This window comes from Heterodontus francisci, chromosome 14, assembly GCF_036365525.1.
Source record: "Heterodontus francisci isolate sHetFra1 chromosome 14, sHetFra1.hap1, whole genome shotgun sequence".
Lineage (NCBI taxonomy): Eukaryota > Metazoa > Chordata > Chondrichthyes > Heterodontiformes > Heterodontidae > Heterodontus > Heterodontus francisci.
This window is the reverse complement of record NC_090384.1, coordinates 13547448-13691626: the sequence shown is the minus strand read 5'-3', so window position 1 is coordinate 13691626 and position 144179 is coordinate 13547448. Positions and strand designations below refer to the sequence as shown.

Genomic DNA, 144179 nt, shown 5'->3' with positions numbered 1-144179 from the left:
TGCAGGGTGAGACCCCTGAATATCCCCAAGCTCCTCCCTTTAAGAATGCAGGGTGAGACCCCTGAATATCCCCCATCCTTCCTCGCTTTAAGAATGCAGAGTGAGACCCCTGAATATCCCCCCTCCCTCCTCCCTTTAAGAATGCAGAGAGAGACCCCTGAATACCCCCTCCCTCCTCGCTTTAAGAATGCAGAGTGAGACCCCTGATATATCCCCCATCCCTCCTCCCTTTAACAGTGCAGAGTGAGACCCCTGAATATCCCCCTCCCTCCTCGCTTTAAGAATGCAGAGTGAGACCACTGAATATCCCCCTCCCTCCTCCCTTTAAGAAGGCAGATTGAAACCCCTGAATATCCCCCTCCCTCCTCGCATTTAAAATGCAGGGTGAGACCCCTGAATATTCCCACTCCCTCCTCCCTTTAATAATGTAGAGTGAGACCCCTGAATATCCCCCTCCCTCCTCCCTTTAAAAATGCAGAGTGAGACCCCTGAATATCCCCCTCCCTCCTCCCTTTAAGAAGGCAGAGTGAAACCCCTGAATATGCCCCTCCCTCCTCGCATTTAAAATGCAGGGTGAGACCCCTGAATATTCCCACTCCCTCCTCCCTTTAAGAATGCAGGGTGAGACCCCTGAATATCCCCCATCCTTCCTCGCTTTAAGAATGCATAGTGAGACCCCTGAATATCGCCCTCTCTCTTCGCTTTTAAAATGCAGGGTGAGACTCCTGAATATTCCCCCTCCGTCCTCCCTTTAAGAATGCAGGGTGAGACCCCTGAATATCCCCCATCCTTCCTCGCTTTAAGAATGCAGAGTGAGACCCCTGAATATCTCCCCTCCCTCCTCCCTTTAAGAATGCAGAGTGAGACCCCTGAATATTCCCACTCTCTCCTCGCATTAAGAATGCAGAGTGAGACCCCTGAAATATCCCCCTTCCTCCTCCCTTTAAGAAAGCAGAGTGAGACCCCTGAATATCCCCCAGCTCCTCCCTTTAAGAATCCAGAGTAAGACCCCTGAATGTCCCCCAGCTCCTCCCTTTCAGAATGCAGAGTAAGACCCCTGAATGTCCCGCAGCTCCTCCCTTTCAGAATGCAGAGTGAGACCCCTGAATATTCCCCTCCCTCCTCGCTTTAGGAATGCAGAGTGAGACCCCTGAATCTCCCCCAGCTCCTCCCTTTAAGAATGCAGAGTGATAACCCTGAATATACCCCTCCCTCCCCGCTTTCAGAATGCAGAGTGAGACCCCTGAATCTCCCCCAGCTCCTCCCTTTAAGAATGCAGAGTGAGACCCCTTAATATACCCCTCCCTCCCCGCTTTAAGAATGCAGAGTGAGACCCCTGAATGTCCCCCTCCAACCTCCCTTTAAGAATGCAGAGTGAGACCCCTGAATATTCCTCTCCCTCCTCGCTTTAAGTATGTAGAGTGAGACCCCTGAATATCCCCCAGCTCCTCCCTTTAAGAATGCAGAGGGAGACACCTGAAATATCCCCCTCCCTCCTCCCTTTAAAAATGCAGGGTGATACCCCTGAATATCCCCCTCCCTCCTCCCTTTAAGAGTGCAGAGTGAGACCCCTGAATATTCCCCTCCCTCCTCGCTTTAAGTATGTACAGTGAGACCCCAGAATATCCACCAGCACCTCCCTTTAAGAATGCAGAGTGAGAACCCTGAATATCCCCCTCCCTCCTCCCTTTAAGAATGCAGAGTGAGACCCCTGAATATCCCCCAGCTCCTCCCTTTAACAGTGCAGAGTGAGACCCCTGAATATCGCCCTCCCTCCTCCCTTTATGATTGCAGAGTGAGACACCTGAATATCCCCCTCCCTCCTCCCTTTAAGAATGCAGAGTGAGACCCCTGAATATCCCCCAGCTCCTCCCTTTATGAATGCAGAGTGAGATCACTGAATATCCCCCTCCCTCCTCCCTTTATGAATGCAGAGTGAGACCCCTGAATATCCCCCTCCCTCCTCCCTTTATGAATGCAGAGTGAGACCACTGAATATCCCCCAGCTCCTCCCTTTATGAATGCAGAGTGAGATCACTGAATATCCCCCTCCCTCCTCCCTTTATGAATGCAGAGTGAGACCCCTGAATATCCCCCTCCCTCCTCCCTTTATGAATGCAGAGTGAGACCCCTGATTATCCCCCTCCACCTCCCTTGAAGAATGCAGAGTGAGACACCTGAATATCCCCCTCCCTCCTCGCTTTATGAATGCAGAGTGAGACCCCTGAATATCCCCCAGCTCCTCACTTTATGAATGCAGAGTGAGACCCCTGAATATCCCCCAGCTCCTCCCTTTATGAATGCAGAGTGAGACCCCTGAATATCCCGCTCCCTCCTCCCTTTAAGAATGCAGAGTGAGACCCCTGAATATTCGCCTCCCTCCTCCCTTTAAGAATGCAGAGTGAGACCCCTGAATATTCCCCTCCCTCCTCGCGTTAAGCATGTAGAGTGAGCCCCCTGAATATCCCCCAGCTCCTCCTTTTAAGAATGAGAGTGAGACCCCTGAATATCCCCCTCCCTCCTCCCTTTATGAATGCAGAGTGAGACCCCTGAATATCCCCCTCCCTCCACCCTTTATGAATGCAGAGTGAGACCCCTGAATAACGACCTCCCTCCTCCCTTTAACAATGCAGAGTGAGACCCCTGAATATCCCCCTGCCTCCTCCCTTCAACAATGCAGAGTGAGACCCCTGTATATCCCCCTGCCTCCTCCCTTTAACAATGCAGAGTGAGACCCCTGAATATCCCCCTCCCTCCTCTATTCCAGAATGCAGAGTGAGACAACCTGAATATCCCCCTCCCTCCTCCCTTTAACAATGCAGAGTGAGACCCCTGAATATCCCCCTCCTCCCTTCGAGAATGCAGAGTTAGACCCCTGAATATCCCCCTCTATCCTCCCTTTAATAATGCAGAGTGAGACCCCTGAATATCCCCCTCCCTCCTCCCTTTAAGAATGCAGAGTGAGACCCCTGAATATCCCCAGCTCCTCCCTTTATGAATGCAGAGTGAGACCCCTGAATATCCCCCTCCCTCCTCCCTTTAAAAATGCAGGGTGAGACCCCTGGATATCCCCAAGCTCCTCCCTTTAAGAATGCAGGGTGAGACCCCTGAATATCCCCCTCCCTCCTCCCTTTAAGAATGCAGAGTGAGACCCCTGAATATCCCCCTCCCTCATCCCTTTAAGATTGCAGTGTGAGACACCTGAATATCCCCCTCCCTCCTCCCTTTAAGAATGCAGAGTGAGACCCCTGAATATCCCCCTCCCTCCTCCCTTTAAAAATGCAGAGTGAGACCCCTGAATATCCCCCTCCCTCCTCCCTTTAAAAATGCAGAGTGAGACCCCTGAATATCCCCCTCCCTCCTCCCTTTAAGAATGCAGAGTGAGACCCCTGAATATCCCGCTCCCTCCTCCCTTTAAGAATGCAGGGTGAGACCCCTGAATATCCGCCTCCCTCCTCCCTTTAAGAATGCAGGGTGAGACCCCTGAATATCCCCCTCCCTCCTCCCTTTAAGAATGCAGAGTGAGACCCCTGAATATCCCCCGTCCCTCCTCCCTTTAAGAATGCAGAGTGAGACCCCTCAAATATCCCCCATCCCTCCTCGCTTTTAAAATGCAGGGTGAGATCCCTCAAATATCCCCCTCCCTCCGCCCTTTAAGAATGCAGGGTGAGACCCCTGAATATCCCCCTCCCTCCTCCCTTTAAGAATGCAGAGTGAGACCCCTGAATATCCCCCTCCCTCCTCCCTTTAAGAATGCAGGGTGAGACCCCTGAATATCCCCCTCCCTCCTCCCTTTAAGAATGCAGGGTGAGACCCCTGAATATCCCCCTCCCTCCTCGCTTTAAGAGTGCAGAGTGAGACCCCTGAATATCCCCCTCCCTCCTCCCTTTCAGAATGCAGAGTGAGACACCTCAAAAATCCCCCATCCCTCCTCGCTTTTAAAATGCAGGGTGAGACCCCTGAATATTCCCCCTCCCTCCTCCCTTTAAGAATGCAGAGTGAGAGCCCTGAATATCCCCCCTCCCTCCTCCCTTTAAGAATGCAGAGTGAGACACCTCAAATAGCCCCCTCCCTCCTCCCTTTAAGAATGCAGAGTGAGAGCCCTGAATATTCCCCCTCCCTCCTCCCTTTAAGAATGCAGAGTGAGAGCCCTGAATATCCCCCCTCCTTCCTCCCTTTAACAATGCAGAGTGAGACCCCTGAATATCCCCCTCCCTCCTCTATTCCTGAATGCAGAGTGAGACCCCTGAATATCCCCCTGCCTCCTCCCTTCAACAATGCAGAGTGAGACCCCTGAATATCCCCCTCCCTCCTCTATTCCAGAATGCAGAGTGAGACCCCTGAATATCCCCCTCCCTCCTCCCTTTAACAATGCAGAGTGAGACCCCTGAATATCCCCCTCCCTCCTCTATTCCAGAATGCAGAGTGAGACCCCTGAATATCCCCCTCTATCCTCCCTTTAATAATGCAGAGTGAGACCACTGAATATCCCCCTCCCTCCTCCCTTTAAAAATGCAGAGTGAGACACCTGAATATCCCCCTCCGTCCTCCCTTTAAGAATGCAGAGTGAGATCCCTGAATATCCCCCCCCCCTCCTCCCTTTAAGAATGCAGAGTGAGACCCCTTAATATTCCCCTCCCTCCTCGCTTTAAGAATGCAGAGTGAGACCCCTGAATCTCCCCCAGCTCCTCCCTTGATGAATGCAGAGTGAGACCCCTGAATATCCCCCTCCCTCCTCCCTTTAAAAATGCAGGGTGAGACCCCTGAATATCCCCCTCCCTCCTCCCTTTAAGAATGCAGAGTGAGACCCCTGAATATCCCCCCCCCCCCCCTCCTCCCTTTAAGAATGCAGAGTGGGATCCCTGAATCTCCCCCAGCTCCTCCCTTTAAGAATGCAGAGTGAGACCCCTGAATATTCCGCTCCCTCCTTGCTTTAAGAATGCAGAGTGAGACCCCTGAATATCCCCCTCCCTCCTCCCTTTAAAAATGCAGGGTGAGATCCCTGAATATCCCCAAGCTCCTCCCTTTAAGAATGCAGAGTGAGACCCCTGAATCTCCCCCAGCTCCTCCCTTTAAGAATGCAGAGTTAGACCCCTGAATATCCCCCTCCCTCCTCGCTTTAAAAATGCAGGGTGAGACCCCTGAATATCCCCCTCCCTCCTCCCTTTAAGAATGCAGAGTGAGACCCCTGAATATCCCACTCCCTCCTCGCTTTAAAAATGCAGGGTGAGACCCCTGAATATCCCCCTCCCTCCTCGCTTTAAGAATGCAGAGTGAGACCCCTGATATATCCCCCATCCCTCCTCGCATTAAGAATGCAGAGTGAGACCCCTGAATATCCCCCTCCCTCCTCCCTTTAATAATGTAGAGTGAGAAGCCTGAATATCCCCCTCCCTCCTCCCTTTAAGAATGCAGAGTGAGACCCCTGAATATCCCCCAGCTCCTCCCTTTAAGAATGCAGAGTGAGACACCTGAATATCCCCCTCCCTCCTCCCTTTCAGAATGTAGAGTGAGACCGCTGAATATCCCCCTCCCTCCTCCCTTTAAGAATGCAGAGTGAGACACCTGAATATCCCCCTCCCTCCTCCCTTTCAGAATGTAGAGTGAGACCGCTGAATATCCCCCTCCCTCCTCCCTTTAGGAATGCAGAGTGAGACCCCTGAATCTCCCCCAGCTCCTCCCTTTCAGAATGCAGAGTGAGACCCCTGAATATTCCCCTCCCTCCTCGCTTTAAGAATGCAGAGTGAGACCCCTGAATATCCCCCATCCCTCCTCGCATAAAGAATACAGATTGAGACCCCTGAATATCCCCCTCCCTCTCCCCTTTAAGAATGCAGAGTGAGACCCCTGAATATCCCCCTCCCTCCTCCCTTTAACAATGCAGAGTGAGACCCCTGAATATCCCCCTCCCTCTCCCCTTTAAGAATGCAGAGTGAGACCCCTGAAGATCCCCCTCCCTCCTCCCTTCAAGAATGCAGAGTGAGACCCCTGAAAATCCCCCTGCCTCCACCCTTTAACAATGCAGAGTGAGACCCCTGAAGATCCCCCTCCCTCCTCCCTTCAAGAATGCAGAGTGAGACCCCTGAATATCCCCCTCCCTCCTCCCTTCCAGAATGCAGAGTGAGACCCCTGAATATCCCCCCCCTCCTCCCTTTAAGAATGCTGAGTGAGACCCCTGAATATCCCCCCCTCCTCCCTTTAAGAATGCAGAGTGAGACCCCTGAATATCCCCCAGCTCCTCCCTTTATGAATGCAGAGTGAGACCCCTGAATATCCCCCTCCCTCCTCCCTTTAATAATGCAGAGTGAGACCCCTGAATATCCCCCTCCCTCCTCCCTTTAAGAATGCAGAGTGAGACCCCTGAATATCCCCCCCCCCTCCTCCCTTTAAGAATGCAGAGTGAGACCCCTGAATATCCCCCAGCTCCTCCCTTTATGAATGCAGAGTGAGACCCCTGAAGATGCACCTCCCTCCTCCCTTTAAGAATGTAGAGTGAGACCCCTGAATATCCCCCAACTCCTCCCTTTATGAATGAAGAGTGGGACCCCTGAATATCCCACTCCCTCCTCCCTTTAATAATGCAGAGTGAGACCCCTGATTATCACCCTCCCTCCTCCCTTTAAGAATGTAGAGTGGGACCCCTGAATATCCACCTCCCTCCTCCCTTTAAGAATGCAGAGTGAGACGCCTGAATATCCCCCTCCCTCCTCCCTTTAATAATGCAGAGTGAGACTCCTGAATATCCACCTCCCACCTCCCTTTGAGAATGCAGAGTGAGACCCCTGAATATCCCCCCCTCCTCCCTTTAAGAATGCAGAGTGAGACCCCTGAATATCCCCCAGCTCCTCCCTTTATGAATGCAGAGTGAGACCCCTGAATATCCCCCTCCCTCCTCCCTTTAAGAATGCAGAGTGAGACCCCTGAATATCCCCCTCCCTCCTCGCTTTAAGAATGCAGAGTGAGACTCCTGAATATCCCCCTCCCTCCTCCCTTCAAAAATGCAGTGAGACCCCTGAATATCCCCCTCCCTCCTCGCTTTATGAATGCAGAGTGAGACACCTGAATATCCCCCTCCCTCCTCCCTTTAAGAATGCAGAGTGAGACCCCTGAATATCCCCCTCCCTCCTCGCTTTAAGAATGCAGAGTGAGACTCCTGAATATCCCCCTCCCTCCTCCCTTCAAAAATGCAGTGAGACCCCTGAATATCCCCCTCCCTCCTCCCTTTAAGAATGCAGAGTTTGACCCCTGAATATCCTCCCTACCTCCTCCCTTTAAGAATGCAGAGTGAGACCCCTGAATATCCCCCTCCCTCCTCCCTTTAAGAATGCAGAGTGAGACCCCTGAATATCCCCCTCCCTCCTCCCTTTAAGAATGCAGAGTGAGACCCCTGAATATCCCCCTCCCTCCTCCCTTTAAGAATGTAGAGTGAGACCCCTGAATATCCACCTCCCTCCTCCCTTTAAGAATGTAGAGTAAAACCTCTGAATATCCCCCTCCCTCCGCCCTTTAAGAATGCAGGGTGAGACCCCTGAATATCCCCCTCCCTCCTCGCTTTAAGAATGCAGAGTGAGACCCCTGAATATCCCCCTCCCTCCTCCCTTTAAGAATGCAGGGTGAGACCCCTGAATATCCCCCTCCCTCCTCCCTTTAAGAATGCAGGGTGAGACCCCTGAATATCCCCCTCCCTCCTCGCTTTAAGAATGCAGAGTGAGACCCTGAATATCCCCCTCCCTCCTCCCTTTCAGAATGCAGAGTGAGACACCTCAAAAATCCCCCATCCCTCCTCGCTTTTAAAATGCAGGGTGAGACCCCTGAATATTCCCCCTCCCTCCTCCCTTTAAGAATGCAGAGTGAGAGCCCTGAATATCCCCCCTCCCTCCTCCCTTTAAGAATGCAGAGTGAGACACCTCAAATATCCCCCTCCCTCCTCCCTTTAAGAATGCAGAGTGAGAGCCCTGAATATTCCCCCTCCCTCCTCCCTTTAAGAATGCAGAGTGAGAGCCCTGAATATCCCCCCTCCTTCCTCCCTTTAACAATGCAGAGTGAGACCCCTGAATATCCCCCTCCCTCCTCTATTCCTGAATGCAGAGTGAGACCCCTGAATATCCCCCTGCCTCCTCCCTTCAACAATGCAGAGTGAGACCCCTGAATATCCCCCTCCCTCCTCTATTCCAGAATGCAGAGTGAGACCCCTGAATATCCCCCTCCCTCCTCCCTTTAACAATGCAGAGTGAGACCCCTGAATATCCCCCTCCCTCCTCTATTCCAGAATGCAGAGTGAGACCCCTGAATATCCCCCTCTATCCTCCCTTTAATAATGCAGAGTGAGACCACTGAATATCCCCCTCCCTCCTCCCTTTAAAAATGCAGAGTGAGACACCTGAATATCCCCCTCCGTCCTCCCTTTAAGAATGCAGAGTGAGATCCCTGAATATCCCCAAGCTCCTCCCTTTAAAAATGCAGAGTGAGACCCCTTAATATTCCCCTCCCTCCTCGCTTTAAGAATGCAGAGTGAGACCCCTGAATCTCCCCCAGCTCCTCCCTTGATGAATGCAGAGTGAGACCCCTGAATATCCCCCTCCCTCCTCCCTTTAAAAATGCAGGGTGAGACCCCTGAATATCCCCCTCCCTCCTCCCTTTAAGAATGCAGAGTGGGATCCCTGAATCTCCCCCAGCTCCTCCCTTTAAGAATGCAGAGTGAGACCCCTGAATATTCCGCTCCCTCCTTGCTTTAAGAATGCAGAGTGAGACCCCTGAATATCCCCCTCCCTCCTCCCTTTAAAAATGCAGGGTGAGATCCCTGAATATCCCCAAGCTCCTCCCTTTAAGAATGCAGAGTGAGACCCCTGAATCTCCCCCAGCTCCTCCCTTTAAGAATGCAGAGTTAGACCCCTGAATATCCCCCTCCCTCCTCGCTTTAAGAATGCAGAGTGAGACCCCTGAATATCCCCCTCCCTCCTCGCTTTAAAAATGCAGGGTGAGACCCCTGAATATCCCCCTCCCTCCTCGCTTTAAGAATGCAGAGTGAGACCCCTGATATATCCCCCATCCCTCCTCGCATTAAGAATGCAGAGTGAGACCCCTGAATATCCCCCTCCCTCCTCCCTTTAATAATGCAGAGTGAGACCCCTGAATATCCCCCTCCCTCCTCGCTTTAAAAATGCAGGGTGAGACCCCTGAATATCCCCCTCCCTCCTCGCTTTAAGAATGCAGAGTGAGACCCCTGATATATCCCCCATCCCTCCTCGCATTAAGAATGCAGAGTGAGACCCCTGAATATCCCCCTCCCTCCTCCCTTTAATAATGTAGAGTGAGACGCCTGAATATCCCCCTCCCTCCTCCCTTTAAGAATGCAGAGTGAGACCCCTGAATATCCCCCAGCTCCTCCCTTTAAGAATGTAGAGTGGGACCCCTGAATATCCACCTCCCTCCTCCCTTTAAGAATGCAGAGTGAGACCCCTGAATATCCCCCTCCCTCCTCTCTTTAATAATGCAGAGTGAGACTCCTGAATATCCACCTCCCACCTCCCTTTGAGAATGCAGAGTGAGACCCCTGAATATCCCCCCCTCCTCCCTTTAAGAATGCAGAGTGAGACCCCTGAATATCCCCCAGCTCCTCCCTTTATGAATGCAGAGTGAGACCCCTGAATATCCCCCTCTCTCCTCCCTTTAAGAATGCAGAGTGAGACCCCTGAATATCCCCCTCCCTCCTCGCTTTAAGAATGCAGAGTGAGACTCCTGAATATCCCCCTCCCTCCTCCCTTCAAAAATGCAGTGAGACCCCTGAATATCCCCCTCCCTCCTCGCTTTATGAATGCAGAGTGAGACCCCTGAATATCCCCCTCCCTCCTCCCTTTAAGAATGCAGAGTGAGACCCCTGAATATCCCCCTCCCTCCTCGCTTTAAGAATGCAGAGTGAGAATCCTGAATATCCCCCTCCCTCCTCCCTTCAAAAATGCAGTGAGACCCCTGAATATCCCCCTCCCTCCTCCCTTTAAGAATGCAGAGTTTGACCCCTGAATATCCTCCCTACCTCCTCCCTTTAAGAATGCAGAGTGAGACCCCTGAATATCCCCCTCCCTCCTCCCTTTAAGAATGCAGAGTGAGACCCCTGAATATCCCCCTCCCTCCTCCCTTTAAGAATGCAGAGTGAGACCCCTGAATATCCCCCTCCCTCCTCCCTTTAAGAATGTAGAGTGAGACCCCTGAATATCCACCTCCCTCCTCCCTTTAAGAATGTAGAGTGAAACCTCTGAATATCCTCCTCCCTCCTCCCTTTAAGAATGTAGAGTGAGACCCCTGAATGTTCCCCTCCCTCCTCCCTTTAATGATGCAGAGTGAGACCCCTGAATATCCCCCTCCCTCCTCCCTTTAAGAATGCAGAGTTTGACCCCTGAATATCCTCCCTACCTCCTCCCTTTAAGAATGCAGAGTTTGACCCCTGAATATCCTCCCTACCTCCTCCCTTTAAGAATGCAGAGTGAGACCCCTGAATATCCCCCTCCCTCCTCCCTTTAAGAATGCAGAGTGAGACCCCTGAATATCCCCCTCCCTCCTCCCTTTAAGAATGCAGAGTGAGACCCCTGAATATCCCCCTCCCTCCTCCCTTTAAGAATGCAGAGTGAGACCCCTGAATATCCCCCTCCCTCCTCCCTTTAAGAATGCAGAGTGAGATCCCTGAATATCCCCCTCCCTCCTCCCTTTAAAAATGCAGAGTGAGACCCCTGAATATCCCCCTCCCTCCTCCCTTTAAGAATGCAGAGTTTGACCCCTGAATATCCTCCCTACCTCCTCCCTTTAAGAATGCAGAGTGAGACCCCTGAATATCCCCCTCCCTCCTCCCTTTAAGAATGCAGAGTGAGACCCCTGAATATCCCCCTCACTCCTCCCTTTAAGAATGCAGAGTGAGACCCCTGAATATCCTCCTCCCTCCTCGCTTTATGAATGCAGAGTGAGACCCCTGAATATCCCCCTCCCTCCTCCCTTTAAGAATGTAGAGTGAGACCCCTGAATATCCTCCCTACCTCCTCCCTTTAAGAATGCAGAGTTTGACCCCTGAATATCCTCCTACCTCCTCCCTTTAAGAATGCAGAGTGAGAACCCTGAATATCCCCCTCCCTCCTCCCTTTAATAATGCAGAGTGAGACCCCTGATTATCCCCCTCCCTCCTCCCTTTAATAATGCAGAGTGAGACCCCTGAATATTCCCCTCCCTCCTCCCTTTAATAATGCAGAGTGAAACCCCTGAATATCCCCCTCCCTCCTCGCTTTATGAATGCAGAGTGAGACCCCTGAATATCCCCCTCCCTCCTCCTTTTAAGAATGTAGAGTGAGACCCCTGAATATCCCCCTCCCTCCTCGCTTTATGAATGCAGAGTGAGACCCCTGAATATCCCCCTCCCTCCTCCCTTTAAGAATGCAGAGATTGACCCCTGAATATCCTCCCTACCTCCTCCCTCTAAGAATGCAGAGTGAGACCCCTGAATATCCTCCCTACCTCCTCCCTTTAAGAATGCAGAGTGAGACCCCTGAATATCCTCCCTACCTCCTCCCTTTAAGAATGCAGAGTGAGACCCCTGAATATCCCCCTCCCTCCTCCCTTTAAGAATGCAGAGTGAGACCCCTGAATATCCCCCTCCCTCCTCCCTTTAAGAATGCAGAGTGAGACCCCTGAATATCCCCCCTCCCTCCTCCCTTTAAGAATGCAGAGTGATTCCCCTGAATATCCTCCCTCCCTCCTCCCTTTAAGAATGCAGAGTGAGACCCCTGAATATCCCCCCTTCCAACTCCCTTTAAGAATGCAGATAGAGACCCCTGAATATCCCCTCCCTCCTCCCTTTAAGAATGCAGAGTGAGACCCCTGAATATCCCCCTTCCTCCTCCCTTTAAGAATGCAGAAAGAGACCCCTGAATATCCCCCTCCCTCCTCGCTTTAAGAATGCAGAGTGAGACCCCTGAAAATCCCCCTCCCTCCTCCCTTTAAGAATGCTGAGTGAGACCCCTTGAATATCCCCCTTCCTACTCCCTTTAAGAATGCAGAGTGAGACCCCTGAATATCCCCCCTTCCTCCTCCCTTTAAGAATGCAGATTGAGACCCCTGAATATCTCCCCTTCCTCCTCCCTTTAAGAATGCAGAGTGAGACCCCTGAATATCCCCCCTTCCTCCTCCCTTTAAGAATGCAGAGTGAGACCCCTGAATATCCCCCTCCCTCCTCCCTTTAAGAATGCTGAGTGAGACCCCTTGAATATCCCCCTTCCTCCTCCCTTTAAGAATGCAGAGTGAGACCCCTGAATATCCCCCCTTCCTCCTCCCTTTAAGAATGCAGAGTGAGACCCCTGAATATCCCCCTCCCTCCTCCCTTTAAGAATGCTGAGTGAGACCCCTTGAATATCCCCCTTCCTCCTCCCTTTAAGAATGTAGAGTGGGACCCCTGAATATCCCACTCCCTCCTCCCTTTCATAATGCAGAGTGAGAACCCTGAATATTCCCCTCCCTCCTCGCTTTACGTATGCCGAGTGAGACCCCTGAATATCCCCCCTTCCTCCTCCCTTTATGAATGCTGAGTGAGACCCCTGAATATCCCCCTCCCTCCTCCCTTTAATAATGCAGAGTGGGACCCCTGAATATCCCCCTCCCTCCTCCCTTTAATAATGCAGAGTGGGACCCCTGAATATCCCCCTCCCTCCTCCCTTTAATAATGCAGAGTGGGACCCCTGAATATCCACCTCCCTCCTTCCTTTAAGAATGCAGAGTGAGTCCCCTGAATATCCACCTCCCTCCTCCCTTTAAGAATGTAGAGTGGGACCCCTGAATATCCCCCATCCCTCCTCCCTTTAAGAATGCAGAGTTTGACCCCTGAATATCCACCTCCCTCCTCCCTTTAAGAATGCAGAGTGAGACCCCTGAATATCCCCCTCCCTCCTCCCTTTACGAATGCAAAGTGAGACCCCTGAATATCCCCCTCCCTCCTCCCTTTAAGAATGCAAAGTGAGACCCCTGAATATCCCCCTCCCTCCTCCCTTTAAGAATGCAGATTGAGACCCCTGAATATCCCCCCTTCCTCCTCCCTTTAAGAATGCAGAGTGAGACCCCTGAATATCCTCCCTCCCTCCTCCCTTTAAGAATGCAGAGTGAGACCCCTGAATATCCCCCCTTCCTCCTCCCTTTAAGAATGCAGAGTGAGACCCCTGAATATCCTCCCTCCCTCCTCCCTTTAAGAATGCAGAGTGAGACCCCTGAATATACCCACTTCCTCCTCCCTTTAAGAATGCAGAGAGAGACCCCTGAATATCCCCTCCCTCCTCCCTTTAAGAATGCAGAGTGAGACCCCTGAATATCCCCCTTCCTCCTCCCTTTAAGAATGCAGAATGAGACCCCTGAATATCCCCTCCCACCTCCCTTTAAGAATGCAGAGTGAGACCCCTGAATATCCCCCTTCCTCCTCCCTTTAAGAATGCAGAGAGAGACCCCTGAATATCCCCCTCCCTCCTCCCTTTAAGAATGCAGAATGAGACCCCTGAATATCCCCTCCCTCCTCCCTTTAAGAATGCAGAGAGAGACCCATGAATATCCCCCTCCCTCCTCCCTTTAAGAATGCAGAATGAGACCCCTGAATATCCCCCTTCCTCCTCCCTTTAAGAATGCAGAGTGAGACCCCTGAATGTCCCCCTCCCTCCTTGCTTTAAGAATGCAAAGTGAGACCCCTGAATATCCCCTCCCTCCTCCCTTTAAGAATGCAGAGTGAGACCCCTGAATATCCCCTCCCTCCTCCCTTTAAGAATGCAGAGTTTGACCCCTGAATATCCCCCTCCCTCCTCCCTTTAAGAATGCAGAGTGAGACCCCTGAATATCCCCCTTCCTCCTCCCTTTAAGAATGCAGAGTGAGACCCCTGAATATCCTCCCTACCTCCTCCCTTTAAGAATGCAGAGTTTGACCCCTGAATATCCCCCTCCCTCCTCCCTTTTAGAATGCAGAGAGAGACCCCTGAATATCCCCCTCCCTCCTCCCTTTAAAAATGCAGGGTGAGACCCCTGAATATCCCCCTCCCTCCTCCCTTTAAGAATGCAGAGTGAAACCCCTGAATATCCCCCTCCCTCCTCGCTTTATGAATGCAGAGTGAGACCCCTGAATATCCCCCTCCCTCCGCCTTTTAAGAATGTAGAGTGAGACCCCTGAATATCCCCCTCCCTCCTCCCTTTAATAATGCAGAGTGAGACCCCTGAATATCCCCCTCCCTCCTCCTTTTAAGAATGTAGAGTGAGACCCCTGAATATCCCCCTCCCTCCTCCCTTTAATAATGCAGAGTGAGACCCCTGAATATCCCCCTCCCTCCTCCTTTTAAGAATGTAGAGTGAGACCCCTGAATATCCCCCTCCCTCCTCGCTTTTAAGAATGCAGAGTGAGACCCCTGAATATCCCCCTCCCTCCTCGCTTTATGAATGCAGAGTGAGACCCCTGAATATCCTCCCTACCTCCTCCCTTTAAGAATGCAGAGTGAGAACCCTGAATATCCCCCTCCCTCCTCCTTTTAAGAATGCAGAGTGAGACCCCTGAATATCCCCCTCCCTCCTCCCTTTAATAATGCAGAGTGAGACCCCTGAATATCCCCCCTCCCTCCTCCCTTTAAGAATGCAGAGTGAGAACCCTGAATATCCCCCTCCCTCCTCCCTTTAAGAATGCAGAGTGAGACCCCTGAATATCCCCCTCCCTCCTCCCTTTAATAATGCAGAGTGAGACCCCTGAATATCCCCCCTCCCTCCTCCCTTTAAGAATGCAGAGTGAGACCCCTGAATATCCTCCCTCCCTCCTCCCTTTAAGAATGCAGAGTGAGACCCCTGAATATCCCCCCTTCCACCTCCCTTTAAGAATGCAGATAGAGACCCCTGAATATCCCCTCCCTCCTCCCTTTAAGAATGCAGAGTGAGACCCCTGAATATCCCCCTTCCTCCTCCCTTTAAGAATGCAGCAAGAGACCCCTGAAAATCCCCCTCCCTCCTCCCTTTAAGAATGCTGAGTGAGACCCCTTGAATATCCCCCTTCCTCCTCCCTTTAAGAATGCAGAGTGAGACCCCTGAATATCCCCCCTTCCTCCTCCCTTTAAGAATGCAGATTGAGACCCCTGAATATCCCCCCTTCCTCCTCCCTTTAAGAATGCAGAGTGAGACCCCTGAATATCCCCCCTTCCTCCTCCCTTTAAGAATGCAGAGTGAGACCCCTGAATATCCCCCTCCCTCCTCCCTTTAAGAATGCTGAGTGAGACCCCTTGAATATCCCCCTTCCTCCTCCCTTTAAGAATGCAGAGTGAGACCCCTGAATATCCCCCTCCCTCCTCCCTTTAAGAATGTAGAGTGGGACCCCTGAATATCCCACTCCCTCCTCCCTTTCAGAATGCAGATTGAGACCTCTGAATATCCCCCTCCCTCCTCGCTTTAAGAATGCAGAGTGAGACCACTGAATATCCCCCAGCTCCTCCCTTTATGAATGCTGAGTGAGACCCCTGAATATCCCACTCCCTCCTCCCTTTATGAATGCTGAGTGAGACCCCTGAATATCCCCCTCCCTCCTCCCTTTAATAATGCAGAGTGGGACCCCTGAATATCCCCCCTTCCTCCTCCCTTTAAGAATGCAGAGTGAGAACCCTGAATATCCACCTCCCTCCTCCCTTTAAGAATGCAGAGTGAGACCTCTGAATATCCCCCTCCCTCCTCCCTTTAATAATGCAGAGTGGGACCCCTGAATATCCCCCCTTCCTCCTCCCTTTAAGAATGCAGAGTGAGACCCCTGAATATCCTCCCTCCCTCCTCCCTTTAAGAATGCAGAGTGAGACCCCTGAATATCCCCCCTTCCTCCTCCCTTTAAGAATGCAGAGAGAGACCCCTGAATATCCCCTCCCTCCTCCCTTTAAGAATGCAGAGTGAGACCCCTGAATATCCCCCTTCCTCCTCCCTTTAAGAATGCAGAATGAGACCCCTGAATATCCCCCTCCCTCCTCGCTTTAAGAATGCAGAGTGAGACCCCTGAATATCCCCCTCCCTCCTCCCTTTAAGAATGCAGAGTGAGACCCCTTGAATATCCCCCTTCCTCCTCCCTTTAAGAATGCAGAGTGAGACCCCTGAATATCCCCCCTTCCTCCTCCCTTTAAGAATGCAGAGTGAGACCCCTGAATTTCCCCCTCCCTCCTCCCTTTAAGAATGCAGAGTGAGACCTCTGAATATCCCCCTCCCCCCTCCCTTTAAGAATGCAGAGTGAGACCCCTGAATATCCCCCTCCCTCCTCCCTTTCAGAATGCAGATTGAGACCTCTGAATATCCCCCTCCCTCCTCGCTTTAAGAATGCAGAGTGAGACCACTGAATATCCCCCTTCCTCCTCCCTTTAAGAATGCAGAGTGAGACCTCTGAATATCCCCCTCCCTCCTCGCTTTAAGAATGCAGAGTGAGACCACTGAATATCCCCCTTCCTCCTCCCTTTAAGATTGCAGAGTGAGACCCCTGAATATCCCCCTCCCTCCTCCCTTTAGGAATGCAGAGTGAGACCCCTGAATATCCCCCCTTCCTCCTCCCTTTAAGAATGCAGAGTGAGACCCCTGAATATCCCCCCTTCCTCCTCCCTTTAAGAATGCAGAGTGAGACCCCTGAATATCCCCCTCCCTCCTCGCTTTAAGAATGCAGAGTGAGACTCCTTAAAATGAAACTTACTTTGTGTCGTGACAGCTTCTGCCTCTGATGACCCACTGGCTTTTCTTTTTGTGAACAGGTTGACATGTGACGGCCACCCGTTCAAAGTAAAAACCAAATGTGTCGATGGAGGGGCGGTGGGCTGCACAATCTGCAGAGGTCGGTACCGTTTAACATATTCTAATTGGTCTTCTGCCAGCGTCCGGCGAGAGGCTGCACCGAGGTCCCCCCGCTGCTGGTAATTTGCAGTGGGCCCTTCCTGACATCACGGTTCGAGGCAAGCCTCTCCTCTCAGAGTCTTTCCGGTCGCCGTGTCGTGACCTGCACGTCGAGGTGCTGGTAAAATTTAGCCCTGAAGGTGTAAGAAAGCTCACGTTCCAGTGTCTGCTCAGATGGAGGATCCACAAATGCAGGAGTGGTTAAAGCAGCTGGTCACATGATTAACCTGCTGGCCCAGGTTTTCTTTGAACAGTTTGAAGACAGACTGCAGATTGCACCTGAACCTGGAACAAGAGAGCTTCTCTCCTGGCTGGCTCTCTCTCGCTTTCTCATAAACCTCCGGACCCACTGAAGTCGCTGAAACCTCAAGAGCCAAAAGGCTCCTCCATCGAAACAAGTTAAAGCGTGCACTGGGCCCCAACAAATGGCAAGACTTACCGGAAACCAAAGACTCCACAGCGAACTCAAAGGACTGTAAATAACTACCAGACATTGCCTCAAACTTTTCCCCTTTCTACTTTTTCTGTCTCTATCAGCGTGTGTTTATCACATATGCATGCTCGTGTGGTCGCATCATGCAGAGTCATCGAGTCATACAGAGATACAGCACTGAAACAGGCCCTTCGGCCCACCGAGTCTGTGCCGGCCAACAACCACCCATTTATACTAATCCTACATTAATCCCATATTCCCTACCATTCTCCTACCACCTACCTACCCTGGGGTCAATTTACAACAGCCAATTTACCTGTCAACGTACTTGTCGTCATTAATCAAATTAGAGTTTAAGATTAATACACTTCCACCTTTCTTGTTTATATCTAAGAAAACCTGTCTGATTGATTTCTTTGTCTTGCAATTGGAAAGCTGTGAACAAGGATTCACTGAGTGGGAGCTAAAAACATGGTGTTTTTAAAATTAAACCCTGTTACCGTTAAACCAGGCAAAGGTGGAGAGGGAACCCCTAGAGCTCTGTATCACTTAGTGGTAACAGGTACCGTTCTGTATCGGGATTAACACAGAGACCAGACAACGAGCAGGTCAGTACTTAGTTATACACCATGGGGGAGTGTGCAGATGACATTCTCATCACCCAAGGAATGAATGAAAAGCAAGCTACTTATGTTGAAGTTCTAAAAGCTTTAGAAGAGTATTTAAATATCAGAAAAATTTTTATTGCTGAATGGGCAAAGTTTACTGAGCACACCCAGAGAAAAGGGAAATGCATTGAATCATTTATTAGTGATCTATGCAAGATCGCTGGAGAGGGGGAAGGGGAGCAGCCCCAAGTCGTGGTCCACATAGGCACCAACGACATAGGTAGGAAGAGAGATGGGGATTTAAGACAGAAATTCAGGGAGCTAGGGTGGAAGCTTAGAGCGAGAACAAACAGAGTTGTTATCTCTGGGTTGTTGCCCGTGCCACGTGATAGCGAAGCGAGGAATAGGGAGAGAGAGGAGTTGAACACGTGGCTGCAGGGATGGTGCAGGAGGGAGGGTTTTGGTTTCCTGGATAATTGGGGCTCTTTCTGGGGTAGGTGGGACCTCTACAAACAGGATGGTCTTCACCTGAACCAGAGGGGTACCAATATCCTGGGGGGGAGATTTGCTAGTGCTCTTCGGGGGGGGGGGGTTTAAACTAATTCAGCAGGGGAATGGGAACCTAAATTGTAGTGCCAGTGTACAGGATGTTGAGAGTAGTGAGGTCAGGGATAAGGTTACAAGGACGCAAGAGGGCACTGGCAAGCAAGAACCTGGTTTAAAGTGTGTCTACTTCAACGCCAGGAGCATCCGGAATAAGGTGGGTGAGCTTGCAGCATGGGTTGGTACCTGGGATCTCGATGTAGTGGCCATTTCGGAGACATGAGTAGAGCAGGGGCAGGAATGGATGTTGCAGGTTCCGGGATTTAGATGTTTCAGTAAGAACAGAGAAGATGGTAAAAGAGGGGGGGGTGTGGCATTGTTAATCAAGGAGAGTATTACAGCGACAGAAAGGACGTTTGAGGACTCGTCTACTGAGGTAGTATGGGCCGAGGTTAGAAACAGGAGAAGTGAGGTTACCCTGTTGGGAGTCTTTTATAGACCTCCGAATAGTTCCAGAGATGTAGAGGAAAGGATAGCGAAGATGATTCTCGACAGGGGCGAGAGTAACAGGGTAGTTGTTATGGGGGACTTTAACTTTCCAAATATTGACTGGAAATACTATAGTTCGAGTACTTTAGATGGGTCAGTTTTTGTCCAGTGTGTGCAGGAGGGTTTTCTGACACAGTATGTAGACAGGCCAACCAGGGGCGATGCCACATTGGATTTGGTACTGGGTAATGAACCCGGCCAGGTGTTAGATTTAGATGTAGGTGAGCACTTTGGTGATAGTGATCACAATTCGGTTAGGTTTACCTTAGCGATGGGCAGGGACAGGTATATACCGCAGGGCAAGAATTATAGCTGGGGGAAAGGAAATTATGATGCGATTAGGCAAGATTTAGGATGCGTAGGATGGGGAAGGAAACTGCAGGGGATGGGAACAATCGAAATGTGGAGCTTATTCAAGGAGCAGCTACTGCGTGTCCTTGATAAGTATGTACCTGTCAGGCAGGGAGGAAGTTGTCGAGCGAGGGAGCCGTGGTTTACTAAAGAAGTTGAAGCGCTTGTCAAGAGGAAGATGGCGGCTTATGTTAGGATGAGACGTGAAGGCTCAGTTAGGGCGCTTGAGAGTTACAAGCTAGCCAGGAAGGATCTAAAGGGAGAGCTAAGAAGAGCAAGGAGAGGACACGAGAAGTCATTGGCGGATAGGATCAGGGAAAACCCTAAGGCTTTCTATAGGTATATCAGGAATAAAAGAATGACTAGAGTTAGATTAGGGCCAATCAAGGATAGTAGTGGGAAGTTGTGTGTGGAATCAGAGGAGATAGGGGAAGCGTTAAATGAATATTTTGCGTCAGTATTTACAGTAGAGAAAGAAAATGTTGTCGAGGAGAATACTGAGATTCAGGCTACTAGGCTAGATGGGATTGAGGTTCACAAGGAGGAGGTGTTAGCAGTTTTGGAAAGTGTGAAAATAGATAAGTCCCCTGGGCCAGATGGGATTTATCCTAGGATTCTCTGGGAGGCTAGGGAGGAGATTGCAGAGCCTTTGTCCTTGATCTTTATGTCGTCATTGTCGACAGGAATAGTGCCGGAAGACTGGAGGATAGCAAATGTTATCCCCTTGTTCAAGAAGGGGAGTAGAGACAGCCCTGGTAATTATAGACCTGTGAGCCTTACTTCGGTTGTGGGTAAAATGTTGGAAAAGGTTATAAGAGACAGGATTTATAATCATCTTGAAAAGAATAAGTTCATTAGCGATAGTCAGCACAGTTTTGTGAAGGGTAGGTCGTGCCTCACAAACCTTATTGAGTTTTTCGAGAAGGTGACCAAACAGGTGGATGAGGGTAAAGCAGTGGATGTGGTGTATATGGATTTCAGTAAGGCGTTTGATAAGGTTCCCCACGGTAGGCTATTGCAGAAAATACGGAAGTATGGGGTTGAAGGTGATTTAGAGCTTTGGATCAGAAATTGGCTAGCTGAAAGAAGACAGAGGGTGGTGGTTGATGGCAAATGTTCATCCTGGAGTTTAGTTACTAGTGGTGTACCGCAAGGATCTGTTTTGGGGCCACTGCTGTTTGTCATTTTTATAAATGACCTGGAAGAGTGTGTAGAAGGGTGGGTTAGTAAATTTGCGGATGACACTAAGGTCGGTGGAGTTGTGGATAGTGCCGAAGGATGTTGTAGGGTACAGAGGGACATAGATAGGCTGCAGAGCTGGGCTGAGAGATGGCAAATGGAGTTTAATGCGGAAAAGTGTGAGGTGATTCACTTTGGAAGGAGTAACAGGAATGCAGAGTCCTGGGCTAATGGGAAGATTCTTGGTAGTGTAGATGAACAGAGAGATCTTGGTGTCCAGGTACATAAATCCCTGAAGGTTGCTACCCAGGTTAATAGGGCTGTTAAGAAGGCATATGGTGTGTTAGCTTTTATTAGTGGGGGGATCGAGTTTCGGAGCCACGAGGTCATGCTGCAGCTGTACAAAACTCTGGTGAGACCGCACCTGGAGTATTGCGTGCAGTTCTGGTCACCGCATTATAGGAAGGATGTGGAAGCTTTGGAAAGGGTGCAGAGGAGATTTACTAGGATGTTGCCTGGTATGGAGGGAAGGTCTTACGAGGAAAGGCTGAGGGACTTGAGGTTGTTTTCGTTGGAGAGAGGGAGGAGGAGAGGTGACTTAATAGAGACATATAAGATAATCAGAGGGTTAGATAGGGTGGATAGTGAGAGTCTTTTTCCTCGGATGGTGATGGCAAACACGAGGGGACATAGCTTTAAGTTGAGGGGTGAAAGATATAGGACAGATGTCAGAGGTAGTTTCTTTACTCAGAGAGTAGTAGGGGCATGGAACGCCCTGCCTGCAACAGTAGTAGACTCACCAACTTTAAGGGCATTTAAGTGGTCATTGGATAGACATATGGATGAAAATGGAATAGTGTAGGTCAGATGGTTTCACAGGTCGGCGCAACATCGAGGGCCGAAGGGCCTGTACTGCGCTGTAATGTTCTAATTCTAATTCTAATTCTATTGTGAGTATGGAAGCTTGTGTGAGGAATTGATTTGAGATAGAATCATAGCTGTGGTTATAGACAATGTGCTGTCAGATCAACTACAGTCGAGGGAAGACTTAAGTTTACAAAAAGCCGTTCAATTGAGCAGACAGGCGAAGGATAGAAAATTCAACTGACCTGTAGTTCAAGGGGACAGTGTGAGTTCGATCTCGAAGGCATCAGACTCAGTGGAGTTTGTGAAAAAAAATGAACGGAATGACGCCAAAAAGCCCAAAAGGCGGAGAGGCGGCAGCACTGAATTGTAGTAGGTGTGGCCGAGAGAGGCACCGGCAGGAAAATTGTCCACTCAGGGAGCAGAAAGTTCCCTATGTTAAAAAAAGGGACATTTCCAGTCGATGTGTCGAGGCAAGAAGGAGAAACTACAGATCAGCAAAGGGACAAATCATTTAAATAAGAGAATAAATGAGGTACAAGATGAGCAAACAATTGAAACTCCTTTCTTAGCAGAAATACAAGGAGCAAATGAAAATTGCTGGACAGCCGATATGGTAGGAGAAAATAAAACTAGCTTTAAATTAGACATGGGAGCAGCGGTCTCTGTTCTATCAAATAGGAACCGTGGTTAAAGAAGGGAAACTTTAGAACAACAAAACAAGAAGCTATATGGGCCTAGAGACAGAGTGCTGAAAGTTATAGGGGAAATGAGAATGACTTTAAGATACAAAAATAAAGAGATTCCTGAAACGCTGTGTATTAATAAGAATGAGAGTATTCATTACTCAGCAGGAAGATTTGCATTGACCTACAACTGTTATTTAGGGTAGAAGAAATTAAGGGACAAGAGAAGCAGCCAAGAAATTTTAGGGCTGAATTCTCAAAGCTATTTAGAGGATTGTGAAGACTGAAGACAGAGGGCTATGTTGCGGCCGTCAACTATGGCGGCAGCTGTAAAAGATGGTGGCCCGCGCGCGCGGCTTTCACTCCACGGAGCCGCCGCAGTCTTATACGTGGAGGCTCATTAACATGGCTGGGGTGAACCACCCCTCCGATGACTTGGAGAGGGCATGCAAGACGTCCCTGGCAACAGCGTCCAGCAAACTGTGCAAGCTCCGACGCCATTTTTAAAGGGCTGAGAGTCCTTATTGACAGTTTAAATTATTAAAGAGACAGTGCATGTGAACTGATTAAAAATAATTGCAGAAATATTCCCAGATCCTCTCCCACCCCGCTCCCCATTACATGTCATTCCTGCCCTTTCCCCCCTTCGAAATACTTACCTTGAATATAAGACCTTCCCCCCCCGCCAACTAAATTCAGAACCTTTTACCTTTACCCCTTCCCATCACCCGCTAGACCAATCAAGTAAGTTTGACCCCGCTCCCCCAGCCTCCCCCGCACTGATAAACTTACCTCCTCCTGCTTCCCATAGGTGTTGTGACTCGTTTCCCCGACGGGGATCAAGGAAGAAGATCGCGACGGCACATCAGGAGGTGACGGGAACTTCATTAATGCAAGTAAGCTGATTATTTTACATATTTAAATTGAGGTCCTGTCGCTGAGCTGCGGGGGGTGGGGGGGGGTGGTGAGTGGGTGGGGGCGGCGAGTGATGGTGGTGGGGCACCACGAGGCCTCACTGCCGCCGGCAAGATTGGGACGGGCCCTGCCAGCATCGAGATCTGTGGCGGGCCAATCTTCATGCCCCCCCCCCCCCGCCCCCACGGATCCCGACGTCGAGGCTCATATAAAATTAGCCCAGAATATCACATAAGTCTGAGAAAAGCGGTAGACCCTGTGGCCTGAATTTCATTCGGGTGCCATGCTCCGCGGCAGCGCCCTTTGAACTTGGCACGGGCTCACATTCAGCTGCCGCCGCAGAGCCCCCATGATATTACATACGGGGGCTCATTAGCATCACTGCGCTGAGCCGCTCTCCCTATATTACGTGGGGAGAGGTGGGACATTCGGTGCAGTGAGAGAGTTTTTGATAGCTGTGCAGCAGGTACTTGGGCCTTATTTAAAATACCCCAGTACCTGCTTCCTGACAGCTGTCAAAGAAATACTTACCTGACTGCTGAAGAGTGGGGCTGCTGTCAATCTGGCAGCAAAGCAGGAAGTGCTGGAGAAATCCAGCAAGTCGGGCAGCATCTGTGGAGAGAGAAGCAGAGTTAACTTGTCCAAGTTCACAGACCTGAAAGTTAATTCTGCTTCTCTCTCCACAGATGCTGCCTGACCTGTTGAGTGACCCCAGCACTTTCTGCTTTTCTGTCACATACTTACCCTGCTGTGTCCCAGTGTCCTGTGAAGTTGTGATCCTCTTCTCCCACTCAAGTGTAACATTCCTTCTTGTAGGTATGCTGCACCTGGGTGAATATTCTCAATTTTGCACATTCCAGAACATGAGAATTAAATATACCATAAAAGGCAAATCATCTTCTTCTTCTTTGGCCTCCTTATCTCAAGAGACAATGGATATGCGCCTGGAGGTGGTCAGTGGTGTGTGGAGCAGCGCCTGGAGTGGCTATAAAGGCCAATTCTAGAGTGATTAGATTAGAGATACAGCACTGAAACAGGCCCTTCGGCCCACCGAGTCTGTGCCGAACATCAACCACCCATTTATACTAATCCTACACTAATCCCATATTCCTACCAAACATCCCCACCTGTCCCTATATTTCCCTACCACCTACCTATACTAGTGACAATTTATAATGGCCAATTTACCTATCAACCTGCAAGTCTTTTGGCTTGTGGGAGGAAACCGGAGCACCCGGAGAAAACCCACGCAGACACAGGGAGAACTTGCAAACTCCACACAGGCAGTACCCGGAATCGAACCCGGGTCACTGGAGCTGTGAGGCTGCGGTGCTAACCACTGCTCTTCCACAGGTGACAGGCTCTTCCACAGGTGCTGCAGAAAAATTTGTTTGTCGGGGCTGTTACACAGTTGGCTCTGCCCTTGCACTTTTGTCTTTTTTCCTGCCAACTGCTAAGTCTCTTCGACTCGCCACACTTTAGCCCCGTCTTTATGGCTGCCCGCCAGTTCTGGCGATCGCTGGCAACTGAGTCTCACGACTTGTGATCAATGTCACAGGACTTCATGTCGCGTTTGCAGACGTCTTTAAAGCGGAGACATGGACGGCCGGTGGGTCTGATACCAGTGGCGAGCTCGCTGTACAATGTGTCTTTGGGGATCCTGCCATCTTCCATGCTGCTCACATGGCCAAGCCATCTCAAGAGCCGCTGACTCAGTAGTGTGTATAAGCTGGGGATGTTGGCCGCCTCGAGGACTTCTGTGTTGGAGATATAGTCCTGCCACCCGATGCCAAGTATTCTCCGGAGGCAGCGAAGATGGAATGAATTGAGACGTCGCTCTTGGCTGACATACGTTGTCCAGGCCTCGCTGCCTTAGACCAAGGTACTGAGGACACAGGCTTGATACACTCGGACTTTTGTGTTCCGTGTCAGTGCGCCATTTTCCCACACTCTCTTGGCCAGTCTGGACATAGCAGTGGAAGCCTTTCCCATGCGCTTGTTGATTTCTGCATCTAGAGACAGGTTACTGGTGATAGTTGAGCCTAGGTAGGTGAGCTCTTGAACCACTTCCAGAGCGTGGTCGCCAATATTGATGGATGGAGCATTTCTGACGTCCTGCCCCATGATGTTTGTTTTCTTGAGGCTGATGGTTAGGCCAAATTCATTGCAGGCAGCCGCAAACCTGTCGATGAGACTCCGCAGGCACTCTTCAGTGTGAGATGTTAAAGCAGCATCGTCAGCAAAGAGGAGTTCTCTGATGAGGACTTTCCGTACTTTGGACTTCGCTCTTAGACGGGCAAGGTTGAACAACCTGCCCCCTGATCTTGTGTGGAGGAAAATTCCTTCTTCAGAAGACTTGAACGCATGTGAAAGCAGCAGGGAGAAGAAAATCCCAAAACGTGTGGGTGCGAGAACACAGCCCTGTTTCACGCCACTCAGGATAAGAAAGGGGTCTGATGAGGTGCCGCCATGTTGAATTGTGCCTTTCATATTGTCATGGAATGAGGTGATGATACTTAGTAGCTTTGGTGGGCATCCAATCTTTTCTAGTAGTCTGAAGAGACCATGTCTGCTGACGAGGTCAAAGGCTTTGGTGAGATCAATGAAAGCAATGTAGAGGGGCATCTGTTGTTCGCGGCATTTCTCCTGTATCTGACGAAGGGAGAACAGCATGTCAACGGTCGATCTCTCTGCACGAAAGCCACACTGTGCCTCAGGGTAGACGCGCTCGGCCAACTTCTGGAGCCTGTTCAGAGCGACTCGAGCAAAGACTTTCCCCACTATGCTGAGCAGGGAGATTCCACGGTAGTTGTTGCAGTCACCGCGGTCACCTTTGTTTTTATAGAGGGTGATGATATTGGCATCGCGCAAAAAGGCAAATAGACAACAGAAATAAAACCATAATTGAAGAATAATTACCTACAATGAGCATCTAATCATCTGACTGTGAAAAGCCGCAGACTAATATGCATTTGGAATCTGTATTCATTTCTCTGTTATGTGAAAATACATGTAACTGTAATTAAACCATCTTTGTTCAAAAACAGAAAAATATGTTCATATTTTAGCTGCATTGCCAACTAGAAATATTACACCAATGAATATGATCAGCTGTTGCAGAAGCAACGTGTTCATGAACATGCTTCGATGTGTAAAAGATGAAAAATTATGACAACAGCACAGATTTTCTCACTAGTCCTGCATTGGTTTACAAACATGTGCAAGATAAACCTTGCAGCCAGTAGTTAGAGCTGTTACATGGTGGAGTTACCTTTGCATTTAAATGACCACACCAAAAGCCGAGGATGGCAGAGGGGTGCTCCAGGGTGGCCCCACAGTTCAACGATGTCTCCCTACTCACTCTCCTCCAGGCTGTCCGGGGCAAGGTGGGAGGTCCTTTTCACCAGCGATGGCAAGAAGAGGCCCTCCCGTCTGGCTAGAGATGACAGAGGAGGTGAGTGGCTGTGGGACCATCCACCATCAAAGGGTCCAGTGCTGGAAGGGGATGAACGAACACTCCTCCAGCCAGCCGGGACCCTCGAGCCCTCGTGTGCACAGGGTATGAGCATCAAAGTCATCCACAACCAAAGGGCAATCAGATCAGCAGCCTTCCTTCAGTCACTCTGCTAGTGCAGAGGTTGCACTAAGAAGGGGCACAGGCAAGCGTTAACAGGGAACACACTGACACACATGGGAATGCACGGGTGTCACAGCAATGTAAATACATCTTTCACCAAATGTTCCTCACCAAAATGTGTGTCCTTTTCTCTGTGTGAATGATGTGTGCCAGCGTGTAGTGCCAATGTCACATCCCTTTGCACCATTGGCCCGTCAGGAGAGCCAACATATGCAATAACATCATTGCCATGCCACCATTACTCATAAGCATCTCCACGGATGCAGTGACATGGAAATTGGTTCAGTCAGTTGCTGTCTTTAATGGTTTACACAGGATGCTGCAGATATGGACTGGTGCACAGCAGGTGAGCGAGGGTGATGTGTGGCTTGCAGATGGAGTAGACAGCCTTTGTCTGATAAGCCACTTCCATACACCACTGCGTCACTGCTAGCCCTGTGTGCAGAGCCTAGGTGCCATCTGCCCTCCCAGGCACCTTTCATGTTGTAGGTCCTCATCGTCCTCACCGTGCGAGGAGGAATCCTGTTGACGTCTCTCCTCATCATGCCAGGCCTGGCCCCTGTTGGGTGCGTAGTTGTGCAGAGCAGCAAAGACAGGAGCTGGCCTTTTCAGCCCGTAGTACAGGGCATCACCCTATCCATACAGGCATTGGAGGCGTTCTTTCAGCATGCTGATCTCCTGCTCAATGGTGGCTCATGTAGCTCAGTGGCTGGCGTTGTATCTCTGCTCTGTAGCAGTGGTGGAGTCTCTCACTGGTGTCAAGAGCCATGTCTGCAAGGGATAGCCCTTATCTCCAAGAAGCCACCCCTCCATCTGAGCCAGTTCAGTGAACAGCAGTGGCAGCTGGGACTGGCACAGGATCCAGGTGTCATGGCAGTTGCTTGAGAATCGGTCACACATTTGCATGAAGTATCTCCGGAGATCACATACCAGCTTCATCTAGATTGAGAGAGCTCCTTTAATGGTGATGTCTGCAGGCGGTAGCCTGGCGGGAGGCCTGATGGCCACATGAGTGCAGTCTGTGAACATTACAACCTATCATTCCCTGGCAATGGCACCAAAACCAATGGCCCTCTGGGCCTGGCTGTGAGACTCTGTCCTGAAGTGAACATACTCACTGGCCTTCCGGTGCAGGGCATTGGTGACCTCCCTGATGCAGCGGTGCACAGCTGACTGTGTGACCACACAAAGGTCACTGGTGGGCCCCTGCAAACCTGCAGAGGTGTCAGGCTTGAGAACCGCTGCCACTATGAGGACTAAAGGCATGGGATGTCCACCGAAGCCCATGCGCTGCAGGTCATCTTTGAGCAGGGCACAGAGATGTGTCACTGCTCTCTCTATGTGCGCAATCTCCTCTGACACTGGTGCTCTGACATCCGATGGAATGCCATGTGAGGCCTGTAGTTGCACGGCGACTGTAATGGCGAGCTCCCCTTGGGGGCTGCTGCTCACGACTGGGTGCCTCTACGTGGATCGTACCTGCCTGTTGGTATTGCCTCTGGAATCTCGAAAGAGTTTGGAAGATTATGGCTCGTGCCTCCGCAATTTCCATCTTTACTTCCCTAAGTATCCTTGGATGCATCTCATTTGGTCCTGGTGACGTATCAAATTTAATTACAACCAGCCTTTCTAATACCTCCTCTTTATCCATTTTTAGCCCATCCAGTATCTCACCTGCCTCCTCTTTCACTACGACTTGGCAGTATATTTTTCCTTGGTGAAGACAGATGCAAAGTACTCATTTAACACCTCAGCCATGCCCTCTGTCTCCATGCATAATCCCCTATTATGTCCCTCATCGACCCTACTCTTCCTTTTCCCACCCTTTTACTATTTATATGCCCATAGAAGACTTTTGGATTCCCATTTATCTTAGCTGCCAGCCTCTTCTCATAATCTCTCTTTGCTTCCCTTATTTCTTTTATCACTTTCCCTCTGAACCTTCTTTATTCAGCCAGCTTCTGAATTGTATTATCTACCTGACATCTGTCATATGCATGTTTTTTCTGCTTCATCTTTCTCTCTAACTCTTTCATCACCCAAGGAGTTCTGGATTTGTTTGCCCTACCTTTCCCCCTCGTGGGAATGTAACTTGACTGTCACTGAACCATCTCCTCTTTAAAGGCAGCCCATTTTTGTTACAGTTTAGTATGCCAATCTTTGTTTCCAATTTACCTGGGCCCGATCCCGTTGAAACTGGCCCTCCCCCAATTAATTATTTTTACCTTGGATTGCTCCTTGTCCTTTTCCATAGCTAAACTAAACCTCATGACACTATGATCACTGTCCCCAGATGTTCCCCTGCTGACATGTGATCCACTTGACTCACCTCATTCCTCACAACCAGATCCAGCAATGTCTCCTTCCTCATTGGACTGGAAATATACTGATGGAGAAAATTCTCCTGAACACACTCTCTGCCCTTTACTATCCCAGTCTATATTAGGGTAATTACAGTGCCCCATTAAAACAACTCCATAGTTTTTGCACCTCTCTGTAATTTCCTTGCAAACTTGTTCCTCTATATCTTTCCCACTAGTTGTACCTCTATTGTTTCTTAGCTCGAACCAAATAGATTCTGTCCTTGATCCCACTCGGGCATCCATTCTATCCAGCACTGTACTGTTCTCCTTCACCAATACTGCCACCACCACCCCCAGCCTCTGCTTTCTTTCCTTCCCTATCTTTCCTGAACACCTTGGCTGGGAATTAATAAGTCTTGTGACATTCCCAACTGCGGGCCCAGAAGTTAGCTTAACTTCTGCTTCTGCCATGTATTCCATGTGATTCTGTATTTAAATAAATGGTGCGGCAACAGACACGGGAGACGTGGGATCATGCTGTGAGGAAGGCCTTTCATTGGTGAAAGCTGCCGTCGCTGGGCCAAGCACCATGAGTGTGATGGCTATAAAACATTCTGTGTTTCAAGCCTCAAGGATCAGAGGGCTTCATGTTCTGTTAGCATCTTCAGAGGTACGAAAATTAAATATTTACTTATTTGTAACTGCTTTTTGCTCCCTTATTTTTTAAAACCTACCACCAACTCCCAATTATTTTTTCACTGCAGCAAAAGCAAAAAAAGGTCAGTGAGTAGATGTGTCCCACCCTATGGTTCAGTGATGCCTCCCTGCTAACCCTAACCCTCCAGGTCCTCTTCCCTGTAGATGGACTCTGAAGACTCTCCTGCCTGACCAAGGTGGCCTGGTTGGAGGCAGCGGAGTAGGTCTCGAACCGTGGGGTGATGTGCGGAATCTGGGTTCAGTGTTGGAAACATATCAATGATTTGCTCAGATCGATGAGGATAAGTGGTTTTGGTTAAGCTGTTCCTTTGTTTTTCTTCCTGACTCCATGTCTTTAAGACAGAGGGTGGACAAGGCATGCAGTGGAATGTGTTAGCAGCCTTGGTGCCATTCAGTAAATGATTGCGTACAATGATTATGATCAGCATTGTTGATATACTTGAATGTGTCGTGCAAAAGCCACTTTGGAATGAGTGATGTCATAGAGAGATACAGCACTGAAACAGGCCCACTGAGTCTGTGCCGACCAACAACCACCCATTTATACTAATCCTACATTAATCCCATATTCCTACCACATCCCCACCTGTCCCTACCACCTACCTACACTAGGGGCAATTTACAATGGCCAATTTACCTATCAACCTGCAAGTCTTTGGCTGTGGGAGGAAACCAGAGCACCCGGCAGAAACCCACATGATCACAGGGAGAACTTGCAAACTCCACACAGGCAGTACCCAGAATTGAACCCACAGCGCTGGAGCTGTGAGGCTGCGGTGCTAACCACTGCACCACTGTGCTGCCCTTTTTTTTGATTTTTGTGCTCAAGTCCTGGAGTGTGACTTGATCCCAGAACTTTGAGCCTCAGAGGCATCAGTGCTACCAACTGAGCCACAGCTGGCAGTTTAACGTCAATGCATGTATGCAATGGCTGTGCTGCATCTTTTGGCATGTCATTAAATCTACACTGTCACCTGCAGGATTTCTTTTTATGATTCTTTCATGGGATGTGGGCGTCGCTGGGAAGGCCAGCCTTTATTTCCTATCCCTAATTGCCCTTGACAACTGAGTGGCTTGCTAGGCCATTTCAGAGTGCAGTTAAGAGTCAACCACATTGCTATGGGCCTGGAGTCATGTGTAGGCCAGACCAGGTAAGATTTCCTTCCCTAAAGGACATTACTGAACCAGATGAGTTTTTACAACAATCGTTGATAGTAATGGAGCCATGAAGCTGAGCCTAATTAATTGAATTTATTAATTAATTGAATTTGAATTCCACCAGCTGCCATGGTGGGATTTGAACCCATGTCCCCAGGGTATTAACCTGGGCCTCTAGATTAGTAGTTCAGTGACATTATCACTGTTGCACCGTCTCCAGTGGATAAACGCACCCACAACCAGCGCGAGCAGGCTAAGACAGGTGGAAGTGTCCCAGACATCAGGGAACTGACACCGGCTGAGGAGGATGTGTCAGAAATAGTGAGAGAGGAGGGAGGCAGGGCAATTGCAGATGGCGAGGCAGGATTCTCAATGTGTAAGGATGAAGTCTCAGCTTCAGTCTTGCAGCCTTATGTGCAAGCCAAAGGAAAGTGTGTGTACTCATGTTCAGCTGATACTTCATGTCTGTGCCTCCACTGCAGGTGCCGAACTTCAGTGTCTGACCACCGGGGGCCCAAGACTCCTCCTCTGGGAGGAAGATGAAGCCAATGCCCCAGAGGGTGCACCATCACCTGCCTCTTATTCTACCTCCACCAGTACACATACATCATATGGTCCGCAGGGGTGGGGGGTTTAAAGTTAGAATCTGGGTCACAAAGTGGTGTGCATGACACAGACATGTCCCAGCAGCTGAGGGATCATGTGCCAGCTGGGTCCCCTGACAATTGGAGGACTGCTGGGGACCAGGCCCCTGCTCAGCCCCATGCTCATGATGATCCTCCGTTTGTTGCTACGAGAAAGCTGTTGGAACCATGTGGAAAATATGTTGGAGATGCCTGAGGTCGTGCGTGGCTTTGCGCTTGCCATGGAGAAGTCCATGCAAGCCATTTCCCAGGCATATGAGCGTATGACTTCCTCAGTCGAGAGTTTGGCAAGCTCCATGGCGAGTCTGGTTGAGCACTCGAGCCATATGTGATCTGACCTGCATTCCATCACTGTTGTCATGGGCTCCATGCAGCAGAGTCTAAATGTGAGGGGACGAGGAACCTGGACCTCCCTCCATGCGCTCCTTCCCCTAAGGGAAACAGGCAGGTGCCATCGTGCACACAGATGCAGGAGGAGCGCGTGCCAGCTGCCCCGGGGCCTTCTTCTCAGGACGCCCCCAGGGGAAGCGACGTCTCGTCCTCTCCCCCTGACATTGACCCCCCCTTACCTCCAGCAGGCGAGCCCACGGGAGATACCCACACACCATTGCTGCAGAGCCCCAGTAGGATGGAGCCATCAAGCCCCTGTTCCTCCAGAGGAACCGCCACAGTCATCCACAGCAAAAAGGCAGCGCACCAAGTAGACTGTCTCCACCTCAGCTGTGAATGTCGGGGTAGCACCTAGACATAGTGGGAGAAAACAGAAAAAGAAACAGGTTTGAGCACGAAGATGTCATGGGCGATGTGCATTTGCTCATTTTTCAATACATATTTGTTTACATTAATATTTGATGCACTCTTATAAATCATCTGCTTGGTTTCAGATGAAAAGGAAAATGGTTATTGGAGGCCAATGGCAGGAATGCATTGATGCTTGCAAAGCATTTTAAAAAGTGCCCAGTTTCCATTTATCGGGCTGAATTTTAGGAGTGTGGATCACCTGCTGCTGAGCAGCCGAGATATTTAGCGCAGTGGCTCATTAGCATCATGGTGATGCCCACCCCCCATCCCCTCACCAAATTACGAGGCGGGGAGGCGGGACATCCGGCGCCATGATGGTCGTTGGCTCAGCTGGGTAGCAGGTACTGGGGCCCTATTTAAATCCCCCAGCACCTACTTCCTGACAGCTGCCAAATAAATACTTACTCACTATTGAAGAGTGGGGATGCTGTCAATCTGGCAGCAAAACTCAGCAGGTCAGGCAACATCTGTGGACAGAGAAGCAGAGTTAACTCTCAGCTCTGTGAGCTGCTGAGTTTCTCCAGCACTTTCTGCTTTGCTGCTATATACTCACTCTGTGTGTCCCAGTGTCCAGTACAGTTGAGATCCACTTCTTCAACTCAAGTGTAACATTCCTTCTTGTAGTTGTGCTGCACCTGGGTGAATAATCTTAATTTTCCGCATACCAGAACGTGAGGTTGAATTGTATCATTGAGAGAGAGAAGTTATACAGCACAGAAACAGGCCCTTTGGCCCATCGTGTCTGCACCAGCCATCAAGTCTATCTATTCTTATTTTCCAGCACTTGGCCTGTAGCCTTGTATGCTATGGTATTTCAAGTGCTCATCTAAATACTTCTTAAATGTTGTGAGGGTTCCTGCCTCTACCACCTCTTCAGGCAGTGTGTTCCAGATTCCAACCACCCTCTGGGTGAAAAAAGGTTTTCCTCAAATCCCCTCTGAACCTCCTGTCCCTTACCTTAAATCTATGCCCCCTGGTTATTGACATATCCATTAAGGGAAAAAGTTTCTCCCTAGCTAACCTATCTTTGCCCCTCATAATTTTGTACACCTCAGTCAGGTCCCTCCTCAGCCTTCTCTGCTCTAAGGAAAACAACCCCAGCCTTTTCAGTCTCTCTTCATAGCTGAAATGCTCCAGCCCAGGCGACATCCTGGTGAATCTCCTCTGCACCCTCTCCAGTGCAATCACATCCTTCCTATAGTGTGGTGACCAGAACTGCACACAGTACTCCAGCTGTGGCCTAACCAGCATTTTGTACAACTGCATCATAACCTCCCTGCACTTATATTCTATGCCTCAGCTAATAAAGGCAAGTATCCCACATGCCTTCCTAACCACCTTATCTACCTGTGCTGCTGCCTTCAGTGATCTATGGACAAGTACACAAAGGTCCCTCTGACCCTTTGTACTTCCTAGGGTCCTACCATCCATTGTTTATTTATTTACAATGGCCAATTTACCTGTCAACCTGCAAGTCTTTGGTGGTGGGAGGAAACCAGAGCACCCGGCAACAACCCACGTGGTCACAGGGAGAACTTGCAAACTCCACACAGGCAGTACCCAGAATTGAACCCGGGTCCCTGGAGCTGTGAGGCTGCGGTGCTAACCACTGCACCACTGTGCCATCCTGTGGTGTCTGGGACATTGTTTGGCAGGTATGATTCCATGAGTATGATTAGGTCAGACTGTTGCTTGACTAATCTGTGGGACAGCTCTCCCAACTTTGGCACAAGCCCCAGATGTTAGTAAGGTGGGTTTTGCAGGGTCGACAGGGCTGGGTTTATTGTTGTCGTTTCCGGTGCCTAGGTCAATGCCAGGTGGTCCGTCCAGTTTCATTCCTCCAGTCAGGCTGCTAGCGCAGAGTAGCAGCATGAAGGAGAACCCGCAAGTGTTTCCAAAAACCACCGTGACATGAATGGTTCTGCATGGGTGACACAACACTGTAAAAAGTTTAATCTCTCAATCTTGTATGTGTTGTTTTTACTGTGTGAATGAAGTGTGCCAGCATGTACTGATCCTGTCTCCTCCCATTACATCATTGGCCTTTCAGAACTGCCAATGTATGGAATAACATCATTGCCATGCCAGTATCAGTCATATGCAGTCCACAGATGCAGTAACATGAACAATAGCTCAGTCTGCTGCTGCCAATCATGGAGGACGCAAAGATGTTTCAGATGTGGACTGCTGCATAACAGGTGAACGAGGGTGCTGTGTGGCTTGCAGAGCCCATGGTGGTTCCTATGGCGTGGAGAACCTTTGATCAATAAGGCGTTGCCGTGCATCTCTTGCTCTCTGCTCTTCCTGCATGCAGTACCTGGGTGATCTCTGTCCTCCCATGTGCCTTTCCTGTTGTAGGTCCTCAGCATCCTCATCATCTGAGGAGGAGTCCTGCTCACGTTTTGCCTCATCCTGCAAGGCTTCCTCCCTGTTGAGTGCGTAGTTGTGCAGAGCACAACAAACAACAACGACACGAGCTACCCTTTCCAATTCGTACTGCAGGGCACCACCCCATCTACCCAGGCAGTGGAAGCGCATTTTCAGCATGCCAATCGCCTGCTCAATGGTAGCTTTTGTAGCTCCCTGATTGGTGTTGTGTCTCTCCTCTGCAGCAGTGCTGGGGTGTCTCACTGGTGTCAGGCGCCATGCCTGCAAGGGGTACCCCTTGCCTCCAAGAAGCCACCCCTCCAACTGAGCCAGTTCATTGAACAGCAAGGGCAGCTGGGACTGGCACAGGATGAAGACCTCATGGCAGCTGCCTGGAGAGTGGGCACAGATTTGCATAAAGCAGTTACGGTGATCACATACTAGCCACGCATTGATTGAGTGGAATCCCTTATGGTTTACTTATGCAGCTGGTCACCCTGCAGGAGCCTTGATGGCCACATGGGTGCAGGCTATGACTCCTTGCACCTGTGGGAGTCCTGCGATGGAGCCAAAACCGATGGCCCTGTGGGCCTGGCTTTCAGGGTCTGTTGTGAAGCAGATATAGTCACCGGCCCTCAGGTACAGGGCAACAGTGACCTCCCTGATGCAGCAGTGCACTGCTGACTGTGTGGCCCTACAAAGGTCTCTGGTGGGCCCCTGAAATCATGCTGAGGCGTAAAGGTTTAGAGCCGCTGTCACTTTGAGGGCCACAGGGATAGAATGTCCCCATGGGCTGCAGGTCATCCTTCAGCAGGGCACAGAAATGTGTCACCGCCTCTCTCGACATCCGCAGTCCCCTCTGACACTGGTGCTCCGACATCTGCAGTTATGTCATGTGGGACCTGTAGATGTGCAGCGTTCTGTAGTGGTGAGCTCTCCTTGGGGGCCTGTGCGTGGGCTGCGCCTGCCTGATAGTTTTGCCTGCAGCGCATATGGATCTTCACAAGAAGCAGATCAAATAATATCCGATCCCCATCTCCAAGTTACAACTAAACTCGGTTCCTTCACTTCTTCATAGTTCCTAACAGGGCGGGTATTGATGTTGACTGGTACATCAGGTGCTTTCATGCATTAACTTTGTGGTGTGGCATGGCATTGCCCATCTTAGCTCCCACTAAGAGTGGCACAGCATGACCACATTCAGATTGTAACAGCTGCATCAATTGGCCCACCAGCCAGATAACCTTTACACGCCTAGCGTCACTGACACCCTCCCCACACACAGGGTGACTGGAGTGCCCATTTCTCCTTCACTACACACAGGCAAACAATGGCACAGCGCGGCCACTGTTTACAGAGGGAGGGTACACAGTACCTCCCATCAAGTATCAGACTTACCTGCACTGTGAGCAAGTACTCCTACTTCTAATCACCCATTGGCTTCTGTCATTCGTGAACGGGAGGGCACGTGACAGCCGCCCGTTCAGTGAAAAATGCGGAAGTGTGGAGTGACAGGTGGCAAGATGCATAACAGGCAAGGTAAGTAGCGCTTTACAGATGGTAACTGGTGTGACACCGCCAAGTGACATGGGGGCCGCACCGAGGTCCCGCCACCACCAGTAAAATGGGGCGGGGCCTTTCCAGCATCGGGGAGAGTGGCGGGCCACTTCCAGAAGTATTTTCCGGGCCACACCCGCTATGACCCCCAATGTCGGGGGTCAATAAAATTCAGCCCATCATTTTGATTTGAGACTTCAGTCTTCAATGACGGCTGATTGTCGTTTGCATATTTTTCAATATTTTTCAGCCAGAGGACGCCTGCCAAAGTCATCTCAGACCATGATCAGCAGTCTGCCTCCAGCCCAGCTAATAGTGCAGGGGTCACACCTTGTAGAAGCATTCACAACATAGAAATAAAACCACCTAGACACACTTGGAGGTTCACATCTGTCATTTAATGGTTCAGCCATAAACATTCATTGTATGAAAGTGATTATTCCATTATGCATTAATTGTGAGCTGTTGATTTCATCCTTCCCCCTCAGTGGAATGCTGTAAGCATATATGATCTCCCATGGGCACTAGCATGTGATTCATTTGGGCGCAAATCAGGGAACACAAATAGAAAGGAGGCGACAGACAGCATGCACTAGGTGAGTCTTTATTGGAGTCTCTGTGAGTGGACATCAGGGTGGCTGGAAGTGGGTGATTATGAGACTGTCTCCTGCCTCCTTGACCCCTCGCTCAATCTGCCTGACCTCCAGTGCAAAGACCTCACCATCCAGTGCCGCTTGCTCCCTTCCCTCCTCCATGTCCTCCTCATCAGTGCAGGAGGGACACTCAGGCATCTCATCATCATGTAAGGCCTCCTCCCTGTGCAGTGCTAGATTGTGCAGAGCACAGCAGACCACCAGGATATGTGAGACCCTCGCTGGGACATACTGCAGGGGACCACCGGATCGATCCAGGCAGCGGAATCTCATCTTCAGCAGCCCAATGGTCTGTTCGATGGTCGTTCTGGTGAAGCCGTGCCAGGTATTGTACCTCTCCTCTGCTGCGGTGCGCAGGCAGCTGACTCCATTGCCGGGAAGAACAGCGTACCCCCTCCACGTGATTGGTGGGCAGCCCACCCCAACTATTTAAATGAGCTGCCACACTTAAAATCGCAGAGGCTATGCTACATGAGGCGGCGGGCACATAAAATGCAGCCCTAAACTTCTGGTTCCCCCATAAAAATTATATTACCTGAAAATCTGTCTGATTGAAAAAGAGATGGAAGTCTCTGAAATGTCTATAAATCCTTGTGGAACAGATTGTGACGTGGCAGTGGGTTTACTGTAGGACCGTTAAGTAATAGCAGTGACTGTCCTCGAAGGTTTCTCTCTCTTGCCCTTCTCTAATTTGAATCATGTGAATCCCCAGATGTTGAAACTCATAGAGAATAGTTAGAATGAGTAGAGGGTTCTCCTGTTATTGTCACTAGTTCTTATTCAAACCAAAACTGTGCATTTGCTTTCAGTTCCAGTGTGTGGGATTGGGTGATGTGTGGTTGTTGGGCGACTTCACCAGCACAGATCACAGCAGCAGGAATTAGTTTCTTTTAAGGGCAAAGACCCTCTCCCACCTCATTGACTTCTTCCACCCCTTCAGTCAGCATGGTGGATGGGTCTGTAATAACGTAAAGTGTGTAATAAAATGCAAGTGTAACAACAAGAGGATGTCATCAATAAGACAATACTAGGTGAACTGTAATAACAAGAGGAACACAATAACAGGAGGGATGCAACAATGGGAGGAGTCTAGGAACAGGAGAACTGTAATAACAAGAAGATGGGAACAAGAGGCATAAGATATTTCACTGACAGAAATGCCACAGGAGCTCACTAATAAGATTAGAAAAGCAGGAAAAGATGTCATACAAACAGATTCCGCATGAATGGAAGGATGTGCAAATGTCGCAAAGCAGAGGTGATTAGAATTGGAGGTGTGTAAGAGTTGGGGGGAATTCAATAAGAGTAAAGCCTGTGATAAAAGGTTGGTCATATTAACAAAAGGAGGGTACTGACAGGATTGCAATAAAACCATTTCAATAACAGGAAAAATGAACAGGAGGTTTGTTGCAGACAGGCTGATTTAAGGCAGACTAAATGAATACGGTGATTCTAGCTAGAGGACAGTACTTACAAGAGGATTGCACTAATCTGATGATTGCAATAATCAGAAGATAGTCAAAGCATGATTGTAAAAACAGGAGTACATTAATAACAGGAGAAAATTGTAATAAGGGTGAAGTTTTATATACTCTCAAAACCTGTTGAATCTAACAAAACGTGGTAATAATAGCAGGTTTGTGGTACTGGGGGGGGGGGAGTGCTAAAATGGAAAGCTTTTAATTAGAGAATCGTTTCAATACACGGAGGAGCTGTACAGTGAAAGGTTTGCAATAACTGAAAGTATACAATAACAGGAGGAGAGTGTGAAACTATCTGTAATAACAAGAGTGTAATAACAGGAAGAGAGGGTGAAACTGCAATAAAAGGAGTGTAAAAACAGGAATACTGCGTGAAATGTTGTCTAATAACAGGAGCAGAGGATGATACTGTAACAGCAGGAAGTTTGTTATAATCAGTTGATGGGAATTTGTACGATAAAAATACAATATTTGTGAAACAGTGGCTAATAACAATTGTAAGATGGCATTAATTGATGGAGTGTACGAATGAGAGCCATGCAATAACAGGGTACTTTCAACAATAACAAGTTTGGCATAACACAAGTCTAATATTTGTTGCCTAATAACTGGACAATTATAACAGGGAGATATGAAAGCAGAAATTGTGGAATAATGAGAGGACTGTAATCAAAGAATAATTATAGGAGTAAAGTGACAGAAGGTTTGTAATAACAAGTGGAATATAACAACTAGAGCTTGTAATAACAGGAAGTGTTTCATTAAAAGTTTGTCATCACATACTGTCATGCAGGCCTCCACCTGCCAAGAATGAGACACATTAGTTTTGCCACATGAACATTAGTTTTTTTAAACTGTTACTGGAGTAAAGAAAGAACATTTTCTTAAAAAAAAACAGACCCTAGACAGGAAAGACATTTTTGCATAGTAACTGACATGCTCAAATTTAATCCACAATGGACTTTTGATTACCAGATGTTGAAGGTGGAGAGGCTAGCATTCCAGGGTAACTGCTAAGATAACCAAATACACAAACGGATGTGGTCAGATCAGTTTAGTCACATGACTAACTGACTGTTGGAGTTTTTTTAATTTGAACTTGCCACAGAGAATTTGAACTCAGAAAGCTCTTTGTTCCTGGACTGAGAACATCTCTCTCCTGTCCGCTCCCATCTCTTTCTCACGGAACTAAAGACCCATTAAAGACACATGAACCCCAAGAGAGAAAAGTCACCTACAGTAAACAAGGTTTAAGAAGAATACTGGGCCCCAATGAAAAGCAAGACTACCTACAAAAGGACTACATGAGCTCGAAGCAAGTAACAAGAACCTCTTCTGATATTGCCTCAAACTTCTCTATTTTATCTTTTCTTCAGCTCTTTTCTGTCTCTATTTGCATGTGTGTATCACGTATGCATGCTAGCATGGGGCACAGCGTGTATCTGTAGGCGTTAACTGAATCAGAGTTTAAGTTTAAGTTTTAATAAATTTCACTTTTCTTTAAACCTAAGAAGGCCTGTTTGTGCTCATTTCTTTGCCTTATAATTGGAAAGTGGTGAACAAGGATTCAACAAGGAGAAGTTCAAAACATGGCATGTTTAAAAATTAAACCCTGTTACATTAAGACCAGGTGAAGGCTAAAAGGGACCCTAAGGCACCTTTCTTACCTGGTCGTAATAGAAATTTGAGTGCTGGCGTCCAGAATTTTACCCAAATGAGAGAAATTGGAAGTGGGAAGCCAAATTATTCCCAATCAAAAAAGAGCAAGATTAATACATGTTTTCTTGTGGTTGTGTGTGATTGAATACTAACATGTCTGCAACTGAAGCGAGTAGCTCTCCAAGCCAGGGTGAAGTAAATTGGGATTAGTTAAAAGCACTGTCTATGGAGGAGTTGAGAAAAATGGCTGGGCAGTGTGGGATCACTGTATGTGGCAAGGCTAGGAAGTCTGACCTCTTAAGGCTAATGGCCACCATTTATCCCTTGAATCTGAAGTAGTAGAAGCAGTGTTACAAGTAGACCCAGACAGGGTATTGTTAGCAAAGATACAATTGGAACAGAGGAAACTTGAATTAGAGGAAAAAGAGAGAGACAGGCAGGGGAGAGAGAAATAGAGAGCCTTCCAAAACAAACATGAAGAGAATGAAAGGCAGGAGAGAGAGAAAGAGAAAGAATATTCCAGAAAGAATGCGAAGACAGAAAGTTGAAGTGGCTTGAGTTAACTAGGGGGGTGACAGAATAACCCTAGTGAAAACATGGCCAATATGGAGGAGCATAATTCAAGGCTGGGTACAAAATTGCTAAAACTCACTCAATTAATTCCATTCAATGAGGAAGATGTGGAAGTATCTTTTGTGTCTTTTGAGAAATTGGCAAGGCAGCTAAAATGGACAACTGAGATCTGGTCTCTCTTAATACAAAGCAAGCTAACTGGAAAAGCTCATGAGGTTTATTCCTTGTTGCCAGATGAGAGTTCATCAAATTATGAACTGACCCAAAATGTTATCCTCTGGGCATATGAATTAGTACCTGAAGCCTATCGCCAAAAGCTTAGAACCCTCAAAAAGCAAACTAGTCAAACTTATCTGGAGTTTGAAAGAAGTAAGCATCTGGTGTTTGACCAGTGTCTGAGGACTCTTAAAATACAGCTCAGCGATGGACTCTCAGAGAAGTAATTCTGTTAGAAGAATTTAAACACTCTCTCCCACTCTCAATAAAGACCCATGTAGAGGAGCAGTGGGTCCAGAGAGCCCGGCCAGCGGCCATTCTGGCCAATGAGTTTGCTTTAATTTATATGTAGGTTTCCCAAGGGAGAACCTTTCTTTATCACCCCCACAAATCCAAAAAGGACAAAAGGGGGGAAGGTGATCTCTGCCCAGGCAGTCCTGGGAGAGAAAGGAAAGCAGGAAACACAGGGGGCCCTCCTCCAACCAAAACGGAAGGTGCTGTGAGCAAGAGTGGGATGCGGAAGCTTGTGTGCTTCCATTGTAATAAGGCAGGGCATTTAAAAACTGACTGTTGGAAACTAAAGGGGAAAGCGGTAGGGTTGATCAGGGCACACCCACTCGGTGACGACACAGACCTGATGCAAAGCACAGCAGGACAAGCTGTGGCTTTAATTGCAGTAAGATTGCAATCCAGGAAGCTTACTATGGCCAGTGCAGCTAAAGTGAATAGGATTCCTGAAGGCTATCAGGGTTTGGTGTTTGAAGGGAAAGTAACCCCATACCCCTCAAGTGGGGCAAGCAAGTCCATAGTGATTCTCAGGGATACAGGGGCCACTGGATCCCTCTTACTGGGAAAAGGCCTGACCTTTCCCCCAGCGGGCAATGAACACCAGAATGGCTGTGAATGGTATTGGAGGGCAGTGTATGCCTGTACCTGTACACCGGGGTGCACCTGGAGTGCGACCTAGTTTCGGAACCGGTGACTGTAGGGATTGTCCCTAGTTTGCCGGTGGACTGGGTTGGCCTGCTCCTCGGTAATGATCTGGCGGGGGTGAAGGTGGTAGCCCCCCCAGTAGTGAAAGAAAGACCGCAGGAGGTCAGAGAGACAGGGCTGTGGCAGGAGACGGTCTCCTGCAGTTTCCCTGAATATGTAGTGGATCGGGCCATGATCAAACCAGCTCCCCCAGTGGAGACTGCATTGACACTGCAGGCAGATGACCATGAGGTCTGACCATCTGAGACATTCTTTGAAAAGTTAGGCGACCCAGGGAATGAATTAAATGGATTTTCCCTAGCTGAGGCTCAGTGAGCCGACCCAGTATTGTAAGAGTTAGCACAGGCTGCCCAGTCTGAAATTGAAGCAGAGGGAGTCCCTGATTGCTACTATTTAAAGAATGAGGTACTGATGAGGAAATGGAGTTCTCCTCGCAGACCTGAGGGTCAGGAGTGGACAGCTGTTCAGTTAGTGGTGCCGCAGAGGTACTGGGGAGAAATATTAAGAAGGGCCCACAAGAGTACAGTGACTGTACATGCCAGTACATTAAAGACCATAGCCTGCATAAGACAGCAGTTTGACTGGTCAAAACTCCACGAAGATGTGATGGAGTTGCCACATGTGCCAGGTTGAGAAGAAACCCCAACCTACAGTGAAACCTGCACCCCGCCGATGTTAGGAGGACCCTCCAGCAGAGGGCTGGTGAACTATAAGGGACCCCCGCCAATAAAAAAAGGGAACAGGCAGGCACACGACTGGCAAAAGTTTGGAAAGAGAAGGGGAAAAAGTGACCAAGAGGGCAAATTAAAGGAAGTCCTGGAGGAATCCCGGATGAAAACCCTTACTGTCCAGTCAGCCAACCCCGTAAAATGTGAAAGGTCACATCCTCCTATGTAAATGCAAACTCTAGAAGCACCCCACCAGAGGTGCTAACAACTTTTACAGGAACCTGCAGAGAAAATAGAGACCTCTAAGGGGCACAGAAACCGTGAGGGTGATGCCTCGCCTTGGCAAAGTGCCACAGGAGAGTGCAGTCAAGTCTGCACAAATACCTGCTGGTAGGAGTGTCCCAGAGAACAAAGGGAGATTAACAAAGAATCCTCACCCCCACAGTCAGAGGAAAAGGGAACCACCCATCCCTTGAATTCAAAAGTCTTTGCATGACTCAGAGAATTCAGGATAGACCTACTGACTACTAACTCTCCTGAAAAAGAAAACATTATCTCAACAGGAACAAAGCCCTCGATAGTCATGGCAATGGGCAAACTGAAGAAAAGCTTTCCCAAAGAACCACATGACTACTGGGGTGCCAAAAAAGGGGAAATTAAAGCTGCACTGGCACCCAGAAAAGACAATTCTAATCAGCTTTAAGATTGATGAATGAATGGAAATGAATGAGAGAAATGCATGGTTTTTCTTTCTGTATCTTATATTTCTCTCAAACCATATAATGAAATGGGCCATTTTTTTTCAAATCGCATTTCATTCCCCTGGGTGTGGAGGTATCATGCAGGCCTCCAACTGCCTAGAATGAGACACATTACTTTCACCACATGAACATTAGTTTTTTTTAAACTGTTATTGGAGTAAAGAAAGAAATTGTTCTTAAGAAAAACCACCAGACCCTTGACTGGAAAGACATTTTTGCATAATAACAGACAGTACTTGGAAAGGACAAAGGGGCCACTCCATGCTCAAATTTAATCCACAATGGACTTTTGATTACCAGACGTTGAAGGTGGAGAGGCTGGCATTCTAAGTTAACTGCTAAGATGGCCGAATACACAAACAGACGTCGTCAGACCAGTTTAGTCACATGACTTTGCTCCTGGACTGAGAACATCTCTCTCCTGTCTGCTCCCATCTCTTTCTCATAGAACAGAAGACCCATTGAAGTCACATGAACCCCAAGAGAGAAAAGACTCCGACAGTGAACAAGGTTTAAGAAGAATGCTAGGCCCCAACGAAAAGCAAGACTACCTACAAAAGGACAACAGTGAGCTCGAAGCACAGTAACAAGAAACTCTTCTGATATTGCCCCAAACCACTCTACTTTATTTTTTCTTCTGCTCTTTTCTGTCTTTATTTGCATGTGTGTATTACCTATGCATGCTAGTGTGGGGTGCAGCGTGTATCCATAGGCGTAAACCGAATTAGAGTTTATGTTTCAATAAATTTCACTTTTCCTCTTTAAACCTAAGGAAGCCTGTTTGTCCTCATTTCTTTGCCTTATAATTGGAAAGCAGTGAACAAGGATTCACCAAGGAGGAGCTCAAAACACAGTGTGTTAAAAAATTAAACACTGTTACAATAAGACCAGGTGAAGGCTAAAAAGGACCTGTAGACATCTTTCTCACCTGGACGTATCAATACGTGTAATAATAGCAAAGTATTAATTGAAGTATAATTGAATTTTATAGTATCCATTGTTAACCATTCGGGGTTTTCATCCAGGATTCTTTCCGGACTTCCTTTAAATTGTCTTCTTCGTCAGGCCACGTGCCTGCCTGTCCCCTTTTGTTCTCGGCGGGGGACCCTTACAGTTCACCAGCCCTCTGCTGGAAGTTCCTCCTAACACTGGTACAGGACTTAGGGGTGCAGATTTCCCTGTCTCCGGCCACCGCCCTGTCTCTCTAATCACCTGTGGTCTTTCTTTCACTACTGGGGGAGGCTACCACCTTCACCCCCACCAGATCATTACCTAGGAGCAGGCTGACCCAGTCCACAGGCAAACAAGGGACAATTCCTACAGTCACCGGTCCCGAAACTACGTTGCACTCCAGGTCCACCCAGTGTACAGGTACAGGCATACACATCCCTCCAATACCATTCACCACCATTTTGGTGTTCATTGCACTCTCTGGGGGAAAGGTCAGGCCTTTTCCCAGTAAGAGGGATCTAGTGGCCCCTGTGTCCCTGAGAATTACTATGGGCTTGCTTGCCCCACTCGAGCAATATGGGGTTACTTTCCCTTCAAATACAAAACCCTGATAGCCTTTAGGAATCCTATTAACTTTAGCTGCACTGGCCGTAGTAAGCTTCCTAGGTTGCACTCTTGCTGCAGTTAAAGCCACAGCTTGTTCTGTGTTTTCCATCAGGCCCTTGTCTCCACTGAGCAGTTGTGATCAATCCTACCACTTTTCCTTTTAGTTTCCAGAAGTCAGTTTTTAAATGCCCTGCCTTATTACAATGGAAGCAGACAGGTCTCTGGGTCTCACTCTTGCTCACAGCACCTTCCTTCTTGGCTGGAGGAGGGCCTCCTGTGTCTCCTGCTTTCCTTTCTCTTCCAGGACCGCCTGGGCGGAGATCACCTTCCTACCCTTTGTCCTTTTTGGATTTGTGGGGATGATGAGGACAGGTTCTCCCCGGGAAACCGACTAATAAATTAAAGCAAACTCATTGGCCAGAATGGCCGCTTGCCGGGCTTCCTGAACCCGCTGCTCCTCCACGTGGGTTTTTATTGAGAGTGGGAGAGAGTTTAAATTCCTCTAACAGGATTACTTCTCTGAGAGTCTCATAGCTGAGCTACAGTTTAAAGCCCTCAGCCACTGGTCAAAAGCCAGCTGCTTATTTCTTTCAAACTCCAGATAAGTTTGATTAGCTTGCTTTTTGAGGGCTCTAAACTTTTGGCGATAGGCTTCGGGTACAAATTCATATGCCCCGCGGATAGCATTTTGGGTCAGTTCATAATTTGATGAACTCACATCTGGCAACAAGGAATAAACCTCATGGGCTTTCCAATTAGCTTGCTTTGCAATAAGAGAGACCAGGTTTCAGCTGGCCGTTTTAGTTGCCTTGCCAGATTCTCAAAGGGCACGAAAAATGCTTCCACATCTTCCTCATTGAATTTTGGAATTAATTGAGTTTCAGAAATCTTATACCCAGCCCTGAATTATGCTCCTCCATATTGGCCATGCTTTCACTAGGGTTACTCTGTCACCCCCTAGCTAACTCAAGCTGCTTCAGCTCTCTCTCTTTGGATTCTTTCCAGAATCTTCTTTCTCTGTCTCCTGCCTTTCATTCTCTTCACGTTCCTTTGGAAGGCTTTCTCTTTCTCCCTCCCCTGCCTCTCTCTTTCTTTCTCCGTCTCTTCTAATTCAAGTTTCCTTTGTTTCAATTGTATCTTTGCTAGCAGTACCCTGTCTGGGTCTACATCTAACACTGCCTCTGCTTCTTCAGATTCAAGGGAAAAATGGTTGGCCACCAGCCTTAGGAGTTTAGACTTCCTATCCTTGCCATGTACAGTGATCCCACACTGCTCAGCCATTTTCCTCAACTCCACCATAGTCAGTGCTTTTAACTTATTCCAAGTTACTTCACCCTGGCTTGGGGAGCTACTAGCTTCAGTTGCAAACATGTTAGTATTCAAGCACACACAACCACAAGAAAACTTGTATTAATCTTGCTCTTTTTTGATTGGGAATAATTTGGCTTCCCACTTCCAATTTTACTCGTTTGTCTGTGGGTAAAATTCTGGATCTTAGCACCCAAATTTCAATTACGACTAGGTAAGAAATGTGTCTAGGTGTCTTTTGCTGTCTTTACATGGTCTTATTGTAACAGGATTTTATTTTTAAACAAACTGTGTTTTGAGCTCCCCCACTTTTTGTGAATCCTTGTTCACAGCTTTCCAATTATAAGGCAAAGAAACCAACACACCAGGTTTTCTCAGGGTTAAAGGAGAAAAGTGAAGTTTATTAAAACTTAAACTTAAACTCTAATATGGTTCATGCCTACGGATATACGACGTGCCCATGCTAGCATGCAGATGTGATATACAGATAGGGACAGAAAAGAGAAGAGGAAAATATGGTAGAGAGGGGTTTGAGGCAATATCAGAAGAGTTTCTTGTTTACTGAGCTTCGAGCTCACTTGATTGTAGGTAGTCTTGCTGTTCGTCAGGACCCAGTGTTCTTCTTAAACTTTGTTCACGTAGGAGAATTTTCTCTCTTTGAGGTTCACGTGTTTTCACAAGATTCAGTTCCGTGGGAAAGAGATGGAGACAGGCAGGACTGGAGAGGTTCTGCTTCAGTTCCAGGAGCACATGGCTTTCTGAGTTCAAAATCCTCTGTTGGAAGTTCAAATTCAAAACTTCCAACAGTCAGTCAGTCATGTGACCAAAACTAGTCTGACTACTTCTTCTGTGTATTGGGGAAGCAAAGACTGGGTCCCCATTTTCCAACACTGTCGGTTACTATTCAAATGTCTTTCCAGTTGGGTGCTTGCAATTTTAAGTTTTAATGTTCATGTGACAAAATCATGTGTGCCTCAGTCTTGGCAGGTGAGGGGGGTGGGGGGGCGGGTGGATTTGCTTGACACCATAAAAATGTATTAGGTGGAGAATGCTAACAGGGGTACATTAACAGAAGGATTTTAATATCTGGATTGTGCTTTCACAAGGTTCCTGGTTCAAGCCCCACTCCAAGTCTAGAGCAAAATAAATCAAGGCTGACACTCCAGTGCAGTATTGAGGGAGTGCTGCACTGTCAGAGGTGCCCTCTTTCAGAAGAGACATTAAACCGAGGCCCCATCTGCCTGCTCGGGTGGATGTAAAAGATCCCATGGCATTTGTTACGACCAGGTGAGAAAGTGGTCTAGGGTTCCCTTTCAGCCTTCACCTGGTCTTACTGTAACAGGGTTTAATTTTAAACACACCATTTTCCAGTTATAAGGCAAAGAAACCAGCACAAACAGGTTTTCTTAGGTTTAAAGAGGAAAAGTTGAAATTTATTAAACTTAAACTCTAATTCAGTTGATGCCGACGGATATACGACACGCCCACGCTAGCATGCATATGCGATGCACCCATGCAAATAGAGACAGAAAAGAGCAGAAGAAAAATAAAGTGGAAAAGTTTGAGGCAATATCTGAAGGGATTTTATCACGGTTCTTTGAGCTCACTGCAGTGTCTTTGATTGTAGGTAGATCTGGCTTTTCATTGGGGTTCAGTATTCTTCTTAAACCTTGTTCGCTGTCGGAGATTTTTCTCTCTTGGGGTTCATGTGCCTTCAGTGGATTCAAAGGCTTGTGAGAAAGAGATGGGAGCAGACAGGAGCGATCTTCTCAGTTCACGAGCAATCAAACTTTCTGAGTTCAAACTGTTCGTACAATTCAGAAAAAAACAGGTTGCCAAGTAGGTTAATCATGTGACTAACTGGTCTGACCATGTCTTGGATTGTATCACCTTAACAGTCTCTGGAATGCTCCTCTTACACACAATACCTGGTGATCAATGTCCATTGTAGGTTGAATGCGTCAGGGAATGGTCCTTTGTCCTTCCAATCACCGTCTGTTAATATGCAAATGTCTTTTCCAGCCACGGCTGATCTGTTTAACAAGTCCTTTCTTCACTCCAGTAACAGTTTAAAATCAATGTTCATGACAAAATTAATGTGCCTCATTCTTGGCAGGTGGGGGCTGAGCATGACAGCATTATTTCGAATAAGAACAGGAGAGTTATTCCCAGTGCCCTGGTCAATATTTATCCTTCCAGCAACATGATCTGGTCATTGTCACATTGCTGTTTGTGGGATCTTGCTGTGTGCATACTGGGTGCCATGTTTTCTGCATTACAACAGTGAATACACTTCAAAAGTACTTCATTGGTTGTAAAGCGCTTTGAGACGTCTCCCCGGTGGACATGAAATGCGCTATATAAATGCAAGTCTTCCTTTTTTGCTTCTTTTCAGAGATGTTTAGTAAGAGAAGAATGTAAGAATAAGCTGCTTGCAATGAAAGGAAGTGTATAAAACTAGAGAGTGAAATGGGAAGTAACATGAGGTTTATAATAATATTTTGTAGAAATGGAGGTTCAGAATCACTGGAAGATTGTAATAACAGGAGTACATTAACAACTGGAACTTATTAACAGAAGGAAAGGTTAAAAGGGATGCTTTTCATAACAGAGTTCTGTTGTAGGTGCCACATTTCGGATGAGGCACGGAACCCAGGCCCCGTCTACCCTCTCAGCTGGGTGTAAACAATCCTATGGCACTCTTAGAAGAAGAGCAGGGGAGTTCTCCCCAATGTCTTGACCAATATTTATCCCTCAACTAACATCAATAAAAAAAACAACCTTATCGTGTTGCTGATGGGATCTTGCTGTGCATAAATTCCTACAAGCCATCAAAAACTGCACTTTAAAAAGTGGCTGTTGAGTGCTATGATGCATCCTAAGGTTATCAAAGGTGCTATAAAAAATTTTTTTTTCCTTTCTTTCAGTTTGGTACTAGCAACCCAACTGGGGTAAGGTTGAGAAAGTGGTTAAAAAGACATATGGGATCGTGGGTATTATAAATAGAGGCACAGAGTACAAAAGCAAGGATGTTATAATGAACCTTTATTTTTTAAAAAACTGGTTTGGCCTCAACCAGAGTATTGTGTCTAATTCTGCTTTGGGAAGGATGTGGAGGCATTAGAGAGAGTGCAGAAAAGGTTCACGAGAATGGTTCCAGGGATGAGGAACTTCAGTTACGTGGATAGATTGGAGAAGCTGGAGTTGTTTTCCTTGCAGAGGAGAAGGTTGAGAGGAGAATTTATGGAAGTGTTCAAAATCATGAGGGATGTGGGCAGAATAGATAGGGAAAAACTGCTCCATTTGTGGAAGGATCCAGAACTAGAGGACACCGATTTAAGGTGATTGGCAAAAGAATCACTGGGGACATGAGGAAAATCTTTTTTTACACGGTGAGCGGTTCGGATCTGGAATGCACTGCCTGAGAGTGTGGTGGAGGCAGATTCAATCGTGGATTTCAGAAGAGAATTGGATAATTATGTGAAGAGAAAGAAATTGCAGGGTTGCGGGGTAAGGGCAGTGGAGTGGGACTAGGTGGGTTATTCTTGCAGAGAGCTGGCACGGACTCGAGGGGCCGAATGGCCTCCTTGCGTCACCATTCTATAATTCTGGGATAGCTTTATTCTCCTATCCTTTCTCTGGCACTCTGGCGCCCCCTTTGTTAGGCAATGGGAGAACAGGTGGCCATGGGTCATTTCTGAAAGCAATTCTCCCTTGATGTGGGGTAAAGTCCCTAGAACTATCATCCATGAAGGGACACTCTGGACTTTCATCATCCGCCCAAAAGGACTCCTTTCTCTCCTGCTGCTGGCCCAGGGGAAAGACCAGGGGAAGTTTATCTGTGCTGCCAACCTTGTTGAGAGGTGTTGGTGAGGAGGACCCTGAACCATGCTCCCCCCAAGCCCAGGCCAGTCTTTCTCATCCCTGACCAGCTTACCTGGAGCAGCTCCTTGCGCAGAGCTCCCTCTCCACTAAGCTTAGGCGCTAAGGGCTGCTTCTGTCTGAGCATTAGATGAGTAGTAGTGTTGTGGAGTACACTCAGAGGTGGAGTCTGATGACAGAAGCCATGACCATGAGGTTCCTGTTTCTCCGGGGACTGCTAACCAGCACTTTAAGGCTGGCCAAGTGACAGGCGCGCCCAGAAGTTTGCAAAGCAAAGCTAACTCCTCCGGACAGGAGATCCCTCAGCCAAGTCTCCAGTGGGAAAGCAAGTGGAGAAGGTGTGGGCCCACTCCCTGCTGCTGGACAAGCTTTGGGGCAATCGAGTATGTCTCTGTCTGTCTGAAGTACGAACCGCTTTCTCGCCAGAGGAATTTCTCCCCTTCTCCAGTCCGCCACCGTTATGGAGGGTTATCTCATTGCTCCTGTAAGTAGAGCCTGTCTTTCATTGGCTACCACCTGTGATTCTCTCGGGATATGTTGAGCTGGTCACCGGTTGCTGGTTGTGAGTGTGTCTCTTTGAATTGCAGTACCCTGAGGATATTGTCACTTACGATGGTGATGTGTGCAGGCAGCCCCATGAGTATTACACCTACCTGAGCAGCGATGGAGAGAGCTATGGCGGTGAGTTATATTTCAACTCCTCTGGGTATCTCCTGTCTGGCGACAGCGCCTGTAGATATCCCGGGGCAGGGTTGGCTCTTTCACTCAGTGTGGGGCCACAGGACAAGCCGCTTTAGGACATCGGAGAGATTCCTAGGTATTGACATTAGCTTCTGATTCGATCGTTTTCCAAATTGGACCTTTGGTTATTCCCTAGTCTTGGTGTGATTCCCGAATAGTGCTCCTCGCCAGGGCTCAGGTTCCCTGTTTAGTGATTCACAGAGCAAAGTGCGAGTTATCGCAAAGTAAAAGGAAGCGGTTTGAGGTTTGACCAGACAGAGCATCTTCTAAAGCATGACCACCGTGTAGAGTAAGACCACCACACAGGGCAGGACCAACATACACAAAGGAATACTTTCATTCATGTTCAGAACGAAAAAGGAGCCGACCCACACGTCTGCTATGCACTAAAACATGTCGCCTTCTAGTTACTAATAATTATCCAAGAGCAAACTACTGCAGATGCTGGAAATCTGAAATAAAAACAGAAAGTGCTGGAAATACTCAGCAGGTCTGGCAGCTTCTGTGGCGAGAGAAACAAAGTTAACGTTTCAGGTCAGTGACCCTTCATCAGAACTAATAATTATCCTTTGGCACATAGTTACATAATGGACACTACATGGATTGCCAATCATATTGCTTTATCCACTCCAACAGGCAGTGAAAACTACACTGGCAGAGCATTACAGGCTGAAATTGCCAGTGCAATTTATTTACACACAAGATAATTACATGGAAGCAGACAAAGCAGCAAACTGGCAGTACAATGCTTGACTCGTACCAGCTCTGAAACATACTGCCTGAAAAAATGGTGGAAGTAACTTTCAAAAGGGAATTGGCTAAATACCTGAAAGTGAAACATTTGCAAAGCAATGGGGAAAGAGCAGAGGAGTGGGACTGATTGAATAGTTCTTTCAGAGAGCTGGTCAGGCAGAATGGGCTGATCTGTGCTCTATCGTTCTATAATTTATATAAACTGCTCCAAAAACAAAAGTCGAGACTTGAATTTTTGCAAATTCATTCACATCAATGTTGTGGAGCAAATACTTTGCACTTCTGTATCACCTCACACAACAGGGCACTTGTTAATTCAGAATTAGATTCTTGTTAGATTCCTGTCTGAAGCCCCGGCAGGAACATTTAAAGATCAAAAAGGCCCTTCTGAATAGTCAGGCGTTCAGGATATTAATCACTTCCACCTCTCAGGCAGATATGGGGTCAGCAACAGCTTTGTGGTTGTCCAGAGTTTTGTTTCCTTTTGACATCTGCTGGTAAATTTTGCAAGTCAGAGCTGGTGGTGAGAAATGCAAGTATGCAGCCTGCAACTGTCCAAGATGTGCGAGCAGCAGGCACGGTATCGTATGGTCGGCTGGATGGGGCAATTTAGGTTTTGATCTCCAGAGGAAAAAAAAAATCATCTTACTATCTGACAGGAGTCTGAGAATTCAAGTCCTCTCAAAAATATCCCATTGAATCAAGGATACAAACTTAATCTGAACTGAGATCTCATCTACTCTCGTAGGTGGATAGAAAGTGCCACTGCACCATTGAATGCAGAGCAGGGGTGCTCACGCAGTATTACAGGGAATATTTATCCCTCGACCAAATAAACCACTGAAAACAGATTATCAGGGCGTAATAACATTGCTGTTGCTGGGCTCTTGCTGTGCATACATTGGTTGATGTGTTTTTTAAAATTCTTTCGTGGATTGTGGGCATCGCTGGCTGGGCCAGCATTTGTTTCACATCCCTAATTGTCCTTGAGAAGGTGGTGGTGAGCTACCTTCTTGAACCACTGCAGTCCATGTGAGGTAGGTACACCCACAGTGCTGTTAGGAAGGGAGTTCCAGGATTTTGACCCAGCGACAGTGAAGGAACGGCGATATTGTTCCAAGTCAGGATGGTGTGTGACTTGGAGGGGAACTTGCAGGTGGTGATGTTCCCATGTATTTGCTGCCCTTGTCCTTCTAGTTGGTAGAGGTCGCGGGTTTGGAAGGTGCTGTCTGAGCAGCCTTGGTGCGTTACTGCAGTACATCTTGTCGATGGTACACACTGCTGCCACTGTGCGTCGGTGGTGGAGGGAGTGAATGTTTGTGGATGGGGTGCCAATCAAGTGGGCTGCTTTGTCCTGGATGGTGTCGAGCTTCTTGAGTGTTGTTGGAGCTGCACCCTTCCAGGCAAGTGGAGAGTATTCCATCACATTCCTGACTTCAATCAATTACTTCAAAAGGAAATAGACTTGCAGATCTATGGGGTTCGAGCAGGGGAGTGGGACTGACTGAATAGTTCTTGTGGAGAGCTGGCATGGACTTGATGGGACGAATGACCTCCTTCTGTGTCTCAAATGTCTCAAATGACTCAATGACTCTATGAGCTGGATTTTAAGAGCCCGGCACAGCTCAAGAAATGGCAGTGACATGCCTTAGAACTGCTGCAATCTCCCGTGTGGTGGCTCATTTAAATCACCGGGGCGGGACCACCCCCCCCCCCCCCCCAATCACGTGGGGAGGGGGCAGGCAGTCCTTCCCCAGCAATGGTGTCAGCTGCCTGTGCGTAGGTGTTGTCACCATTTTTAAAGGTCAGCCAGCCCTCCCAGCAAATTTAACTTGTGAAAGCTACACCCCCCCCAAAATTTATCAAATAAAATTCTAACGCCCCTTTCCCACCCCCCAATAGCAATTTCATTGACTATTTGGCCTCCCCCTCCCAAAAAAAAATGTAGCTTTTAAATCTGACCTCCCTCCAACCCCAAAACTGCGCAAAGTTTAAAATTCACCCCTTCCCACCATCTCTTAAACTCATCACGTTTATGTGTCCCTCCACCCCCCCCCCCCCCCACTCCCCCCACACTGGAAATATTAACTCCTCCTCCCTTCCCACCAGGAGGCTTTCACGCTGGCTTTCCCCAGATGGGGAGAGTAAGTGCATTTAAATTTATTCATATCATTGATTTAAATATTGAAATTGAGGTCCCGTTGCCCAGCGGCGGTGGGACGTGGGAGTGGGGGGCTGACACAGAGCCTCGCTGCCGCCGGAGGATCTGGCTAGGCTCTCCCTCTGCTGGAACGATCATCCAGCCTCTCGGCCACTACCATGGAGCCTGACGTCGTGGGCTTGGTAAAATCCAGCCCTAGGGCTCTATGACTTCTGCCTTGTAGATGTTGGACAAGCTTTGGGGTGTCAGGAGATGAGTTACTCATTGCAGAATTCTCAGCCTCTGAGCTGCTCTTGTAGCCATAGTATCTACATAGCTGGTCCAGTTCAGTTTCTGGTCAATGATAACCCCCAGGATGTTGATAGTGGGGGATTCAGTGATGGTAATGCCATTGAATGTCAAGGGGAGATGGTTAGAATCTCTCTTGTTGAAGATGGTCATTGCCTGGCACTTGTGTGGCGTGAATGTAACTTGCCACTTATCAGCCCAAGACTGGATGTTGTTCAGGTCTTGCATATGGGAATGAACTGCCTCAGTATCTGAGGAGTTGCGAATAGTGCTGAACACTGTAATCATCAGCGAACATCCCCACTCCCGACCTTATGATGGAGGGAAGATCATTGATGAATCAGCTGAAGATGGTCGGGTTGAAAAATGGTTGGGATGAGTTTCCTGTAGTGATGTCCTAGGACTGGGATGATTGGCCTCCAACAACCACAACCATTTTCTTTTCTACTAGGAATGACTCCAACCAGTGGAATGTTTTCCCCCTGATTCCCATTGACTCCAGTTTTTCTCGGGCTCCTTGATGCAATACTTGGTCAAATGTTGCCTTGATGTCAAGGGCAGTCACTCCCACCTCTGGAGTTCAGTTCTTTTGTCCATGTTTGAACCAAGGCTGTAATGAGGTCAGGAGCTGGGTGGCCCTGGCGGAACCCAATCTGAGCATTGGTGAGCAAATTATTGCCGAGTAAGTGTCGTTTGATGTCACTGTTGATGACTCCCACCATCACTTTGCTGATGGTCAAGATTAGACTGATGGGGCTGTCATTGTCCGGATTGGATTTGTCCTGCCTTTTGTGTACAGGACATACCTGGGCAATTTCTCACATTGCTGGGTGGATGCCAGTGTTGTTGCTGTACTGGAGCAGCTTGGCTAGGGGCGCAGCAAGTTCTGGAGCACAGGTCTTCAGTACTATTGCCGGATGTTGTCAGGGCCCATAGCTTTTGCAGTATCCAGTGCCTTCAGTCATTTCTTGATATCACGCGGAGTGAATCGAATTGGCTGAAGATTGGCATCTGTGATGCTGGGGACTTCAGGAGGAGGCTGAGATGGATCATCAACTCGGCACTTCTGGTTGAAGATGGATGTAAATGCTTCAGCCTTATCATTCGCACTGATGTGCTGGGCTCACCCATCATTGAGGATGGGGATATTTGTGGAGCCTCCTCCTCCTGTTAGTTGTTTAATTGTCCACCACCTTTCACAACATGATGTGGCAGGACTGCAGAACTTAAATTTGAACCATTGGTTGTGAGATCACTTAGCTCTGTCTATCACATGCTGCTTCTGCTGTTTAGCATGCAAGTAGTCCTGTGTTATAGCTTCACCAGGTTGGCACCTCATTTTTAGGTATACCTGGTGCTGCTCCTGGCATGCCCTCCTGCACTCCTCATTGAACCAGGGTTGATCCCCTGGCTTAATGGTAATGGTAGAGTGGGGGATATGCCGGGCCATGAGATTACAGATTGTGGTTGAATACAATTCTGCTGCTGCTAATGGCCCACAGCGCCTCATGGATGCCCAGTTTTGAGCTGCTAGATCTGTTCTGAAACTATCCCATTTAGCACAGTGGTAGCGCCACACAACACGATGGAGGGTATCCTCAATGTGAAGACAGGACTTGGTCTCCACAAGGACTATGGTGGTTGTAATGAGAAGCTTTTTGTGTTGTTTGATGCAACATAAATGAGATGCTTGGAGTCCAGGTTGTTGAAGACCCCAAACATGTTTATTAACAGCTATCAAGTATATATAGTGCAGAGCTAACTTACAGGACTTGCCTCTAGGTGTTACAGTCGCAAAGTGACTCTGGCTCCGAGTCACATGACTGTATCCTGGTAATCAGTTGATTAGCATATTAAAATTTTAAAGGTACATTACTCTTAAAGGCAATCACACAACATCCCCCTTCTTTCCAAAGATAAGTCTTGTATGCTCAAAGCAAAAACCTATAAAATTAGATAACATCAAAATTATTTACACAGGTATAGAGATTATGAACTTTACACATACAGAACCTTAATAGTTCAGATATTGTTTCGGTGGTTTGACAACTCTTCCAGATTTGGTTAGGGAATAACCTTCTGAGGATGTCATCCTTGGCTGTTTTGGGTTTGCAGGAATGTTGTCAATGTGTTGACTGTTGTCCTGCTGAACTGTCACACCCCCACCGTCGGGGCATGCTCCCTCGAGTCCACCATGAGCAATTGGAGTATTGCACACCACTCTCAGTTGGCTTTGGTAGACATTTCTGCAAGCAATGATGTTTTCATTGTGGGGTGTATGACCCTGACCTTTTGTCCTACGTGTAGGTGAGATAGTTCTGCCCCTACGTGTTGGTCATGTTCATTCTCCCCTGTTTTTCGAGCTGTGTCTCCTGCATCTCGGAGAATTTGGACAGATGTTGGCTTGGCCAGAGTCATTCGCACTTGTCTGCCAAACATGTTCTCTGCTGGTGACGGTAAGCCGATATCCATAGATGTAGCTCTGAGGTGGAGCACGGCAACACGAAGATCTTTTTCACTATCCTACACTTTAGAGTAAGTGCTTTGACCGCATGGACCATTCACTCGGCAAGACCATTAGATCTTGGGTAATGTGGTGAGGACGTCACATGATTTACGTCCCATTTGGCGCACATATCGCTGAAAGGTTTGTCCGTATACTGTGGCCCATTGTCAGAAATGATTTCTTCAGGTGCATTGAATAGACTGAATATGGCACTCAACATATCTGCGACGACTGTGCTTGAAGTGTCTTTTACCCATCTGACAATTGGAAATTTGGAGAAATAGTCAGTGACTATTAGTTCATTAACGGAAAACAGGTCTGTGGTGATTTTGGACCAAGGGACTGACAGAATCTCGTGAGGGTGTAGAGGTTCTTTGTGTTGTTGTGCCTGGTGGCCCTGGAATTCCTCGCACATCCTCACTAACCTTTTGATGTCACTGTTGATCCTTGGTCAACAAACAGTGCCAGTCGTCTTGTTCGCTCTATGCCCATATGGCCTCGGCGAAGTTGACAAGATGTCCTCTCGAGAGCTTTGGGCACAATCACGTGTTTACCTTGAAGGTGATGCCTCTCGAGATACCGAGTTCATCTCTGTAAGGGCTCTGACAATATTCCGGCAATAGTACTGAAGACCTGTGCTCCAGAATTTGCCGTGCCCCAAGCCAAGCTGTTCCAGTACAACTGGAACTGGGCAGCACAGTGGCGCAGTGGTTAGCACCGCAGCCTCACAGCTCCAGGGACCCGGGTTCAATTCTGGGTACTGCCCGGGCGGAGTTTGCAAGTTCTCCCTGTGACTGTGTGGGTTTTCGCCGGGTGCTCCGGTTTCCTCCCACATCCAAAGACTTGCAGGTGATAGGTAAATTGGCCGTTGTAAATTGCCCCTAGTGTAGGGAGGTGATAGGGAATATGGAATTACTGTAGGGTTATTATAAATGGGTGGTTGTTGGTCGGCACAGACTCGGTGGGCCGAAGGGCCTGTTTCAGTGCTATATCTCTAAATAACTGCAACACTGGCATCTACCCAGCAATGTGGAAAATTGCCCAGGTATGTCTTGTACACAAAAAGCAGGACAAATCCAGCCAATTACCGCCCCATCAGTCTACTCTCAATTATGAGTAAAGTGATGGAAGGTGTGTCGGCAGTGCTATTAAGTGGCACTTGCTTAGCAATAACCTGCTCAGTGACACTCAGTTTGGGTTCCGCCAGGGCCACTCAGCTCCTGACCTCATTACAGCCTTGGTTCAAATATGGACAAAAGAGCTGAACTCAAGAGGTGAGGTGAGACTGACTGCCCTTGACATCAAGGCACCATTTGACCGAGTATGGCATCAAGGAGCCCGAGCAAAACTAGAGTCAATGGGAATCGTGGAAAACTCTCCACTGGTTCGAGTCATAACCGAGCACAAAGGAAGATGTTTGTGGTTGTTGGAGATCAATCATCTGAGCTCCAGGACATCATTGCAGGAGTTCCTCAGGGTAGTGTCCTAGGCCCAACCATCTTCAGCTGTTTCATCAATTATCATCCTTCAATCATAAGGTCAGAAGTGGGGATGTTCGCTGATGATTGCACAATGTTCAGCACCTTTCGTGACTCCTCAGATACTGTAGCAGTCGGTGTAGAAATGCAGCAATACTTGGACAATATCCAGGCTTGGGCTGATAAGTGCCAAGTAACATTCATGCCACACAAGTGCCAGGCAATGACCATCTCCAACAAGAGAGAATCTAACCATCTCCTCTTGACATTCAATGGCATTACAATCGCTGAATCCCCCACTGTCAACATCCTAGGGGTTACCATTGACCAGAAACTGAACTGGAGTAGCCATATAAATACCGTGGCTACAAGAGCAGGTCAGAGGCTCGGAGTCCTGTGGCAAATAACTCACCTCCTGACTCCCCAAAGCCTGTCCACCATCTACAAGGCACAAGTCAGGAGTGTGATGGAATACTCTCCACTTGCCTGGATGGGTGCAGCTCCAACAACACTCAAGAAGCTCAACACCATCCAGGACAAAGCAGCCCACTTGATTGGCACCTCATTCACAAATATTCACTCCCTCCACCACTGATGCACAGTGGCAGCAGTGTGTACCATCTACAAGATGCACTGCAGCAACGCTCCAAGGCTCCTTAGACAGCACCTTCCAAACCCGCGACCTCTACCAACTAGAAGGACAAGGGCAGCAAATGTATGGGAACACCACCACCTGCAATTTTCCCTCCAAGTCACACACCATCCTGACCTGGAACTAAATCGCCGTTCCTTCGCTGTCGCTGGGTCAAAATCCCAGAACTCCCTTCCTAACAGCACTGTGGGTGTACCTACCTCACATGGACTGCAGCAGTTCAAGAAGGCAGCTCACCACCACCTTCTCAAGGGCAATTAGGGATGGGCAATAAATGCTGGATTGGCCAGCGGCACCCACATCCCATGAATGAATAAAAAAAAGAAGCATCTGCAAGTTTCTGGCACCTCTTTTACCATATCAGGCCAGCCTTCCATGATGACTCTCCACAGTGCCTTCAGTTGTGGGTCATTGGCTGTTTCTGATTGTAGTTGGTCACATTTGTGACCTAAATGCAATAAATCAATTTTGAGCACATCGTCCACCTCGATGTCCATTCTGTCTACTTGTAGATCCAGTGGAACTTCTTCATTCTTGTTCAGATTTGGCAATCTGCTCAGCATATCCGAGGTGACCATTTTGGTACCTGTTTTGTAGCAGACGGCAAAGTCTTACCTCTGTACTTTCACTAAGAGTCGCTGTAGTCGAGGTGGTGCTCTTGTCAATGGTTTGCGCCAGATCATCGCCAGTGGTTTGTGGTCAGTTTCCACTGTGAACTGCTCATCAAACAGGTAGGTGTGGAACAAAACAAAAAGTGCTAGAAATACTCAGCAGGTCAGGCAGCATCTGTGGAGAGAGAAACAGAGTTAACATTTCAGGTCAGTGACCTTTCATCAGAACTGGCAAAGGTTAGGAAAGAATTAGGCTTTAAGCAAGTGAAGGGGAGAAGATGGGGGGGGGGGGGCAAGAACAAAGGGGAAAGTGTTTGATAGGGCAGCGGGTGATTAAATAACAAAGCTGTGCTGGGATAAAGGCAAAGCGTGTGTTAATGTTTGTGGTGAAAGACAAAGCATTAGTTCAGAGCGAGTGTTAATAGCAGAATAATGAGCAGCCCTGTCTACATGAAAAACAGGCACATGGTAGGTGTGAAACCTTGTGATCCCAAACAGCAGCGCAAGAGTTTCACACTCTATGTTTGAGTAATTGGATTGTGCTGAGGATAAACATTTGGATCCAAATGCAATTGGTTTGCCATCCTGTAGGATGCACGCTCCTAGCCCTTTCTGTGAGGCATCGGCTTCCAGGATTGTCTTCTTCCTTGGGTCATAGTACTGCAGGGTACAGGTTTCTGCTGACAATGCTTGTTTGAGAGACTCAAACATATGCTGATGGTCCTCCTGCCATACAAATAGTATGGCTTTTTAAAGAGCTCTCTCAATGATTAATCTTTGTCAGAAAAATTTGGAATGTACGGTGCCAAAAAGTTTAAAAATCCAAGACATCTTTGGAGGTTTTCCTTGTCTCGTGGGGTAGGCATAGACCTTATATCTTCAACTTTGCCTGGGTCAGGACGGATTCTACAACCGGACTAGATGGAGGCAAAGAAATGAGTCTGACTTACATTCACCTGGCACTTCTTGCTGTTAAAAACGAGCCCTTTGTGACAAGCTACTGCCATCAGTGAATGGAGATTTTGATCATGTTCTTCTTTGGGTTTTCTCATTACTACAATGTCATTAGCATTGAATATACATCCAGGCACGTTTTCTATAATTCTGTCCATTTGCTGCTGAAACTGATCTTGACTGACAGATAAGCTGAAGGCTAGTCTCTGGAAGCAATATTTTCCAAATGGTGTCCTGAAGGTGGTGACTTCCTGAGATTCCTTAGCTCGGTGTACCGACCAATATCCATGCTTAGCATCCAATTTGGAAAAGAATTTGGCTCCTGTAAACTTGGGATTCAATTCCTCTCATGTCGGAATCTAGTGGAGGCATCTCTTTAGGGAGAAGTTTAGACACCTTGGATCGGGACACACCCTGATTGCTCTATCCTTCTTCAGTACGCATGTAATTGAGCTGCACCAGTCTGTGTGATGGTGCACACGACAGATGATGCCATTGCGTTCCATGTCATCCAACTCACACTTAAGCTTTTCTTGTATATGCACGCTGCACTTTCTGGGAGGGTTGATTTATGGAATTGCATCCTCTCTGAGGTGTAGTAAAGCTTCGCCATTGAAATGTCCTATGGCGTTGAATCTGTCCGGGTACATTTGTTGTAGTCATGAACCAACTCAATGAGGGTACCCTTGATCTCTTCTGCTGTAATGGGTACATTGGTGAACTCGTAGATGGTTATGATGTTGAGGGCCTCACACGCTGGTCGTCTTGCCATTGCTGGTCTGCTCGTGTCTACTATGTAGGATGTTTGTGGTTTCCATGTTGACTTTCCATATCTGCATTGCATTGTTAATGTGTCACTGTAAGGGATGGGTGACCCATTACTTGGCAGTTGTTGGATGTATCATTAATTTCCAATGACTCCAGTACATATCTTTGAGTATTGGGAATGGTGGGATATTTGCACGAGCACCAGTGTCAATCTTAACCTTGAGTATATGTTTGCTAACTTTCTTTGGACGTATGATGTTAATAGTGGTGAAAGCTTCCAATTGTTTGACTTAATCAACGTGATATGTCAAGTTCACAATGTGGAATGCCTGTTCATCTTCTGACTGGGAATTACTCCTCTCTAAGTCTTGTCTCAGGTTTGTTTCGCTATGAACTTTTCGCATCGGCTTGCGTTTATACAGGTCTCTGGCACTTCCTTTGCTGCTGTTACCCTGTTTTCTATTTGCTGGTATTCTACCATGACTTCTTGCTGTGACTTTGAAGCCAGAATTCCTGCTTAGGTGAGCCCAGTGTCCTTTTGCACCGCATGCCTTGCACAGGTCACAAAATGCAGAACAACTTTGCCGTGAGTGGGACCAACTACACTTACCACACAGCTTGCTCACCCTTTTCAACTTGGTTCTCATGCCGATACAGTTGGCTGCACCTCGTTCTTTCAGGTACCGTTGTCCAGCCACAATAGCTTCGTATTTCCTGCCATCTTCCAGTAGTGTATCAATGCTGTGACCTTTCTGTTTCCCCAAGAGGTCTTTATGAAATGCTTCAACGGGTGTTGATACAATTCCCAGCTCCAGTATTCGGTCTGACAGCATAGTTTCTGTGAAATAGCATTCATTGCCCTTACTACAGCAGCTACAGGTGAACTGGTCTATTGATTCCGTTGGCTGTTGCCTGTCGGACATCAATTCTCGGCAGTGATTTCTAAAATTCACTCTTGTCTGAGTTGATCTTCCAGCACTTTCCATATCTTTGCAGTCTGTCATTCAGCTGTGTTTTCTACAGTTGGAGGTGAGTTTTTTTTTCTTTACACTGATGAGGCCAGTGTTTCTTTTAACTTTCTCTCTTTTAGCTGTTGATAGTTTTTAAAGCTGTTTTCCTGTGGTCTTCAATCTTGGATTTTGTCTTCTCACCACCAGTGCTCCCATGTAATGAGAAGCTTTTTATGTTGTCTGATGCAACATAAATGAGATGCGTGGAGTCCATTTTGTTGAAGATCTCAAACAGGTTAACTAACAGCTAACAAGAATATACAGTGCAGAGCTATCTATTTGCAGGACTTGCCTCTAGGTGTTACAGTTTCAGAGTGACACTGGCTCCGAGTCACATGACTGCATCTTGGTAATCAGCTCAGGTAATACCTAAGATCTTAAAGGTGCATTACTCTTAAAGGCAATCACACAGTGGTCACTTCCACCAATACTGTCAAGGACAAATGCATCTGTGACAGGTAGATTGATGAGAATGAGGTCAAGTAGGTTTTTCCCTCTTGCTGGTTCTCTCATCACCTGCCACAGGCCCAATCTAGCAGCTATGTCCTTTAGGACTCGGCCAGCTCGGTCAGTAGTGGTGCTACCGAGCCACTCTTGGTGATGGACATTGAAGTCCCCCACCCAGAGTACATTCTGTGCCCTTGCTACACTCAGTGTTTCCTCCAAGTGGTGATCAACATGGAGAAGTACTGATTCATTAGCTGAGGGAGGGCAGTAGGTGGTAATCAGCAGGAGGTTTCCTTGCCCATGTTTGACCTGATGCCATGAGACTTCATGGGGTCCGGAGTCGATGTTGAGGACTCTCAGGGCAACTCCCTCCCGACTGCATACCACTGTGCTGCCACCTCTGGTGGGTCTGTCCTGCTGGTGGGACAGGACATACCCGGGGATGGTGATGGCAGTGTTTGGGACATTGTCTGTAAGGAATAATTCTCTGAGTATGACTACGTCAGGCTGTTGCTTGACTCGTCTGTGGGACAGCTCTCCCAACTTTGACAGATGCTGGTAAGGAGATATTTGCAGGTCAACTGGGCAGGGTGTGTCTTTGTTACTTCTGGTGCCTAGGCCGATTCCAGGTGGTCTGTCCAGTTTTACCCTTTTTCGAGTTTTCTGTAGCGGTTTGATACAACTGAGTGGCTTGCTCGGCCATTTTGTGGGCAGTTAAGAGTCAGCCACATCGCTGTGGGTCTGGAGTCACATGTGGGCCGGACCAGGTAAGAACAGCAGATTTGCTTCCCTAAACGAGTTTAGTGAACCAAATGGATTTGTACAACAATCAAGTAGTTTCAGGATAATCATTATAGAGACTAGCATTTAATTCCCGATTTATTAATTGAGTTTAAATTGCCCCAGCTGCTGTGTTGGAATTTAACCTCATGTCTCTAGAGTATTAGTCTGGGTTTCAGAATTACTGGTCCAGTAACATTATCACCATGCTACCATTCCTGATTCCTATGTAACAATAGTGACTGTTTCATTGGCTGTAAAGCACTTTTGGCATGGCTTGAGGATGTGAAAGGCACTATAGAAATACAAGAGATTCTTTCTTTGATTAGATTCTGATTTCAAGCAACGGCATCAAGAAAAACTTGGCCATTAGCATTTTAGATCTGGGCAAAACCAAGGCAGCTAGGCCTCAGTCACTGCTATCTGTCACTTTAGTATGATTAAAACTCATATACTATAGGCTTAACCTTAAGTAACACATCTTCACATTTCTCAGAAATGTTACCAGAGCTCTTCACAATGTAAGAGTTTCTTTGAATTGCAGTCGCTGACCTTATGAAAGAGCACTTGAAAGCCAATTTTACAACACAGAAAAATCCCATCAACAGCAATGAGATAAATGAGCAGTTAATAACATTAAGTATTTAGGTGATTGAAGGAGGAATATTGGTAGAGGCACCAGAAGAACTCCACACGCTTTTCAAATGATGCCAGTGGAATCTAGCTTTTCAACCTGATCCACCGATGTGGGCAGATGGGACTCAATGTAATGTGCCATCCAAAAGGTAACCAATCAAAAATGTAGCATGCATTGCTTTACCACTGGAGTATCAACTTAGAGGTTGTGATTACTCCATAGAGCTGACCTGAATCCAGAACATTCAGGTCCAAGTGTGAGAGTGCAAACAGTAGATACAAATGAACATTTAAGACAGGTATGAAAATTGAAGCATTGCATGTTTTTCTTTGTAGTGCATCAGAGAGGCCATTTATATCACCACCTTTGCAAATGCCGAAGTAAACAACAACAAGACAGGACGGGACAAAAATGCAGGACAGGACAGGAAAACAATACAGGACAGGACAATAGAGATCAGGACAACAATACTGGATTGGACAGGACAAGAATACAGGACAGGCCAACAATACAGGACTGCACAGGACAAGAATTCAGAACAGGACAACAATACAGAACAGGACAAGAATACAGAACAGGACAACAATACAGGATTGGACAGAACAACAATACAGGACAGGACAAGAATACAGAACAGGACAACAATACAGGATTGGACAGAACAACAATACAGGACAGGACATGAATACAGAACAGGACAAGAATACAGGACAGGATAAGAATACAGAACAGGACAACAATACAGGACAGGACAAGAATACAGAACAGGACAACAATACAGGACAAGACAACAGTACAGGATTGGACAGGACAACAATACAGCACAGGAAAGCAAGACCGAACAGGACAACAATACAGAACAGGACAACAATACAGGACAGGAAAGCAATACAGGACTGGACAACAATACAGGACAGGACAACAGTACAGGATTGGACAGGACAACAATACAGCACAGGAAAACAAGACCGAACAGGACAACAATACAGAACAGGACAACAATACAGGACAGGAAAACAAGACAGGACTGGACAACAATACAGAACAGGACAACAATACAGGACAGGACAACAATACAGGACAGGATAAAACTATAGAACAGGACAACAATACAGGACAGGACAACAATACAGGACAGGAAAGCAATACAGGACTGGACAACAATACAGAACAGGACAACAATACAGGACAGGAAAGCAATAAAGGACTGGACAACAATATAGAACAGGAAAACAATACAGGACAGGAAAACAAGACAGGACTGGACAACAATACAGAACAGGACAACAATACAGGACAGGACAACAATACAGGACAGGAAAGCAATACAGGACTGGACAACAATACAGAACAGGACAACAATACAGGACAGGAAAGCAATACAGGACAGGAAAACAATACAGGACAGGAATACATTACAGGACTGGACAACAATACAGAACAGGACAACAATACGGGACAGGACAACAATACAGGACAGGACAACAATACAGGACAGGACAACAATACAGGACAGGACAACAATACAGAACAAGACAACAATACAGAACAGGACAACAATGCAGGACAGGAAAACAATACAGGACAGGAATACATTACAGGACTGGACAACAATACAGAACAGGACAACAATACGGGACAGGACAACAATACAGGACAGGACAACAATACAGGACAGGACAACAATACAGGACAGGACAACAATACAGAACAAGACAACAATACAGAACAGGACAACAATGCAGGACAGGAAAACAATACAGGACAGGAATACATTACAGGACTGGACAACAATACAGAACAGGACAACAATACAGGACAGGAAAACAATACAGGACAGGAAAACAATACAGGACAGGAAAACATTACAGGACTGGACAACAATACAGAACAGGACAACAGTCCAGAACAGGACAAGAATACAGACCAGAACAACAATACGGGACAGGACAACAATACAGGACAGGACAACAATACAGGACAGGACAACAATACGGGACAGGACAACAATACAGGACAGGACAACAATACGGGACAGGACAACAATACAGGACAGGACAACAATACAGGACAGGACAACATTACAGGACTGGACAACAATACAGAACAGGACAACAATACGGGACAGGACAACAATACAGGACAGGACAACAATACAGGACAGGACAACAATACAGGACAGGACAACAATACAGAACAAGACAACAATACAGAACAGGACAACAATGCAGGACAGGAAAACAATACAGGACAGGAATACATTACAGGACTGGACAACAATACAGGACAGGAAAATAATACAGGACAGGAAAACATTACAGGACTGGACATTAATACAGGACAGGAAAACATTACAGGACTGGACAACAATACAGAACAGGAAAACAATACAGGACAGGAAAACAATACAGGACAGGAAAACATTACAGGACCGGACAACAATACAGAACAGGACAACAGTACAGGACAGGAAAACAATACAGGACTGGACTGCAATACAGAACAGGACAATAATACAGGACAAGACAACAATACAGGACAGGACAAGAATACAGAACAGGACAATACAGAACAGGACAACAGTACAGGACAGGAAAGCAATACAGAACAGGACAACAGTACAGGACAGGAAAACAATACAGGACAGGAAAAAATTACAGGACAGGACAACCATACAGAACAGGACAATAATACAGGATTGGAAAACAATACAGGACAGGACAACAATACAGAAGAGGACAACAATACAGGATTGGAAAACAATACAGAACAGGACAAGAATACAGAACAGGACAACAATACAGGATTGGACAGAACAACAATACAGGACAGGACAAGAATACAGAACAGGACAACAATACAGGATTGGACAGAACAACAATACAGGACAGGACATGAATACAGAACAGGACAAGAATACAGGACAGGATAAGAATACAGAACAGGACAACAATACAGGACAGGACAAGAATACAGAACAGGACAACAATACAGGACAAGACAACAGTACAGGATTGGACAGGACAACAATACAGCACAGGAAAGCAAGACCGAACAGGACAACAATACAGAACAGGACAACAATACAGGACAGGAAAGCAATACAGGACTGGACAACAATACAGGACAGGACAACAGTACAGGATTGGACAGGACAACAATACAGCACAGGAAAACAAGACCGAACAGGACAACAATACAGAACAGGACAACAATACAGGACAGGAAAACAAGACAGGACTGGACAACAATACAGAACAGGACAACAATACAGGACAGGACAACAATACAGGACAGGATAAAACTATAGAACAGGACAACAATACAGGACAGGACAACAATACAGGACAGGAAAGCAATACAGGACTGGACAACAATACAGAACAGGACAACAATACAGGACAGGAAAGCAATAAAGGACTGGACAACAATATAGAACAGGAAAACAATACAGGACAGGAAAACAAGACAGGACTGGACAACAATACAGAACAGGACAACAATACAGGACAGGACAACAATACAGGACAGGAAAGCAATACAGGACTGGACAACAATACAGAACAGGACAACAATACAGGACAGGAAAGCAATACAGGACAGGAAAACAATACAGGACAGGAATACATTACAGGACTGGACAACAATACAGAACAGGACAACAATACGGGACAGGACAACAATACAGGACAGGACAACAATACAGGACAGGACAACAATACAGGACAGGACAACAATACAGAACAAGACAACAATACAGAACAGGACAACAATGCAGGACAGGAAAACAATACAGGACAGGAATACATTACAGGACTGGACAACAATACAGAACAGGACAACAATACGGGACAGGACAACAATACAGGACAGGACAACAATACAGGACAGGACAACAATACAGGACAGGACAACAATACAGAACAAGACAACAATACAGAACAGGACAACAATGCAGGACAGGAAAACAATACAGGACAGGAATACATTACAGGACTGGACAACAATACAGAACAGGACAACAATACAGGACAGGAAAACAATACAGGACAGGAAAACAATACAGGACAGGAAAACATTACAGGACTGGACAACAATACAGAACAGGACAACAGTCCAGAACAGGAAAACAATACAGGACAGGAAAACAATACAGGACAGGAAAACAATACAGGACTGGACTGCAATACAGAACAGGACAATAATACAGGACAAGACAACAATACAGGACAGGACAAGAATACAGAACAGGACAATACAGAACAGGACAACAGTACAGGACAGGAAAGCAATACAGAACAGGACAACAGTACAGCACAGGAAAACAATACAGGACAGGAAAAAATTACAGGACAGGACAACCATACAGAACAGGACAATAATACAGGATTGGAAAACAATACAGGACAGGACAACAATACAGAAGAGGACAACAATACAGGATTGGAAAACAATACAGGACAAGACAACAATACAGAACAGGAAAACATTACAGGACTGGACAGCAATACAGAACAGGACAACAATACAGAACAGGACAAGAATACAGGATTGGACAGAACAACAATACAGGACAGGACAACAATACAGGATTGGACAGAACAACAATACAGGATTGGACAGAACAACAATACAGGACAGGACAACAATACAGGATTGGACAGAACAACAATACAGGACAGGACAACAATACAGGATTGGACAGAACAACAATACAGGACAGGACAACAATACAGGACAGGACAATAATACAGGATTGGAAAACAATACAGGACAGGACAACAATACAGAAGAGGACAACAATACAGGACAAGACAACAATACAGAACAGGAAAACATTACAGGACTGGACAGCAATACAGAACAGGACAACAATCCAGAACAGGACAAGAATACAGGATTGGACAGAACAACAATACAGGACAGGACAACAATACAGGACAGGACAACAATACAGGATTGGACAGAACAACAATACAGGATTGGACAGAACAACAATACAGGACAGGACAACAATACAGGATTGGACAGAACAACAATACAGGACAGGACAACAATACAGGACAGGACAACAATACAGGATTGGACAGAACAACAATACAGGATTGGACAGAACAACAATACAGGACAGGACAACAATACAGGATTGGACAGAACAACAATACAGGACAGGACAACAATACAGGATTGGACAGAACAACAATACAGGACAGGACAACAATACAGGACAGGACAACAATACAGGATTGGACAACAATACAGAACAGGACAACAATACAGGACAGGACAACAATACAGGATTGGACAGAACAACAATACAGGACAGGACAAGCATACAGAACAGGACAACAATACAGGATTGGACAACAATACAGAACAGGACAACAATACAGGACAGGACAATAATACAGGACAAGACAACAATACAGGACTGGACAACAATACAGGACAGGACAACAATACAGGACTGGAAAACAATACAGGACAGGACAACAATACAGAACAGGACAACAATACAGGACAGGACAATAATACAGGACAAGACAACAATACAGGACTGGACAACAATACAGGACAGGACAACAATACAGGACTGGAAAACAATACAGGACAGGACAACAATACAGAACAGGACAACAATACAGGACAGGACAATAATACAGGACAAGACAACAATACAAAACAGGACAACAATACAGAACAGGAAAACATTACAGGACTGGACAACAATACAGGACAGAACAACAATACAAGACAGGACAAGAATACAGGACAGGACAACAATACAGGACAGGACAACCATACAGGATTGGACAGAACAACAATACAGAACAGGACAACATTACAGGATTGGACAGAACAACAATACAGAACAGGACAAGAATACAGAACAGGACAACAATACAGGATTGGACAGAACAACAATACAGGACAGGACAAGCAGACAGAACAGGACAACAATACAGGACAGGACAAGAATACAGAACAGGACAAGAATACAGGACAGGACAACAATACAGAACAGGACAACAATACAGAATTGCACAGGATAAGAATACAGAACAGGACAAGAATACAGGACAGGACAAGAATACAGAACAGGACAACAATACAGGATTGCACAGGACAAGAATACAGAACAGGACAAGAATACAGGACAGGACAAGAATACAGGACAGGACAACAATACAGAACAGGACAACAATACAGAATTGCACAGGATAAGAATACAGAACAGGACAAGAATACAGGACAGGACAAGAATACAGAACAGGACAACAATACAGGATTGCACAGGACAAGAATACAGAACAGGACAAGAATACAGGACAGGACAACAATACAGAACAGGACAACAATACAGAACAGGACAACAATACAGGATTGAACAGAACAACATTACAGGACAGGACAACAGTACAGGATTGGACAGGACAACAATGCAGCACAGGAAAGCAATACAGAACAGGACAACAATACAGGATTGGACAGTATGACAGAACAGGACAACAATACAGATCAGGACAACAATACAGAACAAGAAAACAATACAGAACAGGACAACAATACAGAACAGGACAACAATACAGGACAGGAAAGCAATACAGGACTGGACCACAATACAGAACAGGATCACAATACAGGACAGGACAATAATACAGAACAGGATAAAACTACAGAACAGGACAACAATACAGAACAGGACAACAATACAGGACAGGACAACAATACAGGACAGGACAACAATACAGGACAGGATAAAACTACAGAACAGGACAACAATACAGAACAGGACAACAATACAGGACAGGAAAGCAATACAGGACTGGACAACAATACAGGACAGGACAACAATACAGGACTGGATAACAGTACAGGATAAGACAACAATACAAGACAGGACAACAATACAGGACAGGACATCAATACAGTACTGGATAAAACTACAGAACAGGACAACAATACGGGACAGGACAACAATACAGAACAGGACAACAATACAGAACAGGACAGCAATACAGGACAGGAAAACATTACAGGACTGGACAACAATACAGAACAGGACAACAGTACAGAACAGGACAAGAATACAGGACAGGACAACAATACAGGATTGGACAGAACAACAATACAGGACAGGACAACAATACAGAACAGGACAACAATACAGGATTGGACAGAACAACAATACAGGACAGGACAAGAATACAGAACAGGACAACAATACAGGATTGAACAGAACAACAATACAGGACAGGACAAGAATACAGGACAGGACAAGAATACAGAACAGGACAACAATACAGGATTGGACAGAACAACAATACAGGACAGGACAAGAATACAGAACAGGACAACAATACAGAATTGCACAGGACAAGAATACAGAACAGGACAAGAATACAGAACAGGACAACAATACAGAATTGCACAGGACAAGAATACAGGACAGGACAAGAATACAGAACAGGACAAGAATACAGGACAGGACAAGAATACAGAACAGGACAAGAATACAGAACAGGACAACGATACAGGATTGAACAGAACAACAATACAGGACAGGACAACAGTCCAGGATTGGACAGGACAACAAGACAGCACAGGACAGCAATACAGAACAGGACAACAATACAGGACTGGATAAAACTACAGAACAGGACAACAATACAGAACAGGACAACAATACAGGACAGGAAAACAATACAGGACTGGACCACAATACAGAACAGGACAACAATACAGGACAGGACAACAATACAGAACAGGATAAAACTACAGAACAGGAAAGGAATACAGAACAGGACAACAATACAGGACAGGATAAAACTACAGAACAGGACAACAATACAGAACAGGACAACAATACAGGACAGGAAAGCAATACAGGACTGGATAACAGTACAGGATAAGACAACAATACAAGACAGGACAACAATAAAGGACAGGACATCAATACAGTACTGGATAAAGCTACAGAACAGGACAACAATACAGAACAGGACAACAATACAGAACAGGACAACAATACAGGACAGGAAAGCAATACAGGACTGGATAACAGTACAGGATAAGACAACAATACAAGACAGGACAACAATAAAGGACAGGACATCAATACAGTACTGGATAAAGCTACAGAACAGGACAACAATACAGAACAGGACAACAATACAGAACAGGACAACAATACAGGACTGGATAACAGTACAGGATAAGACAACAATACAAGACAGGACAACAATAAAGGACAGGACATCAATACAGTACTGGATAAAGCTACAGAACAGGACAACAATACGGGACAGGACAACAATACAGAACAGGACAACAATGCAGGACAGGAAAACAGTACAGGACAGGAAAACATTACAGGACTGGACAACAATACAGGACAGGAAAACAATACAGGACAGGAAAACATTACAGGACTGGACCACAATACAGAACAGGACAACAGTACAGGACAGGAAAGCAATACAGGACTGGACAACAATACAGAACAGGACACGAATACAGAACAGGACAACAATACAGGACAGGAAAACAATACAGGACTGGACAACAATACAGAACAGGACAACAGTACAGGACAGGAAAGCAATACAGGAATGGACAACAATACAGAACAGGACAACAATACAGAACAGGACAACAATACAGGACAGGAAAACAATACAGGACAGGAAAACAATACAGAACAGGAAAACAATACAGGACTGGACAACAATACAGAACAGGACAACAGTACAGGACAGGAAAGCAATACAGGACTGGGCAACAATACAGGACAGGAAAACAATACAGGACAGGAAAACAAAACAGGACAGGAAAACATTACAGGACTGGACAACAATACAGAACAGGACAACAGTACAGGACAGGAAAGCAATACAGGACTGGACAACAATACAGAACAGGACAAGAATACATAACAGGACAACAATACAGAACAGGAAAACAATACAGGACAGGAAAACAATACAGGACAGGAAAACATTACAGGACTGGACAACAATACAGAACAGGACAATAATACAGGACAAGACAACAATACAGGACAGGAAAACATTACAGGACTGGGCAACAATACAGAACAGGACAAGAAAACAGAACAGGACAACAATACAGGACAGGAAAACAATACAGGACAGGAAAGCAATACAGGACAGGAAAACAACACAGGACTGGACAACAATACAGAACAGGACAACAGTACAGGACAGGAAAGCAATACAGGACTGGGCAACAATACAGGACAGGAAAGCAATACAGGACTGGACCACAATACAGAACAGGACAACAATACAGGACAGGATAAAACTACAGAACAGGACAACAATACAGAACAGGACAACAATACAGGACAGGAAAGCAATACAGGACTGGACAACAATACAGGACAGGAAAGCAATACAGGATTGGATAACAGTACAGGATAAGGCAACAATACAAGACAAGACAACAATACAGAACAGGACATCAATACAGTACTGGATAAAACTACAGAACAGGACAACAATACGGGACAGGACAACAATACAGAACAGGACAACAATGCAGGACAGGAAAACATTACAGGACTGGACAACAGTACAGGACAGGACAACAGTACAGGACAGGAAAGCAATACAGGACTGGACAACAATACAGAACAGGACAACAATGCAGGACAGGAAAACAATACAGGACAGGAAAGCAATACAGGACTGGACAACAATACAGGACAGGAAAGCAATACAGGATTGGATAACAGTACAGGATAAGGCAACAATACAAGACAAGACAACAATACAGAACAGGACATCAATACAGTACTGGATAAAATTACAGAACAGGACAACAATACGGGACAGGACAACAATACAGAACAGGACAACAATACAGGACAGGAAAACAATACAGGACAGGAAAACAATACAGGGCAGGGAAACATTACAGGACTGGACAACAGTACAGAACAGGACAACAGTACAGGACAGGAAAGCAATACAGGACAGGAAAACAATACAGGACAGGAAAACAATACAGGACTGGACAACAATACAGAACAGGACAACAGTACAGGACAGGAAAGCAATACAGTACTGGATAAAACTACAGAACAGGACAACAATACAGGACAGGAAAACAATACAGGACTGGACAATAATACAGAACAGGACAACAGGACAGGAAAGCAATACAGGACTGGGCAACAATACAGAACAGGAAAACAATACAGGACAGGAAAACAATACAGGACAGGAAAACATTACAGGCCTGGACAACAATACAGAACAGGACAACAGTACAGGACAGGAAAGCAATACAAGACAGGAAAACAATACAGGACAGGAAAACATTACAGGACTGGACAACAATACAGAACAGGACAACAGTACAGAACAGGACAAGAATACAGAACAGGACAACAATACAGGACAGGAACACAATACAGGACAGGAAAACAATACAGGACAGGAAAGCAATACAGGACAGGACAACAATACAGAACAGCACAATAATACAGGACAAGACAACAATACAGGACTGGACAACAATACAGGACAGGAAAACAATACAGGACAGGAAAACAATACAGGACAGGAAACAATACTGGACTGGACAACAATACAGAACAGGACAATAATACAGGACAAGACAACAATACAGGACAGGAAAACATTACAGGACTGGACAACAATACAGAACAGGACAATAATACAGGACAAGACAACAATACAGGACTGGACAACAATACAGGACAGGACAACAATACAGGACAGGAAAACAATACAGGACAGGAAAACAATACAGGACTGGACAACAATACAGAACAGGACAACAGTACAGGACAGGAAAGCAATACAGGACTGGGCAACAATACAGGACAGGAAAACAATACAGGACAGGAAAACATTACAGGACTGGACAACAATACAGAACAGGACAACAGTTCAGGACAGGAAAGCAATACAGGACTGGACAACAATACAGAACAGGACAAGAATACAGAACAGGACAACAATACAGAACAGGAAAACAATACAGGACAGGAAAACAATACAGGGCAGGAAAACATTACAGGACTGGACAACAATACAGAACAGGACAATAATACAGGACAAGACAACAATACAGGACAGGAAAACATTACAGTACTGGACAACAATACAGAACAGGACAAGAAAACAGTACAGGACAACAATACAGGACAGGAAAACAATACAGGACAGGAAAGCAATACAGGACAGGAAAACATTACAGGCCTGGACAACAATACAGAACAGGACAACAGTACAGGACAGGAAAGCAATACAGGACAGGAAAACAATACAGGACAGGAAAACATTACAGGACTGGACAACAATACAGAACAGGACAACAGTACAGAACAGGACAAGAATACAGAACAGGACAACAATACAGGACAGGAAAACAATACAGGACAGGAAAGCAATACAGGACAGGACAACAATACAGAACAGGACAATAATACAGGACAAGACAACAATACAGGATTGGACAACAATACAGGACAGGAAAACAATACAGGACAGGAAAACAATACAGGACAGGAAAGCAATACAGGACAGGACAACAATACAGAACAGGACAATAATACAGGACAAGACAACAATACTGGACTGGACAACAATACAGAACAGGACAATAATACAGGACAAGACAACAATACAGGACAGGAAAACATTACAGGACTGGACAACAATACAGAACAGGACAATAATACAGGACAAGACAACAATACAGGACTGGACAACAATACAGGACAGCACAACAATACAGGACAGGAAAACAATACAGGACAGGAAACCAATACTGGACTGGACAACAATACAGAACAGGACAATAATACAGGACAAGACAACAATACAGGACAGGAAAACATTACAGGACTGGACAACAATACATAACAGGACAACAATACAGGACAGGAAAACAATACAGGGCAGGAAACAAAACTGGACTGGTCAACAATACAGAACAGGACAATAATACAGGACAAGACAACAATACAGGACAGGACAACAATACAGGACAGGAAAACAATACAGGACAGGAAAACAATACAGGACAGGAAACACTACTGGACTGGACAACAATACAGAACAGGACAATAATACAGGACAAGACAACAATACATGACTGGACAACAATACAGGACAGGACAACAATACAGGACAGGAAAACAATACAGGACAGGAAACCAATACTGGACTGGACAACAATACAGAACAGGACAATAATACAGGACAAGACAACAATACAGGACAGGAATACATTACAGGACTGGACAACAATACAGAACAGGACAACAATACAGGACAGGACAACAATACAGAACAGGACAACAATACAGAACAGTACAACAATACAGGACAGGAAAACAATACAGGACAGGACAACAATACAGAACAGGAAAACAATACAAGACAAGACAACAATACAGAACAGGACAACAATACAGGACAGGAGAACAATACAGGACAGGACAACAATACAGGACAGGAAAACAATACAGGACAGGACAACAATACAGAACAGGACAACAATACAGAACAGTACAACAATACAGGTCAGGAAAACAATACAGGACAGGACAACAATACAGAACAGGAAAACAATACAGGACAGGAAAACAATACAGGACAGGACAACAATACAGAACAGGACAACAATACAGGACAGGAGAACAATACAGGACAGGACAACAATACAGGACAGGAAAACAATACAGGACAGGAAAATATTACAGGACTGGACAACAATACAGAACAGGACAATAATACAGGACAGGAAAGCAATACAGTACTGGATAAAACTACAGAACAGGACAACAATACAGAACAGGACAAGAATACAGGATTGGACAGAACAACAATACAGGACAGGTCTAAAATACAGGACAGGACAACAATACAGGATTGCACAGGACAAGAATTCAGAACAGGACAACAATACAGGACAGAACAACAATACAGAACAGGACAACAATACAGAATATGACAACAATACAGGATTGGACAGAACAACAATACAGGACAGGACAAGAATACAGAACAGGACAACAATACAGGATTGGACTGAACAACAATACAGAACAGGACAACAATACAGAACAGGACAACAATACAGGACAGGAAAACAATACAGGACAGGACAACAATACAGAACAGGACAACAATACAGAACAGGACAACAATACAGGACAGGAAAACAATACAGGACAGGACAACAATACAGAACAGGACAACAATACAGGACAGGAAAACAATACAGGACAGGACAACAATACAGAACAGGACAACAATACAGAACAGGACAACAATACAGGACGAGAGAAAATTGCTAGACAGGACAACAATAGAGACAGGGATGAAAAACAATACAGGACAGGATGACAATACAAGACAGGACAACAATACAGAACAGGACAACAATACAGAACAGGACAACAATACAGGACAGGGCAACAATACACAACTGGACAGGACAACAATACAGGACGAGAGAAAATTCCTGGACAGGACAACAATAGAGACAGGGACGAAAAACAATACAGGACAGGATGACAATACAGAATAAATATACAGGGCAGGGTTGTTTTCTTTGGAACAGTGGTGGTTGAAGTGAGATTTAATTGAGGTGTATAAAATTAAGAGGGCTGAGTGGATAGGAAGGACTTATTTCCATGAGCAGAGAAGTTAAAATCTAGGAGCATATATTTAAAGCCATTGGTCGAAGGATTAGAGGGGAATTGAGGGGTAATTTTTTCACGATGGGCGGAATGGCCTCCTTCGGTGTGTTAAATCGTTTTAAGTTTCTAATGCAGGACAGGACAAGAATACAGGACTGGAAAGGCCACCAGTCTCTAATTTGACGTCTCTTTTTTCTCTGTCTTTCTCTCTCTCTCTCTGCTCACCCACAACCACCACCAACCACCACCCCCCACCCCCCATCTCACTCTACCATCCCATCTCTCCCTCTCTCTTCCTACTCTCTTGGTCTCTTTCTGTCTCTTTCACTCTCTCTCCCCATCTCTGTATCTCTCTGCCTCCTCCTTCTGTACCTGTATCTCTCTTTATCTGTCTCTCTCTCTGTTCCCTATCTTTGACCCTCTCTGTCTCTCTCTCTGTCATCTCTACCCACTCTCTCTCCCTTCCTTCTCTTTTTCGCCCTATCTGCCTCCCTCTATCTCTCTGTTCCCCCATCTCTCTCTCATTATTTAATCAGTGCCCCTCTCTTTTCCCTGGTCCCGTCTGCAGACCATTGCTGGGATTACACCAGCAACCACATCCATGGAGACTTTGAACCATTTGTCGACCATCACTTCACCGAGTTACAGAGTGTTCAACCACCACAGCTGCAGCAACTGTACCGCCACATGGAGCTCGAACAGTTGCACGGGCTGGAGTCCTTGCCAGCGACCAGCATCCCCATCAGCACATCGGTGCATTACAACAAAACGCAGCCTTCAGCAACCACCAGCTTCACTATACCCCAGGTAGGTCACATACTCAAAATTGAGTGCAACATCTTCATCTTTTTTTTTCAAATGGCAGCTGTTGGTGATGATTCTGCTCTACATCCATCTGTTGTTTCTTTTCTTGTCCCATTGTCATCTCATGCGGCCTTGTACCTGCAACCCTTGTGTTCTTTTCCTGCATCCTCCTTTTCCCCACCTCTGTACTTGCTTAAAACCTGTAACATCCTTAAATTATTCCAGTTCCAACGAAAGGTTCTCAACCTGAAATGAAAACTCTGTTTCTCCTCTCATACATGCTGTCTAACATGCTGAGTATTTCAAGCATTTTCCATTTTTCTTACAACAGGTACCATCAAAACTAATAGTGTAGGAACCTATCCACTAGACAGATACTGTTACTCATATACCTTCAATAATCAGAATGTATTGACATAACCTCAATGCTCATAGTTTTACTCAGCTACCCTCAGTACTCATAGTATACTTACCTACCCTCAATACTCAGTGTTACTCATTTAACCTCAATACTTAAGAGTGTAACTCACCTACCCTAAATCCTTAGCTACTCACCTACCCCCAATACACTTAGTGTACTCACCTCCACTCAATCTTAAAGGTGTTTCTCACCTACCCCCAATATACTTAGAACACTCACATACACTCAATCCTAAATATGTTACACACCTCCCTCAATACACTTAGCGTATCTGCAAAGTTCACCAATACCAGCTCTAAGGGTATGATTGTGCCCTTGATTTGGTCCAGCGGGTCACTACAGACTCACTCTGTGTTTTCCGCATGTGAACTGATACTTTCAATCCCACCAGCTTTTTCTGCCCAAATGAGTACCCTCCCCAATCACAGTCAGAGTGTGGGATAACCATTCAGGTATCTCTTTGTGTGGGTACCTTGTTGGGGCTGTTCCCAATGTAGGACACTCCATCTGATCTGTAGTATAAGGGTCTGAAAGGGTTCATGTTGAGAGAGTGTAAAGAATACCTCCTACCATGATGATGTAAGAGATCACATGTGAATGAGACTTGAAGATAGATGCAGCATGGCTTTAGAGACACACAGACTGGTGCGAAGCTGTACATAGTTATAATGTAATAAAGGTTAATGTTCTAATTACTTCAGACTAAGGAATCTCTCTAAGCTATACTAACTAAGGTGGCAGCATACCAGACAAGCATACGATATGGTGATCAGCAGTGAAATCGGAAACAATGGCTGTTCTTACCATGCTACACCCAGAAGAAAACTTTGAAGAAATTTAGAAGAGAGCTGACCTGGAAAAAAGCGTCAAAACTGCAGAACCCGAGAAGAGGCTGTGGAAAGCTCCAGAGCTACAGACATGGAGAATCAGGGAATCAGCGGTAGAAATCCGGTCCACCAATCGAAGGCTCAAGTCGGAGAACCAAGCAATAATTGAGGATCAGGTGAGCAACCCTGAAAGAGAGTAATAGATTTGTCCCTAACTAGGCAGCAGGCATTAGGCAGGAAGCATTGGGGAGGTCCTCAGCGAGGGCTGATCCGCGGTCGGGGCCATTACACATGGTGACCGGAGTGAGCGAGAAAAAACAAACAACAAGGCTGAAAATTCTCGATTCTCTTAGAGGAGGGAGTTAAAGGAGTATAGCAGTAATGCTATAAAACTGAGTTTAATACAAGGAGAAATATCCTTAGTCTAGAAGCGAGATTCCAAAGGCAGAGACATTGGCCATAGTGGGAATCAGCCCAGAGCTGAAAAAGCACCAGTAACTTCCAACACTGGAGGGAAAAACCCAAAAGTGAAAGTAAAACAAATTGAATGTACAGAGCTTAAATTCACATTACCAAAGAAGTTCGGACACATGGAAGGACCAAATCAAACTCAAAATTGGTCACTCCAGCAAAAAAAGGATTTCTGAGATATAGAATTGCATCCAAATTAGATAGCCAGTCTCAAGCAGAGCAGTTAACACACTGTTGTATTCTATTGGGGATACAGCAGATGATGTTATTGCAAGACAAGGCATTAATGAGACATCTGCCAAATTCGATTAAGTTTTAAAAGCTTTTGATTCTTCTTAGAACACAAAAGACACTTTACCATAGTGGATGATTTGATGGTATATGATGAGAGATTCCAGAGTCACTCGAGGTAGAAACCTTGAAGAAAATACACCAGTATCATATGGGCAGAACTAAATGTGGAGCATGTGCTCAGGCATCTGTGTGATGGTCAAAATATTGAAAGATATAGAAGAAATGATTTCAAATTGCCACATATGTGCAGTTGACAGACAGGATCAGAGAGAACCTCTTATTTTGATCCAATTCCCAACCAGACTATGCGAAAATCCAGCGATGGATCTGTTCATCTTTAATGGAAAATCCTATCTGATTGTAGTCGATTACTTTTCTAGGTGGATGGAGGTTATGTGTATTTACACAACAACAACTGAAGCAGTGTTACAAGAATTCTTCACAGCACATGGTATACCTGATCAGATAGTGTCCAATAATGGAACACAATTTGCAAATGATTACTTCACGCACTTTGCAGAAAACTATGGATTTGTACATCGAACAAGTTCCCCTGGGTATCCACAATCTAATGGAGAAGCTGAGCAAGGAGTCCGAACTATTAAAGCACTGTTAAAGAAGAAACAAGATTTCAAACAGCGCTCCTGAACTACAGAACGACTTCATTGTTATGCAGATTAGCACCATCCCATCTGCTAATAGAAAGGAAGCTTAGAACACAACTTCCCATCCTACCCAAGAAATTACTTGCAGGGCTACAAATCCATGATTACCAGAGAGTTCAAGACAGAGAAAAATCTTACTGGAAGAAACAAGCCTATAATTATAACAAGGGCTACCATACCAGGAACCTTCCGAAGTGACAAACGATGTGGCTACGAGACCAAAGCAGAGAAGGAGTAATTGTACAGAGAGAGGAGAATCAACAGCAATCTTATTTAGTAAAAACTTCGGAAGGTACTGTAAGAAGAAGGAGAAGGAATCTTATTCCTATTCATCAAAGACGCCCATACATTTGGACGAATCAGAGGTTGAACCTGAAATTCTGAAAACGCCAGATACTACAAACCTCAATGAAGGCTGTCCATTCACTACCAATCTTCCACATCTGACGACAACACGATCAGGGACAGTTGTGACGCCTCCTGACAGATTCAGTCTATGAAGTCAGAGACTCAGGGGAAGATGCTGTAGTATATAAATACATATATTTGGATATAGACTTGGGAAGATGTAGTATAAGGGTCTGGAAGGGTTCATGTTGAGAGAGTGTAAAGAATACCTCCTACCATGATGATGTAAGAGATCACATGTGAGAGAGACTTGAAGATAGATGCAGCATGGCTTTAGAGGAGTCACACAGACTGGTGTGAAGTTGTACATAGTTATAATGTAATAAAGGTTAATGTTCTAATTACTCCAGACTAAGGAATCTCTCTAAGCTAGACTAACTCAGCATTTTAAGATGGAAGTATACCAAAAAACATACAACATAATCATCTTTGTCAAAAGCCTCTGCTTTATTACACTGTCACTGGATTCTCTGCTGCACTGCTCTCCCTGCACCAGTCATATCAGCCTAAGTGATGGGTCTGTGCTGAGTGCTCTCAGTGCACAGTCTGATGTCTCCCAGTACGGCCAGACAATTATAATGATGATCTTTCATTGGGATATAGTGTCAGCAGCTGGTAGGTGAGTACACCATTGGTATTGAGGCCATAAGTGAGTACACCATGGATACTGAGTGACATTACAGACAATATAACATACAGGCTGGCACGTGTTACATGCAGGATAATTTTAGAATATAGAGTGTGTTACACATTGGATATTATGCAGGCTGAAGGGTGTTACACACAGGATTACAAAAAGCTGGAGCTAGTTACAAACAGGATATTATACAGGCTGACAGATGTCGTGCACAGGATCATTTACAAGCCAGTGTATCTTATGCATCGGATAATCCACAAGCTAAAGTGTGTCCCACAGAAGTTAAAATATATGCTGGTGTATTTTACATACTGGCTAATATATAGGCTGCCCTTTCCCTGAACTCGCATAAGATCATAGGAATTAGGAGCTGGTGTAGGCCATTCGGCCCATCAAGCCTCCTCTGCCATTCAAACAGATCATGGCTGATCATCTACCTCTACGCCATTTTTCTCCACCATCCCTATATCCCAAGATGTCATTAGTATTCAGAATTTTATCAATTTCTGTCTTGAGCATGCTCAATGATTGAGCTTCCACCGCCATCTGGGGTAGAGAATTCCACAGATTAATAAAGAAATTCCTCCTCATCTCAGTCGTAACTTGCCTGTCCCTTATTCTGAGACTATGTCCCCTTGTTCTAGACTCACCAGCCGGAGGAAACATGCTATTCATATCCACCCTGTCATGACCTGTAAGAATTTTGTAAGTTTCAACGAGATCACTTCTCATTCTTTGAAACCCTAGAGAATACAAGCCCGGTTTCCTCAACCTCTCCTCATAAGACAATCCCGCCATCCCAGGGACCATCGTTGTATTCCCTCTCTGGCAAGTATATCTTTCCTTAGGTAAGGAGACCAAACTGTACACAATACTGCAGGTGCGGTCTCACCAAGGCTTTATACAATTGAAGCAATACATCTTTACTCCTGTACACAAATCCCCTTGCAATGAAGGCCAACATACCATTTACCTTCTTAATTGCTTGCTGCACCTGCATACTAGCTTTTAGTGGCTCATGAACAAGGACACCCAGGACATCAACACTTCCCAACCTCTCATCATTTAAGAAATACTCTGCCTCTCTGTATTTTTTACCAAAGTGGATCACTTCACACTTATTCCATCTGCCATCTTCTTACCCATTCACTTAGCTTGTCCAAATTCCCTTGAAGCCTCCTTGCATCCTCCTCACAACTTACATTCTCACCTAGTTTTGTGCCATCCGCAAATTTGGAAATATTACAATTGGCCCCATATCCAAATCATTTATATAGTTGGTAAACATCTGTGGCCTTGATCCTTGTGGTACTGCACTAGTAACAGCCTGACATCCTGAGAATGACCCATTTATTCCTATACTCCGCTTTCTGTCTGTTAACCAATTTTCAGTCCATTACAGTATACCCCGAATCCGATGTGCTCGAATTATGTTTACTAACCTGTGTGCGACCTTATCAAAAACCTTCTGAAAATCCTAAGACACTACATCCCTGGTACTCCTTTATCTCTGCTACAAGTAACATCCTCAAAAACTCCAACGGTTTTGTGAAACATGACTTCACTTTCACAAATTCATGTACACAGGCCAAACTGTACTTAATACTCCAGGTGTGGTCTCACCAAGGCTTTATACAACTGTTACAATAGGAAATAAACAGGCTGGAGTGTGTTATAATGGATAATACACAGGCTGGATTATGTTACAACTGACAATACACAGGCTGGAGTGTGTTATAATGGACAATACACAGGCTGGAGTTTGTTACAATGGACAATACACAAGCTGGAGTGTGTTATAATGGACAATACACAGGCTGGAGTGTGTTATAGAGTACAATGCAGAGGCTGGAGTGTGTTGTAATGAACAATACACAAGCCGGAATTTGTGATAATGGACAATACACAAGCTAGAGTGTGTTATCATGGTTAGTGCACAGGCTGGAGTATGTTACAAAGAACAGTACACAGGCTGGAGTTTGTTATAATGGACAATACACAGGTTGCAGTGTGTTGTAACAGTTAGGGCACAGGCTGGGGTATGTTTTAATGAACAAAAAACAGGCTGAATTGCATTATAATTGACAATACACTGGCTGGAATGTGTTGCAATGCACAATACAGAGGCTGGAATGTGTTATAATGGAGAATACACAGGCTGGAGTGTGGTATAATGGACAATACACAGGCTGGAGTGTGGTATAATGGACAATACACAGGCTGGAGTGTGGTATAATGGACAATACACAGGCTGGAGTGTGTTATAATGGACAATACACAGGCAGGAGTGTGTTATAATGGACAATATACAGGCTAGAGTGTGTTATAATGGTTAGTGCACAGGCTGGAGTATGTTACAAAGAACATTACACAGGCTGGAGTTTGTTATAATGGACAATACACAGGTTGGAGTGTGGTATAATGGACAATACACAGGCTGGAGTGTGGTATAATGGACAATACACAGGCTGGAGTGTGGTATAATGGACAATACACAGGCTGGAGTGTGTTATAATGGACAATACACAGGCTGGAGTGTGGTATAATGGACAATACACAGGCTGGAGTGTGGTATAATGGACAATACACAGGCTGGAGTGTGTTATAATGGACAATACACAGGCTGGAGTGTGGTATAATGGACAATACACAGGCTGGAGTGTGGTATAATGGACAATACACAGGCTGGAGTGTGTTATAATGGACAATACACAGGCAGGAGTGTGTTATAATGGACAATACACAGGCAGGAGTGTGTTATAATGGACAATATACAGGCTAGAGTGTGTTATAATGGTTAGTGCACAGGCTGGAGTATGTTACAAAGAACATTACACAGGCTGGAGTTTGTTATAATGGACAATACACAGGTTGGAGTGTGGTATAATGGACAATACACAGGCTGGAGTGTGGTATAATGGACAATACACAGGCTGGAGTGTGGTATAATGGACAATACACAGGCTGGAGTGTGGTATAATGGACAATACACAGGCTGGAGTGTGTTATAATGGACAATACACAGGCTGGAGTGTGGTATAATGGACAATACACAGGCTGGAGTGTGTTATAATGGACAATACACAGGCAGGAGTGTGTTATAATGGACAATATACAGGCTAGAGTGTGTTATAATGGTTAGTGCACAGGCTGGAGTATGTTACAAAGAACATTACACAGGCTGGAGTTTGTTATAATGGACAATACACAGGTTGCAGTGTGTTATAATGGTTAGGGCACAGGCTGGGGTATGTTGTAATGAACAAAAAACTGGCTGAATTGTGTTATAATGGACAATACATAGGCTGCAGTGTGTTATATTGGATGATACACAGATTGGAGTATGTTATATTGAACAATGCAATGGCTGGAGTGTTACAATGGACAATATAGAGGCTGGAATGTGTTACAATGGATGATACACAGGCTGGAGTGTCTTATAATGTACAATACACAGGCAGGAGTGTGCTATAATAAACAATACACAGGCTGGAGTGTGTTATAATGGACAATACACAGGCTGGAGTGTGTTATAATGGAGAATACACAGGCTGGAATGTGCTATAATGGAGAATACACAGGCTGGAGTGTGTTATAATGGAGAATACACAGACTGGAGTGTGCTACAATGGACAATGCACAGGCTGAAGTGTGTTATAATGGAGAATACACAGGCTGGAATGTGCTATAATGGAGAATACACAGGCTGGAGTGTGTTATAATGGAGAATACACAGACTGAAGTGAGTTACAATGGACAGTAAACAAGCTGCAGTGTGTTATAATGGACATTGCGCAGGCAGGAATATGTTATAATGTACAATACACAGGCTGGAGTGTGTTATAATGGACAATACGCAGACTGGTATGCATTATAATGGACAATACACAGGCTGGAGTGTGTTATAATAGACAATACAGAGGCTGGAATGTGTTACAATCGATGATACAAAGGCTGGAGCGTCTTAGAATGGACAATACACAGACTGTAGTGTGTTATAATATACAATACACACGCTGAAATATGTTATAATGGATAATACACAGGCTGGAGTGTGTTATAATAGACAATACACGGGCTGGAGTGTGAAAGATTGGACACTATAGAGGCAGGTGTATATTTTAATTGACAATACATAGACTGGATTGTGTTATAATGGGCAATACACAGGCTGGGGTGTGTTATAGAGGACAATACACAGGCTGGGGTGTGTTATAGAGGGCAATGCACAGACTGGGGTGTGTTATAATGGGCAATACACAGGCTGGGGTGTGTTATAGAGAAGAATGCACAGACTGGGGTGTGTTATAATGGACAATACACAGGCTGGGGTGTGTTATAGAGGAGAATGCACAGACTGTGGTGTGTTATAATGGACAATACACAGGCTGGGGTGTGTTATAGAGGAGAATGCACAGACTGTGGTGTGTTATAATGGACAATACACAGCCTGGAGCATGTTACAGTGGAAAATATACAGGCTGGAGTGTGTTACAATGGATGGCACACAGGCTGGACTATGTCATAATGGACAATACACAGGCTGAAATGTGTTATAATGGACTATACACAGGCTGGAGTGTGATCTATTGGACAATACACAGGCTGGAGTGAATTACAATGGACAATACACAGGCTGGAGTTTGCTTTATTGCATCTAATATGAGAACACCTCTCAAATAATGTCACATCTAAGATCAGCTCACCTCTATTATCGGTTTCTATATAATATGAAGTCAGTTCAAATATCGGATAATGTCTAGTATGAGGTCACCTCTAACATTACAGTCATATCTGAGATGAGGTCACAATTGGTATGAGGTCACCTATGAGGCCATGTCAACTATGACATCACATCCAATATGAGATGCCTTTATTAAAAGGGCACCTTTAATATGGGCCGATGTCTAATTTAAGGTCATGTCTAATATGAGGTCTCCTCTAACATGTGGTCATGTCAACTATGAACTCATCTCTAATATAAGAGCACTGCTAATATAAGGTAATGTCCATTATGGGATCATCTCAAAAATGAAGCCACATCTGTGATGAGGCTTCCTTTAATGCCACATTACATTTAAGATGCAGCGAGGCCTGGACAACGTATGCCAGCCAAGAGCGACGTCTCAATTCATTCCATCTTCGCTGCCTTCGGAGAATACTTGGCATCAGGTGGCAGGACTATATCTCCAACACAGAAGTCCTTGAAGCGGCCAACACCCCCAGCTTATACACACTACTGAGTCAGCGGCGCTTGAGATGGCTTGGCCATGTGAGCCGCATTGAAGATGGCAGGATCCCCAAAGACACATTGTACAGCGAGCTCGCCACTGGTATCAGACCCACCGGCCGTCCATGTCTCCGTTATAAAGACGTCTGCAAACGCGACATGAAATCGTGTGACATTGATCACAAGTCGTGGGAGTCAGTTGCCAGCATTCGCCAGAGCTGGCGGGCAGCCATAAAGAAAGGGCTAAATTGTGGCGAGTCGAAGAGACTTAGTAGTTGGCAGGAAAAAAGACAGAGGCGCAAGGGGAGAGCCAACTGTGCAACAGCCCCGACAAACAAATTTCTCTGCAGCACCTGTGGAAGAGCCTGTTACTCCAGAATTGGCTTTTATAGCCACTCCAGGCGCTGCTTCACAAACCACTGACCACCTCCAGGCGCGTATCCATTGTCTCTCGAGATAAGGAGGCCCAAAAGAAAGAAAAGAAAAAGAAAAGAACATTTAAGATGCAGTCATGAAATGTGGACAATTAAACAACTAACCAGAGGAGGAGGCTCCAAAATCAGCCCCATCCTCAATGACCGGAGGGCCCAACACATCAGTACAAAAGACAAGGCTGAAGTGCTTGCAGCCATCTTCAGCCAGAAGTACCGAGTGAATGATTCATCTTGGCCTCCTCCTGATGTCCCCAGCGTTGCAGGTGTCAATCTTCAGCCAATCCCATTCACTTCACATGGTATCAAGCAATGGCTGAAGGCACTGGATGCAGCAAAGTCTCTGAGCCCTGACAATATTCTAACTGAAGACTTGTGCTCCAGGACTAGCTGCACCCCTAGCCAATCTGTTCCAGTACAGTAACAACACTGGCATCTACCCAACAATGTCCTGTCCACAAAAAGCAGGACAAATCCAATCCAGCCAATTACTGCCCCATCAGTCTACTCTTGATCATCAGTAAAGTGATGGAAGGTGCTGTTGACATTGCTATCAAGTGGCACTTGCACAACAATAACCTGATCATTGATGCTCAGTTTGGGTTCTGCCAGGGCCACTCAGCTCCAGACCTCATTACAGCCTTGGTCCAAACATGGGAAAAAGAGGTAAATTCCAGCGATGAGCTAAGAGTGACTGCCCTTGACGTCAAGGCAGCATTTGACTGGAGTCCCAGTAAAACTGAAGTCAATGGGAATCAGGGGGAAAACTCTCCACTGGTTGGAGTCATACCTAGCGCAAAGGAAGATGGTTGTGGTTGTTAGAGGCCAATCTTCTTTCTGCAGGACATCACTGCAAGAGTTCCTCAGGGTAGTGTCCTAGGCCCAACCATCTTCAGCTGCTTCATCAATGACCTTCCTTCCAACATGAGGTCAGAAGTGGGGATGTTCGCTGATGATTGCACAATGTTCAGCACCATTCGTGACTCCTCAGATACTGAAGCAGTCGTGCTCGCATGCAGCAAGACCTGGACAATATCCAGGCTTGGGCAGATAAGTGGCAAGTAGCATTCATGCCACACAAGTGCCTGGCAATGACCATCACAAACAAGAGAGAATCTAACCATCTCTCCCTAACATCAAACGGCATTACGATCGCTGAATCCCCCCCTGCATCAATATCCTGGGGATTAACAGTGACCAGAAATTGAACTGGACCAGCCACATAAGTACTGTGGCTACAACAACAGGTCAAAGGCTGGGAATCCTGTGGTGAGTAACTCACCTCCTGACTCACCAAAGCCCGTCCACCAACTACAAGGCACAAATCAGGACTGTGATGGAATAGTCTCCACTTGCCAGGATGGGTGCAGCTCCAACAACACTCAAGAAGCTCGACACCATCCAGGATAAAGCAGCCCACTTGATTGGCACCTCATCCCCCACCTTCAGCATTCACTCCTTCCACCACTGATGCACAGTGGCAACAATGCGTACCATTTCAAGATGCACTGCAGCAACTCACCATGGCTCCTTCAACAACACCTTCCAAACCTATGGTTTCTACCTCCTAGAAGGACAAGGGCAGCAGACACACGAGAACACTGCCACCTGCACGTTCCCCTTCAAGTCACACACCTTCCTGACTTTGAAGTATATCGCCATTCCTTGACTGTCACTGTGGGTGTACCTACACCACATGGACTGCGGTGGTTCAAGAAGATGGCTCACCACCACCTTTTCAAGGGCAATTAGGGATGGGCAATAAATGCTGGCCTGGCCAGCAATGCCCACATCCATGAACGATAGAAAAAATGTCTGATATGAGGTCACCTTTAAGATGAGGTCATGTCTAATATGGACTCATGTCTATTGTGAGGTCACCTTTAATATGGGGTCACATCAATGATAAGATCACCACTAATATGTGGCCAGCTCTAATCTGGGGTAATGTCTAATGTGACAACACGTCTAATATGAGAACATCTCGACCATCATCTCACCTGTAATGTGAGGACACATCAAAAATGAGGTCACCTCTAATGTGAGGTCACCTGCAGTATGAGAATGGCTTTAATATGGTGTCATGTATGATATGAGTTCATGCCTGATGTGAGGTCATGTCTAATATGTGGCCACATCTGTTAAAAGACATCATGTCTTTAACATGAGGCCACATTTAATACGAGGTTATGTTGAATATGAAGCCACATCGACTTTGAGGTCTTCTTTAATGATAAATAGCATTACATTGTATTTCCAGCACAGAAACAGGCCATTCGGCCCAACAAGCCCATTCTCCTTAGAAGCCTTCACCCACTCTTCTTCATCTGACCCTATCAACATAGAGTCATAGAGTCATAAGTCATAGAAACAGGCCCTTCGGCCCACCGCGTCCATGCTGACCATAATGCAAACATATCCTTCTATTCCTGTTTCCCTCATGTGTTTTGTCGAGCTTCCCTGTAATATGTGCTCAATTCAAATATAAAGTTGTATCTGATATGAGAATGCCTCGAACATGAAGTTACCTTTAATAGAAGCTCACATCTAACATGAGGTCATCTCTAATGTCACGTCGTGCCTCATAGTTATATACGGCAGAGAAAGAGGCAATTCAGCCTATGGACTCCATGTCGACTCTCCGTGGAGCTGTCCAATCACTCCCACTCCCCTGCTCCATCCCCGTGTTCCCATGCATCTGCTGCTCTTGTCCTTCGAGTTGGTAGAGGTCGCGGGTTTGGAAGGTGCTGTCGAAGGAGCCTTGGTGCGTTGCTGCAGTGCATCTTGTAGATGGTACACACTGCTGCCGCTGTGGTGAAGGGAGTGAATGTTTGTAGATGGGGTGCCAATCAAGCAGACTGCTTTGTCCTGGATGGTGTCGAGCTTCGTGAGTGTTGTTGGAGCTGCACCCATCCAGGCAAGTGGAGAGTATTCCATCACACTCCTGACTTGTGCCTTGTAGATGGTGGACAGGCTTTGGGGAGTCAGGAAGTGAGTTACTCGCCTCAGGATTCCTAGCCTCTGACCTGCTCTTGTAGCCACGGTATTTATATGACTACTCCAGTTCAGTTTCTAGTCAATGGTAGCCCCTAGGATGTTGATAGTGGGGGTTTCAGTGATGGTAATGCCATTGAATATCAAGTGGAGATGGTTAGATTCTCTCTTGTCGGAGATGGTCATTGCCTGGCACTTGTGTGGCGCAAATGTTACTTGCTATTTATTAGCCCAAGCCTGGATATTGCACAGGTCTTGCTGCATTTCTACATGGACTGCTACAGTATTTAAGGAGTTGCAAATGGTGCTGAACATTGTGCAATCATCAGCGAACATCCCCACTTCTGATCTTCTGATTGAAGGAAGGTCATTGATGAAGCAGCTGAAGATGTTTGGGCCGAGGACACTACCCTGATGAACTCCTGCAGTGATGTCCTGGAGCTCAAATGACTGACCTCCAACAACCACAGTCATCTCCCTTTGAGCTACGTATGACTCTAACCAGCAGAGGGTTTTCCCCCTGATTCCCATTGACCTCAGTTTTGCTCAGGCTCCTTGATGCCATACTCGGTCAAATGCTGTCTTGATGTCAAGGGCAGTCACTCTCACTTCACCTCTTGAGTTCAGCTCTTTTGTCCATGTTTGAACCAAGGCTGTAATGAGGTCAGGAGCTGAGTGGCCCTGGCAGAACCCAAACTGAGCATCACTGAGCAGGTTATTGCTAAGCAAGTGCCGCTTGATGGCACTGTTGATGATACCTTCCTTCACTTTACTGATGATTGAGAGTAGGCTGATGGGGATGGTAATTGGCCGGGTTGAACTTGTCCTGCTTTTTGTGTACAGGACATACCTGGGCAATTTTCCACATTGCAGGGTAGATGCCAGTGTTGTAGCTGTACTGGAACAGCTTGGCTAGGGGTGCGGCAAGTTCTGGAGCACAGGTCTTCAGTACTATTGCCGGAATATTGTCAGGACCCATAGCCTTTGCAGTATCCAGTGCCTTCAGTCGTTTCTTGATATCACGCAGAGTGAATCGAATTGGCTGAAGTCTGGCATCTGTGATGCTGGGGACTTCGGGAGGAGGCCGAGATGGATCATCAACTCAGTACTTCTGGCTGAAGATTGTTGCAAATGCTTCAGCCTTATCTTTCGCACTAATGTGCTGGGCTCCCCCATCATTGAGGATGGGGATATTTGTGGAGCCACCTCCTCCAGTTAGTTGTTTAATTGTCCACCACCATTCACGGATGGATGTGGCAGGACTGCAGAGCTTAGATCTGATCCGTTGGTTATGGGATCGCTTAGCTCTGTCTATCGCTTGCTGCTTACGCAGTTTGGCATGCAAGTAGTCCTGGGTTGTAGCTTCACCAGGTTGACACCTCATTTTGAGGTATGCCTGGTGCTGCCTCCTGGCATGCCCTCCTGCACTCTTCATTGAACCAGGATTGGTCTCCTGGCTTGATGGTAATGGTAGAGTGGGGGATATGCCGGGCCGTAAGGTTACAGATTGTGGTTGAGTACAATTCTGCTGCTGCTGATGGCCCACAGTGCCTCATGGATGCCCAGTTTTGCATTGCTAGATCTGTTCGAAATCTATCCCATTTAACACGGTGATAGTGCCACACAACACAATGGAGGGTATCCTCAATGTGAAGGCGGGACTTCGTCTCCACAAGCACTGTGCGGTGGTCACTTCTACCAATACAGTCATGGACAGAAGTATCTGCGGCAGGCAGATTGGTGAGGACAAGGTCAAGTTTGTTTTTCCCTCGTGTTGGTTCCCCCACCACCTGCCAGACCCAGTCTAGCAGCTATGTCCTTTAGTACTTGGCCAGCTTGGTCAGTAGTGGTCCGACTGAGTCACTCTTGGTGATGGACATTGAATTCCCCAACCCAGAGTACATTTTGTGCCCTTGTGACACTCAGTGCTTCCTCCAAATGGTGTTCAACATGGAGGAGTACTGACTCATCAGCTGAGGGAGGGTGGTAGGTGATAATTAGTAGGAGATTACCTTGTCTATGTTTGACCGGATGCCATGAGACTTCATGGGGTCCGGAGTCGATGTTGAGGACTCCCAGGGCAACTCCCTCCCTACTGTAGACCACTGTCCCGCTACCTCTGCTGGGTCTGTCCGAGTCCCCATACAGGCCATTTCACCCTCTAAGTGTGGTATTAGTTTCTTGGCCAGCTCTGATGGAAGATCACAGACATTAAATTTTAACTCTGTTTCTCTCTGTACAGCTCCTGCCTGACCTGCAGAGTATTTCCAGCAGTCACAGTATTTTGCTTTAACAATAGTGAGGGGCACAGATAGGCGCTTCTGCACCTGCAGACATGACTCCAGGATGATATGTTTCCTCCCTGGTGCCAGGGTGAAGGATGTCATGGAATGGCTTTCGGACATTTTTTGGGGGGAGGGTGAACAGCCAGAAGTTGTGGTCCACATTGGCACCAATGACATAAGTAGAAAGAAGGACAAGGTCTTGAAAGCAGAATTTAAGGAGCTAGGAAGGAGATTGAAAAGCAGGACATCTAAAGCAGTAATTTCAGGACCACATGCTAGTGAGTATAGAAATAGGAAGATTGAGCTAATGAACACGTGACTGGAAAAATAGTGTAGGAGGGAGGGCTTTAGATTCCTGGGGCATTGGGACCAATTCTGGGGCAGGTGGATGGACAAGATGAACAGGTTACACCTTAACAGGACTGAGACTAATATCCTTGCAGGGAGATTTGCTAGTGCTGTTGGGGAGGGTTTAAACTAGCTTGTCATGGGTTTGGGAAGCTGCGAGGGAATTCAGATAGGAGAAAAACAAAGCTGGTTATGAGAAGTAGGAAAGCTGTGAATGAAAGTGGAAAGCAGCAGCAACAACTGCTAGAACCAATCAGGGTTAAAATACAGAATAGTGTTAACAAGGCAGAATTAAAGGCACTCTGTCTGAATGTTCCCAGCATTCACAACAAGGTAGATGAGTTGATGGTGCAAGTAGAAGTAAACGGGTATGATTTAATTGCCATTATGGAGATGTGGCTGCAGGATGACCAAGGCTGGGAACTGAATATTAAAGGATATTCGACATTTAGGAAGTACGGGCAAAAAGGAAAAGGAGGTGGTATAGTGCTGATAATAAGGGATGGGATCAGTGCATTAGTGAAAGAGGTTCTTGTATAGATTTTTGGTCTTGCAGAGAATCAACGGACATGGGGAGAAGGCAGGAAAGTAGAACTGAAGTCCAAGATCAGCCATGATGGTATTGAATGGTGGAGCAGGCCTGATGGGCCATATGGTCTACTTGTGGTCTTGTGATCGGTAGAACAGGATGTAGAATCTGTTTGGGTGGAGCTAAGAAACAGCAAGGGGCAACAATTATTGGTAAGAGTGGTTTACAGGGCACCAAACAGTAGTGGTAATGTAGGGCATGATATGAATTAGGAAATTAGAAGTGCATGTAGCAAGGGCAATGCAGTAATCATGGGTGACGTCAACCTACATATAAACTGGGTATATCTAATGAGCACTAATGCTGTGGAAGAAGAATTCCCGGAATACGTCTGAGATGGTTTGCTAGAGCAATATGTTGAGGAACCAGATGGGGAACAGGTTATTTTGGATATAGTATTATGCAGTGAGAAAGAGTTAATTAATAATCTGGTGGCAAAGGAATCTTTAGGGAAAAGTGACCACAGTTTGATAGAATTTTCCATTAAGTTTGAAAAAGATGTATTTCAATCTGAAATTAAGGTCTTAAATCTAAATAAGGGCAATTCTGAAGGTATGAGAGCAAGTTGGCCGTGGTGGATTGGAAAAATACATTAAAAGGACAACCTAATAGGGAAAGCGAGTCAGCTGTGGCTAATGAAGGAAGTTAAAGATGGTATTAGATCAAAGGCTTATAAAGTTGCCAAAAAAAAGTTGCAAGACAGAGGATTGGGAGAATTTTAGAATCCAGCAAAGGAGGACCAAGAAATTGATAAAGAGAGAATAGAATATGAATGTAAACTAGCATGAAGTATAAATATGGATTTTAAAAGCTTCTATAGGTATGTAAAAAGGGGGAAAAAATGGCAAAGACCAATGTGGATCCATTACAGGCAGAGACAGGAGAATTTATAATGGGAAATAGAGTAATTGCAGAGAAGCTCAATAATCACTTTGTGTCTGTACTCACGGAGGAAGGTACAAGAGGTCTCCCTGAAATACTTGGGATCCAAGGGTCTAGTGAGAATGAGAAACTGAAAGAAATTGGGATTAGTAAAGAAGTAGTATTGGAGAAATTAATGGGACTGAAAGTTAACAAATCCCCAGGACACGATGATCTTCACCCTAGAGTGTTGAAAGAGATGGCTACAGAGATAGTGGATGCATTTGTGATCATCTTTCAAAATTCTATAAATTCTGCAATTGTGCCTGTAGATTGGAAGGTTACAAATGTAACCCCACTGTTTAAGAAAGGAGGGAGAGAGAAAACAGGGAACCTCAGACCTGTTAACCTGACGTCGGTAGTAGGGAAATTACCAGAATCTATTATAAAGGATGTGATTACTGGACACTTAGAAAATAATGGTCTGATTGGGCAGAGTCAACATGGATTTATGAAGGGGAAATCATGTTTGGCAAACTTGTTAGAGTTTTTTGAGGATGTTACTAGCAGAGTGGATAAGGGGGAACCAGTGGCTGTGGTGTATTTGGATTTTCAGAAGGCTTTTGATTAGTAGGGGGATCGAGTTTCGGAGCCACAAGGTCATGCTGCAGCTGTACAAAACTCTGGTGAGACCGCACCTGGAGTATTGCGTGCAGTTCTGGTCACCGCATTATAGGAAGGATGTGGAAGCTTTGGAAAGGGTGCAGAGGAGATTTACTAGGATGTTGCCTGGTATGGAGGGAAGGTCTTACGAGGAAAGGCTGAGGGACTTGAGGTTGTTTTCGTTGGAGAGAAGGAGGAGGAGAGGTGACTTAATAGAGACATATAAGATAATCAGAGGGTTAGATAGGGTGGATAGTGAGAGTCTTTTTCCTCGGATGGTGATGGCAAACACGACGGGACATAGCTTTAAGTTGAGGGGTGATAGATATAGGACAGATGTCAGAGGTAGTTTCTTCACTCAGAGAGTAGTAGGGGCGTGGAACGCCCTGCCTGCAACAGTAGTAGACTCGCCAACTTTAAGGGCATTTAAGTGGTCATTGGATAGACATATGGATGAAAATGGAATAGTGTAGGTCAGATGGTTTCACAGGTCGGCGCAACATCGAGGGCCGAAGGGCCTGCACTGCGCTGTAATGTTCTAATTCTAATTCTAAAAAAAATAAAGTCCCACATAGGAGGTTACTAAGGAAAATTAAAGTGCATAGTGTTGGGGGTAATATACTGGCATGGATTGAGGATTGGGTAACAGGCAGAAAACAGAATAAATGGGTCATTCTCAGGTTGACAGGCCGTGACCAGTGGGGTGCCACAAGGATCAGTGCTGGAGCCCCAGCTGTTCACAATCTATATCAATGATTTGGATATGGGGACCCAATGTAATATTTCTAAGTTTTCTGATGACACAAAAGTTGGTGGGAATGTGAGTTGTGAGGAGGATGCAAAGAAGCTTCAAAGGGATTTGGACAGGCTGAGTGAGTGGGCAAGAACATGGCAGATGGAATATAATGTGGATAAGTGTGAGGTTATCCACTTTGGTAGGAGGAATGGAGGTACAGAGTATTTCTTAAATGGTGAGAGATTGAAAAGTGTTGATGTCCAAAGGGACTGGGTATCCTTGTTCATAAGTTTTATTTATTTATTGATACAGCACTGAAACAGGCCCTTCGACCCATCGAGTCTGTGCCGACCAACAACCACCCATTTTTATACTAGCCCTACAGTAATCCCATATTCCCTACACTACGGGCAATTTACAATGGCCAATTTACCTATCAACCTGCAAGTCTTTGGCTGTGGGAGGAAACCGGAGCACCCGGCAAAAGCCCACACAGTCACAGGGCGAACTTGCAAACTCCGCACAGGCAGTACCCAGAATTGAACCCGGGTCCCTGGAGCTGTGAGGCTGCGGTGCTAACCACTGCACCACTGAAAGTTACTGAAAGCTAGCATGCAGGTGCAGCAAGCAATTAGGAAGGCAAACTGTATGTTAGCCTTTATCGCAAGAGGATCTGAGTACAGCAGCGAAGAAGTCTTACTGCAATTGTATAGAGCATCGGTGAGGCCGCACCTGGAATATTGTATGCAGTTCTGGTCCCCTTGCCTGAGGAAGGATATATATAGAGGGAGTGCAGCGGAGGTCAAGACTGATTCCTGGGATGGTGGGATTGTCCATTGAGGATAGATTGAGGAGACTGGGCCTGTATTCTCTGGAGTTTTGAAGAATGAGAGGCGATCTCATAGAAACTGACAAAATTCTCAAAGGGATACACAACTTAAATGCAGAAAGGATGTGTCCCCTGGCTGTGCGGTCTAGAACCAGGGGACACAGTAAAGGACAAGCCATTTAGGACTGAGATGAGAAGGAATTTCTTCACTCAGAGGGTGCTGAATCTTTGAATTCTCTGCCCCGAAGGGTGGTGGAAGCTCAGTCACTGAGTAAGTTCAAGACAGAGATCAATAGATTTCTAGTTGCTAATGACATCATGGGATATGGTGATAGTGCGGGAATATGGCGTTGAGGTAGATGATCAGCCATGGTCTAGAATGGTGGAGCAGGCTCAAAGGGCTGAATGGCCTACTCCTGTTCATATGTTCCTCAATTTTGTTAGCCAGCCTTTTATGTGGTACTTTGCCAAAGACTTTCTTAAAATTCATGTAGACAACATTCATTGCTTTCCCTTCATCAATCTTCTCTGTTACTTCATCAAAAAATTCAATTCGAATAGTCAAGCATGATTTGCCTTTTAAAATCCGTGCTGGCTGTCCTTAATTAACTTGAACCTCTCCAAGTGCCTGTTGATTTTTTTTCCTGATTATTGTTTCTAAAACCCTATCCAACACTGATGTTAAACTGACTGTCCTGTAGTTACTAGGAATGTCTTTACACCCTTTTTTGAATAAGGGTGTCACATTTGCCACTCTCCAATCCTCTGGCATACCGCTTTATCTGGGGAAGATTGCAAAATTATGGAAAGCTCTTCTGCTATCGCCACTCCCAGTTCCTTTAGTAACTTGGGATGCAAACCATCCAGAACAGGCAATAGTGGATGTAGTATACTTAGAATTTCAGAAAGCACCCCAGAAGGTGCCACACAAGAGGTTATTACACAGGGCTGGATTATTCCTGCAAGCCTCAAAAACGGCGCAGCGCACACACATGATATTTAACGCGGCGGCTCATTTACATGGAGGGGGCGGAATGCCCACCTCCCCTACGTCATCAGGGGAAGATGCTCCGTCCCCGGTAGTGGTGTCCGGCGCAACTGCACAGGCACCGGCGCCATTTTTAAAGGGCTTCAGGCCTTTCCGAGGCATTTACATTTTTAAAGGGACAGGCTTCAAGAAATTAAGATTAAAATGTTATTCAAAGTTCCAATCCCCTCTCCCTCCACCACCAATGACTACTAAGTTTATTAGTTGCCCTCTCCCCAACAAAAAACCTTTCGACCGATCCCAAACTTTCCCACCACACTTTAGTAACTTTGACCTTCAACCCCAGCCCACCATTACCCTCAACAAATAGCAAGAGTTGTTCCCGCGCTTCCCCCCACCCTGAAAACCTGACTCCTCCCCTCTCCCCACCAGTGTTCTGCTTCGGAGCTCCAAATGGAGCAACCGTCTGGAATATTGATGTGGGACAGCTGTTGCGACGACGTAAGTAATTATACGTTCATTAAAATTTAATTGCAATATTTAAATTAAGTTGCCGTTGCCGAGCGGCGAGGAGGGGTGTTGCCATGAGGCCTCGCCACCTCTGGTAATATGGGGCGGGGCCTTCCATCGTCAAGGCCCGTGGCATTTTCCAGGCCACCCTGCCACGACTCCTGATGTCGGGGGGCTGGGAAAATCCAATGCACAGAGCTAGGGCTGATGGGATTGGGGGTAATTCATTAGCATGGATTGAGGATTGTTTAATGGACAGAAAACAGAGAGTAGGAATAATAGGTTATTTTCAAGGCTGTAACTAGTTGGGTACCTCAAGGATCAGTGCTGGGGCCTCAGCTATTTACAATCTATATTAATGAGTTAGATGAAGGGATCAAATGTAATGTAGCCAGATTTGCTGACGATACAAAGTTAGGTGGGAAAGTAAGCAGTGAGGAGGATGCAAAGAGGCTGCAAAAGGATGTAGACACGTTAATGAGTAGGCAAGAAGGTGGCAGATGGAATATAATGTGGGGAAATGTGAAGTTATCCACTTTGGTAGGAGAATTGGAAAAGCAGAATATTTTTTAAATGGTCAGACAGTGGGAAATGATGGTATTCAGAGAGACCTGGATGTCCTTGTACATGAATCACAGAAAGTTAACATGCAGGTACAGCAAGCAATTAGGAAAGAAAATGACATGCTATTAGGTATTTATTGCAAAGGGATTGGAGTAAAAGAGTGAAGAAGTCTTACTGCAGTTGCAGAGGGCCTTGTTGAGACCACACCTGGAGTACTAGTTTAGTTTAGTTTAGAGATACAGCACTGAAACAGGCCCTTTGGCCCACCGAGTCTGTGCTGATCATCAACCACCCATTTATACTAATCCTATATTTCTATCACATCCCCACCTGTCCCTATATTTCCCGACCACCTACCTATACTAGGGGCAATTGCTAATGGCCAATTTACCTGTCAACCTGCAAGTCTTTAGCATGTGGGAGGAAACCAGAGCACCCGGAGGAAACCCACACAAACATAGGGAGAACTTTCAAACTCCACACAGGCAGTACCCGGAATTGAGCCCCAATCACTGGAGCTGTGAGGCTGCGGTGCTAACCACTGCGCCTCTGTGCTGCCCACTGTGGAAAGCTTTGGTCTCCTTCACTAAGGAAGGGTATACTTACAAAAGAACAAGGAACAAAGAACAGTACAGAACTGGAACAGGCCATTTGGCCCTCCAAGCCTGCAATCTTGATGCCTGTCTAAACTAAAACCTTCTGCACTTCCGGGGTCTGTATTCCTCTATTCCCATCCTATTCATGCATTTGTCAAGAAGCCTCTTAAACGTCGCTATCGTACCTGCTTCCACCACCTCCCCCAGCAGCAAGTTCCAGGCACTCACCACCCACTGTGTAAAGAACTTGCCTCGCACATCCCCTCTAAACTTTGTCCCTCGCACCTTAAACCTATGTCCCCTAGTAACGGACTCTTCCACCCTGGGAAAAAACTTCTGACTATCCACTCTGTCCATGCCACTCATAACTTTTTTTTACCTTAGAGGGAGTACAACAAAGCTTAACGAGACTGGTTCCTGGGATGAGGGGATTGTCTTATAAGGACAGATTGAGGAGACTAGGCCTATTATCCCTAGAGTTTAGAATAGTGAGAAGTGATTACCAATGACATAGGTAGAAAGAGGGATGAAGTCCTGCAACAAGAATTTAGGGAGCTAGGTAGCAGATTAAAAAGCAAGGCCTCAAAGGTTGTAATCTCTGGATTACTCCCAGTGCCACGTGCTAGTGAGTATAGGAATAGGAGGATAGAGCAGATGAATGCGTGGCTGAGGAGATGGTGCAGGAGGGAGGGCTTTAGTTTCCTGGATCACTGGGTCTGTTTCTGGCAAAGGTGGGACCTGTACAAGTTGGATGTGTTGCACCTGAACTGGAACGGGAGCAACATCCTTGCAGGGAGGTTTGTTAGTGTTGTTAGTGGGGGGTTTAAACAATTTTGGCTGGGGGATGAGATACAGAGTGGAGGTACAGCAGGGGGTGATGTACAGTCAAATATAGAAGAGAAACTGAGTCAGTCTGGAAAGCAGAGCAAATATAGACCTATTAAAGCACAAGTGAAAAATGCAAGGTTGGATTACATTTATTTTAATGCAAGGAGTCTTACTAATAAGGCAGATGAATTGAGGGCATTGATTAGCACATGGGATTATGATATTATTGCTATCACAGCGGTTGAGGGAGGGACAGGTCTGGCAGCTCAATATTCCAAGGTATAGAATTTTCAGGCGAGACAGGGGAGGGGGTAAAAGAGGAGGTGGCATTGCACTGTTGATCAAGGAGTCAATTACTGCAGTAAAGAGGGATGATATCTTAGAAGGTTCCTCAAATGAAGCTATACGGGTAGAATTTAAAGACAAAAAGGGGGCAATCACTTGGCTGGCAGTGTACTACAGGCCTTCAAACAGTCAGGGAGAGATAGAGGAGCAGATATGCAGGCAAATCTCAGAGAGGTGTAACAATAATAGGGTAATAATAGTAGGGGATTTCAACTTCCCCAATATCAACTGGGATAGTCTTAGTGCAAAAGGCTTAAAGGGGGCGGAATTCCTAAAATACATGCAGGAGAGCTTTTTGAGCGAGTACATAAAAAGTCCAACAAGAGAAGGGGCAGTACTGGATGTAATCCTAGGGAATGAAGCCGGACAAGTGGTAGAAGTGTCAATGGGCGAGCATTTCGGGGATAGTGACCATAACTCTGTCATATTTAAAGTAGTTATGGAAAAGGACAAAGACGGGCCGGAACTAAAGGTACTGAATTGGGGGAAGGCCGATTTCAATATGATAAAACAGGATCTGGCCAGAGTGGACTGGGAGCAGCTACTTGTAGGAAAGTCTACATCAGACCAGTGGGAGTCATTCAAAGGGAAATAGTGAGAGTTCAGAGCCAACATGTACCCGTTAAGGTGAAGGGTAGGACCAACAAGTCAAGGGAACCCTTGATGTCAAGGGTTATAGAGGATTGGATCAGGAAATAAAAGGAGACATATGGCAGATTCAGAGTGCTGAAAACAACGGAGGCACTGGAGGAGTATAGATAGTGTAGTGGGGGGTACTTAAAAATCAGGAGAGCGAAGAGAGGACATGAAAAAACACTGGCGGGCAAGATAAAGGAAAATCCTAAGGTGTTTTGTAAGTATATTAAGGGCAAGAGGAGAACCAGAGAAAGAGAAGGGCCCATTAGGGACCAAAATGGCAATCTGTGTGTGGAGCCGGAGGACATAGGTGAGGTTTTAAATGATTATTTTTCATCTGTGTTCACTATGGAGAAGGGCGATGTAGGTGTAGTAATCGGGGAGGGGGATTGTGATATACTTGAACGTATTAGCATTGAAAGGGAGGAGGTATTAGCTGTTTTAGTGGGCTTAAAAGTGGATAAATCCCCAGGCCCAGATGAGATGTATCCCAGCCTGTTATGTGAGGCAAGGGAGGAGATAGCAGGGACTCTGACACAAATTTTCAAATCCTCTCTGGCCACAGGAGAGGTACCAGAGGATTGGAGGACAGTGAATGTGGGACCATTATTCAAGAAGGGTAGCAGGGATAAACCAGGTAATTATAGGCTGATGAGTCTAACAACAGTGGTTGGGAAATTATTGGAAAAAATTCTGAGGGCCAGGATTAATCTCCAGTTGGAGAGGCAGGGATTAATCAGGGATAGTCAGCACGGCTTCGTCAGGGGGGAGATCGTGTCTAAATAACTTGATTTAATTTTTCGTGGTGGTGACTAGATGTGTAGATGAGGGTAAAGCAGTTGATGTAGTCTACATGGACTTCAATAAGGCTTTTAATAAGGTCCCACATGGGAGATTGGTTAAGAAGGTAAGAGCCCATGGGATCCAGGGCAATTTGGCAAATTGGATCCAAAATTGGCTTAGTGGCAGGAGGCAGAGGGTGATGGTTGAGGGTTGTTTTTGCGAGTGGAAGCCTGTGACTAGTGGTGTACCGCAGGGATCGGTGCTGGGACCCTTGCTGTTTGTAGTGTACATTAATGACTTAGGGACGTGGATATAGGAGATACGATCAGTAAGTTCGCAGATGACATGAAAATTGGTTGTGTCATAGCCGAGGCGTAGAATATAAGAGCAGGGAGGTTATGATGGAGCTGTGTAAAACGCTAGTTAGGCCACAGCTGGAGTACTGTGTGCAGTTCTGATCACCACACTATAGGAAGGATGTGATTGCCCTGGAGAGGGTGCAGAGGAGATTCACCAGGATGTTGCCTGGGCTGGAGCACATCAGCTATGAAGAGAGACTGAAAAGGCTAGGGTTGTTTTCCTTAGAGCAGAAAAGTATGAGGGAGGACATGATTGAGGTATACAAAATTATGAGGGGCATTGATAGGTTAGATAGGAAGAAACTTTTTCCCTTAGCGGAGGGGTCAATAACCAGATTTAAGGTAAGGGGCAGGAGGTTTAGACAGGATTTGAGGAAAAGTTTTTCACCCAGAGGGTGGTTGGAATCTGGAACACACTGCCTGAAGAAGTGGTAGAGGCAGGAACCCTCACAACATTTCAGAAGTATTTAGATGAGCACTTGAAATGCCATAGCATACAAGGCTATGGGCCAAGTGCTGGAAAATGGGATTAGAATAGGTGCTTGATGGCCAGCACAGACACGATGGGTCGAAGGACCTTTTTCTGTGCTGTATAACTCAGTGACTCTATCTCATTGAAATATATGACATTCTTATGAGGTTTGACAGGATAGATGCTGGGTGGATGTTTCCTCTGGCTGGGGAGTCTAGAACTAGGGGTCACAGTCTCAGGATAAGGGATCTCAGCTATTTGGGAGTGAGGTGAGGAGAAATTTCTTCACTCAGGATTGTGAATTTTTGGAATTCACTACCCCGGAGAGCTGTTGCTGAGTATATTCAAGACAAGGTCACATTGCTGATGAGTTCACAGTTGCATTTACTATGAGGATTCTTTAAAATAAGGTCTGCTCTAATATAAGGTCACCTCTATTCTAGGTTCACCTCTAACACAAGATCACATCTGTTGTGAGAATGCCCTTAATATGAGGTCATGCCAACCATCAGATCACCTCTGATATTGAATTAACTCTGTATGAAGTCATGCCGAATATGTGATCAACAGTAATGAGATCACGTGCAGTTTAAGGTCAAGATGAAATTGAGGTCGCATCTAGTGTAGAATCCCCTCTAATATGAGCTCACCATTAATATGATGTCATATCTGATATGGGGTTTGCTGTAATATGAGGTCATCTTTAATATGAAAACATGCCTAATATGAGGTCACATCAAGAATGAGATTACCTCTACTGTGAGGTCATGTTGACTACGAGTTCACCACTATTGTGAGGGCATCTCTAATGGGAGTTCACCTTTAATACGTGGTCACATCTATGTTTGATATGAATCTTGAAGCAAAAATAATTCAAACCGTTGGAGGCATTTGATGCCGTGTTTCATAAGAGGCAGCAGTGGTGGGTGGGAGGTCAGGCATTTCCTATTCTAACGGTAATATTGCCCAAAGTCAGGAAGTGTTGCACCTCAAGCTGAACCCAGGACATTGCAAAGCCCAGGAAATGCTCAGCAATAGCAAGTATCATCATCGACTCTAACTTTCAGAGCAACTCTGTGAAATACAGACATTACAACACAGAATCTGCCTACTCAGTCTGTGTCAGCATTTACCCTCTAAATGAGGAAACATTTCTAATCACACTTTACCCACCATCTTCCCATATTCCCTCGATCCCTCTTCCTTCATCCACCTATACGATCTAATCCTGAACTTTAATATCGCGTCTGCCTCAAACACCAATTTACAAGTGAATTTCTCAGCCTCAAAAGTCTGTGTGAATCAATTCCTCCTGTCCTCTGTTCTAAATCTCTTGCATTGAATTATGTGTCAGTCCACTCTACTTATCTATCTTTCTCTAACTTTAGACATGTTATATTCCCCAGTATTCTGTGTTGTTTCATTGGAGAAAAGAGCCCATATTTCCTCATACCAGCCAGCAGCCCAGCGATTCTGTACTGTATTGTACCTCCTCGAAAGTCTCAATATCTTTCCTATAGTGTGGACCCCAAAGCTGCACATGGTACCCCAACTGAGATCTTATTGTGGTTTTATATAGGCTCATCGTTATCTCATGCCTTTTGCATTCTATATCATGAGATAAAACCTACGATTCTATCAGCTTTCATTATAGCCTCTTCAACCTGAGGTGGTGCCTTCATCTACTGTCATGAGATATATCTACAGTCGGTGAGCCTATCCCCCCCAAAATCCCTCTGATCTTCCAAAACACCAAGACAACTTCCATTCACAACGTATTTTCTGCTGTTATTTTTACCAGAATGCATCACCTGACCCTTACTGATATCTGCCATTTATTAGCCCATTCCCCAATTTTATCAATGTCTCTTTGCAGTTTTATTCGGTGTTCCAAATAATTAACTATACCTCCGATTTCAGTAACATTTCCAAATCTGGACACCACTCTCTTTAGCCCAACGTCCAAATCATTGATCGACACAGTGAACAGAAGCAGTCCCAGAAGACAGCCCTGTGGGACACCACTATCCTCCTTCAATCACTCAGAAACTGCCCATAACTCCTCTCTGTTTTCTCCCTTCTAATCAATTTGTAATGAAGGTTGTCATCCTCCCCAAGTCCATTCCCCCTATCTATCGATATCCCATGTGGCACCTTGTAAATAGCTTTCCTGAAGTCTATGTAGACTACAAGCACTGCATTTCCCCGCTCTACTGTGTCTGTTAACTCTTCAAAGAACTCTTGAGGTTTGCCATTCCTTTTAAAATCATGCTGGCTATTCCTAACTTTTTTCTCTTTATCTGATTCATGGTTATTCCATCCTTAAATAACGACTCTAAAAATTTTCCCTCCCAAAGTTGCTGAGGTAACTGTAGCTTTGTCTCCCTTTTTCAATATGAGATCTACACTGACTGCCCTCCAGACCTCAGACATACATCTAACTGTCAGTGAAATTTCAGGGGCCTCCACAGCCTCCTCGCTGAGGATCTCAGGAAGCATTCCATCAGAGCCTGTCACCTTATCTTCCTTAATTAACTTATCTAAAGCTGCTTCGAGCAGGCATGTTCAAGTGAACATGATTAGGTCGTGATACACAATGGTCAGTATTGCTGTAAAAATGTATCGTCATGCATCAGCATCAGCATCTCCCTGGAGAGCTACCTGAATGAACCCCACTGCTGATCCTAAAGATGACCAAGGACTGCACAGCATCAACCCTGGTTATAGTCATCCAGAAACTGGTGGAACAGGGAGCAGGACAACTATTTAAACAGCACAAGCACATCATTAGGGCAGTGATTAGATATCCATAAGTTTGCATTCAGTGTAGCTCAACATGGAGTGATCTAGTGAGTGAGCAAAGCTGTTTCTGCCCAAAATAAATGGAGCACTTAAGACAGTAGTGCAAATGATTAACAGCAGTCAAGTTTTGGCCAAATATCAGCGATTGGCCATTTTAAACATGCATTTTTTAAGTCGTAGGGAACTACATTCCTTTTATCCATCCTCTCGCTCTCAGCCACTTCAAAATTCACTATGCACTCCCTTGGAACTGCTCTTCTGACAGTGCAGCACTTCCTCATTACAGACCCTCTGGCAGTCCCTCAACTGACCCTCCAACAGTACAGTACTCCCTCCCTGACAGTGCATCACTCCCTCGGTGCTGACCCTCCGACAGTGCAGCACTCCCTCAGTACTGACCCTCCGACAGTACAGCACTCCCTCAGAACTGACCCTCTGACAGTACAGTACTCCCTCAACTGACCCTCCAACAGTACAGTACTCCCTCCCTGACAGTGCATCACTCCCTCGGTGCTGACCCTCCGACAGTACAGCACTGCCTCAGTACTGCTCCTCCGAAAGTGCAGCATCCCCTCAGTGCTGACTCTCTGACAGTGCAGCACTCCCTCAGTACTGACCCACCGACAGTACAGCACTCCCTCAGTACTGACCCACCGACAGTACAGCACTCCCTCAGTACTGACCCTCCAACAGTGCAGCACTGCCTCAGTATTACCCCTCCGACAGTGCAGCACTCCCTCAGTACTGACTCTCCGACAGTACAGCACTCTCTCAGTACCGACCCTCCGACAGCGCAGCACTCCCTCAGTACTGACTCTCCGACAGTACAGCACTCTCTCAGTACTGACCCTCCGACAGTGCAGCACTCCCTCAGTACTGACCCACCGACAGTACAGCACTCCCTCAGTACTGACCCTCCGACAGTACAGCACTCCCTCAGTACTGACCCTCCAACAGTCCAGTACTCTCTCCCTGACAGTGCATCACTCCCTCAGTGCTGACCCTCCGACAGTACAGCACTCCCTCAGTACTGACTCTCCGACAGTACAGCACTCTCTCAGTACTGACCCTCCGACAGTGCAGCACTCCCTCAGTACTGACCCACCGACAGTACAGCACTCCCTCAGTACTGACCCTCCGACAGTACAGCACTCCCTCAGTACTGACCCTCCAACAGTCCAGTACTCCCTCCCTGACAGTGCATCACTCCCTCAGTGCTGACCCTCCAACAGTACAGCACTCCCTCAGTACTGTCCCTCTGACAGTGCAGCACTCCCTCAGTACTGACCCTCCGACAGTGCAGCACTCCCTCAGTACTGACCCTCCGACAGTACAGCACTCCCTCAGTACTGACCCTCCGACAGTGCAGCACTCCCTCAGTACTGACCCTCCGACAGTACAGCACTCCCTCAGTACTGACCCTCCGACAGTACAGCACTCCCTCAGTACTGACCCTCCGACAGTACAGCACTCCCTCAGTACTGTCCCTCTGACAGTGCAGCACTCCCTCAGTACTGACCCTCCAACAGTACAGCACTCCCTCAGTACTGACCCTCTGACAGTGCAGCACTCCCTCAGTACTGACCCTCTGACAGTGCAGCACTCCCTCAGTAATGTACTGCCAGCCTGGTTTGTGGGGTCAAGTCTCTGCAGTGGGTCTTGAACCCATGACTTTCTGATTCAGAGGGAAGAGCATTATCACCGAACCACAGCTGGAACTTTGCTCAAATCTCCCAGCATGCAATCTTATATCTTCACTCTATCAGATACTTAGTTCTACGTGTTCACTTGCTGGTGATGGGTCCAAGGACTTGGTGCAACCTGTGACCACAAATTACACTTTGACCAAAGGGTCACACTGAGTGTGATTATGACAAACCCTCCTGGGGCAGGAGAGGTCCAATCCTGAGATATCCAGATTTACACTGGGATGTGGATGTTTATCCGTTCATCCAGAACTCTGCTGCCTGTATCCTAACTCGCACCAAATCCTGTTCCTCTATCACCCCTGTGTTCGCTGACCTACTTTGCCTCCCAATCTGGCAACCTCTGGATTTTAAAATTCTCATCCTTGTTTTCAAATGGACTTCCATGGACTCCTGCTCCCTTGCTATCTGTGTAACCTTCTCCACTCCTCCAGCCCTACAACCCACTAAGATATCTGCACTTCTCCAATTCTGGCCTCTTGAACATCCCTTATCTTAATCGCTCCACCATTGGTGGCCATGCCTTGAGTACTATATAAATGCTGTTCACTCTGTGTTACTATGCACAGGGAGGAGGTTTGACATTCTTTCAGATGTGGTCACATGCCACACTTAATAAGTACCAGCGTCTTTTGACATTTGGAGATTGTGTCTACTTCACGGCTCCTCTCTCTGATCCAGGTGCCATACGTGCCACGCTGGTGCCCACAGTACACATCCTCGGCCGAGCGTAGTTCTGATGAGGAAGATCTGGAGAGGCGAAGCCCACCACTGGAAGTGTCTGATGGAGAGATGGAGCGTGCGGAACCTCTTCCCCATATGGGAAGTGCAGATACAGGTGAGTACAAGGCGGCTACAGTGGGAGGCAGGACAGAACAATGGAGAGCAATGGAAATGATGGGATTGGTTAGGGGAATAGATATGGGAATGTTGGGGTTCATGTAGGGAATAAGCAGGAATGATGGGACTGGATGGAGGAATAGAAACAAGAATGATGTGATTGAGTGAGGACGAACTCAAGGAGATTGGGATTGTGTTCATGTGAAGTAGAAAGTAGGGAGGGTGAGAACACTGCATGTAGTTACCAGGTTTATCCCTCGCCACTTTTTTAAACAGGGATGTACCATTTCGAATCCTTCAGTTCTCTAGAACCACTCCCATATCCAATAATTATTGGAAGATTGTAGTGAGAGCCTCCACAATTTCCACTCTTACTTCTGTCAGCATCCTAGGATATATCCCATCTGAACTGGGTAACTTTTTTACTTTGATGACTGCCAACCTTTTAAGTATCTCCTTTTTATCTATTTTATTCTATCCAATGTTGCTGCTGCCTTTTCATTTACTGCTATTTTGGCAGCATCTCTTCTCTATTGAAGACAGATGCAAACCTTAGCCCATAAGAATATTTCCGTTATGATCCCTCATTGGTCCCAAGTTTCCTTTGACTGCCCTTTTAGCATCTATATGTTTATGAGACACTTTTGCATTCCCTTTTATGTTAGCCAGTAATCTCTCCTCATATTCTTTCTTTGGTGCTCTGATATCCTTTTTCAGTTTTCTCCTGCACTCTTTGTGGAAGGCAGGCCTAGGTTCAGGTCTAAGGCTACATCTGACCAGTTCTGTCACTGACTCTAATGGATTTCTGCTGCAGCTGTCAACACAGAACCATATTGTGCATCAACCCCCAGACCTCTGGTCACCTCTACTTGCAGACACCAGCGTGCAAGAATCTGCCGGTGAGCAGAGTCCCTTCCTCCTCTGCTACCCTTATCCTCAGAGGGGTGGGAGGGACTTCCCATTAGTGGGTGAAGTTAGAACAAATTGCAACAACTATTACTTGCATTTATATACCCTCTTTAACATTGTAAAACATTCCAAGGTCCTGCAAAAGAGCATTATCAAACAGAACTTGATACCGAGCTACATAAGGAGATATTAGGTCAGATGACCAAAAGCTTGGTCAAAGAGATAGGTTTTAAGGAGAGTCTTTAAGGAGAAAGAGACGGAGTGTTTTAGGGAGGTTGGGGCCCTGGCAGCTGAAGGCATAGTCACCGATGGCGGAATGATTAAAATCAGGCCGGAACTGGAGGAGCACAGAGATCAGAGAGGGTTTTAGAACTGGAGGAGATTTCACAGATAGGGAGGGGTGAGAAAAACATCAACCAGGCTATCAACAAAACTACTATCTTGTTTTCGAGACACCATTTCCAACTGACAGTCCCATCCTAGATCTCAGGTGGACGTCGTGTTCCTAGGACTTTCTTTTCCAATTCACCAGATGTGGGCATTGCTGGCAAGGCTGGTATTTATTGCCCATCTGCACTTGTGTTGAGGAAGCGGTGTTGAGCCTTCCTTTCAAACTGTCATGTGCTGCAGTTGTATTGCAATTGGGTGGTTTGCTTGGCTGCTTCAGAGGGCTCTTAAAAGTTAAGTTGCTGTTGTTAGCTGCCATTCTGACATTTGCAACCCATTTTGTGATAATTCCCCCAACAGGGAACAAGAAGAAGATCCGACTCTACCAGTTCCTACTGGACCTCTTGTGGAGTGGAGACATGAAGGATAGTATCTGGTGGGTGGATAAGGACAAGGGGACCTTCCAGTTCTCCTCCAAACACAAGGAGGCACTAGCGAATCGCTGGGGGGTGCAGAAGGGCAACCGGAAGAAGATGACATACCAGAAAATGGCCAGAGCTCTAAGAAACTACAGCAAGACGGGCGAAGTGCGGAAGGTCAAGAAGAAGCTGACGTACCAGTTCAGCGGCGAGGTGATGGGGAGAGGGGACTGGAAGCATTACACCTAATGAATGGCCCCCTGGCCCCCCTGCTCCTGCAGGATCAACTCTCCACTCCTCCCTGTCTGCAACAAAAGGACATTCTCATGAGGAATGAGGTGGGGGGCCCATTCAGAGGCAATGAGGAGCGTCGCAAGCAAGGCATCTGGAAATGCCCAGGAACAAGAATCCACCATGTTATCCACCCCCCTTCAACCCCAACTCTTAATCTTCCTCTCTCCCCTATCTTCCCCACGCTTTGCATCTCCCCCTCCCTCTCCCCTCCACCTCCCTCCGCCCTTTACCCTCTCCTTCCATCTCTACTTCCCCCTCTTCCCTTCCCATCCCACTCCCCCTACACTTCCCCCTCCCCCTCTCCCAACCCTCTGCCTCCCCACCTCCACTTCTTCCTTCTTCCACGCTCCTCACCTGCTCCTCCCCCCTCTCCCCTCCTTCCCGACCTCCTCCCTCCCCCACCCTCCCCTCCCTCTGCCTTCCCCTTCCGTTTCCCTCTCCTCCTTTCCCTCCCCTCCCCCTTTCCCTCTCCCCTATCCCTCTCCCTACCCCTCTCCCTATCCTCCCTCTTCCATTTCCTGAAGACACAATTTGCTTGCTGATAACTATGGCTGGGTGTGAGGGATAGGGGGAGTTCTCTGATTATTGAGGTGTCAGATCAGTTCGGACAGGGGATCAGGGGCCAGCAGGAGTGGGACGTCCCTATCAGCTTGTCTGTGTGTTTTGCTTCCAGTTCCACATTGGGTCTGACTGTTCTCTGGAATACCGTGGCAACAAGAGCAGGTCAGAGGCTGGGAATTCTACAGCGAGGAACCCACCTACTGACTCCCCAAAGCCTGTCCACCGTCTACAAGGCACAAGTCAGGAATGTGATGGAATACTCTCCACTTGCCTGGATGGGTGCAGCTCTAACAACACTCAAGACGTTCGACACCATCCAGGACAAAGCAGCCCGCTTGATTGGCACCCCATCTACAAACATTCACTCCCTCCACCACCGACGCACAGTGGCAGCAGTGTGTACCATCTACAAGATGCACTGCGGCAATGCACCAAGGCTCCTTAGACAGCACCTTCCAAACCTGTGACCTCTACCAACTAGAAGGACAAGAGCAGCAAATACAAGTTCCCCTCCAAGTCACACACCATCCTGACTTGGAACAATATTGCCATTCCTCTAGAAGAAGGTGGCTCACCATTACCTTCTCAAGGGCAATAAATGCTGGCCTAGACAGTGACATCTCATGAATGAATAAAAGAAATATAAAATTCTGCTTCTGCACCATGATATAAACAGGGGGAAGTTTGTGACTCCCAGCAGGACCCTGCACACAATGGGTCCTGGGGTCATCAGAGAGAAAATAGGCCCTTTCACTTCTACGTACCTCCCTTCATCAGGGCTGTTTCATATCAGCAAATCCATTTCAGTGATTTAAAGATGAAAACAGCAGGGAGAAATGTTGTGGCTCTCCATTTTACAACTGCTCTCCCAGCATCAGTAGGAAGGTCCCACTGTTCTGCTTGGTGGAACGCCCAGCAACTGGGATTAAAGCCCATTGGAGCCAAAGACTATGTTTGATTCTGCTGGGCAGGATAATCTCGTGTGGAGTCTGAAGCCAGGAAACTCTCTTGGTTAAATCATCCTATCAGAGAGGTGTGTGGAGTCTGGAGTTTGGAAGTGCTTTAGCTTTTTCACTGTAAACAGCTGTAAATCTATATGTGTTCAATATGTGTTCATATGAGAGTAAATGGGAGTGGTAAATGGGAGTGTTGTATACCAGACGTATCTGTACTAGCAATAATATTAGATAAAAATAAATTGAAAAGAAGCAATTCTGTGATCAGCCAATAACTTAAACTTGGTAGCATGTCTGTAACTTGTCCTGTCTGCTCCCAAAGACAACAGACATCACTCTGCAGGCTAAAACTAATAATTAGATTTATTTACATGTAAGAAAATGACACAGGAAAAAATAAGATGAAACGAGAATAAGATACTGCACCTGTTTAGAAAATGGTAAAGATTTTAAAAAGTCCAAGAAACTGTTTGCTTATACAGTCTGGGAACCTGTGAGACTTGTATTGGAAACTGTTTTTTGTAGACTTTAAAATACCACACTTGTATAGGGGGTGGGGTGAGACTCCGCTCCATTACATGAAGTTAAAGCAACAATTTGAGAAAGTACAATGGAACAATCGAGGGAACTCTGATCTGACAATTAAACGAGCAAGAAAATATTCAAATTCTCCAAATATAGGTCAGGACTGAGAAGATCACATTTTACACAGGACAGGACTGAGAGGGAGACAATTTATACTGTTGGAGGGGCAGTACTGATGGAATGCTGCACTGTCAGGGGGTAGTACAGAGGGAGAGTTGCACTGTCGGAGGGGCAGTACTGAGGGAGTGCTGCACTATTGGAGGGTCAGTACTGAGAGTGCTGCACTGTCAGAAAGTCAGTACTGAGGGAGTGCTGCACTGTCAGAGAGGCAGTACTGAAGGAGTGTTGCACTGTTGGAGGGTCAGTACTGAGGGAGTACCGCACTGTCAGAGGGGCTGTACAGAGGGAGTGCTGCACTTTCGGAGGGTCAGTACTGGGGATGTGCTGCACTGTCAGAGAGGCAGTACTGAGGGAGTGCTGCACTGTCGGAAGGACAGTGCTGAGGGAGCTCTGCACTGTTGGAGGGGCAGTATTGAGGGTATCCCTCACTGTCGGAGGGGCAGTACTGAGGGAGTCCCGCACTATCGGAGGGGTCATACTGAGGGAGTGCTGCACTGTCAGAGGGGCAGTACTGAGGGAGCACTGCACTGTCGGATGGGTAGTTCTGAGGGTGTGTTGCAATGTCAGAAGGGCACTACTGAGGGAGTGCTGCACTGTCAGAGGGGCAGTACTGAGGGAGTGCTGCACTGTCGAAGGTGCCTTCTTTCGGATGAGACATGAAACTTAGGCTATGTCTGTCCACTCAGTCAAAGATTCCATGACATTATTCAAAGAAAGGCAGGGAATTTCTCCCCGATGTCCTGGCCAACATTTATCCCTCAACCTACATCACTAATAAACAGATTATCTGACCATTATATCATTGCTGTTTGTGAGATCGTGCTGTGTTCAAATTGGCTGTCCCGTCTCCTACGTTACGAAAGTGACTACACACAATTGGCTGGAAAGTTCTTTAGGATGTCCTGATGTCGTGAAGGTGATATGTTAAAGCAAGTCATCTTATTTCTTTTCTTTTCCTATTGTCCCTTCTTCCGTTTTTTGTTTCTTTCTTTATTTCGTGTGTGTGAGATCATTCATTCCCCTGGTATTGGAATGAGCAGAGAGTTCCTCTTTTCTAGTTCAGAAACACAGTGAGCAGGGGCTGTGCGGAGTCAAAGGAAAAGTTTCTGAATAAGCTATCTGAGAAATGTTCACTCACTTCCTCCTAAAAGGTGGAGTCTGCAAAAATTAAACAGCACGCAGACACAGTTATTTCAGATCACATCCACATTTAGCTCATCGATTTTTCGGGAACTTTCAGACCAAACAAAAAGGGTGGAGACTCAATCTGTGTGAACACAAAGCGTTCAAAACTAGTGAACATACTCCGTATGTTTATGTAGAGACTACAAGATACCCGAGAGTGAATCACAGGCTGGAAGCTCATTGAAGGGTCCAGCACCTTATATAAAGAAATTATAGAGTAAATCTCCCTCTACACTGTCCACATCAAACACTCCCAGGACAGGTACAGCACGGGGGTTAGATACAGAGTAAAGCTCCCTCTACACTGTCCCCCATCAAACACTCCCAGGACAGGTACAGTACAGGGTTAGATACAGAGTAAAGCTCCCTCTACACTGTCGCCCATCAAACACTCCCAGGACAGGTACAGCACGGGGGTTAGATACAGAGTAAAGCTCCCTCTACACCGTCCCCCATCAAACACTCCCAGGACAGGTACAGTACGGGGGTTAGATACAGAGTAAAGCTCTCTCTACACTGTCCTCATCAAACACTCCCAGGACAGGGACAGTACGGGGGTTAGATACAGAGTAAAGCTCCCTCTACACTGTCCCCCATCAAACACTCCCAGGACAGGGACAGCACGGGGGTTAGATACAGAGTGAAGCTGTATAAAAGGGGGACTCTGATGCTGAGAGACTTGCTCCCTCAGTTCCCACAGGATTAATGTTGAGCTGCGCTGGTGTCCGACTTGACTGGGCCTGGCAGATGATGAAAGAACTGCTGCTTCCCCGGAGCCCGGGAGCCGCAGCGATTAAAAGCAGTGAATCATCGGCGGATGACATGGCTCACACTAAAACTAGCAGCAATCCCCCTGCCGCCCTCCTATCCGCACCCTTCCCCCCCAGCCCTGTGGACTGCAATGCAGCAGACCTCTGCCTGTTGCTAGGATACAGCCTGGAATGCTGCATCATTGACTGTGGAGAGTGCTCGAACGCTGAACCCCGCCTTTTTATCGCCCGAGCCCACCACGATATAACAATCGGACACACCATCACCGCTTATCCCTCCCCCTCTTCGCACAGTACTCTCACAGCGGACGGTTTGTGCGTGTTAATTCGCTCCCTCTCCTTTATCCGCCGATGCCCGAGTATTGAGGCGGCAGGAATAGCAGCCCCGAGCGAAAAAAAAAAACGGGGGTTAGATACAGAATAAAGCTCCCTCTACACAGTCCTCATCAAACACTCCCAGAAAAAAAACGAAAAAAAAAAACGGGATAAGATACAGAGCAAAGCTCCCTCTACACTGTTCTCATCAAACACTCCCAGGACAGGGACAGCACTGGGATTGGCTGCTCTCTAATTTGGGAGCCTGAGTGTATCAACGAGGTGCAGCTGACTATGGCTGTGTGCAGAGGTTGGAGGCTGCAGGCTGTGTGACTGCTGCAAGAGGGAGACTCAAACTGAAACAAAAGTTTGTTCCAAATTTCAACAAAGGAAGGATGGCAGAGAACTGGAAGCTCTTTTGTGAGTTTGTTTTATCCTGAAGTCTTTTTCATTGTTGGGGGTGGGAAAAGAAGAGACCTGAAGACCTTGGGTGGGGCTGCATTGTTCAATAGGGAGCTCCTGTGTTTAACATCTTTGGATAGGGAGCTCCCTCCCCACCCCAACTACTAAGCCTGGGACAGCTGGAGCTGCCCTGGTGAAGAGACTTCTCTTATCTGAACATCGAAGGAGGCGTGTGCCTTGGCAGCTTACAGCTGACCCAGGTGAAGACATCACCCCACCCTCCCAACTGGAAGACCAGCTACAAGACTTCTTTAAAATACCAACAAAGACTGATTCCTCCTGGCCTTCCTCTCCCTCAGCCTCTTCCCCTGTGCTACATCCTTTAAGTGTTTGCATTTTTGATTTATTGTATTTGCTCTTTTCTTTTTTTTTGCTCTCAACAAAGTGCCTGTAACTCTTCTACCCCATGACTTCTCAGTTCTCTCCGGTGGCGGGGCCCTCCTATGCTGCAGCAGCTGCGACAGCTGCTCCTGTGGCCCCGTCACCATTTAAAATCTTAACATCAAAGCATGGGGTGAAGAGTTACACTCATCCTAATATGACTATTGAGGCTTGTGTTAAGGCAATGGCCGTGGTTGTCGGCCCCTCGGCCATTGTTGCAACCTCAAAGATGTATGGGAAGGCTGTGTTCTTCCTGAAGACCGAGCGGGCTGTGTCCCTCGCCCTAAGTACGGGGCTCACAGTTTGTGGGATTTTCCTGCCAGTGGACCCTCTGGGGGCCAGTGCACATTGGGTAATCTTGTCGAACATCCCACCCTTCATTCCTGATGAGCTCCTCCTCCCCCACCTACACCATCTGGGGGAGGTGAGGTCAGGGATCACCCCAGTCCCGCTCGGTCTTCGGGAGCACAGCCTCCGACATGTGTACTCCTTCCGCCGCCAGCTATTCATGCAGCTGGCGCGGGAGGAGGTCTTGGAGGGCCACTTCGGTATAGAGTTTCAGGGGACGGCCTACCGCGTCTTCTGGACCTCGGATGGGGCGCGGTGCCACGTCTGCAAGGGGGTGGGGCATGTTCGTAAGAACTGCCCCAACCTCCCGGCCGCCAGCTCCACCTCGGCGGCCCAGAGTGGTTCCACAGCACCTCCTCCCACTCCCCCCACACCGCTCAGTCGGTTCCGGAGGCTGTGGTTTTCACAGTCTCCGGCGGGGAGGGGAACGTCCGTCCGAGCGGAAGGAAGACGCGGGGAAAAAAGAAACATCATGAGGCGCGTCCCCTGGACACTTTGACTCAACCCGAGCCTGAGCTCAGCCCAAAGCCCATTCCCATGGAATCTACCTGTCCCAGGGCTGGGCTCAGGCCCAGGGTGACTAAAAAGGAAAAAAAGGGTGCGGAGGCGGAGGCCTCTGATGACATGGAGGTCTCTGAGCCTCCGCACCCTAGTGGGAAAAAGAGGAGAAGGCACCCCTCCACAAAAATAACACAGCGCCCTGAGGTGCAGGGCCCATCTGTTGGAGGGGAGCTGCCTCCTGTTTCGGGTCCTCAGGTTCCCCCTACCGCCACCACCAAGGCTACAAAGTCCGGGCAGGAGCTCCCTATTCCTCAGGATGGAGGGGACAAAAGGCCCCGGTACCTGAGGCCCCTCCTGAAGGAGTAAGTGGGGCCCTGCTTGTGGTGGGGGAGCCTGGGGACGCCGCCCATTCTGCCACTGCTACTGGGTCGGGTGCCCTGAATGAAGGGGAGGGCGAGGCCCCAGAATGTCAACCCTCCCAGCCGGAGTCCACCACCAACCAGGAGACACCCGACCCGGTGAAAACTGAGAATGCTGCCCCATCTGATGGACCTGTGGGTGCTGGCGGAGAAGGAGATGGCCTCCTCTCTCCGCCTCCGGTCTCGGCTCTGGCTGAATTTCCGGAGTCGGGATCTTATGTCTCCCCTGGACCACTCATTGGCCTGGGGACGGTGGGCACCCACAGGCTCCACTTTTACAATAGAACCCAGAGAGGACTCCTCCGCCATCGATCCTGGGGGTGGGATCGTGACGGAGGCGGGACCAGCTGGCGCGGCTGGGACGTCCGCCCCGCAGTGTGTGGTGGATGTGTCGGCCGCTGGCGGTGACAACCCGGAGGAGGATGGGGATTCGGTGTGGGGCACGGAGGATGATCTTGATTCCATCGCCAGTGAGGTGGTGGAGTCCCTCGTGCCTCCCACCGAATCTCCTCTCATCCCCACGGTGGAACTCCGGGATTTCCTCACGGCTTGCAGGGGTTGCCACGATAAAGTTCAGCTGGCCCTCGGCCGTTGGTCGAATCTGGCGCTGATCATCCAGTCCAGCTGTGCCGCCCTGAAGAAAGCGGGCAAGCGCACGGGCGTGAAACTGGTTGAGAGGCGCCGTTTTAATGTGTTCCTCAATGGGTTTCTGGGGGAGTGGAGGGCCAGGTGCACTTCCACTCCCTCCTCACAGTGAGGTGTTGGTGACGGGTTTTAAGTACCTTTGACATGAAGATAACCATAGCCAGCCTCAACATCAACGGCAGCAGGGGGTCTCACCGCAGATTTCACACTCTCTCAGTCCTCAGGGAAGGGAGATACGCGGTGAGCTTTCTGCAGGAAACCCACACCGTTCCGGGAGACGAAGCCACCTGGCTCCTGGAGTGGCAGGGTGGTGTCTACATGAATCACCTCACTCCTATTTCTAGTGGGGTGGCTATCTTGTTGGCCCCGACTTTTCAGCCGGAGATCTTGGGGGTCGAGGAGCTTGTGCCGGGCTGCTTACTCCACCTCGCTGTTCGCCTGGGTAGCGTGCCGCTCCACTTTGTGAACGTGTACGCACACAGGCCCGGCGCGTTGCAAGCGCGCTTCTTTGAAGAAGTGTCCGCTCTCTTGAGCTCCATCGATAGCGGCGAGTGCATCATCCTCGGGGGGGATTTTAACTGCACCCTCGAGGTGGGGGATCGCTCCGGTCCCCAGCGCGGCCAAGCGTCGGTGGAGAAGTTGAGGGGACTGATCAGCTCCCTTAACTTGGTGGACGTCTGGCGGGTTTCACAAGCAGACGTCTCCCGCGTCTCGGCAGCCTCCATGCAGCTGGTGCCGTGCTCGGACCACCGCCTGGTATGGGCGGAGTTCACTCCGCTCCGCACGCGGGCGGGGTCCGCATACTGGCACTTTAACAACCAGCTGCTGGAGGACGAGCGATTTCGGGACTCGTTCTGTCGATTCTGGGCCAACTGGAGAAGGAAGCAGGGGGGCTTTCCCTCCTTGAGGGTATGGTGGGATGTGGGAAAGACTCACAACCGCGTCTTCTGTCAGGAGTACGTGAAGGGGTCGACCAAGAGGCGGGAAGCCGAGATCGGTCGCCTTGAGAAGGAGGTGCTCGACTTGGAGTCCCGCCTCGGTCATGCCGTTGCGGACCCGGCCCTGTGGCAGGCGTACAAAGAGAAGGGCGCGCTCAGGGACCTGCAGCTCATAGGGTCCCGAGGCGCGTGAGGTTGCGGATCCAGATCCTGGAAGATTTGGACTGCGCCTTACCCTTCTTCTACTCGCTGGAAAAATGGCGGGGGGTCCGTAAGCAGCTCGTCGAGCTGCTGGCCGACGACGGATCCTCCATCACGGATCCGGAGGGACTGGGCCTCCTGGTCCGTACTTATTACAGTGCGTTGTTCTCTCCGGATCCGTCCAGCGAGGATGCGCGCAGAGTTTTGTGGGAGGACCTGCCGCAGGTCAGCCCGGAGGGCGCCAAAGGATTGGAGGCTCCGCTCACGTTGGCGGAGCTGACTGGCGCCCTCCACCAGCTCTCAAGGGGCAAATCCCCAGGGCTGGATGGGTTGACCGTGGAGTTCCTCAGGGCGTTCTTGGACGTCCTGGGGGACGATTACGCGCGGGTCCTGATGGAAAGCCTGGCGACCGGGGAGATGCCCCAATCGTGGCGCAGGGCGGTCATCGTTCTGCTGCCGAAAAGGGGCGATCTCCGCCTGCTTAAAAACTGGCGGCCAGTCTCCCTCCTCAGCACGGATTTTAAGATCTTTGCCCGGGCTATGTCTACCCGCCTGGGCTCCGTGCTGGCCCACATGATCCACCCCGACCAGTCCTACACGGTCCCGGGCCGGTCCATCCAGGACAACATCCACCTGGTCCGGGACCTGATCCATCTTTCCCAGAGGACTGGTCAGTCGGTCGCCTTTCTCTCCCTCGATCAGGAGAAGGCGTTCGACAGGGTGGATCACGACTACCTTTTCGGGACTCTGCGCGCTTTTCATGTCACCGCTTGGCTGGGGCGCTGGACAGGACTGCTCCGAGTGTTTTCCTACAGGGGCCGAGTGCTGGTCATAAACCAACTGGTGGCCTCGATGCTGTGGTACCGGTTGGTCACTTTGGCCCCGCCCCCTGTATTTGCCACCAAGATCCAGAAGAAACTCGTCGATTTCTTCTGGGTCAAGAGGAAACACTGGGTCTCTGCCGCGGTCCTGAGTCTCCCGATCGAGGAGGGCGGCCAGTCACTGGTGTGCGTCCGCACCCAGGCTGCGACTCTCCGCCTTCGCACCCTGCAGAGATACCTGTACGTCGAGCGTCCTCCCAGATGGTGTGCGCTGGCGACGTATTTTTTCCGCCAGTGTCACTGCCTTCAAGACGACACGCAGCTCCCGGTGGAGTCTGTTAGCCGCGCCTCTCTGAGGGAGTTGCCTGTCTTTTACCGGGATCTATGCCGAGTCTGGAACATGGTCGCCTCCAGTCAGGGCGCTCCCCCGCCGGCGGAGGAGAGCGCCTCGGCTGTCCGGGCGGCCGACTCTGGGGACGGTCCGGCGGATTGAGGAGTAGCCGAAACCCCCGGGACGCCCCCCACTGCGGGTGGCAAGGGGGCTCGGGAGTGCGGAGCGATCCCGGCCGAGCTGACTCCCGCTCGGCCGGAACTGCTCATCGGACCCAGGCCCCGAAACCCTCCTCGGGAGCCGGTCCCGCACAACCCGAGCCGCCTCTCGGAAATGCCCTCCGTGCCATTCCAATCGGCGCGGAGGGGTTTCCTGTACGGGCTGCTCCTGCACACTCTCCACTTCCTCGCCCTTGTCAGCCGGCCGGACACGCCCTGGCAGTCCGCGTTGCCATCTGGCGGCGAGGGGAAACCCCGATGGAGGTCTCTCTACGCGGGAGTCTTCCCCCTTTACATCGGGGACCTGGGGTGGAGGGTGCTGCACAGAGCAGTCCCGTGCAATAGGCTTTTAAGTAGGTTCACGGACTCCCAGGCCACCTGAACTTTCTGCGGCCTGGACGAGTCCGTGTTCCACATTTATACGGAGTGTGCGAAGTTGCAGCCCCTATTTGAGTATCTGAAGGGGCTGCTCCTCAAATTCTGGCTGCACTTCAGTCCCACGCTCCTGATCTTTGGGCACCCGGTGCGGATGGGCTTGGGCCGGGAGGAGGATCTCCTCGTCGGTCCGCTCCTGGGCCTGGCCAAGGTGGCAATTCACAGGTACAGGTTGCGGGCCGTCGGGGGGTCGGTCCTCCCCGATTGCCTGCCCCTCTTCCGCGGTTACGTTCGCGCCCGGGTGTCCCTGGAAAAGGAGCATGCGGTGTCCGCCAGTACGCTTGAGGCCTTCCGCGACCGGTGGGCACCGCAGGGACTGGAGTGCATTGTCGACGCCGAGAATGGCATTTTAATTTGAGTTTTTTGTTTATTTATCTGGTTTTAATAAAGTTATTTTAAAAATATAAATGTGTATATAAAGGGGGCCTGAGGAATAAAGGCCCCCTCGACATCAAAAATATATAAAGGGGGCCTGAGGAATAAAGGCCCCCTCGACATAAAAAATATATACAAGGGGCCTGGGGTATAAAGGTCACCTTAAAAAGAAAGAAAAAAAAACGAGGGTTAGATACAGAGTAAAGCTCCCTCTACACTGTCCCCATCAAACACTAAAAAAAACGGAGTTAGATACAGAGTAAATCTCCCTCTGCATTGTCCCCATCAAACACTCCCAGGACAGGTACAGCACTTGGATTGGCTGGTCAATTTGGAGCACTTCCTGCCAGCAATCAGGGGGAGCAGCTGCACCTGTGTTGCAGCAATTGCGGAAAAAAAAACGGGTTGGATACAGAGTAAAGCTCCCTCTGCACTGTCCTCATCAAACACTCCCAGGACCGGTACAGCACAGGTTGGATACAGAGTAAAGCTCCCTCTACACTGTCCCTTCCAACACTGGGTTTTATTTGCTGCCTGATTGAGGACTGCTGAGTGTATAATGAAGCTCAGCTGACTGTGGCTGAGTGCTGAGGCAGGAAGCTGTGCAACTGCTGCAAGGAGGGAGAGACTGAGACTGAAAGGAGGGTTTTTCCATTTATTTTGACAACTAAGGATGAAAACAGAAAGTCATAAGAACTGAAATGTCTTCTGTGACTTTGGTTTTGAAGTCTTTTCATTGATTGTTGGAGGGGAAAGTAGAGGCCAGAAGACCGAGGGTGGGGCTGCTTGTTTCAATAGGGGGCTCCTCTGTTTGACACCATTGAATAGGGAGCTCCCTCCCCACCCCAACTACCTTGCCTGGGACAGCTGGAGCTGCCCAGGTGAAGAGACTTTTTCTCTCATACCATCGGAGGAGGAGTGTGCCTGGGCAGCTTTAGTTGCCAGGTGAAGACATCCCATACCCGTCCCCACCCACAACCAGAAGATCAGCGAAAAGACTGCTTTCCGTTAATATATCTACAGAGACTTATTCCACCAGCCTTCCTCTACCTCAACCTCTCCCCCTGGTCATAACCCCCACAAGTATTTGTGGGAAAATTAATTGTTAGATTCACTAATTTTGTTCAAACAATAGTGGGCCTGACTCTTCTGTCCCATGTTTTCAGTCCTCTCTCGTGGCGGGGCCTTCCTATACTGCAGCAGCTGCTGCAGCCACTCCTGTGAGCCCGTCACCATCCAGGCTTCGAACAGCAAAGCATGGGATGAAGAGTTACACCTACCCAACTATCACTATTGAGACTTGCGTAAAGGCAATGGCCGCGGTTGTCAGCCCCTCGGCCACTGTCGTAGCTCAAAAATGTACGGGAAAGTTGTATTTTTCCTGAAGACTGAGCAAATGGTGTCCCTGGTCCTGAGCAAGGGGCTCTCTGTGAGTGGGACCTTCCTGCCAGTGGACATTATCTAATGTCCTGCCCTTCATTCCCAGTGAACTCCTCCTCCCCCGACTGCACCATCTGAGGTGAGGTCGGGGATCACCCCAGTCCCGCTCGGACTTCTGGAGAACAGCCTCATGTCTACTCCTACATCCGCTGGCTATTTATGCAATTGGTGCAAGAGGAGGACCATTTCAGTGCAGAGTTCCAGGAGGTAGCCTTTCGCGTCTTCTGGACCTCGGACAGGGCACGGTGCCATGCCTGTAAGGTGGTGGGGCAAGTTCATAAGAACTGCCCCAACCTCCCGGCTGCCAACTCCACTTCGGCTGGCCAGGGTGGCACCGCTGCATCTTCCCCTACGTAGCACCAAGACGTAGCTTGGCTGGTGATGAGAAGGGCCCTCCCCGTCAGATCCTTCATGCACACCCGAAGTCTCGCCCCCTCCGCACAATGCCCCCGCGTTGGCTGTGGTGGGGAAGAGACGGTCGCCCACCTCCTCCTGGAATGTGCCTTTGCAAAGCAGGTGTGGAAAGAGATGCAGTGGTTTTTGTCAAGGTTCATCCCAAGCAGCTCTACGGGCTGTTCCCAGGGATGCACACCGAGACAAACATCAACTGCTGCTGGAGGACTATCAATTTGGTGAAAGACGCCCTTTGGTCTGCCCAAAACTTGCTGGTCTTCCAGCGCAAAGAGTTGTCCACCACCGAATGTTGCAGACTGGCACATTCCAAGGTCCAGGACTACGTGCTGAGGGACGCACTAAAGCTTGGGGCAGCCGCAGCAAAGGCTCAATGGGGAAGATTAGATTAGAGATGCAGCACTGAAACAGGCCCTTCGGCCCACCGAGTCTGTGCCGAACATCAACCACCCATTTTATACTAATCCTACACTAATCCCATATTCCCAACAAACATCCCCACCTATCCCTATATTTCCCTACCACCTACCTATACTAGTGACAATTTATAATGGCCAATTTACCTATCAACCTGCAAGTCTTTTGGCTTGTGGGAGGAAACCGGAGCACCCGGAGAAAACCCACGCAGACACAGGAAGAACTTGCAAACTCCACACAGGCAGTACCCGGAATCGAACCCGGGTCCCTGGAGCTGTGAGGCTGCGGTGCTAACCACTGCGCCACTGTGCCGCCACTGTGGAAAGACCACAGTGTAAGGTTCCCCCACCAAGCTGGACTGAGGGGCTGGATCAATGGGAAACCCCTCGAACTGTATCGTTAATATTCTCAATTGCTGTAAATGTAAAACTGTAATTGACATGACAATTGTGAAACAGAAGGGTTGGGAAGAAACTCATGACAGTATTGAAGGAAACTGATCTCCCTTGCAATGTTTGTATTTTTTGGTGCTGTTTGGAAACTGTTTGGCAATGTAATTTTTACAGATTTTTATGAATAAAGTATATTTTGTAACAGTGACTGCTCAGACGGGGAGGAGGGGAGACCCGTCCAGGCGGAAGGAACGTGCGGCACAAGACAAAACACCCGAAGCCACGCTACCTGGACACGGAAGAACAAACTGGGCCTGGGCTCAGCCCTAGGCCTGATCTAGGGGAGCCCACCTGCCCTGTGGCTTAGCTCAGGCCCAAGGGATGTGGGGGTAGAAACAGAGACCTCTACTAAGATGGAGGTCTCTGAGTCTCCGTGCCCCAAGTGGAATATGAGGAAGAGGCGCCCCACCCCTGAAGGAGGCATGAGTTACAGGGTAAATCTCCTGGCACAGGTCCTCGGGCTACACCCCACCATCAGGGCCTTGAGCCCTGGGCAGCAGCCATCTGTCCCCCAGGACGGAGGGGGAGAGATGCCCCTGTAAATTTGGTAAATTCTGGGGAGGGTGGAAGAGACCCGTCTTTGCTGGGGGAGCCTGTGGACCCTCCAGGAGAAAACATTCCATCTGCCGCTGGGTCGGGTGGGGGCGAGACCTGTCAGATTAACCCACTCCAGCAGCCTCTTGCTGCTGCCCGGGATGTACCCAACCCAGAGGTCAATTTGCATAATGTAAATAGTGCTCCGTTTACTGAGACTGTGGGTGCTGGCGGTGTGGGAGACAGCTTCCTCTCTCCACCTCCGGTCCCAGCTCCGGCTGGATTTCCGGAGTCGGGAACAACTGTCTCCCCTGGGCTGCTCACTAGCCTGGGACAGGGATGGAGGGGGGTCCTGAACTACGGGAGTCTTTGGGCTCAGTTTCCCCACAGGAGCCCAGGGTGGACTCCTCTGACCATCAATCCTGGGTTGGGATCGTGACGGAGGTGGGACCAGCTGGCGCGGCCCACAGTGTGTGGTGGGTGTGTCGGCTGTTGGCGGTGTTGACCTGGAGGAGGATGAGGACTCAGTGTGGGGCACGGAGGCTGATCTTGAATCCATTGCCAATGAGGCGATGGACTCCATCATGCCTCCCACCAAGTCTCTTCTCATCCCCAGCGCGGAACTCCGGGACTTCCTCACGGCAAGCAGGGGTTGCCGCAGTAAAGTTCAGCTGGCCCTTGGCCAGTGATCGAATCTGTTGCTGGTCATCCAGTCCAGCCGTGCCGCCCTCAAGATGGGGAGGAAGGGCACGGGTGTGAAACTGGTTGAGAGGTGCTGGTTTATAACATTCCTCAATGGGTTGCTGGGGGAGTGGAAGGCCAGGTGCACTTCCGCTCCCTCCTCACAGTGAGGTATTGGTAACGGGTTTTAATTACCTTTGACATGAAGATAACCATAGTCAGCCTCAACATCAACGGCAGCAGTGGGTCTCACCGCAGATTTCACAATCTCTCAGTCCTCAGGGAAGGGAGATACGCGGTGAGCTTTCTGCAGGAAACCCACACCGTTCCGAGAGACGAAGCCACCTGGCTCCTGGAGTGGCAGGGTGGGGTCTACATGAGTCACCTCACCCCTATTTCGAGTGGGGTGGCTATCTTGTTGGCTCCGAATTTTCAGCCGGAGATCTTGGGGGTCAAGGAGCTTTTGCCGGGCCACTTGCTCCACCTCGCCGTTCACCTGGGTAGCGTGCCGCTCCACTTTGTGACCGTGTACGCGCCCAGGCCCGGCGCGTTGCAAGCGCACTTCTTTAAAGAAGTGTCCGCTCTCGTAAGCTGTTTTGAGATCGGCAAATGCATCGTTCTCGGTGGGGTCGGCGGGGGGGGGGTGATTTTAACTGTACCCTCGAGGTGGGGGATCGCTCCGGTCCCCAGCGCGGCCAAGCGTCGGTGGAGAAGCTGAGGGAACTGATCAGCTCCCTCAACTTGGTGGATGCCTGGCGGAATCTCCATTCCGACTCCAGTGCCTTCACATGGAGGTCTGGAGGAGGAGGCGTACGTCTCCCGCGTCTCGGCGGCCTCCATGCGGCTGGTGCCGTGCTCGGACCACCACCTGGTCGTCGATTTCTTCTGGGGCAAAAGGAAACACTGGGTCTCTGCCACGGTCCTGAGTCTCCCGATCGAGGAGGGCGGCCAGTCGCTGGTGTGCGTCTGCACCCAGACTGTGACTCTCGGCCTTCGGACCCTGCAGAGATATCTGTATGTCGAGCGTCCTCCCAGATGGTGTGCGCTGGTGATGTATTTTTTCCACCGGGGCACTGCCTTCAAGACGACACGCAGCTCCCGGTGGAGTCCGTTAGCTGCGCCTCTCTGAGGGAGTTGTCTGTCTTTTACCAGGATCTATTTCGAGTCTGGAACATGGTCACCTCCTCCTCCCCCGCCAGTGGAGGAGAGAGCCTTGGCTGTCCGGGCGGCCGGTTCCAGGGACGGACTGATGGGTGGAGGTGTAGCCCCTCACTGTGGATGAATAGCGGGCTCGGGAGTGCACAGCGCTCCCGGCCAAGCTGACCCCTGCTAGGCTGCAACTGTCCATCAGACCCAGGCCCTGAAACCCTCCTCGGGAGCCGGTCCCGCACAACCTGAGCCGCCTCTCAGAAATGCCCTCCGTGCCATTCCAAACGGTGTGGAGGGGTTTCCTGTACGGGCTGCTCGTGCATACTCTCCTCCTCCTCGCCCTCGTCTGCCACCCAGCATGCTGTGGCAGTCCGTGTTGCCATTTGGCGGCAAAGGGAAACCCCAGTGGATGTCTCTCTACACAGGAGTACCCCCCCCCCCCCTTGACATTGGGTACCTGGGGTGCTGCACGGAGCAGTCCCGTGCAATCAACTTTTAATTAGGTTCACGGACTCCCAGGTTGCCTGTAATTTCTGCGACCTGGACAAGTCCGTGTTCCATGTATATATGGAGAGTGCGAGGTTGGAGCCCCTCTTTGAGTATCTGAAGGGGCTGCTTCTCAAGTTTTGGCTGCACTTCAGTCCCAAGCTCCTGAAATTTGGGCACCCGATGCGGAGGGGCGTGGGCCGGGAGGAGGATCTCTTCGTCAGTCTGCTCCTGGGCCTGGCCAAGGCGGCAATTCACAGGTCCAGGCTGCGGGCCATCGGGGGGTCTGTCCTCCCCGATTGCCTGTCCCTCTTTTGAGGTTGCATTCGCGCCCGGGTGTCCCTGGCGAAGGAGCAGGCGGTGCCCGCCGGTACGCTTGAGACCTTCCATGACTGGTGGGCACCGCAGGGACTGGAGTGCATCATCAGTGCAGACAGTACTATTATAATTTGAGTTTTTGTTTTATTTATTCAATTTGAATAAAGTTATTTTATAAAATGTATATAAAGGGGGCCTGAGGAATAAAGGCCACCTTTAAAAAAAAAAGAAAAAAAAGGGTTAGATACAGAGTACAGCTCTCTCTACACTGTTCCTTTACCAAGGGAGTGAATTAGTTTTATAGCACTACATTTGTGCATAGTTCAGGGAGGATTTGCCCCTTATTAATCTCACCAATTGCCACCTTTAAAAGTAGCCTTGTAAGCTGCAACTGTGCCCTGCTGTTTGGAGCCATTGATCCCGGGCGTGAAAGTGAGGCAAGGGAGGAGATAGCAAGGACTCTGACACAAATTCTCAAATCCTCTCTGGCCACAGGAGAGGTACCAGAGGCCTGGAGGACAGTGAATGTGGTACCATTATTCAAGAAGGGTAGCAGGGATAAACCAGGTAATTACAGACCGGTGAGTCTAACATCAGTGGTTGGAAAACTATTGGAAAAAATTCTGAGGGACAGGATTAATCTCCACTTGGAGAGGCAGGGATTAATCAGGGATAGTCAGCATGGCTTTGTCAGGGGGAGATCGTGTCTAACTAACTTGATTGAATTTTTCGAGGAGGCGACTAGATGTGTAGATGAGGGCAAAGCAGTTGATGTAGTCTACATGGACTTCAGTAAGGCTTTTGATAAGGTCCCGCATGGGAGATTGGTTAAGAAGGTTAAGAATTGCCCATGGGATCCAGGGCAATTTGGCAAATTGCATCCAAAATTGGCTTAGTGGCAGGAGGCAGAGGGTAATGGTCGAGGGTTGTTTTTGCGAGTGGAAGCCTGTGACCAGTGGTGTACCACAGGGATCGGTGCTGGGACCCTTGCTGTTTGTAGTGTACATTAATGATTTAGATGTGAATGTAGGAGGTATGATCAGTAAGTTCGCAGATGATACGAAAATTGGTGGTGTCGTAAATAGTGAGGAGGAAAGCCTTAGATTACAGGATGATACAGATGGGCTGGTAAGATGGGCAGAGCAGATGCAAATGGAATTTAATCCTGAGAAGTGTGAGGTGATGCATTTTGGGAGGACAAACAAGGCAAAGGAATATACAATGGATGGTAGGACCCTAGGAAGTACAGAAGGTCAGAGGGACCTTGGTGTACTTGTCCATAGATCACTGAAGGCAGCAGCACAGGTAGATAAGGTGATTAGGAAGGCATATGGGATACTTGCCTTTATTAGCCGAGGCATAGAATATAAGAACAGGGAGGTTATGATGGAGCTGTATAAAATGCTAGTTAGGCCACAGCTGGAGTATTGTGTACAGTTCTGGGCACCACACTATAGGAAGGATGTGATTGCACTGGAGAGGGTGTAGAAGAGATTCACCAGGATGTTGCCTGGGCTGGAGCATTTCAGCTATGAAGAGAGACTGCATAGGCTAGGGTTGCTTTCCTTAGAACAGAGAAGGATGAGGGGGGACCTGACTGAGGTGTACAAAATTATGAGGGACAAAGATAGGTTAGATAGGAAGAGACTTTTTCTCTTTGAGGAGGGGTCAATAACCAGGGGGCACAGATTTAAGGTAAGGGGCAGGAGGTTTGTGGAGATTTGAGGAATTTTTTTTTCACTCAGAAGGTGGTTGGAATCTGGAACACACTGCCTGAAGGGGTGGTAGAGGCAGGAACCCTCACAACATTTAAGAAGTATTTAGATGAGCACTTGAAATACCATAGCATACAAGGCTATGGGATAAATGCTGGAAAATGGGACTAGAATAATTAGGTGCTTGATGGCCAGCACAGACACGATGGGCCAAAGGGCCTGTTTCTATGCTGTATAACTCTATAACTCGATCCTGAGTGCTGGTATCTGCTGCCCTCTGGTGGGGAAATCCCTTGACATCTTTCTCTGCCCTTGCTGCACAGATTGGCTGTGTATAGTGGTGTGAAACAGACTCTTGCACGGGCACTCATGGTAACTGGAACAGAAACTTAAAGCTGACTGAAGACAACAACAACCTTACATTTATATAGTGCCTTTAGTGTGGTGAGACATCCGAAGACAGTTATATCAAAAGCAAAATACGGTGGATGCTGGAAATCTGAAATAAAAACAGTAAATGCTGGAAATACTCAGCAGGTCAGGCAGCATCAATGGAGAGAGAAAGAGAGTTAACATTTCAGGTCACTGACCCTTCATCAGAACTGGGTTTTAAGTAGGTCAAATGGGGCACAGTAGAAAAAGAATAAAAGGGAGGGCCTGTAATAAGGCAGAAGACGGAAAACATTAAATGACAAAAGAGTTGGTGGGGCAGAGCAAAAGGGAGTGGTAATGGGACAAGTAAACATGCAAAAGATCTATCTAGAGGAGGTGCAAATAGCAGAATAATGAACAGCTGCCATCCGAAAGTAATACAAGAGAATACAAGATTAAGACTGAAACATGCAAAGAAAAGGAAACAGAATGGGGACAGAGATTACGTTCTGAAATTGTTGAACTCAATGTTGAGACTGGACTTGCAAGGCTATGGCAATTCAGCAGGAGAATGGGACTGTCTAGCTAGCTCTGTGGAGAGCCAGTATGGACTCGATGGGACGAATGGCCTCCTTCTGTGCCATAAAGACTCTATGACTCTTAAGGCTGTAAAATGCCTAATTGTAAGATGAGGTGCAGTTCCTCAAGCTTGTGTTGAGCTTCATTGGAACACTGCAGTAGGACAAGGACAGAGAGGTCAGCGTGACAGTAAGGTGGAGAATTAGAATGACAGGCCACTGGAAGCTTGGGGTCACGCTTGCAGACTGAATGGAGGTGTTCCACAAAGGGGTCACCCAGTTTGCATTTATTTCCCCAGCGTAGACCAGACCACATTGCAGTTAACTGATACAGTATATACTAAATTGAGAGATGTACACAACTATGAGGTTGGAATCCCCCAATCCCAGACAACTCACTTCTAACTCCTTCCCAAAATCCACAAACAGGACTGCCCTGCTAGTCCTATCGTTTCAGCCTGTTCCTGCCCCACTGAACTTATTTCTTCCTATCTTGACTTTATCTTTTCTCCGCTGGTCCAGTCTCTTCCTACCTACATCCGTGCCTCTTCTGACACCCTACGTCATTTTGAAAATTTCCAGTTTCCTGGCCCCAACCGCCTCCTCTTCACTATGGACGTCCAATCCCTCTACAACTCCATCCCCCACCAGGACGGTTTGAGGGCTCTCTGCTTCTTCCTGGAACAGAGGCCCAACCAGTCCCCATCCACCACCACCTTCCTCCGCCTGGCTGAACGTGTTCTCACATTGAACAACTTCTCCTTCAACTCCACTCACTTCAAATAAAAGGTGTTGCTATGGGTACCCGCATGGGTCCTAGTTATGCCTGTCTTTTTGTAGGATATATCGAACATTCCTTGTTCCAGTCCTACTCAGGCCCCCTCCGTCACTTCTTTTTCCGGTACATTGATGACTGTATCGGTGCCGTTTCCTGCTCCCGTCCCGAACTGGAAAACTTTATTTACTTTGCTTCCAATTTCCACCTTTCTCTCACCTTTACATCTCCGACACTTCCCTTCCCTTCCTCGACTTCTCTTTCAATTTCTGGGGATAGGCTATTTACCAATATCCATTATAAGCCAAAAGACCCCCACAGCTGTAATAAAAGCAAAATATTGCAGATGCTGGAAATCTGAAATAAAAACAAGAAATGCTGGAAAAACACAGCAGGTCAGGCAGCATCTGTGGAGAGAGAAGCAGAGTTAACGTTTCAGGTCTCCCTTCTGATGAAGGGTCACTGACCTGAAACATTAACACTGTTTCTCTCTCCACAGATGCTGCCAGACCTGCTGAGTATTTCCAGCATTTCTTGACCCCCACAGCTGCCTATTCCATTTTCCTAGTTTCTCTGTCTCTTTCATACCTATTCCATCCCATCACTTCCAATATGTCTTCATTTTCCTCAACCAAGGATTCCCTCCCCCACCATTGTTGACAGGGCTCTTCACTGTGTCCGTCCATTTCCCACAATTCTCACATCTTCCCCTCCCTCCCAGAACCCTGATAGGGTGCCATGGTGCCACCACCAAACACATCTTCCCCTCCCTCCCCTGTCAGCGTTCCAAAGGGATAGTTCCCTCCGCAACACCTTGTTCCACTCCTCAAACGCCCCCAACACGCTATCCCCTTCCCACGGCACCTTTCCATGCAAGCACAGGGGATAAAATACCTGCTGTTTTACCTCCTCCCTTATCGCTATTCAGGGCCCCAAACACTTCCTCTAGATGAAACAGCGATTTCCGCGTACCTCTCTCAATTTAGTATGCAGTATTCTCTGATCGCAATGTGATCTGCTCTACACTGGGGAAACTAAATGCAAACTGGGTGACCCCTTTGCAGAACATCTCCGCTCAGCGCATTCTGACTGACACACACACACTGACTGACACGCACACTCTGACTGACACACACGCTGACTGATATACACACTGACTGACGCACACACACTGACTGACACACGCACTCTGACTCACACACACACACACACACACACAACACACACTGACTGTCACACACACACACACTGACTGACACGCACACTCTGACTGACACACACACTGACTGATATACACACTGACTGATATACACACTGACTGACGCACACACACTGACTGACACACACACAACACACACTGACTGACACACACAACACACACTGACTGACACACACACACTGACTGACACACACGCTGACTGATATACACACTGACTGACGCGCACACACTGACTGACACACGCACTCTTACTGACACACGCACACTGACTGACACACGCACTCTGACTGACACACGCATACTGACTGACACGCACACTCTGACTGACATGCACACACTGACTGACACGCACACACTGACTGACACATGCACTCTGACTGACACACTGACTGACACACGCACTCTCTGACTGACACGCACACACTGACTGACACGCACTCTGACTGACACGAAAACACTGACTGACACAGAAACACTGACTGACACACAAACACTGACTGACACACAAACACTGACTGACACATACACTCTGACTGACACGCACACACTGACTGACACACGCACACTGACTGACACATGCACTGATTGACTCGCACACAAAGAAGCACACATTGACTGACACATACACACAACACTGGCTGACACACACACTCCAACTGACACACACACACTGACTGGCACACACACTCTCACTCACACACACACACACACACACACACACACGCATACACACACTGGGCTGCATTTTGTGCAGGGGGTGGGGATCACAGCAATGGGCCTAAAAGGCGGGGGTAACTGCACCTCGGCACTTTTTTTATGTCCTTCGGAATGATCCTTTGGTCTTTTGGGGCCAAAGTTTCAGGACACGTGATCCCCGTCCCTTTTAACACCTAAAAGGGATGGGGATCCCGCCTCCAAGAGCTGCTGGCCAATCAGAGGGCTGGCAGCTCAGCGGTGTCAACAGCCACTGCTGGTACTGCAGAGACCTCAGACACAGGCTCAGCGGTGGAACACCGGACCCGATGTAAGTTAGGCCGGGTTGCCAGGGCCAGTCCAAAAGGTCACAGCGATAGGGTGGAGGGGTTAGTGTTTGGTTCAGGGGGAGTGTGCTCTCTTGGGTTACATATATTCCCGTTGGGAGTCCTCCATGGGCCACAAATTGCCCACAACAAAGGGACACAACCACAAAGGCCGCAAGGAGGGTGCCTCATTTTACAAGACATCCTCCCGGAGCATCAGAGGTTCCTCGCTGCTGGTAAGATCTCAGTGGTTGCAGGAAGAGGCCCTTGGTGGGAAGGCTGTCATTGGCCTATCTCCCTCTCTAGGAGAATCACAACCAGGATTCCTGGCATCGTGTTCAATGGCAGAAAATTCTGCTCCAATTCTCCGGCCACTCCACCAAGAAACCCGCCATCAGAATGAGCACAAAATCTGGCACTGTGTGTGTGTGTGTGTGTGTGTGTCAGTCAGTGAGTCTGACAGTCAGTGTGTGTTTCAGTCAGTGTGTGTCAGTCAGTGTTAGTGTGTCAGTCATTGTGTGGGTGTCAGTCAGTGTGTGTCAGTCAGTGTGTGTTTCAGTCAGTGTGTATCAGTCAGTGTTAGTGTGTCAGTCATTGTGTGGGTGTCAGTCAGTGTGTGTCAGTCATTGGGCCTATTGCAGTCAGTTTGTGTTTCATTGTGTGTGTCAGTCAGTGTGTGTTCCAGTCAGTGTGTGTCAGTCAGTTTGTGTTTCAGTCATTGTGTGAGTCAGTTAGTGTGTGTTTCAGTCATTGTGTGTGTCAGTCAGTGTGTGGCAGTCAGTGTTAATGTGTCAGTCATTGTGTGGGTGTCAGTCAGTGTGCGTCAGTCATTGGGCCTACTGCAGTCAGTTTGTGTTTCATTGTGTGTGTCAGTCAGTGTGTGTTCCAGTCAGTGTGTGTCAGTCAGTTTGTGTTTCAGTCATTGTGTGTGTCAGTTAGTGTGTGTTTCAGTCATTGTGTGTGTCATTCAGTGTGTGTTTCAGTCAGTGTGTCAGTCAGTGTTAGTGTGTCAGTCATTGTGTGGGTGTCAGTCAGTGTGTGTCAGTCATTGGGCCTATTGCAGTCAGTTTGTGTTTCATTGTGTGTTTCAGTCAGTGTGTGTTCCAGTCAGTGTGTGTCAGTCAGTTTGTGTTTCAGTCATTGTGTGTGTCAGTTAGTGTGTGTTTCAGTCATTGTGTGTGTCAGTTAGTGTGTGTTTCAGTCATTGTGTGTGTCAGTTAGTGTGTGGCAGTCAGTGTTAGTGTGTCAGTCATTGTGTGGGTGTCAGTCAGTGTGTGTCAGTCATTGGGCATATTGCAGTCAGTTTGTGTTTCATTGTGTGTGTCAGTCAGTGTGTGTTCCAGTCAGTGTGTGTCAGTCAGTTTGTGTTTCAGTCATTGTGTGTGTCAGTTAGTGTGTGTTTCAGTCATTGTGTGTGTCAGTCAGTGTGTGTTTCAGTCAGTGTGTCAGTCAGTGTTAGTGTGTCAGTCATTGTGTGGGTGTCAGTCAGTGTGTGTCAGTCATTGGGCCTATTGCAGTCAGTTTGTGTTTCATTGTGTGTGTCAGTCAGTGTGTGTTCCAGTCAGTGTGTGTCAGTCAGTTTGTGTTTCAGTCATTGTGTGTGTCAGTTAGTGTGTATTTCAGTCATTGTGTGTGTCAGTCAGTGTGTGTTTCAGTCAGTGTGTGTCAGTCAGTGTTAGTGTGTCAGTCATTGTGTGGGTGTCAGTCAGTGTGTGTCAGTCATTGGGCCTATTGCAGTTAGTTTGTGTTTCATTGTGTGTCAGTCAGTGTGTGTTCCAGTCAGTGTGTGTCAGTCAGTTTGTGTTTCAGTCATTGTGTGTGTCAGTTAGTGTGTGTTTCAGTCATTGTGTGTTTCAGTCATTGTGTGTGTCAGTCAGTGTGTGTTTCAGTCAGTGTGTGTCAGTCAATGTGTGTCAGTCATTGGGCCTATTGCAGTCAGTTTGTGTTTCATTGTGTGTGTCAGTCAGTGTGTGTTCCAGTCAGTGTGTGTCAGTCAGTTTGTGTTTCAGTCATTGTGTGTGTCAGTCAGTGTGTGTTTCAGTCAGTGTGTCAGTCAGTGTTAGTGTGTCAGTCATTGTGTGGGTGTCAGTCAGTGTGTGTCAGTCATTGGGCCTATTGCAGTCAGTTTGTGTTTCATTGTGTGTGTCAGTCAGTGTGTGTTTCAGTCAGTGTATGTCAGTCAGTGTGTGGTTCAGTCAGTGTGTATCGGTCAGTGTTAGAGTGTTAGTCATTGTGTGTTTCAGTCAGTGTGTATCAGTCTGTGTTAGTGTGTCAGTCATTGTGTGGGTGTCAGTCAGTGTGTGTCAGTCATTGGGCCGATTGCAGTCAGTTTGTGTTTCATTGTGTGTGTCAGTCAGTGTGTGTTCCAGTCAGTGTGTGTCAATCAGTTTGTGTTTCAGTCATTGTGTGTGTCAGTTAGTGTGTGTTTCAGTCATTGTGTGTTTCAGTCATTGTGTGTGTCAGTCAGTGTGTGTTTCAGTCAGTGTGTGTCAGTCAGTGTTAGTGTGTCAGTCATTGTGTGGGTGTCTGTCAGTGTGTGTCAGTCATTGGGCCTATTGCAGTCAGTTTGTGTTTCATTGTGTGTCAGTCAGTGTGTGTTTCAGTCAGTGTGTGTCAGTCAGTGTGTGTTTCAGTCAGTGTGTGTCTGTCAGTGTGTGTTTTTCAGAAAATGTGTGAGTCTGTTAGCATGTGTGTGTCAGTAAGTGTATGTGTCATTCAGTGCCTGTGTCAGTCAGAGTGTGTGTGTCAGTCAGTGTGTCTGTGTCAGTTACTGTGTGTCAGTCAGTGTGTGTGTCAGTCTGTGTGTTATCAGTCAGTGTGTGTGTATCAGTCAATGTGGTATCAGTCAGTGTGTGCCTGTCAGATGGTGCGTTTCTGTCATTCATGGTGTATATCAGTCTGTCTGTATGTGTCAGTGTGTGTGCGTCAGTCATTGAGTGTATCTGTCAATGTGTGTGTCAGACATTTTCTGTGTGTTAGTCAGTGTGAATGTGTCAGTCAATGTGTGTGTCAGGCAGTGTGTGTGTGTCAGTCAAGGTGTGTGTGTGTCAGACAGTGTGTGTGTGACAGTGTGTGTATCAGTCAGTGTGCATGTCAGTTATTGTGTGTGTACCAGTCAGTGTGTGTGTCATTGTGAGTGTCAATCATTGAGCATGTCAATCATTGTGCATGTCAGTCAGTGTGTGTGTGTCAGTCAGTGTGTCTGTGTCAGTTACTGTGTGTCAGTCAGTGTGTGTGTCAGTCTGTGCGTTATCAGTCAGTGTGTGTGTATCAGTCAATGTGGTATCAGTCAGTGTGTGTGTCATTGTGAGTGTCAATCATTGAGCATGTCAATCATTGTGCGTGTCAGTCAGTGTGTGTGTGTCAGTCAGTGTGTCTGTGTCAGTTACTGTGTGTCAGTCAGTGTGTGTCAGTCATTGGGCCTATTGCAGTCAGTTTGTGTTTCATTGTGTGTGTCAGTCAGTGTGTGTTCCAGTCAGTGTGTTTCAGTCAGTTTGTGTTTCAGTCATTGTGTGTGTCAGTTAGTGTGTATTTCAGTCATTGTGTGTGTCAGTCAGTGTGTGTTTCAGTCAGTGTGTGTCAGTCAGTGTTAGTGTGTCAGTCATTGTGTGGGTGTCAGTCAGTGTGTGTCAGTCATTGGGCCTATTGCAGTTAGTTTGTGTTTCATTGTGTGTCAGTCAGTGTGTGTTCCAGTCAGTGTGTGTCAGTCAGTTTGTGTTTCAGTCATTGTGTGTGTCAGTTAGTGTGTGTTTCAGTCATTGTGTGTTTCAGTCATTGTGTGTGTCAGTCAGTGTGTGTTTCAGTCAGTGTGTGTCAGTCAATGTGTGTCAGTCATTGGGCCTATTGCAGTCAGTTTGTGTTTCATTGTGTGTGTCAGTCAGTGTGTGTTCCAGTCAGTGTGTGTCAGTCAGTTTGTGTTTCAGTCATTGTGTGTGTCAGTCAGTGTGTGTTTCAGTCAGTGTGTCAGTCAGTGTTAGTGTGTCAGTCATTGTGTGGGTGTCAGTCAGTGTGTGTCAGTCATTGGGCCTATTGCAGTCAGTTTGTGTTTCATTGTGTGTGTCAGTCAGTGTGTGTTTCAGTCAGTGTATGTCAGTCAGTGTGTGGTTCAGTCAGTGTGTATCGGTCAGTGTTAGAGTGTTAGTCATTGTGTGTTTCAGTCAGTGTGTATCAGTCTGTGTTAGTGTGTCAGTCATTGTGTGGGTGTCAGTCAGTGTGTGTCAGTCATTGGGCCGATTGCAGTCAGTTTGTGTTTCATTGTGTGTGTCAGTCAGTGTGTGTTCCAGTCAGTGTGTGTCAATCAGTTTGTGTTTCAGTCATTGTGTGTGTCAGTTAGTGTGTGTTTCAGTCATTGTGTGTTTCAGTCATTGTGTGTGTCAGTCAGTGTGTGTTTCAGTCAGTGTGTGTCAGTCAGTGTTAGTGTGTCAGTCATTGTGTGGGTGTCTGTCAGTGTGTGTCAGTCATTGGGCCTATTGCAGTCAGTTTGTGTTTCATTGTGTGTCAGTCAGTGTGTGTTTCAGTCAGTGTGTGTCAGTCAGTGTGTGTTTCAGTCAGTGTGTGTCTGTCAGTGTGTGTTTTTCAGAAAATGTGTGAGTCTGTTAGCATGTGTGTGTCAGTAAGTGTATGTGTCATTCAGTGCCTGTGTCAGTCAGAGTGTGTGTGTCAGTCAGTGTGTCTGTGTCAGTTACTGTGTGTCAGTCAGTGTGTGTGTCAGTCTGTGTGTTATCAGTCAGTGTGTGTGTATCAGTCAATGTGGTATCAGTCAGTGTGTGCCTGTCAGATGGTGCGTTTCTGTCATTCATGGTGTATATCAGTCTGTCTGTATGTGTCAGTGTGTGTGCGTCAGTCATTGAGTGTATCTGTCAATGTGTGTGTCAGACATTTTCTGTGTGTTAGTCAGTGTGAATGTGTCAGTCAATGTGTGTGTCAGGCAGTGTGTGTGTGTCAGTCAAGGTGTGTGTGTGTCAGACAGTGTGTGTGTGACAGTGTGTGTATCAGTCAGTGTGCATGTCAGTTATTGTGTGTGTACCAGTCAGTGTGTGTGTCATTGTGAGTGTCAATCATTGAGCATGTCAATCATTGTGCATGTCAGTGTGTGTGTGTCAGTCAGTGTGTCTGTGTCAGTTACTGTGTGTCAGTCAGTGTGTGTGTCAGTCTGTGCGTTATCAGTCAGTGTGTGTGTATCAGTCAATGTGGTATCAGTCAGTGTGTGTGTCATTGTGAGTGTCAATCATTGAGCATGTCAATCATTGTGCGTGTCAGTCAGTGTGTGTGTGTCAGTCAGTGTGTCTGTGTCAGTTACTGTGTGTCAGTCAGTGTGTGTGTCAGTCTGTGCATTATCAGTCAGTGTGTGTGTATCAGTCAATGTGGTATCAGTCAGTGTGTGTGTCAGTCTGTGCGTTATCAGTCAGTATGTGTGTATCAGTCAATGTGGTATCAGTCAGTGTGTGCCTGTCAGATGGTGCGTTTCTGTCATTCATGGTGTATATCAGTCTGTCTGTATGTGTCAGTGTGTGTGCGTCAGTCATTGAGTGTATCTGTCAATGTGTGTGTCAGACATTTTCTGTGTGTTAGTCAGTGTGAATGTGTCAGTCAATGTGTGTGTCAGACAGTGTGTGTGTGACAGTGTGTGTATCAGTCAGTGTGCATGTCAGTTATTGTGTGTGTACCAGTCAGTGTATGTGTCATTGTGAGTGTCAATCATTGAGCATGTCAATCATTGTGCGTGTCAGACAGTGTGTGTGTGACAGTGTGTGTATCAGTCAGTGTGCATGTCAGTTATTGTGTGTGTACCAGTCAGTGTATGTGTCATTGTGAGTGTCAATCATTGAGCATGTCAATCATTGTGCGTGTCAGTCAGTGTGTGTGTGTGAGTGTGTGTGTGTGTGACAGTATGTGTATCAGTCAATGTGCATGTCAGTTATTGTGTGTGTATCAGTCAGTGTGTGTGTGTCATTGTGTGTGTCAATTATTGAGCATGCCAATCATTATGCGTGTCAGTCAGTGTGTGTGTCAGAAAGTTTGTGTGTGTCAGTGTGTCTGTGTCAATCATTGTTCATGTCGATCATTGTGCGTGTCAGTCAGTGTGTGTTTGTAAGCCAATGTGGTATCAGTCAGTTTGTGTGTCAGTCATTCAGTGTGTCAATCAGTGTGTGTGTGCCAGTCATTGTGTGTTTCAGTCAGTGTGTGTGTGTGTGTCAGTCAGTGTGGTATCAGTCAGTGTGTGTGTATGAGTTATTAGATTAGATTAGATTAGAGATACAGCACTGAAACAGGCCCTTCGGCCCACCGAGTCTGTGCCGAACATCAACCACCCATTTATACTAATCCTACACTAATCCCATATTCCTACCAAACATCCCCACCTGTCCGTATATTTCCCTACCACCTACCTATACTAGTGACAATTTTTTTTTTTTTATAATGGCCAATTTACCTATCAACCTGCAAGTCTTTTGGCTTGTGGGAGGAAACCTGAGCACCCGGAGAAAACCCACGCAGACACAGGGAGAACTTGCAAACTCCACACAGGCAGTACCCGGAATCGAACCCGGGTCCCTGGAGCTGTGAGGCTGCAGTGCTAACCACTGCGCCACCTGTGCCGCCATATTATTGTGTGTATCAGTGTGTGTCCATCAGTGTGTTTATTTGTCAGTGTGTGTATGTGTCAGTCAGTGTGGTATCAGTCGTTGTGTGTGTGTGTGTGTGTCGGTGTGTATGTGTCAGTCAAGGTTTGCGTATCAGTTAATGTTTGTATGTCTGTCTGTATGCGTGTCAGTCAGTCTGTATGTGCATCAGTGTGACTGTCAGTCAATGTGTGTGTCAGTCAGTGTGTATGTGTCAGTCAAGGTGTGTATGTCAGTTAATGTTTGTATGTCTGTCTGTATGTGCGTCAGTCAGTGTATGTGTCAGTCAAGGTGTATGTTAGTCAGTGTTTGTGTGTCAGTCAGAGTGCATGTGTCAGTCAGTGTGTGCATCAGTCAGGGTGCGTTTGTCAGTCAGGGTGCGTGTGTCAGTCAGGGTGTGTTTATCAGTCAGTGTGTGTGTCAGTCAGGGTGCGTTTGTCAGTCAGGGTGCATGTATCAGTCAACGTGTGTGTTAGCCAGTGTTTGTGTGTCAGTGTGTGTGTTAGTCAGTGTTAGTGGGTCAGTCAGCATGTGTGTGTCAGTCAGGATGTGTGTGTCAGTCAGTGTGTATGTGTCAGTCTAGGTGTGTGTCAGTCAGTGTGTGTGTTTCAGAAAATGTGTGAGTCTGTTAGTGTGTGTGCAGTGTCAGTCAGTGTGTGTGTATCAGTTAATGTGGTATCAGTCAGTTTGTGCCTGTCAGATGGTGCGTTTCTGTCATTCATGTGTATACCAGTCAGTCTGTATGTGTCAGTGTGTGTGCATCAGTCATTGAGTGTATCAGTCAATGTGTGTGTCAGTCAGTGTGAATGTGTCAATGTGTGTGTGTCAGACAGTGTATGTATCAGTCAGTGTGCATGTCAGTTATTGTGTGTGTATCAGTCAGTGTGTGTATGTTATTGTGTGTGTCAATCATTGAGCATGTCAATCATTGTGCATGTCAGTCAGTGTGTGTGTGTTAGTCAGGGTGGTATCAGTCTGTGTGTGTGTGTGTGTCAGAACGTTTGTGTGTGTCAGTGTGGTATCAGTCAGTGTGTCTGGGTTAATCATTGTTCATGTCGATCATTGTGCGTGTCAGTCAGTGTGTTTGTAAGCCAGTGTGGTATCAGTCAGTTTGTGTGTCAGTCATTCTGTGTGTCAATCAGTGTGTTATCAGTCATTGTGTGTGTGTGTGTCGGTGTGTATGTGTCAGTCAAGGTGTGTGTGTCAGTTAATTTTTGTATGTCTGTCTGTATGTGTGTCAGTCAGTCTGTCTGTGCGTCAGTGTGTGTGTCAGTCAGTGTGTGTGTGTCAGTCAGTGTGTGTGTGTCAGTCAAGGTGTATGTTAGTCAGTGTTTGTGTGTCAGTCAGTGCATGTGTCAGTCAGGGTGTGTGCGTCAGTCAGGGTGCGTGTGTCAGTCAGGGTGCGTGTGTCAGTCAGGATGTGTGTCAGTCTGTGTTTGTGTGTCAGTCAGTGTGTGTTTATCAGTCAGTGTGTCTACGTCAGTCACTGGGAACAGTGGCCATTGCTGGGACTGCAGCCCAGCATGAAGAAAAGATGCCCGGGAGCCGGGAAGACAGGTAAGGTTTGGCTGCCTCGCCAGGAGTAATCGGTCAGGCCCAAGGGTGGTCGGTTGGGCAGAAGGGGTGCGTACTGGGTCTAGGGGGTGGTTGGGATTGCAGGGGTGGCCCTCCATCTGGCACCTTTGCCATGCGTAAAATCTTCATGGAGTCAGGCGAGGGCACTTAAGTGGCCTCTTATGGGCCATGTTTGGCCTGGGGTGGGCATGCTGTTTTTTGCACACCCCAGCGCCCGCCCTGGTAAATGGCGGCAGAGGCTGGAGCGGGTCAGGAAAGCCTCCCGGAGCCTCCCGCTCCATTTTACACCACCCCCCGTCCCCACCAGTATCCCTCTCACTGGGGTGGGGTAAAATACCGGCCATTGTGTGTGTGTATCAGTCAGTGTGTGTATATCAGTCATTGTGTGTGAATCAGTCATTGTGTGTGTGTGTGTCAGTCAGTGGGTGGGTGTCAGTCATTGTGAATGTCAGTCATTGTGTGTGTGTGTGTGTCAGTCAGTGGGTGAGTGTCAGTCATTGTGAATGTCAGTCAGTGTGTGTGTCAGTCATTGTGTGTGTATCAGTCGGTGTGTGTGTATGTCAGTCAGTGGGTGGGTGTCAGTCATTGTGAATGTCAGTCATTGTGTGTGTGTGTCAGTCAATGGGTGGGTGTCAGTCATTGTGAATGTCAGTCAGTGTGTGTGTGTCAGTCATTGTGTGTGTATCAGTCGGGGTGTGTGTGTGTATCAGTCATTTATTTTTTATTTATTTAGAGATACAGCACTGAAACAGGCCTTTCGGCCCACCGAGTCTGTGCCGACCAACAACCACCCATTTATACTAACCCTACAGTAATCCCATATGCCCTACCACCTACCTGCACTAGGGGCAATTTATAACAGCAAGTCTTTTGTGGTGGGAGGAAACTGGAGCACCCGGAGGAAACCCACGCAGACACAGGGAGAACTTGCAAACTCCACACAGACAGTACCCAGAATTGAACCAGGGTCCCTGGAGCTGTGAGGCTGCGGTGCTAACCACTGCGTCACTGTTCCGCCCACACATTGTGTGTGTATCAGTCATTGTGTGTCTTAGTCACTTTGTGTATCAGTCAGTGTGTGTCATTAAGTGTGTGTGTATCAGTCAGTGTGTGTGTATCAGTTAGTGTGTGCTTCAGTCACTGTGTGTGAGTCACTGTGTGTATCAGTCAGTGTGTGTGTCCGTCAATGTGTTTATCCATCAGTGTGTGTGTATCAGTAAGTGTGGTATCAGTCAGTGCGTGCGTGTCAGTCAGTGTGCGTGTGTCAGAAAATGTGTGTGTCAGTCTGGTATCAGTGTGTGTGTGTGTATGTGTGTGTGTGTCAGTCAGTGTGTTTCAGTCATTGTGTGTGTTGCAGTCAGTGTGGTATCAGGCAGTGTGTGTGTCAGTCACTGTGTGTAGCAGTCAATGTGTGTGCGTGTGTCAGTCAATGTGTGTGTCAGTCAGGGTGTGTGTGTCAGTCAGGGTGTGTGTGTCAGTCAGGGTGTATGCGTCAGTCAAGATGTGTGTTAGTCAATGTTTGTGTGTCAGTCAGTGTGTGTGTCAGTCAGGGTGTATGTGTCAGTCAAGGTGTGTGTTAGTCAGTGTTTGTGTGTCAGTCAGTGTGTGTGTCAGTCAGTGTGTGTGTGTCAATCAGTGTGTATGTGTCAGTCAAGGTTTTTTGTCAGTCAGTGTTTGTGTGTTAGTCGATGTGTGTGTCAGTCAGTGTGTGTGTCTCAGTCAGTGTGTGTGTCAGTCAGTGTGTGTCTGTCAGTCAGCGTTTGTGTGTCAGTCAATGTGTGTGTCGATCAATGTGTGTGTCAGTCAATGTGTGTGTATCAGTCAGTGTGTGTGTGACAGTCAGTGTTTGTGTATCAGTCAATGTGTGTGTCGGTCAACTTGTGTGTCAGTCAGTGTGTGTGTATCAGACAGTGTTTGTGTATCAGTCAGTGTGTGTGTCAGTCAGTGTTTGTGTGTCAGTCAGTGTTTGTGTATCAGTCAGTGTGTGTGTATCAGTCAGTGTGTGTGTCAGTCAGTGTTTGTGTGTCAGTCAGTGTTTGTGTGTCAGTCAATGTGTGTGTCGGTCAATGTGTGTGTCAGTCAGTGTGTGTGTATCAGTCAGTGTGTGTGTATCAGTCAGTGTGTCTGTGTCAATCACCGTGAATGGTGGCCATTGCTGGGACTGCTGCCCAGCATGAAGAGAAGATGCCTGGGAGCCGGGGTGACAGGTAAGATTGGATTGCCTCGCCGGGGATAATCCTTCGGGCCCCGGCGAGGCAAGTGTGGTCGGTTGGGGGGAAGGGGTGCTTGTTGTGTCTAGGATGTGGTTGGTGTTGCAGGTGCGGCCCTCCATCGGGCACCCTGTGCCCAATGAGCAGGACACCCCCACCCAGGATGATCAGCAGTCGCCTGGTTTTCCCACGCGGCTTTTCCCAGCTCCTGGATGCCCGCTTGCCACACATAAAACCTGCATGGAGTCAGGCGAGGGTGCTTAGGTGGCCATTAAGTGGCCAATAATGGGCCCTGATTGGCCTGGGGTGGGCGTGCTGCTTTTTGCACACCACCCCCCTTCCCCCCACCCCACCCCCCCCCCCCCCGCCCACCCAGCCATGGCGGCAGCAGCTGGAGTGGGTCAGGAAAGCCTCCTGAAGCCTCCCGCTCCATTTTACACCCACCCCACTCTGCCACTATCCTGCTCGCTGGGGTGGGGTAAAATCCCGGCCATTGTGTATGTGTCAGTAAATGTGTGCATGTGTCAGTCAATGTGTCAGTCAATGTATGTGTCAGTCATTGTGTGTGTATCAGTCATTGTGTGTGTATCAGTCAGTGCATTTGTGTCAATAATTCTGTGTGCATCGGTCATTGTGTGTGAATCAGTCATTGTGCGTGTGTCAGTGATTGTATGTGTGTGTTTCAGTCTATGTGTGTCAGTCATTGTGTGTATTAGTCATTGTGAGTGAATGTGTGTGTGTGTTGGTCACTGTGGTATCAGGCACTGTGTGTGTGTCAGTCATTGTGTTTGTATCAGTCAATGTGTGAATCAGTCAGTGTGTGTATCAATCAGTGTCTGTGTCAGTCATTGTGTTTGTATCAGTCAGTGTGTGTGTGTCAGTCATTGTGTTTGTATCAGTCAATGTGTGATTCAGTCAGTGTGTGTGTGTCAGTCATTCAGTCATTGTGTGTGTATCAGTCAGTTTGTGTGTGTCAGTCTGTGTGTGTCAGTTATTTTGTGTGTGTGTCAGTGTGGTATCAGTCAGTGTGTTGGTCAGTCAGTGTTTGTTAGTCAGTGTGGTATCAGTCAGTGTGTTGGTCAGTCAGTGTGTGTGCCAGTCATTGTGTGATTCAGTATGTGTGTGTGTATCAGTTAGTGTCTGTGTATCAGTCAGAATGTGTGTGTCTGTCACTGTGTGTGTATGAGTCAGTGTGTGTATCAGTGGGTGTGTGTGGCAGTGGGTGTGTGTGTGTCAGCCAGTGTGTATGTCAGTTGGTGTGTG

General features: G+C 47.3%; 2 protein-coding genes across 3 annotated transcripts in view; both read left to right on the top strand.

The window, feature by feature from the left end:
- The first annotated feature begins 50172 nt into the window (after nt 1-50172).
- On the top strand, nt 50173-111279 carry spi1b (Spi-1 proto-oncogene b). Of its 2 annotated transcripts, XM_068045895.1 has the most exons (6): nt 50173-50440; nt 50544-50637; nt 64078-64122; nt 78013-78251; nt 108208-108364; nt 110023-111279. In XM_068045895.1, the coding sequence occupies exons 1-6, from the start codon at nt 50417-50419 to the stop codon at nt 110328-110330; spliced, it is 867 nt and encodes a 288-aa protein (XP_067901996.1). In that variant the 5' UTR covers nt 50173-50416; the 3' UTR covers nt 110331-111279. The 2 variants fall into 2 exon arrangements, with proteins under 2 accessions (XP_067901996.1, XP_067901997.1); XM_068045896.1 differs by lacking the exon at nt 64078-64122.
- Nucleotides 111280-142848: 31569 nt separating this feature from the next.
- Nucleotides 142849-144179, top strand: part of LOC137377244 (myosin-binding protein C, cardiac-type-like) — a 182559-nt gene continuing 181228 nt past the window's right edge. The window contains exons 1-2 of the mRNA XM_068046785.1: nt 142849-142913; nt 143025-143180. Coding sequence (XP_067902886.1) covers nt 142849-142913; nt 143025-143180 — 221 coding nt within the window. The remainder of the gene's footprint in view (nt 142914-143024; nt 143181-144179) is intronic.

Bases quoted from the DNA above. Each gene is read 5' to 3' on its own strand.
- spi1b (XM_068045895.1), top strand. From the start codon at position 50,417: ATGGAGGGTTATCTCATTGCTCCT. The intron at 50,638-64,077 runs GTGAGTTATATT...TTTTCTTTGTAG, and splicing joins CGATGGAGAGAGCTATGGCG to TGCATCAGAGAGGCCATTTA. The intron at 78,252-108,207 runs GTAGGTCACATA...TCTCTGATCCAG, and splicing joins CCAGCTTCACTATACCCCAG to GTGCCATACGTGCCACGCTG.